The sequence below is a fragment of the Peromyscus maniculatus genome, chromosome X (genome assembly GCF_049852395.1).
Source record: "Peromyscus maniculatus bairdii isolate BWxNUB_F1_BW_parent chromosome X, HU_Pman_BW_mat_3.1, whole genome shotgun sequence".
NCBI classification, from domain to species: domain Eukaryota; kingdom Metazoa; phylum Chordata; class Mammalia; order Rodentia; family Cricetidae; genus Peromyscus; species Peromyscus maniculatus.
In genome coordinates, this window is record NC_134875.1 from 128127174 (window position 1) to 128271352 (window position 144179).

Below are 144179 nucleotides of genomic sequence, written 5' to 3' on the forward strand. Positions count from 1 at the left end.
AGTGTAACACTGAGCCTCAGTAGACCTTCATTTGAGGGCTTTCTTTAGAGAGTATGTGACCCAGTGAAGTACTGGCAAGCTCAGGGCCTCAGCTTCTGCATCTTGCTATGAAGAAAACCCAGCCTCTCATCTTTCCCTTCTATTTTAAAAGACAATTTGCATTTCTACTCCCACCCCATACTGAGGCCCTTCATATCATCAGAGACTCCCTTCTTTGAACAGGCAGAAGCATGCCTTTTGTTTTAATTTCTAGGGGGGCAACATTCTACAGTCTGAAAGAATGTGGACCTTGTAGGAAGAAAGGCAACTTGGATTTTAACCCTGGCTCTATCAAAGTCTAGCTATGTGTCCTTGGACATTGCCATTATCTGAATGTGTGCACACCCCCGCCCCCAAGTCCATGTTGCGATCTTATCTTTGATCCCAGGAACTAAGAGCTGAGACCTGTTAGTAAGTGATTCAGTCATACAGGTTCTGCCTTCATGGATGGTTGGGAGGAAGTGTCTAGACACCTTTGTCGTTCAGCCTTCTGCCATGTGAGGATACGGCCACAAGGTGCCATCTTACAAGCATGGAGTAGTCCTCACCTGACACTACACCTTCTAGCACTCAGCCATCAGAACTGTGTGAAATCATTTTACATTGTTTTCAAATTATCTGAACCAGGATTAGAAAATCTTGAGTGTGGAGCTCAAGGAGAACAGTGGGATGAGTTGTTGAGGGTAAAAAGTATATTAGAAAGGTCTGCCATGTGCAGATAGTCAGACAGTAGCCTAGCAGGGCTCTGAAGGAGAACTAGCCCCTCCAGAAAGCAGTGGGGATCCTTTTTCATAGGTCTCTGAAGAAGGGAGAAGGCCTTGTAACAGGAGCCTGCAGCTAGGCTCTTGGATTCCTCAGCAGGTGGCAGGGGATGGAGTAGCGAATTTGCTATGGAACTTGGGGTTCACAACTGGTGCCCCAATCAAATCCAGCTCTCAATAAGCCAGTTCAAAGAGCCAAACTGAAAGTGGATGTTAGAAAAGGAGTATTTATTCATCCTGACTACATTGAGAAGAAGGACAGAGACCTAGGAATCCACCAAAATTCCTCTTTAGCATCCTGAAGTGAGCTTATAATTTAAATATAGAACCAAGGATATGCACTTCTAAACAGTCTATGTGCAAAGTTTGGTCCTGCTCACCATTGACTCTTTGTTGTCTAGGGTTCAGTCTCATCCTATGAGATAATCAATCAAGTTTTTGAAACTGTGTGAAACCTCCTTCCTAGAGTAAAATTCTCCATCTGGCTGGCACACTTTACTTCTCCCAGCATGAGATTCCTGGGAAAATTCCCATTTCTTTGGGGTCAAATTTTCCAATAATCTGATAGTCAGGTTGAAAGTTACAAGTGTCTCTTTAGAACATGTTCATCTGCCATACCTATTACACCCTTTAAGGTAGGAGACAGATCTGAAGAACACTGAACTTCACTTAACCAATATCTAGGGTCAGAGGGACAAGATTTTGTCAGTGTTTTAGACTCTGTGAAGCATGTGTTCTCTGCTTCTCTGTTACAACTTTATGCAACTACAGTACATCAGTCAATGAACATGGCTTGAGTCCAATAAGGCCTGGATCAGACAGGCATCAGAATGGCTTTGGCACATAAACTCCAGTTTACTTCTTCCTCACTACTAGGAAAATAATACTGGGTTTGAAGCAAGGAAGGGACATGCTCATCTTTGGAAGGTGCTGCTTTCCACAGTGTGGTTTATACCAAAACCAAACACAAGGCAACCCAGTCCACACAAATTGCTGTTTCTAGTGTCAACCCCAGGACTACTCTTACTTTTACTTGTCATTTCTTCTACTCTACTATTCCTCATGTATTTTTGGGGTTCCTATCTTGTTTCAGGTACTTCTCAGTCAGGAGGCATATAATAACAATCTGTCATCTCTAACGACTACCACATTCTGGTGGAAGACAGATAAACATACACCATGCACCCACAAATATTTATAGTATGTTTGGTTATGAAAGGTGCTATGGAGGAAAGCAAATTGCTGATAGCAGGGCTGAGTGGGTTGATTACACATGTAGCAGTTAGGAATAGCCACTGTCATAATGAGACATTTAAACAAAATCTCAAAGGGAATCAATTATGTGACTGTGTGGTAGCAAGAGCAAGTTTAAAACCTAGATGTGGGAGTATATTTTTCCTGCATACATTGAGAAATCTCAAGGATATCAGTGTGGCTGACATCCAGTGAGTGAGCATAGGAAAAAGGCGTAGACAATAGGCAGCAGTCAGATCAGAAAATAAAAAAAAAAAAAGTGCTTGAAAGTGTGGCTTTCCATGTGAAGGCCTGATTCAGACTTCAATGAAATGGCCTAGGGCTAGAAGACACAGGCTTTGAAGGAGGCATTGTTAAGCTAACTGTTTAATAAATGAATTGTTTCCCAGGAAAGCAGACTGTTGTCTCAGATAAACTGACTTGAAGGAATTTCCTGAAGCAAATTCTGAAACTATTTACTGGTTCTGCACTTATCTTTTCAGGGCAAGGCTTTCCTATAACAAATTACCAAAGCTTGTTCACACATGTGATTTTACTTCTTAGTTCTAAATGCAGTATCATACTTATGTAGGTGGGCATGTTTCTCACATTTGAAAAGCACACTGCATCACGACACAGACAAATTGCTGTAGTATTCCAGTGGTGCTATTATAGCAATACCAACTTTGGTTAATTTATTAAGAACAGAAATATCTTCACTCACAAGTCTCAAGGCTGGAAAGTTGAACATTAAGGAGTCAGCATCTAGAGAATTCCTTTTTTTCTGAAACGTCATATGCCAAAATGGCACAGGCTAGGCTAGACAGAGCTCATGATTCCATAAAAGGCATTAGTCTTCTCAAAGCCCAATCACCCCTTAAAGGTCCTTTCATGCAAGCAAGCATAAGCATGCGTGTGTGTGTGTGTGTGTGTGTGTGTGTGTGTGTGTGTGTGTGTCCAGAAATCTTTAAAAAAATTAAGAATTATGTTAAGACCAAACGCCAAATTTGCCAATTATTAACTGTGGAAATTTGTACAAGTCATTTTGCTGTTTTCAGCTTCAGTTCCTTCATTTAGAAAAGCAAAGATTGTTAAAAGATCATAATAGTACACATATCAGTTGTTATTATAATCTAAATGTTATATCACACAGCTTTCCGTACAGCAGATGAAAATACAATTTAATGTGTGATTTGTATTGCTTATTTTTGCTATTTCATGCCCCATACATCATTCATTATTCACATTCAACTGCTGAGAGTTCCTGTTCCCTACAAATTGCTTACTGATTTCCTTTATCTACAAAATATATTGAAATGTTCTTGCTTTTGAAGACCTCCACTGAGGCTTCTCTTCTCAGAAAACTTCCCTGAAAGCCATTATAAGAAAAATGAATGAATAGGTGTTTGAGAGAATGAGGAGTGAGGTGGTTTCTTTCTTTCTTTCTTTCTTTCTTTCTTTCTTTCTTTCTTTCTTTCTTTCTTTCTTTCTTTCTTTCTTTCTTTCTTTCTTTCCTTCCTTCCTTCCTTCCTTCCTTCTTCCTCCCTCCCTCCCTCCCTCCCTCCCTCCCTCCCTCCCTCCCTCCCTCCCTTCCTTCCTTCCTTCCTTTCTTTCCTTTCCTTTTTTTTTTTGTTTCTTGAGACAGGGTTTCTCCATGTAGTTTTGGTTCTTGTCCTGGAACTCGCTCTGTAGACCAGGCTGGACTTGAACTCACAGAGATCTGCCTGGCTCTGCCTCCCAAGTGCTGGGTTCTTATGGGAGGATGCTGCAGGGATGAAGGGACGATATGGAGAGACTGGGAGGTAAGCAGGATTGGGGCACATGATGTGAAATTCCCAAAGAATCAATAAAGAATTATGCTATATAAATAAATAAATGAAAAACGAGACAGACAGGCAGACAGACTCGATCTCAACAGGCTTTGAATGCTTTATTGAAACAGTGAGGGGCTTAAACCTTTCTTCTGTGTGAAGGTTGAGCTCACTCAGAGGGGCTGGAAGATAGGTATATATGCATATACACATATGTGGGTGGCTACCAAGAAGTTACAGCTATTTTTGTGGTTTGACTGGAAGCAGGTGGGTTTTTTTTTTCAATATACGGGCATATTATTTCTGCAGGTAGAGGGGATGGTCGGACTAGGCTAAGCCATTCTTTATGGCTAGGGGCTATTTCCTCATATAGCCTGACTCAATTCTCATGACCTGAGTCTATTACCCAACAACCACACATAGACACTGTGATTATAGAGTACCCTTGAGTCAGTATCCCCCCTTATGACTTAACATATCTTGTGAAAATGATGAAAGGTCTGTCTCCTAGACTACAAAAGCTTGGTAAGTGGAGGTAGAGATGAAGCAGAGGAATTCTTACTCACTTATTCTTAGTACTCTGTAAAGTACCTAAAATACAGCTTACAGCTTTGACAAAGCACGTCACCCCAAGTGGGAGATTTTTTTTTTTAATTCATTTCTTTGTATACTGCTCGTATACATTTGTTGATGCAAAAACCACAGCTCCCAATTTAAAGGTAATAAGAGATAGTTTATTCTAGAGCCATTTTGAGTGACCATGGCACAGGAATACCTATTTCAGTTACCTCCAATTCTACATTCCAACATGGAAGCAGTTTCTTGCAGTTTTACAGTTTTATAGAACAGAGAAAGCATAGGTCAAGGCACATTTAAATACATTGGTGGCTACATCAGCGAGGTGGTTAAGACAATATGGAGGAAGCTTTCCTTCAGGACTCAGAAGGTATCTGATGACATTCTTGGCTTTTGGTTTGGTAGAAGCTAGTAGTCTGCTAAGTTAACAGACTTCAACAGACTTTGATCTTTTAGTTACAGGATGTTAGTCCTGACACAGAGGTGCACAAGGGATGGCTATTCATCAGACTAAAGTTAGCCCAAGATAAGGTAGTTAGCCTCCAGACCTACAACATTCCAACATCTCCTTGCACTTTTAATCATTCACATAGTCTTTTTCATAGTCTTCTTTCCAGGAGTTCTGCATGAAAGGGGAGGACAGACGCTAGTTTAGGATTATTGCAAAGGAGCGGGGATGAGGGAATTGCCTCATCTCAGAGGTTACTTCCAAAACTTTTTATTTGCTCCGGATAAAGCCCTTCCTTTTCTACACAGATAGGTGTGCTTGAGTAAAATGATCAAGGACTTCTTTCTGATGATATTCTTTCTGTAGCTTGGGTCCCACCTCTACCACTTTCTAACTATGTAAGTCTAGCTTGTTACTTCTCTCAGCCTGCCATGGTTTCCTTTTTTAAAAATCCAGGGGAAATTTTCCTTTCACATAACTAGTGTGAAGAATCAAAAAGGGAGGTCAGAAAAGTTCCCAATGCTTTGTTTCATACACATAAAGCACAAGTCATTTAAATGGGTCCATAGTTGTGGTTCTATTAGATGCTAAGCAGAAATGGGACTATCACATATTTCTTCATAAATTAATTCATTTGGTGGCAGCTTAGTCCATCACATTAATGTAGAACTTAAGACTTTGTGTGGCATTAACACCAATAATTATGTGACCCACTGATGATACAATAATCTTGAAAATATTCCTTTAAAAAACCCAACCAATTATCCAATAAAAATGAGTCTGAGATATTCTATTTTTAGAGTGACAATTGTCTGTATGATTCAAAAGCAGGGGGACAACTCTGTTAATTTTGTCTGGCAAATAACAGACTACAGATTTAGTGTAAGAATGAAATATTCTAATCTGGCCACTTTACAACAGTTCTCCCTTTTCCACAGACACTGACAGACACCTTGCTGAGACATTGTCTGCTAGTCTCTAGCCAGAAGAATTTTTGGTGCCAGAACACCTCACCTGGGTTGTGGATTAAGTCAATGGGAACTACATCCTGTTGTCCACTCCTTCCTGCCTTCTTCTTGAGACTCAGAAAGCCTAGGTGGTCTTGGTGTTAACCTTCCCCATCTGCAGAACTGTGAGAAGGAGTTTTCACTTTGGCCATACACTCTGATTTTCTTCCGAGTTCTGGAATGCTGTCCTTCTCTGGTCCTGGCGTCTGAACTCTCCTTACAGCCTTTGCCATGCTGTTCCCCAACACCCCCTCCCCCCACATCTTCTGTTTATGAAGTTAAAAAAACATTCCTAATAAATTCCATATTCCCTAATAATCTATCTGCTTCCTTTTGAACCACACACTGTGACATGGCGTGTGTGGGTTTGTGTGTGTGTGTGTGTGTGTGTGTGTGTGTGTGTGTGTGTGTGTGTGTGTGTGTGTGTGTGTGATGGAAGTGTGTGCTTAATGAGGATGCTGTACTTTTAAGATAGGAGGGTTTTTTGTCATTCTTACTCATAATTGAATCTTCAGCACTTGCAGTAGCATCCAGCACATATTTATAGAAGGAATGCATGAGTGAACAAATGGACTTCTACTTTTTGCATGAAACACTGTGGTTTGGACTATGTCAGCTTGTGTTAGACTTATACTGCAGCATTTTGTACAAAGAAATGGTATAAATCATTCTCCTTTTAGTGATAATAAATTCTAAATTGCTGAATGTAAAGCCTTTAACAATAGCTATGGTATAACTTTGAACTCAGTGAAGACATACAGCTTACTTGTGAAGTCTGGTGAGTTTTTTATGATGAAATTTGTGACAAAATCATCTTTCTAAAACTGATTATGAGAAAATAGAACTTTGAAGCAGAATTTGAACATGATTATAAAACCTCTTCTCCATCAAATTTCTCTTCTCTTGAATGGGAAAAATTTTAGCCTCTTGAAGAGTTATGCCCTGCAGTCACTTCTAATGACTGCCATCTGTTAAGGAGAAATTCTCAACATTATAGAATTGTGGAATTGTTATGGCTTTCAGGTTCCTTGGTCCTCAGTATGGCGAAAACAGTACCTCATGACTTCAACAGATGTTTGTCTTGTTTATGATCAAATTCTAGTGTCAAGGAGCAAATCTTTACTCTGCTCTCACAAAAAGAAAATATTCCACATCCCATACAGTGGAGTATGAAAGGGAGAAACAAAATAGGAAACAACATCAGAATGTTTGGGATGCCAATAGCCCATGGAGATCTTTGTTTGCCAGGATGTCTGGGAACATCGGTGACAGGATGCCTTCTCACAGCTGCTGGAGCCCCTCTGATGAGAAGTCTTTATGGAAAAAAATAGGCAATCAGCATTCTGCAAAGGATGACATTTTCTATTAAATTATCTCCACTTTTTATATACCACAGCTGCAACAGCTTTATGCGGCTTTTCCTAATAGTACCTCATCATACAAGCATACAAAGTAGTGGAGCAGCTTCTTGACAGTTCCCAGTTTCCTCTGAATTCACAGGGTTCCAGGGTAATGCCGCTCCACTTCACCTGAAAGATCCCAGTTCTTCCTGACAGTCCCAGAAGACTATGACAAAATAAACCGCTCAAATTGGCCACTAATGTGAAAAGCAAATCATGTTGCTGGTTTCTTACACTGTCCTAATACAGTCAGTGTGGCTCTTCAACAAAGCTGGGATGCAGATTGTTCATTGAAGATTTGGAGTATTGGATGAATGAAAGGTCAATTAACTTTCCTGGGTTTGGTTTGAATGAAAAGGAAAGGCAGTCTTGTAGTTTCTGTGTCTTTGCATTTATAAATCAATCTGTTTTGTAAATGTGTTGTCCTTCCTGTAAAGAACACTGTTAGTTTTGTTGGCAGATGTGTACAGTATCTCATAGTACACATGCTGTCGATAAATGTAATGTTCTTTTGAAGAAATTTCCTAGGTGAATTTAGGTTGAGAATTTTTGGTCTTGAAAATGTAAAAAGTCCTAACATAGGAGCTGGGGCCGACAGCTCAGTAGTAGAATTTGTCTGCTATGCAGGCACCCTGGATTCCATTGCTAACACCAAAAATGACAATACAAGTTAAACAAGACAAAGTTTCAAAATGAAAATTATGCATCAAACTAGCTAGCTTCCTTTTTGCATCTCCTCCCTCCTTTCCTTCCCTCCTTCCTTCCTTCTTACCCTTCTTCCCTTTTCCTTTCTTGTGTTGGGACTTGAACTCAGGACCTTATGCACAGAAGGCAAATACCACAGAGCTGCATCCCCAGCCAAACACCTCCCAAGTTTAAACTTTAATGCTCCAAATAAAACCTGTAAATATTAGAAACTGAGGTCTATTTTAAACCTCAGTTTGTAATATTTGAACTAAAAGCTAAACTTACAATCTGTCTAATTTTCTGGTTTATGTATCATTTCTTCCCATTGAACATGTCAGATAACATGCTGTATAAAGAAATATAATCATTGGAATGAAGCATTATTCAATTAAAACAGTAAAACTACATCACTAATACAATGATAATCTAAAGTTCAGTCAACCCCTCTCTATCTGTGTATCGCTATTGCTCTCATTTGCTACATTTGCTACAGGCGCTCACATTACTCTTACATGGTACTGATTTAGCACAAACTTTGCTATATATTTTTTACATTTATTTATATAATTTATTGATCAATTAAGATGGAACTGCATGCAAACAGGAACTGTGCTTTGGTCACCCATGCTTCTTAGTATGTAGTGAAAATTTTGGCACATTGTGTCCCATCTAAAAATATTTCTTGGATAAATAAAAGAATGGAGCCTTGCTAGGAGAACAACTATCTAATTTATATTTAATAACTATATAGAAATTACCCATGTCAGCGTGTATACTCTAGTTTACTATCTCATTTAATTTTTAAGGTTTTTTTGGCCATTATTGTTATGACTGTGTGTGTGTGTGTGTGTGTGTGTGTGTGTGTGTGTGTGTGTGTGTGTGTTACTGGGATAGAATCACATAGCCTTATATATGATAGGCAAGTACTATATCACTGCATCACACCCTACACCCTTTTGCCATTTTAAATAGGCTTAATTGCTGTGGGATGTTCTGTATGGCAAATGTGTTGTGCTGATTGGTTAGTAAATATAACACTGATTGGCCAGTAGTCAGGCAAGAGGAAGTATAGGTGGGACAAGGAGGAGAAGAATTCTGGGAAGTGGAAGGCTGAGTCAGAGACACTGCCAGCCACTTCCATGACAAGCCGCATGTGAAGATGTTGGTAAGCCATGAGCCATGTGGCAAGGTATAGACTTATAGAAATGGATTAATTTAAGATATAAGAACAGTTAGCAAGAAGCCTGCCACGGCCATACAGTTTGTAAGCAATATACGTCTCTGTGTTTACTTGGTTGGGTTTGAGCGGCTGTGGGACTGGCGGGTGAGAGATTTGTCCTGACTGTGGGCCAGGCAGGAAAACTCTAGCTACACTTAATGCTGTTAATATTTGAGATATGATATATATGTGCTGGTTACTTTTTACCAACTAGATACAAACTAGAGTCACCGGGGGAAAATGAGCTTCAACTGATGAAATGCCTTTATCAGATTGACCTAGGGCAAGTCTATTGAACATTTTCTTCATTAATTATTGATATGGAAGAGCCCCATCTCACTGTAGGTGGTGCTACCCACCTTTGGGTAAATGGTCCTGAGTTGTATAAGAAAGTAAGCTAGTAAACAGTTTTTGTCCATGGTATCTGCTCCAGTCCCTGACTTGAGTCCATGTCTTGATCTTCCTTTCATATTGGACTACAACCTGTAAGCTAAAATAAACCCTTTCATCCCCAAGTTGTTCTTGGTAAGTGTTTTATCACAGCATCAGAGAAATTAAAAAGGCAAGAAATGGTAAAGCATTTTAAACTGATATCAAAAAATGGTCTGAAAAAAGTTGAGATGACCTACACTATTCAAGGCAAAAGAAGAAAAAAGTATCAGTTAGTCTTAGATTGGATGATGTATCAGTCCTTTGGATATGAGACTAGATTTCTGAATGCTAATGAGGCATTTTATTTCTTAATGATTTGATGTCAAGGTCCCAAAATTAAAATGCTCATGATGTTTGCATGCTCTTAATTTGTTCCTATTCTGATTTAAAATATTTAATGTGGGCATATATTAATAAAAGGCATTCTCTCCACTATACTCATAAGACATACACACTTCCATTTGCTAGCTTACTGAAACTTCACCCCTTTTTGGCTGGTGGGGGTCCTAATATTGCAAACCTGCTGTGAGAAACAGCATGATTTTGCGTTTGTGGTAGAAATGAAAGCAATGCTGCGGGTGCATCCTTGATTACAGCCCAGGCAGCAGTGGTCTCCACTTAAAAGATACTACATCACAAGCCTGGATCTGGCAAAAGTATTTCTTCACATGTTGGGGGGAAATGTCATTTGTAACTGACCACAAAATGTATTAGGAGATTTAAAATCCAATAGTGTAGCCCCTCTTTCTTCATACTTTCCCCTTTATGTTTGAAGTTACATATAGTCAAGTGAAATCTGAAACAAACAAGACATCCCACATCTGTATATGGTTTATAAAAGTATGTTGTAAGAATTGTTCTTTATACTATGTGTAGTGGTACACATCTTTAATCCTAGCACTCAAGAGCTAGAAGTAGGCAAATTCTTGTAAATTCTAGGCCAACCAGGGCTGCAAAGTAAGACCTTGTCTCAACAAACAAAACAAAAAAGAATTGTTCTTTTTATTATTAGTTATTATTAATAGTTTTTTAGTGTGCTTAATTTCCAAAGTAAATTTTATTATTTGTATATCCATATAGGAAAATATGTGGTATATTGTTGGTTGTTTTTTCTCTTTTGGGGGGCCTGCCATCCATTTTGCAAATAAATCACACATGGAGGCTAAGTCTTACTTATGAATGCTTGGCCTTAGCTTGGCTTGATTCTTGCCAGCTTTCTTAACTTAAATTTGATATGAGATGTCTTTCTGTACCCTGTGAATATGTGTTGCTCCCATTCTTGGGCTGGTATCTCTCCCGACTCTGCCCTTCTCTCTTTATCTCTCCTTGGATTTCCCACCTGGCTGCAAGCTTTCTTGCCATAGGCCAAAACTGCTTTATTTATTAGCTAATGGGAGCAACACATATTCACAGGGTACAGGAAGATATTCCACAGCATATCCCTTTTTCGGTCTAATCGAAAAGGAAGGTTTTAAATTTAACATATTAAAATTACATGTAATAAAACAGTTATCAAGCAAGAATTACAGTTACAATATTTAGTCTATTTGTATTTGGAAATATTAAAATATTCTATCATCTGCCCTAGATTTGTGAGTCTAAAGTTTCATATCTAATTTATGTTTTTTTTATTTTATTTTACAATATAATTTAATTCTACATATCAACCACAGATTCTCTTGTTCTCCACCCTCCCGCCTCCCTCCCCTTCCCCCCACCCCACCACCAATTCCCATCTCCTCCAGGGCAAAGACTCCCCCGAGGATTGAGATCAACCTGGTAGACTAAATCCAGGCAGATCCAGTCCGCTCCTCCCAGGCTGAGCCAAGCGTCTCTGCATAAGCCCCAGATTTCAAACAGCCAACTCATGCACTGAGCACAGGACACAGTCCAACTGCCTGGATGCCTCCCAAGTAGATCAAGCCAATCAACTGTCTCACCTATTCAGAAGGCCTGATCCAGCTGGGGGCCCCTCAGCCATTGGTTCATAGTTCATGTGTTTCCATTTGTTTGGCTATTTGTCCCTGTGTTTTATCAAACCTTGGTCTCAACAATTCTGGCTCATATAAACCCTCCTCTTTCTTGCCAATTGGACTCTCAGAGCTCCACCAGGGGCCTGGCCATGGATCTGTTCATCAAGTTCCCTCAGTCATTGGATGGGGTTTCTAGCATGACAATTAGGGTGTTTGGCCATCCTATCACCAGAGCAGGTCAGTTTGGGCTGTCTCTCGACCATTGCCAGCAGTCTATTGTGGGGGCATCTTTGTGGATTTTTGTGGGCCTCTCTAGCACTTTGCTTCTTCCTATTCTCATGTGGTCTTCATTTACCATGGTCTCCTATTCCTTGTTCTCCCTCTCTGTTCGTGATCCAGCTGGGATCTCCCACTCCCCTAAGCTCTCCCTTGACCCTCGCCCTTCATTACCCCCACTCATGTCCAGGCTGTTCATGTAGATCTCATTCATTTCTCTGTCATTGGGCGATCCCTGTGTCTTTCTTAGAGTCCTGTTTTCCAGATAGCCTCCCTGGTGTTGTGAGTAGCAGTCCAGTCATCCTTGTTCCACATCTAGTATCCTCCTATGAGTGAGTACATACCATGTTTGTCTTTCTGAGTCTGGGTTACGTCACTCAGGATGATTTTTTCTAGATCCATCCATTTGCCTGCAAACCTCATGATGTCATTGTTTTTATCTGCTGAGTAGTATTCCATTGTGTATATGTACCACATTTTATTTATCCATTCTTCAGTTGAAGGGCATCTAGGTTGTTTCCAGGTTCTGGCTATTACAAACAATGCTGATATGAACATAGCTGAGCAAGTGCCCTTGTGGTATGATTGAGCATTTCTTGGGTATATGCCCAAGAGTGGTATAGCTGGATCTTGGGAGAGATTGATTCCCAATTTTCTAAGAAAGCACCATGTTGATTTCCAAAGGGGTTATACAAGCTTGCATTCCCACCAGCAGTGGAGGAGAGTTCCCCTAGCTCCACATCCTCTCCAGTATAAGGTGTCTTCAGTGTTTTGATCTTAGCCAATTTGACAGGCATAAGGTGGTATCTCAGAGTTGTTTTGATTTGCATTTCCCTGATAATTAGGGATGTTGAACAATTCCTTAAATGTCTTTCTGCCATTTGAGTTTCCTCTGTTGAGAATTCTCTGTTTAGATCTATAGCCCATTTCTTAATTGGACTGTTGGGTATTTTGATGTCTAATTTCTTGAGTTCCTTATATGTTCTGAATATCAGTTCTCTGTAAGATGTGGGGTTGGTGAAGATCTTTTCCCATTCTGTAGGCTGTCGCTTTGCCTTGTTGACCTTAACCTTTGCTCTACAAAAGCTTCTCAGTTTCAAGAGGTCCCATTGATTGATTGTTTCTCTCAGTGTCTGAGCTATTGGTGTTTTATTTGGGAAGTGATCTCCTATGCTAATGTGTTCAAGACTACTTCCTACTTTCTCTTCTAGCAGGTTCAGAGTAGGTGGATTTATGTTGAGGTCTTTGATCCACTTGGACTTAAGTTTTGTGCACGGTGACAGATATGGATCTATTTGCAGCCTTCTACTTGTTGATATCCAGTTATGCCAGCACCATTTATTGAAGATTCTATCTTTTCTCCATTGTACAGCTTTGGCTTCTTTGTCAAAAATTATATGTTCATAGTTGTGTGGATTAATGTCAGGGTCTTCAATTCTATTCCATTGGTCCACATGTCAGTGTTTATGCCAGTACCAAGCTGTATTTATTACTGTAGCTCTATAGTAGAGCTTGAAGTCAGGGATTGTGATACCTTCAGAGGTTGTTTTATTATATAGGATTCTTTTGGCTATCCTGGATTTTTTGTTTTTCCATATGAAGTTGTGTATTATTCTTTCCAAGTCTGTGAAGAATTGTGTTGGTATTTTGATGGGGATTGCATTGAATCTGTAGATTGCTTTTGGTAAGATTGCCATTTTTACTATGTTAATCCTACCTATCCATGAGCATGGGAGATGTTTCCATTTTCTGATATCTTCTTCAATTTCTTTCTTCAGGGACTTAAACTTCTTGTCATATAGGTCCTTCACTTGCTTGGTTAATGTTACCCCAAGGTATTTTACATCATTTGTGGCTATTTTAAAGGATGATGTATCTCTGATTCTCTGATTTCCTTCTCAGCCTTTTTGTCAATTTTATATAGGAAGGCTACCGATTTTTTTTTTTAGTTGATCTTGTATCCTGCCATTTTGCTGAAGGTGTTTATAAGCTGTATCAGTTCCTTGGTTGAATCTTTGGGGTCACTCAAGTATACTATCATATCATCTGCAAATAGGGAAAGCTTGACTTCTTCTTTTCCAATTTGTATCCCCTTAATCTTCTTATGTTGTCTTATTGCTCTGGTTAGAACTTCAATACTATATTTAATAAGTATCGGGAGAGCGGACAGCCTTGCCTCATTCCTGATTTTAGTGGAATCACTTTGAATTTCTCTCCATTTAATTTGATGCTGGCTGTTGGCTTGCTGTAATTGCCTTTATTATGTTTAGGTATGTTCCCTGAATTCCTGATCGCTCCAAGACTATATATAGTTTAACCCACCAGTCTTTACAATCAAGTGTCTTTCCCCAGTTAAAAATCCCAAAGACAATATAATTCAGACTCTCTGCATGATTTCCATCTTTACATGGCTTATTTTTATATAACTTGTACTGTCTCTTTAAAGACTTTATTTTTTTAAAATTATCTATTTCTTTATATAACTGTCTATCCCCCTTTTCCTCTCTCTTCTAAGCCTGTGTACATTTTTTACATATAATGTAAACTATTATTTAGAGGCTTATTCCTTCTGAATCTGTCTTTTTTTGTATCTATAATCCTTTTATGATCATTGCAAACTATAGCGTGGCTGAGATTGAAGTGGCAGCCCTGACTGCTGACTCTGCCCACTTCAGCTTCCCAACTGAGCTGAGGTACCCAGGTGAGTAAAGCTTACCCCACCAACTCTGGGGTCCATGTTTCCTTCAGGTAGCATGTAGCTGGCCTATAAACCCTTTTTGTCTGTGAGTAAAGGCTAAATCGACCATGCAGCATGCTGTACAACTTGGAAACAGCTCTGGGTAGTGAGGCAGAAATCTGCCATACTGTGCTCAAGCCTGAATGCTGTGGTGTCTCATGGCCTGCATGAGACATGAAATAGGAAGCTGTTTGGGCTCCATTTTAGAATCTCTTATTAAGAACTCTCAGGTTTTATGTAGAATCTTAAGCCAACATGTTGGGCAGCCAAATGTAGTCAGAAGGTTCCTCAGGTCCTGCCCAGCCCTATGGTCCCTTAGCCACTTATAAAATAATCATTCAGAAGCCTAATATTCATTACCAATTGCATGGCCTACGTCACGCTTCTTGCTAACTAGCTCTTATAATTTAACCCATTTCTATTTATCTATAAGTTACCATGTGGCCATGGCATTACCGATCTGCTGGCATCTTGCTACTCCTTCCATGGAGGCAGCTGGCATCTCTCTCTCTCCTCTCCTTTCTTCTGTTCATATCTATGCTTGGATGGCATACTTGCCTCTAAGCTGCCTTGTCATAGGCCAAAGCATCTTATTAACCAATAGGAAAAACATATATTCACAGCATACAGAAAGACATCCAGCTGCCACCATGGTTCACGATCCCATGTCTCTTAGCACCTGTTGTTTGCTTGTCAGCATTAAAGAAAATTAAAATCAACACAATACCATACAGGATTCAGACTCCCTATGAATTTCCCATCTCTAGATGGCTTATCCTTTCTTTATTTCTTATCTCTTTAAAGACTATTTTTAAACTATTTATTTCTTTTTATGACTGTCTATACCTCTTTTCTTTTTTAAGCCTATGCACATTGTAAAATACATTGAAACCTGTTTATAGGTGTTTTTTTCATCTGAACCCATTTTACTGCATATCTCTAGTCTTTTTTGACTGTGTGAGCAAATCTTTACACTGCTAACGTACACCTGGATTTTCCATGGGGCTCCTTGGCTTACCTTGCCCCCTTCTTGGGTCATGAAAGCTAAACTTAACATGGTAGAGGTAAGTGATCAAGAACTGCATTCAAGCTTCCTAGAGCTCTAAAATGTGGATGCTTGCACTATGGCAGACATTTTCACTGAGTTTTTTGTTTCTGTTTAATGTACTGACTGCTTAAGGGTTCAACAGCAGGCAGAAACTCTTAAAGGAGATGTATCCTCTTTTTCCCCCAGCTTTCTCAGGCACTACATGGAAATTTGAGAGCCCCATGTTCAGAGTCAAAATGTTATTGGATCCCTGAGACACAACCAGTCCCCACCCAACTTTGTCCCAGTTGCCGGCCAGTGGGCAAAACTCCTGTGGGAATGCCCCCGTCACCAAAACCCCCCACTAGACCCTGCAATCAATATGCCCTGCCCCAATACCCATCTGCCTGAGACCCCATCAACTTTCTGAGGCACAGAAACCAAACCACCAGCTCTCATTGGACCAAGAGCTCTCATTGCACCAAGAGTAACTTCCTGAGGCATGGGAACCAAACCACCAGCTCTCATTGGACAAAGAGCTCTCACTGACCAATAGTAACCTTCTGAGACAGGGAATCCTCCAGCCCTCATTAGACCAAGAGTGGCTCTCTGAAACATAGAAATTGCCACCCCTCATTGGAACAAGAGAGGCTTCCTGAGACACAGAATCTGTCAGATCTAACTGGACCAGAGCCCTGATAAGAACAAGAGTGGCTCTATGATCACAGGATCAACTAGCTTGGGTTGACCCAAGAGCAGCTCCCTGAGACACAGAATCTGCCTGCTCCAACTAGACCAAGACCTAAGATTGGATCCAGAGGGACCCCCTGAGACACAGACACCACAAGCACAGAGTGGTCCAATAGCAACTTGCTCAGACACGGGCACCTCTTATACCTATTAGAAGAGGAGATGGGCAGATGTCAAAGCAAAAATACATGCAACAACATAAAGAACAATACGGCATCACAAGAACCTAGCCCTCCTCCAACAGCAAGACCTGAACATCACAATATAGAAGAAGCAGAAGAAAGCAACCTTAAGAACAGTATCATAAGGATGCTAGAGGCCTTTCAAGAAAAAATGAAAAGTGAAATTGAGGAAAAGACAAACAAAAAAATTGGAAGAAATCCCTAAAGAAATGGAGGAAAAGACAAATAAAAATTGGAAGAAATCAATAAATCCCTTAAAGAAAGTCAAGAAAACCATGAAAAAGCAATTAAACAAGTGAGGGAAACAATTCAAGACCTAAAAAGGGAAATAAAAACAATGAAGAAGACACAAACAGAGGGAAAGTTGGAAATAGAAAATCTAAGTAAATGAACAGGAAACACAGATGCAAGCATATAGAATACAGGAGATGGAAGAGAGAATCTCTGGTATAGAAGATGCAATAGAGGAAATAGATTAGGCAGTCAAAGAAAATACCAAAGCCAAAAAAGTAATAATACAAAATGTCCAGGAAATCTGGGACACCATGAAAAGGCCAAACATAAGGATAATAGGGATAGAAAAAGGAGAATACCAACGCAAAGGCACAGAAAATATTGTCAACAAGATCATAGAAGAAAACTTTCCCAACTTAAAGAAGGAAATGCCTATGAAGATACAAGAAGCCTATAGAACACCAAACAGACCAGACCCCCCAAGAAAAGTCCCCTCACCACGTAATAATTAAACAAATAAACATACAGAATAAAGAAAGAATATTAAGAGCAGCAAAGGAAAAAGGCCAAATGATTTATAAGGCAAACCCATAAGAATAACACTTGACTTATCAATGGAGACTTTGAAATCCAGAAGGACCTGGACAGATGTAATGCAGACACTAAGAGACCACGGATGCCAGCCTAGACTAATACACCCAGCAGAACTTTCAATCACTATAGACATAGATGGAGTGAACAAGACATTCCAAGACAAAACCAGATTTAAACAATACCTATTCACAAATCCAGCTCTACAGAAAGCACTAGAAGGAAAATTCCAACCTAAGGATATCAGATACACCCATGAAAACACAGGCAATAGATAACCCCACAGCAGTAAGTCCCAAAGAAGAGAAATACACACATACTACCATGAAAAGATAACAGGAACTAACAATCACTGGTCATTAATATCCCTTAATATCAATGGACTCAATTCACCTATAAAAAGACACAGGCTAACAGAATGGATATGAAAGCAGAACCCATCTTTCTGCTGCATACAAGAAACACACCTCAATTTCAAAGATAGACACTACCTCAGAATAAAAGGTTGGGAAAATACTTTTCAATCAAATGGTCTTAAGAAGCAAGCTGGTATATCTATCCTAATATCCAACAAAATATACTTCAAACTAAAATCAATCAAAAAATATCAAGGAGGACATTATATACTCATCACAGAAAAGGTCCACCAAGATGAAGTTTCAATTCTGTAATTTATGTCCCAAACAAAAGAGCACCCACATATGTAAAAGAAACATTACTAAAGCTTAAATCACACATAAACCCCCACACATTAATGTGAGAGACTTCAACACCCCACTCTCACCAATGGACAGATCTGCCAGACAGAAGCATAACAGAGAAATATGGGAACTAACAGACATTATTACTCAAATGGACTTAATAGATATCTAGAGAATATTCCACCCTGACAAAAAAGAATATACCTTCTTCTCAGCATTCCATGGAACCTTCTCTAAAATTGATCTCATACTCAACCACAAAGCAAATCTCAACAGATACAAAAAAAAAATCGGAATAACATCTTGTATTCTACCAGATCACCATGGATAAAAGTTAGATTTCAACAACAACAAAAATTACAGAAAGCCTAAAATCTCATGGAAACTGAATAATAATGCTCAACTGAATCACCAATGGGTTAAGGAAGAAATAAAAAAATAAATTAAAGACTTCCTAGAGATCAATGAAATCAAATATACTATATACCCAAACTTAGGGGATACTATGAACACAGTGCTAAGAGGAAAATTCATAGCACTAAATGCCCACATAAAGAAGTTGGACAAATCTCACACTAGTGACTTAACAGCACACCTGAAAGCTCTAGAACAAGAAGAAACAAAGTCACCCAGGAGGAATAGATGCCAGGAAGTAATCAAATTGAGAGCTTAAATCAATAAAATAGAAACAAAGAAAACAATACAATCATCAATGAAACAAAGAGTTGGTTCTATGAGAAAATCAACAAGATAGAAAAGCCCTTATCCAAACTAACCAAAAGGCAGAGAGAGAGAGCACCCAAATTAGCAAAATCAGAAATGAAAAGGGAGACATAACAACTGACAATGAGGAAATCCAGAGAATCATCAGGTCATACTTCAAAAACTTGTACTCCACAAAACTGGAAAATCTGAAAGAAATGGACATTTTTCTGGATAGGTACAACATACCTAAGTTAAATCAAGACCAGATAAACTATTTAACTAGGCCAATGACCCCTAAGGAAATAGAAACAGTCATTAAAATCTCCCAACCAAAAAAAGCCCAGGACCAGATGGTTTCAGTGCAGAATTCTACCAGATCTTCAAAGAAGAACTAATACCAATGCTCTTTAAATTGTTCCATACAGTAGAAACAGAAGGAACATTTCCAAATTCCTTCTATGAGGCTACAGTTACTCTGATTCCCAAGACAAAGAGGGAACAAAGAAAGAGAATTAGAGACCAATCTCCCTCATGAACATTGATGCAAAAATACTCAATAAAATATTGGCAAACAGACTCCAAGAACACATCAACACAACTATCCACCATGATCAAGTAGGCTTCATCCCAGATATGCAAAGTTGGTTCAACATACGAAAGTCTGTCAATGATGCTGAAAGGGCCTTTGACAAAATCCAACACACTTTCATGATAAAGGTCTTGGAGAGATCAGGAATACAGGGAACATACCTAAACATAATAAAGCATTTTACAGCAAGCCAACAGCTTTTAATTAAATGGAGAGAAATTCAAAGAGATTCCAATAAAATCAGAAACAAGACAAGACTGTCAGCTCTCCCCATATTTATTCAATATAGTACTGGAAGTTCTATCTAGAGTGATAAGACTATAAAAGGAGATCAAAGGGATACAAATTGGAAAGGAAGAAGTCAATCTTTCACTCTTTGCAGACAACATGATAGTATACATAAGTGACCCCAAAATTTGACCAAGGAACTCCTATAGCTGAAAAACACCTTCAGTAATGTGGCAGGATACAAGATTAATTCAAAAAATTAGTAGCCCTCCTGTATACAAATGACAAACAGGCTGAGAAAGAAATCAGAGAAACATCACCCTTTACAATAGCCACAAATCATATAAAATAACTTGGGGTAACTCTAACTAAACAAGCGAAGGACCTGTATGACAAGAACTTTAAGTCCCTGAAAAAAGAAATTGAAGAAGATATCAGAAAATGGAAAGATCTCCCATGCTCATGGATAGGTAGGATTAACATAGTAAAAATAGCAATCTTACCAAAAGCAATCTACAGATTCAATGCAATCCCAATCAAAATCTCAACACAATTCTTCACAGACCTGGAGAGAACAATACCCAACTTCATATGGAAAAACAAAAAATCCAGGATAGCCAAAAGAATCCTGTACAATTAAACAATCTCTGGAGGCATCATGATCCCTGACTTCAAGCTCTACTATAGAGCTACAGTAATAAAAACAGCTTGGTACTGGCATAAAAACTGATATGTGAACAAATGGAATCGAACTGAAGACCCCGACATTAATCCACACATGTACCTAATTTTTAACAAGGAAGCCAAAACTGTACAATAGAAAAAAGAAAGGATCTTTAACAAATGGTGCTGGGATAACTGGATGTCAACATGTAGAAGACTGCAAATAGACCCATATCTGTCACTGTGCACAAAACTTTAAGTCAACTATGTTTACCACTGGCTCTAGGAACCAGGCTGTCTGCTGACTAAGGGAGACAGTTGTAGCTAGAGTTTTCCTGCCTTGCCCACATTCAGGACAAATCCTTGTCACCCGCCAGTCCCACAGCCACTCAGACCCAACCAAGTAAACACAGAGACTTATATTGCATACAAACTGTATGGCTGTGGCAGGCTTCTTGCTAACTGTTCTTATACCTTAAATTAATCCATTTCTATAAGTCTATACCTTGCCACGTGGCTTGTGGCTTACTAGCATCTTCACATGCTGCTTTTCATGGCAGTGGCTGGCAGTAACTCTTTCCACCTTCCTGTTCTTTTCTCCTCTCTGTTAGTCCCGCCTATACTTCCTGCCTAGCCACTGGCCAATCAGTGTTTTATTTATTGACCAATCAGAGTAATTTGACATACAGACCATCCTACAGCAGGCAGTGGGTCTGTGCTTCCATCCAACAGCAAAACCTTCTTTTTTTTTTTACTAGCAAAGGCTGAATCCACCAGGCAGTGTAATGTGTGGCTTGCAGATGCCTCATTCCTGATATGGTGCAAGTCAAGCACACAGGCTGTGAACCTGCCACAGAGTAGCTGAAAACCACAAGTTGTGGTGTCTTGCTGCTGGAATGAGACACAACTAGGAAGCTGTTTTTGGCTCAATTAAGAATTGCTTATTAAATATTCTCAGGTATCAGGTGGAAACTTGAGCCATTGGGCACCATTTGTAGCTGAAGTTATCTCCAGTCTCACCCAGGCCAGCAAACGCTCAGACTCAAATAAACACAGAGATGCATATATTATTTAAACTGTTTGGCCTAATGGCTCAGGCTTCTTGCTATCCAGTTCTAATATCTTAAATTAAACCATTTCTATCAATCTATAAGTTGCCATGTGGCTAGTGGCTTACTCGTATCTTAACATCTGCTTCTCATGGTGGCTGCTGCTAGAAGTGTCTCCTCACTCAGTCTTCTTCCACCCAACATTTTCCTTTCTCCTTGTCCTACCCATACTATCCTTCCTGCCTGGCTACTGGCCAATCAGTGTTTTATTTATCAGTCAATCATAGCAACATATATTCACAGCATATACGACATCCCACAGCAGATACTAGCATAAAAAACTGGTATGTGGACCAATGGAATCAAAGTGAAGACCCTGACATTAATCTGCATATGTATGAACACCTAATTTTTAACAAAGAAGCCAAAACTGTACAATGGAAAAAAGAAAGGATCTTCAACAAATGGTGCTGGGATAACTGGATGACAACTTGTAGAAGATTGCAAATTGATCTATATCTATCACCATGCACAAAACTTAAGTCCAAGTGGATCAAAGACCTCAACATAAATCCAGTTACTCTGAACCTGATAGAAGAGAAAGTAGGAAGTAGTCTTGAACACATTGGTACCAGAGATCACTTCCTAAATATAACACCAATAGCACAGTCAGACATTGAGAGCAACAATTAATAAATGGGACCTCTTGAAACTGAGAAGCTTTTGTAGGTCAAAGGACAGGGTCAATAAGACAAAAGGACAGTCTACAGAACGAGAAAATATCTTCACCAATCCCACATTTGACAGAGGACTGATATCCAGAATATATAAAGAACCCAAGAAAGTAGATATCAAAATATCCAACAGTCCAATTAAGAAATGGGCTATAGAGCTAAACAGAGAATTCACAACAGAAGCTCAAATGGTTGAAAGACATTTAAGGAATTGCTCAACATCCTTAATCATCATGGAAATGCAAATCAAAAGGACTCTGAGATACCATCTTACACCCATCAGAATGGATGAGATCAAAAACACTGAGGACAGCTTATGTTGGAGAGGTTGTGGAGCAAGGGGAACATTTCTCCACTGTTAGTGGGAATGCAAACTTGTACAGCCACTTTGGAAGTCAATATGGTGCTTTCTTAGAAAACTGGGAATCAATCTCTTTCTAGATCCAGCTATACCACTCTTGGGCATATACCCAAGGAATGCTCAAACATATCTCAAGGACACATGCTCAACTATGTTCATAGCAGCATTATTTGTAATAACCAGAACCTGGAAACAACCTAGATGCCCTTCAACTGAAGAATGGATAAAGAAAATGTGATATATATATATATATATATATATATATATATATATATATGCCACTCAGCAGAGAAAAACAATGATATCATGACATCATGAGGTTTGCAGGCAAATGGATGGAACTAGAAAATATCATCTTGAGTGAGATAACCCAGACTCAGAAAGATAAGCATGGTATGTACTCACTCATAAGTGGATACTAGATGTAAAGCAAAGGATAACCAGACTGCAACTCAGAGCTCCAGGGAGACTGGCTAGTAAAGAGGACCCTAAGAACGACACAGGGATCCCCCAGCAATGGAGAAATGGATGAGATCTACATGAGCAAACTGGGGGTGACAGTGGGGAAGATGGAGGGCAAGTGTTGGGGGAAAGCGAGCTTAGGGGAGCAGGAGATCCTAGCTGGATCAGGAACAGACTGGGAGAACAAGGAAAGAGATACAAATATAAATGAAGACACCATGGGAATAGGAAGAAGCAGAGTGCTAGAGAGGTCCCCAGGAATCCACAAAGATGACTACACTATAGACTACTGGTAATGGTCGAGAGAAAGTCCGAGCTGACCTACTCTGGTGATCGGATGGCTAAACACCCTAACTGTTATGATAGAACCCTCATCCAGTGACTGGTGGAAGCAGATGCAGAGATTCACAGCTGGGTCCCAGGCAAAGCTCCAGGAGTCCAATCGACAAGAGAATGGAGGGATTATATGAGCACAAGATGTCGAGACCATGACTGTAAAAAGTACAAAGACAAGTAGCCAAACTAGTGGAAACCCATGAACTGTGAACCAATAGCTGAGGAGCCCCCATGGTACTGGACGAGGCCCTCTGGATAAGTGAGACTGTTGTTTAGCTTGAACCGTTTAGGCGGTCCCCAGGCAGTGAGACCGGGACCTGTCCTTAGTGAATGAGCCAGCTTTTTGGAACCTAGTGCCTATGGTGAGACACTTTGTGCAGCCTTGGTGCAGGGAGGAGGGGCTTGGTTCTGCCTCAACTGAATGTACCAGGCTCTGCTGACTCCCCAGGGGAGACCTTGCCTTGGAGGAGGTGGGAATGGGGGGTGTGTTAGGGGGGGAAAGGCTGGAGGTGGGAGGAGGGAGGACAGGGGAATATGTGGTTGATATGTAAAATGAATAGAAAACCTCTTAATAAAAAAAAAAGAGAAAAAATGTTATTGGTTGTTTTTTTCTCTTTTGAGGTGCCTGCCACCTATCTACCAAATCACACTTGGAGGTTTATTATTTATTATAAGTACCTGGCCTTATCTTGGCTTGTTTCTTGCCAGCTTTTCTTAAATCGTCCCATCTACCTTTTGCCTCTGGACTTTTTTCTTGCTTCTGTATATCTTACTTTCACTCTTTCTCAGTAACTGGCTGTGTGGCTGGTCCCTAGAATCCTCCTCTCCTTGTTCTCTTGTTATTTCTTCCCTTTCAGATTTCTCCTATTTCTCTTTTCAGCCTGACAGCCCCACCTATTCTTTCTTCTGCCTTGCTATTAGCTGTTCAGCTTATATTAGATGATCAGGTGTTTTAGACAGACACGGTACCATAGCTCCACAGAGTTAAACAAATGCAACATAAACAAAAGTAACACACCTTAAAATAATATTTACAACAGTATATCTAGAGTTTAGTACCATTCATGGTTTCAGAGATCCACTGGAGTTCTTAGAATGTATCCCTATGGATAAAGAGGGGCTATTATACCAGTTTACAAACAAGTAGCATTTGATTCAGTTTTTGGTTTACCTTCAAATGGTAAAATACAGCAATAATAAAGAGTGAGATAGGTTAGTTTAAAGCCAACTACAAGGTTAAAATGAAAAGCAAATATCTTGTTCTTTCCAAACTAGATCACAGAAGCATGCTGGGAGCAAAGATACCTGCTTTATGAGCTATAAGGAAGTATTACAGAGCAAGGACTCATTGCCCAATATGCATGGAAAGCAATATGCAAATACCAGGTTTTTGCAAAAAGAAATAGCTTCATTGTACCATTGGTTGGCTAGGAGGTAAAAAAGCTCAAACCTGCCTTCTCAGTCAGTTAGTAGCCAAACTGATAGGGACAAGAGATAGTTTTTGATAACATGGCCTTTTCTTACTCACAGATCACATGCATTCTTAAATATTTATTTTATGTGTACGAGTGTTTTGTCTGCATGCATGTATGTGTACCACATTGTATCTGGTGCCCACTGAGGCAAGAAGAGGGTCTCAGATCCCCTGTAACTGGAGATACAAATGGTTGTAAGCCACTTTGTGGATGCTGGAATTGAACCTGGGTCTGCTGCAAGAACAAGCGCTCTTAACTGAACTATCTCTCTAGCTGTATATGCTTCTTTTTGAGAGACAGTTGGCTATGGTACTATCAGGATTTTTGAGCTTGTGACATCACTGACAGGGGTAGCTGGCTTCTTCTGTTCAGACCCATCCCCAAATTCTGGTTGCAGCCCATAAAAAACATTCACAGAAGATCTGGTTATTTCATGAAATGTAACTTGAGAATTTGTTATTCAAGAAATTTATAACTGCATGGGTCCAGACCTTCTGTTATGTCAGTAGAACAATACTGATGGTAGAGCATGCATGCGATCATTGTGGCCAAGGCTGGTTGAGTTGTGGAAAGGGCAGTGTAGATGTAACCAACCGTCTTATTAAATAAGAAACACAGAACCAATACAAAGAAGAAAGCCAAGAGATCAGAGCTAAGAGCCTTACTCTTCACTGCTGCAGCTAGCCTCTTAAGCCAAGAGACCTCTCCGAAAGGGACCTACTTCCTGTGAGTTTGTCTTTATATAGTCTTTCTGTTCTGCCTTCTCATTGGTTGTAAACCCAAACACATGACTGCCTTGTCACTGCCTGTTTGTACAGACCTCCAGGTCTTCTATGGTCTTGAGATTAAAGGCGTGTGTCTCCAATGCTGGCTGTATCCTTGACCACACAGAGATCTACCTAGCTCTTCTACCAAGTGCTGGGATTAAAGGCATGCGCCACGAATGCCTAGCTCTGCTATGGCTTGCTATTAGATCTGACCCCCAAGCAACTTTATTTATTAACATACAAATAAAATCACATTTCAGTACAAATAAAATACCACCATAGGGCAGCTTGGTAAGACTTCAGGGATAGTCTTGGACACATCCAGAACAATAGTTTAAGATTTGAAACATGAATGGAATTGAAAGGGTAATGCAAAACTTTTGTGACAATATATAAGTCTGATTGTTCAGAATATTCTAAGATCATGTAAAGTTGATTTTACTTTCCCCTGACCCAGTCACTGGTCACATAAATCAGTCTTGGTTGTTGCCTATTAGTTCACCCCCATTACTTTACTTCAACTGGGAAATAGAGAATTGAGGGGACATTCCTGGGCTACTGTTGTAAACAGAATTGTAATAGTAATGACTTTAAGGTGCCTCTCTTAGGGCCCCTTATCACCTCTGAAGATGAAGGAGATAGTGCTGTATGGGCAAAAAAAAGGTAGATTGAGGACTTAGAAACAGCGTACATAATATTTTGTTCAGGTAGAAAATGAGGAAGTTGGGTCTAAAATCAGAAAAATCTCATTCATTATAGTACATGCCTCATTGACTTCCTTTACCCTACTACCCTACTAACTCAACCCTACAGTAAACTAGAAAGCTGATTATGAGCTTAAAGCATGCTGGGTTTTCCTGCCTTATTGTTTTAGTCCTACTGTATTTATCTTTCTTGCATCACTGTCTTTCACACCATGAACTTTTACTTTAAGACATCTCAAAATTTGGATCTTTCATGATGTCTAAGTGGAGATATGTTCTTTCTCTCTTCCTTCTCCCTTCTCTCTCTCTCTCTCTCTCTCTCTCTCTCTCTCTCTCTCTGTATTCTGAAAACTTTGTATTCATTTTCTATCATCCAATGGTTTATCACAGAACAATGACTAACTTAAATTAACATATTTTTCAAGTGAAATAACATGATGCTTACCAGTGTCTCTACAGCTTCATGTTCCTCTTACCTATACAAACCTTTATTGGATAACACTAACCTTTCCTTTTCTCTTTACAAAGACCTTGTTCTTTCTTGTTTCTGTGCCAAGTATCATCTAATCCGGGCCATTACTGAAATTTGGGCTTCTGTTAGCATCTGTTTGTTTTTTTAATGAAGGAAATGATCCATGTTTTCTGCACCTTGTTATCTCCAAAGCTTTTTGTTCACATAGAATACTCATGTGCCAATGGATAAAGTCAACAATTTCTCTATTTTAATTACTTTAAATTCATCAAAAGATCTACTGAGCATGACTTTCCTGTGCTGTGCTTTAGGAATAAATAAGATAGAGTCCCATGCACCTGGTAACTTAGGCTCTCAGGGACAGTTTTAATATAACATTTTTATAATAAAATGTGTTAGATTGTTCAATACAGAGGAAACAAATAATTTTATGTAGCCAGGGTCAGGTCCAAAACAAGCAAGGACCTCTGAGCTTAAGTAATGAAGAATTGGAGATACTGTCTTTCTGCAAAAGAAGAGCTATAAGAAGACTCAGAGCTATAATGACATGAATTCTGTTCAAGGAAAGAATCTAGTCCATGGCATCTACCCTATCAAACTGTATGGATGGATGTATATATGGAGATGAGGTTGGAAAGATAAAATGAGAAATGCTTATTAAGAACTTTTATAGTAAATCATTATTTAATTCTGCCAAAATCATTTGTTATTTTTGCACATAAACCAGAAGTACTCATCATTATAATGGATGGTTTTTTGATCATCCCACACCAGCTGGTACCTGAAAGTCTTCAATTTTTCTCATCAGTAAATAATCCTAGAGCCCCAGAAAACATACCAGATATGTATATTTGTTCAAGAGCAGACCATTTCATCATAGTTAAAGAGTATTTTCTTTTGAAGCAATTAAGAGATTCTCAGACAGTTTCAAAAGAATACAAATGGTCTCCCCATGTACCCATCCTTGAGCTTGCCTTAAAAAGGATGTCGTATAAAGTTGTAGTATAGCAGACCTGGAAATTGATGTCACATTAGCTTTAACAAGGGTCTACACCAGGACTTAGAACGTAGCTCAGGGTTTGATTCCAAGCAACAGACATACAAATTATATTAAATTAAAGTAAATAACAGCAGAGCAGGTTTTCAAAAATAATGTACTTTTCCAATTTTCATTATTTTTGGTAACTGCATGTGTGTGAATGTATATATACACACACATGCACATACATTTTAGTGTCATTTATAGATTAGTATAGCCACCACTATAGATAGAATTAAGAACTGTTCCAATATCAAAAAAGACTTCTTCATACTGTCCTCTTGAATTTGCATTCATGGCTCCTTTGTGACTAGCTGTTATTTCAAGGGAGTCATATAAATGGAGTTGTGCAAATGAGACACTTTTTGAAATATTCATCACAAAGCATAATATTCATGCAATCTAATTGGGTTGCATTTACAATGAGTTCATTCCTTTATATTGCTGCATACTATGTATGTATAGTGTATGTATGTATGAGAATTTTTTTTCAACTCTTTACCCACTAAGGGATATTGAGTTTCTTCTAATATTTTACTATAAATTTACTATAAATAAAATTACTATATATTGATATAAATTTTCATTTAAATGTATGTTTTCTCTGAGACAACACTTAGCGATGTGATTGCTGGATTGTTTAAGTACATGCTTAATTTTGAGAGAAATTCTGGGACAATTTTTTAGAGTGGACCATGTGATGGTCACATTTATAATGCACAAGAAGTCCAATTTCTTCATATCACTGGCAACATTTGGTATTATCACTAATTCTATCTTGGTTTTCTAAAAAGTAAGTGGGGATAATTAATTTCAACTTTAATTTGAATTTATCTATTGTGATATGATTTAGGACATTTTTATGTGATTATTTCGGCCTGTGTCATCTATAATTCTTTATAAAAAGAGGAATCTGGTGAGTTTTGACAGTTCTTTATGTATTTAAGAAATAAGACTGTCAGATATATGATTTTGTAAATTTTCCTCTCAGCATAAAAGTTGTCTTTTTAATTTTTTAACATGGCCCTCTGCCTGTAAAAGTCATTAAACTTGATGAAATCTAGTTTATTAATATGTTTGAATGGATGGAAGATACTTGTGGTATCATGTTTAAGCACTAGGTCTTTGTGTTGCACTAGGTTCCAAAGATGGCTTCTAATAATCCCACAGTTTTGTATTTTACACTGAACATTTAAATTCATTTGAACTTTTGTAAATTGTGGGTCAGGTTTTGTGTGTGTGTGTGTGTGTGTGTGTGTGTGTGTGTGTGTGTGTGTGTGTGTGTATCATGTTCAGTCAAGTTAGTTAAAAGTATCTTTCTTCCATTGATAGTGTTGAGTCAGTGGTTAGGAGTACTGACCACTCTTGCAGAGGACCTGGTTTAATTGTCAGTGCCCACATACTGGGTCACAATCATTTGTAACTCTGTCACAGGAGATCTAATGCTCTCTTGTGACATCTGTGGTCACATGGTACATTGATACACATACATGCATATAGGCAAAACACTCATATATATACAATAATAAAGCAATTTAAAATATTTTTCTCCCATTAAATTGCTTTTGCACCTTCGTAAAAAACCAACTGAATGTATTTGTGTTGCTCTATTTTTGTATTCTGTTGAATTGATCTATTTATTGATCATACACTTTCCAATAACATACTGTCATGGTTAGTATAGCTACAGAGTTAGTCATCAGCTCATATTTTTGTCCTTTAATAATTATTTGCAAGAATTGTTTTAAACATTCTAGTTCATTTGCCTTCCCTTATAAATGTTGGAATATGCAAGAAGTTTTTCTAGGAAATAAATAATGTTGAACTTGTAGATCAATTTGTGGAAACCCAGCATCATTATCATGGTGAGTTTTATCTACAAATGCAGTGTGCCTATCAATTCATTTATACCCTTTTTGCATTTTATACTTTTCAATATACAGGTATTTTATATGATTTTTCTTTCATCCAATTAAAAAAGATACTGTTTTGAATTATTTTAATTAATTTCTTGAGAATTGCATTCAATATATTTTGATCATACTCACCCCAACTCCTTCCAGATCTAACCCCACTTTTGCATCCACCAACTTTGCATCCTCTTTTCTTTTTTAGAACCCATCAGTCCAATTCATGTTATTCAAATACACTTGGGGTAGGACCTACCCTGGAGAATAATCTTGTGTTTTTACTTTGGTTTCTATATGTCTGTTAGTGTATAACCATACAATTGAATTCTGTGTGATGAGCCTATATCCTGTGAGCTCATCAAATTGATGAGTTGTATGAATTTTTCCCCCAATTTTTGTAGATGAATTAAGCTTTCTACACAGCATCATTACAGTGGTGGCGCACTCCTTTAATCCCAGCACTCGGGAGGCAGAGGCAGAGGCAGGCCTCTGTGAGTTCAAGGCCAGCCTGGACTACAGAGTGAGTTCCAGGAAAGGCGCGAAGCTACACAGAGAAACCCTGGCTCTAAAAAAAAACAATAAAAAAAAAATAGAGACACTTTCATTTCCTTTAAGTCTGAAGCCCATCATTTCTTTTTTTTTTGATAAGGGTGGTTATTTCACTATGTCTTCTATACTATATGGAATAAGAGTTGTAACCACAGAAATTGTTGCTTTGTTTCCCATCTTAGGGGCAAAATAATGTTTCATCTTTGACTCCTGGCACAGTTTTAGTCTCTAATGTCTACTACAGGCCTATTTGTCCATTACTTTATTCCCAGCCATTTCGGGAGATTGTATAACCTTAAATATGTAAGGTTTAACTGGTGGAAGTAAGCCACCGAGAATGGGTCTTGATTTATAGTCTAGCCCTACTCACAGTCCAAGCCCTCTGTTTACTGACTACAAATGGGGGGGTGGAGGGCGGGAGGAGGAAGGCCAGGGGAATCAGTGGCTGATATGTAATATTAAATCAAATTATAAAAAAAATTAAATTTAATTAAAACAACAAAAAAAAAAAACAGAAACAGCTACTTTGTGTTCCTGCTGCAACAGCTGTGAATTGCTCTTAACAACATGCCTTCCCTGCCACAACAGACTATACTCTCTCAAACTGTGAGCCAAAACACAACTATCCTCCCCTATCAGAAACGTAATGAATATAACTTCTACTCTATTCTACCTATACGGTCACCAAATTATGAGAGATATTAGACTTAGTTTCCACTTGTAAATTACAACCATTTCTATTTGGTAATTTCCCCCTGGCTTGGAAATCCTCTAAGAAAGGAACTATAGATCTGAAAATTCAGTGTTCACATGTTCTTACCCCATCACCAGTACTAAATCAATAATTGTATTGTGGTAACAGGTTAAACTTACTTTGTTACATAGTTTTATTGAGCCTTTCTAATCTGGTCTGATGGTGTTCCTTCCAAGAGCCAAAGAACACCTAACAAAAACTCCAATACCAGACATTTAGAGCCCTCTTTTGAATTGGTGACCAAGTCTGTCCTAGAGATTCCCGAAACATAGAACCTATTGCTGTTGGCCTTGGTTAACTTCCAGAGGTGAAAAGTAAATCTCTATTTCTTAAAACATCATATACTTCAGAAACAGGGCCCAGTGACTCCTGAGCTAGAACTGACCCTGAAAACCTGCTCCCTGCTGACTAGCTTCCATGCACCCGAAGGCACCATCCAAGCTTCCAAAAGAGGAAGGCAACCAGCTGTGATGCCCATGAACAACATTAGTGATCAGCATGCAATAATAAACCTAAAAGTATAGTAGTAGCACACAAATACATACCTTGGTGGTAACCAACAGCTCTCTTGTATGACTTAAGACTGACTCAACAAAGGGGAGACCATGCCTGGTACTGGAAACCTAGCTAACTACTCAGTACAAGTAAAGAAGTCACAATTATTGAAGAAGAATCTACAAGCACTAATTTACTAAACCAGCATAATTCCTAAAAACAATCTATAAACATTTGTTCTTATACCCACAGATAACTGTAGTCTTTACCTCTCACCAAAAACATTTCTCTTTTCAACAAGCAGAGAACATTCAGAAAACCACAACCAATCAAAATGCAGAGTTAGGAAGCCCAACCCCAGTGGCTAGATCTACAAAACACTCCCACATCTAAGGCTTGGGGAACATTTCAGAAGAGGAGGTGGAAAGATTGGAAGAACCAGAAGATTACAGAGTTTTCTGTTAGATTGTGTCTTTTAGTAATATCAGAAGCTATAGCCATAAAATCTCACCAATATGACTACCCAAATGTGAGCTAAACAAGGCTTATACCAATGGACATGACAAACTGGATGAAGAAAAGCCCATAAGGCTTCAACCCTACACAAAGAACTTTGGACAACTGAGCAAAGCTGGGCATGGGAAGGACACACCAACTAATTATCTAGTGCCAAATGATCAGTCATGAAAACATACATATAGGGAGCATTATATGGATTGAACAAGTTATATTTAGGAGTATGAATGCATGTATATATGTATTATACACACATATATATGTATATGTGTGTAATAACAGTTAGTGAAAAACAGAAGTCATGAATTTGAAGGAAAATGGGGATGGATATGTGGGAGGACTTCAAAGAAAGAAAAGGAATGGAGAAATATTGTAATTAAATTATAAAGATCTCAAAAAATAAACAAAGATAGGAAAAAGGGGTTTTTGAACTATAACCTAGTAATAAAATATGATGACTCATGGATAAAATTATTTTCTGTGTTCCCTGATTTATCTTGTATCCTCACTAATGGAAATAGTATTACATCTATCACATAAAATTGGTTAAATTCTCTAAATAGCTATTGACTCAGTCTGGTCCATTTTTCTTGGCATTATAATTTCAAGATAAAAGCAATTCCCTTCCTTCTATTTATTTACACATAATTACAGAAGGTCTTGGATATATGCTTGTGCTAGTGTGAATATGTTGTTTTCTACAAATTTTCATCTTAAAAATGTATATTTTATATGTTTTGCTATTCTGTGGAGTTTTGTTTTCATTTTGTAAGAGTCTAATAATAGCTTCTCAAATTATATTGGAATACTGCAGTGCAGAATGCAACCATAGAGCTTCAAGATATTAAAATGTGAGATAGAACCATCTGACTGGGGCGAATTTTCTGATTCAAGGTAGTTTAGTGTTTTGCTCAAGATTAAATGTGGAATCACCATCAGAATCTCAACTATATATCTGATCTCCCATTTGTAAGAATAGTACCAAATTTGTAGTCCACTTTTTGCCTTAATTAATTACAGATTATAAGTGAACAGCTCAGTCTGAATGTCCTCTCTTTTACAAATGTTTTGGTTTGGCTTTGTTTAATTGTAGGGAATCTGAGACACATTTGGATGATTGACTCCATAAGGCTCAAATTTTAAGAGTCTTGACTGGAGTTCCTTTCTATTTTGAAAGAATTCTAGTGTCGAGATGGCATATTTTTTTTTCTCCTGATACTCATATCCCTTAGTAGGAAAACACTTGTCCTTAACTTCTGCTTAATTAACTTCTAATGTGCTTGGATCTCTATGGCTTTAATTTCTATATAATCATTAACTAAAATTGCCTTACAAATTGGGAGAAGAGAATGAAAGAGAAGACGGTGTCCAGCCTCCTTCACTAGCCCAACATTACTCAAACCAAAATAGAGTAAGTATGGTTGCTAACATAGACTGGAAAACTTTCCACCTCATTCTAAAGTTCACTAGCAGATTGAAGTCAGAATTATGAAGTATGTTCAAAATACATAATGTCTATAAGGATGGTTTGTTTCAAAGTTAATGGCTTTGGAATTATTAGTTTTAGTTCTCTTAGAATCCAGAATGGTACTTTGCACCTACAAGGTACTCAATGATAGTTGATGAAGAAGTATTCCAAAATGAATCTATCTATGTAATTACCAAAAGGTATATTAGGAAAAAAGATTGCGATTTTGTTATTTTCTAGCAATTTCATCAGTTGCTATTTTGAAAAATTTTGAGAATTTATGTATAGTATGTAGGGGTATGGTATTCTAGTTTTCATTTATTTTGTGGCATAATGGATAGAATCCAGGACCTCACATATGTTAAACATAAATTATCCCACTAATTTATATTTCTAGAATTTAATTTCTTAAATTTTTTTTCCACCAGTGAGCCCTTGCAAATGTTACATCATCTGGCCATGTCCTAGTTTCTAAATCTTCAGAATGAAAGTAATATTTGTTACCTTACAGAAGTGTTAGAAAAACACATGACACAACATATATAAACTATTTAAGAATGGCTGGTACAGTGTATATGCATGCTAGGAAAATGTAAAATAAACCATCTAAAATCAAATCATGTCATTTACTAAACAGATACTGTGTTCCAAGTACTATGTGCATTGAGAGTTAGGGTGCCATTTTTAAGAGTCTCAATTTCTAGAGTCTTTGGTGTTTTGTCGGAGCCTGCCGACTGTCGGCTGAATAGCTGGGTAGAAGCGTGCAGATTGAAGAGACAATGAAGAAGACAGAAAAGATTTGAGAGGTCTGCTGGTCAATGCCAAAAGAGCCCCAAGTCTATTTCACTGCCACCCATATACAGTCTTGAAGGACAGAGGTAGAACAATGCACAGCACAGACATTCAACCTCTATCTATCCCATCCTTGAGTCAAGGAGCAGGCAGTTTTATTTTCTATCTCAAAGTACCTCTGGCTGGCATTAGCAGCCTGCATCTAACTAGAAAGTGTATTCCTATTTTAGTTTATGTGCTGCCGAAGGGTGGGACTCAAACCAACCACTCACAGGTTTTGCAAGTGGTTGATTGTGGGGCTCGAACTCAACCATGAGTGGCAGGTAGCAAACTGATGCAGTGTCGAAGTAACTGCTGAGCTAAAGCCAGTCCTGGTTGAGTTGGAGCCCCACAATCAAGCACTTGCAAAACCTGTGAATGGTTGGTTTGAGTCCCACAGCTGGCTCTCTCCAGCCCTTCAAGGAGACTCCGTGGGCTAATCAGGACTTTCTCACAGCCTTAGAGCAAACAACCCTGAACTCTATTGACTCAGAATAGACTTCAGATTCAAACTGGGAAACTGAGTCAGTTGTGGGCTCCCTCAGTATTTCAGGTTTTTTTTATTTGTTTGTTTGTTTTTTTATGGCAACCCTGGGCCAAGAGAAATAACCATTTTTTTAAATACTTATATCTAGGCAACTTAACAGTTGTAGTTAATACAGTATTATTTTGTTTCTTTGGAAGTTTAAATTATTTCACAATACCCCTTGTGACTCCACTGCAGTGCTCTGGAACACCTAAGCATACAGTTTTGGAACCATGGTAATGATGGGAATATAAAAATGAATAAAATATCTTCCCTTCTCTAAAGGAGTTTTAAAATTCAGCACTCTAGCTACATGCAAATCACTGACTGAGACATTAGACATGCTTCACAGAAATTATTGCCAAATTCTACGGGGGCATATAAATGGAAAGGGTATGGGGTTGGCCAAAAAAAAAACACTATTTGAGTAATTATTTAGTTTTGAGCATCAAATAACCAAGTGGAGAGCAAAGGGAAAGTAGAGAGGGAGTAGAGTCAGTCAAACAAGTTCATGTTAAAATTTAGGGAAATTCAGAAGATTTTAACTTTGTTGGTTATGACTATAAAAATAAGAGTAGGTCTGGATTGGTAACACAAATAATGCAGGTGACTGTGGCAGTCATGGACATGAAAACATGGACTGCTCTACAAGAAAGAGCCTGCTGTGAGAACTGTAGGCTAGTAGCCTTTCTTTGAGGTCTACCTTAATGTTCCTATTGAGGCAACACTCTTTCCAGGATGTTCTACCCAATGATCAAGTGAAACAGGTATCTAGAGCTGGGCTGCTCCTGCCTAACATGAAGCATAGCTGATAGGCACCTTTGGCTCTGCACTCCCTATTGGACTCACTGAGACTTTCTCAGAGATTGCTACCATCTGGGCTCTGCCTCTGTCTCTGCCTCTCTGTCTCTCTGTCTTTCTATATCTCTTTGCACTCCCCTTTTCCCCTCCCCTTCTTCTTTCTTTCCACCTTCTACATGGGTTGGACATGTATCCAGGTAGATATAAAACCTTTTACTCTTTCTATTATTATTCTCAGAAATGACTTCCGTTTATCATTCCAACTTGGCATTTGCTGTCTGAAGGACCATAGCTTATACAGTGGTAAAACTGATGGAATTTTTTGTTGTTATTTACTTAGTTGTTTTTAACATAATTTTAGTTAAAATAAACCAAACAGCAATATCCACAGCCACAGTTGAGACATTGGCAAGAAAGACTTGATTCTCTAAGTTCTCATACGATATGTTCTGACCTAGATACCAAAAGTCATAGACATATATAGTGAGAAATGGCTTTGATAGACTGTCTTAGCACATAGGCAAGGAAACCCTTTTCTGAATTAATTCACCACAAGTGCTTTGGTAGAAGTTGCCCAAAGCTTCCCCTATCAAGAGTATCTAAATCACTGGGCATGGTGGTTCATGCTCTTAATCCCAAACTCAGGCGGCAAGGGATGATGGATCTCTGAGTTCAAGGCTAGCCTGGTCTACAGTGCCAGTTCCAGGATAGCCAGGGCTACAAAGAGAAACCCTGTCTCAAAACAACAACAACAAAGAGTATCTAAATTACTTTGCTTATCTCAGAAGGCTGAACTACTTCATAATGTAATTATCTGACAAATTAAGATAGATCTGGGATAAAAGAAATAAGTAGGTGAAGTAGATTAAAAGTAGGTTGGCAGAAGACAGAGTGATATAAGACAGAAGATGAGTCAAAGGCAGAGTAGAAAGATTCTCCCTGTCAAGCTTTATGAGTGCAAAACTTCCTATTTAGAAAACAAGGAACCATCAAAGACATAGAAGGAAAGCAGAAATGATGCTCTTTCACACGTAGGGATTAGCCTAATGATAATTAGGGAACTAAATGGACAGTCAGCTGATGAACTGGGAGGAAAGCCTGACTAGAGCATAAAAACCAGCATGCATTTAGATTTATTAGCTTGAAGGCCCTTTCAAAATGACATCCATGTCCAATAGGCAGAGCTGTTTGTTTTATTCTTGAAAATGATAGAGGATCTCTGCCTTCACAATATTGGCCAGGTGCCTGATGAATGTGACTGTGCTATTCTCCTCTTGCTTGCCTGTCACAGTGGAGTGTTGTGATTGATGCAAAAATGCAAACAATCATTGCTAGTATATGTCAACTTTCTTTCAAGGCAAAGGTCATAGACATTTATGAAGCAGGTTACATAAAGCAGGAAATAACCAAGCATGCCCTCAGCTAGAGGTTGAACATTGCAGGACTCCTTTTTGCCTGCCAGTCTGGAAACTGGCTCTGCTCCAGCCAGCTCACCACATGCAATTCATATTCATATTGACTTCCACTGAACCTTTTGAGCTGCTGTAAAGTCTACAAGTTTCCCAAATCAGTTCATTCTTCCATTATCTTAAATGATTATTATCATGCCTTCCTTGCTTTCAATACACTAATAGCTCCTGCCTTCTTTTTCATTCTCAGGGAATAGGCTTACTTCTTAATTGATGAGAAATTATAAGCATTCAAAACATAATTTTCATTTTCTTTTACTTTTGAGATTTATAATTTTATTACGTCATTTCTCCCTCCCTTTTCCTCCCTCTAAACCCATTCATAAACCCCTCCCTGCTCTCCTTCAAATTCATGGCCCTTTTTTCACTAATTGCATGCATATATTTTCCCATCAGATTCACTCTCATTATTCACCATCTTTGCTTTTAGTCTGTACTGTCCCTTGTGTTACAGAAATGAGCTACTTTTAGAAGGTCAAGCCCTCTACATGCATGTGCACTCTCATTGTGGAATATTCACTCCAGCACAGGGTTCTGAGACTTGTTCTGTTTTCATTTACATCATCAGTTTTCCATCTCCACTCCATCAATCATCTCAATATGCAAATGTACCTTGTTTCTCTCCATTCATTGTCCATTCTCCTCTGAGTACTGTACCATCTCTTTGTGGCCATTTATAGCAAAATTTCATAGTGTCATTATTTACTTTCTTCTCCTATTTTCTCTTGAGTTCATTCTGATTGGGTTTCCAAGCCCAGGAGACCATGAAAATGTTCTTGTGACAGATGAGGTAGCACATACTTATAATCCCAGCCCTTGGAGGGAAGCAGAATCAGGAGGATCATGAGGATCAGGATTGGTAGAATCATGTGAGCATGAACTACATCATAAGATTTTTGTATCAAAAATAAATAAATAAAACTACAAAGAGGAAAGAAAGAAGGAAAGGAAAGAGAGGAACAGGGGGGAAGAAAAGAAAGTATAAAATTACTGCAAGGGCAGCAGTAATGTTCTTATTGCTAAATCCAATGACTATTTCACAGATTTTATGTTACCAGATCTTCCATCTTGATAAACCACAACTAACCATGTGCTTTTATTCAAAACACCCCTTTCCACATTATTCTGAGAATCTTTCCTCTGAGTAGATTCTCCTTACCTCATTCACTGAAAAAATATCACTCCTACAGTTATTTTCTAACCCTTGCACATAATAAAATATACCATATCAGTAGAACTGGTCTTTTGAAACCCATAGGAATACCCCTCCTCCAACAAGGCCACACCTCTTAATTCTTCCCAAACTCTCCCATCAATTCAGAACCAAGTATTCAAATATCTTTGGGGGCTATTCTCACTTAAACCACCATACTCCATAAGAGAAACAATTTATGCATTAATTACTGCCATATCACAGCATCTAAAACAGTATATTCAATGTCAAATAAAATTTTGGTGAAAATAATACTAATATCAGTTTCCTTCAAGTTTAAGTCAAGTGGATCTTAGGACCAACCTTTAGAGGTGTCACTTTATTTCTGATGGAGGTCCATTCCTTTATTATGTTAAAGAAAAACTAAAGTCATAAGAGGATTCAGATAGTAAGGAGTTTCTTGGCTTAATATGTTCATAAAAAGATTTAGAAATTAGCCTTTAAGGTAAAAATTCCCTATAGTCTAAAATATTTTTGAAAGATTCTTGAGTTGACCAAAAGACATGTTATGTCTGATTTTAACTTAGAATTTTTATATTAATCAATATGCATGCAAGAGTTTGTGAGCCATTGAAATATATTAAATAGCGTGAAAGTCAATGTGCAGATGTGACATTCAAACAAGTTTTTCTTTAAATATCAAATTGCTCATGGCAAATAAGAGAGGAGAGAGTTCTGATGTCTTTGTGCTTTCTGCAAATTTCACTCTACTCTATTTCATCATGATTTATACCAGTCGACTTGATTACTGTGAGGATTTAACAAGATACATTTGAATAAGTTCCTACCCTAAGTCGTGACACATAAGTACTGAGAAATGTTAGCTAGATTAGAATTTATATCTACTTTGACCACCACAGCAGAATATAGAGAAGAATCTGAAATCCTTACTAATTTCAGCTTTTCCATTTTCTTGGATATAGGCTTTATGGAGTTACCTTTATGGTGGATGGAGTTGGAAAAAAAGGAGGGGTATTAATATCATATCAATGGAACTATTTTGCTTGTCATGAAGAAAATGTAAGTTTTTGAGTTGTTAAAACAACATGCCAGTGACTATTTTGATTTATAAAGCATGTGTTTCTCAATGAGATGAAGCAGTAGAAATAGAAACATTTGCCCATACTTCTCCTCTCTGTCCCACTCTGATCCTTGAAATCAGAAAAGATGTAGGAGCCTCAGCTAGGTCACTGAAGACCAGGGCCTGGTCACAAATCCAGTTGGTATTTTTTTTTTGGTGTGTGTGTGTGTGTGTGTGTGTGTGTGTGTGTGTGTGTGTGTGTGTGACAGAGAGGCAGGGAGAATAACGTTGGGTAGATCTGGGAAAAATTGGGAAACAGGAAACATAATCAAAATATATTGTATGAATTTTTTCAATAAAAAGGTTTTTTTTAATGCAGTTGGTTTTATTTGCCATTCTAAGAGGATGTTTCTTCAGCTTGTCATTTTCCAACATTTTTGTGAGTTTTTATGACTGGTTAGGTCCTCTTCAATCTAGTCCATAGGATTTTTCTACAGCCATCTGCTCCTTAGATGTTATTGTTCCTCTCTTCTTTTCTTCATTCTTGAAACTATCTTAAGGCACAGATGTTAGACTCCAAAGATCACAAGTGGAAAAGCACAGATTTTCTAATAACAACAGCACAGGCAATTTAAAAATCTGAACATTTTCTATGCCCCAAGCTTTGGCCCTTTCATATGTTCTCTCATTCTAACTCCACATCACCTTGTGGGCATGAATCTCAAAACCTGTTTCTCAGAGCAACAGAAGCACCTTTTGAGAGACTGTTAGGTTAAAAACATTTCCTTAGGGCTTGACCACTGAAGTTTAGTAATTCTTGCCCTATGTTGGCACAGGCAATACTATCTTTGTCACAGTTACACAGTTACACTGACAAGAAATTGGCCAGACACAGTTACACTGACAAGAAATTGGCCAGATCATAGAGTTGGTAGACTGTAAATTCAGGTTACAAATCTGCACAGACTTATTCAAGAGACACCAACTTCAGCAGCATTATTAAACTAGCTCCGTAATGTTCATTTCTCATTTACCTTATCCTGTGAAAATGGAATTTGATGCCACTATTTTGCTTTGACATCAAACAATAGAATTAATATGCATCTATTTAGGTCATATAGACTTTTGGGCAGAAGAAACTAGTCTATGAAGAGTGTCCAGGGAGGTGTTCTTGGTCCCAACACCATAAGTGGGTTGTGAGAGAACTTACCCAATGTAGGTGTTTGCAGAAGTTCATGTTTTGACCCTGCCAGTGAAACTAGATGAAACTGCAGTGTAGCTGAAGTTTTCCTGTGTCCACCTGGCTCCTGCATCCACTCAGACCCAAGTAAACACACAGAGACTTATATTACTTATAAACTGTATGGTTGTGGCAGACTTCTATCTAGTTCTTATATCATAAATTAACCCATTTCTATTAATCTATAAATTGCTATGTGGCTTGTGGCCTACCAGTACTTTTACATCTTACTTCTCATGGTGGAAGCTGGCAGTGTCTTCTGACTCAGCCTTCCACTTCCCAGAATTCTCTGCTTATACTGCCTGTACTATACTTCCTGCCTGGCTACTGGCCAATCAGTGTTTTAGTTATCAACCAAATTAGAGCAACACATTCACAGCATACAGAGCGATATCCACAGCACCGCAGATGTCTGGGATTAGGTTTTAGTGGACACCCACCAACTGCAAATACTCAAAGCAGCTACAAAGGATGGGTGTCTGAATCCTGAAGGAAAGAGACTGGGGAATTGAGGGGGTATTACATAGCACCTCCCACAGTATTATTCTCATCTCCCAACTAACTTGTCTACAAAAGTTCCTCATAGGTGCTTAGTGTGATTAAAGCAATTTGGTAGGTCATAGAGGATAAATATTGTCCTCAACCAGCCATTTTGCAGCATTGTCAGAAAGAAAGAACAGAAGTTCAGCAAAGTAGACACATAAAGGTGAGAGCTGATGCCATGCAAGTGAATGGAAGAGAGCTGAAGATTTGACAGACTATGACAACAAGGTGGAAACAAATCAGTCATACATAAAAACAAATACTAAGTGAGAGAAAAAAATGGTGTCACAGAATTCCAGAAAGTAGGTGTCCCAATGTCAAATGCTTCTCAGAAGTCTCCAACCAGGCTAGTGTTATTACCACATGGGAAATCGTCTGGGACTCTTGGGGTTAGGGTCCTGAGCCAAAAGAGTAGTGTCAGTTGAATAGCTCATGGATAAAAAGCAATCCAACATTTGCCTCCCAGTCTAAGGGAGAAGCTACTCTTCAGAGAAACTCCTGCTTTTTATTTTCTTACATAATAAGGACATCATATTTTGGCTAGAAATCTCTTATCCAAAAGGAATAAATAATGATAATAACAATAATAAATAAAATAATAAAAATAAAAGATGTATTGACAATATTTATGTATTTATTTAGCTATGTACTGAGGATCATACCCAGGACTTTGCATATGCAAAGCACATACTCTACCACTGAGCTATAGCCCTAACCCTGACAAACCATTCTGCCTCATTGTTCAATTTTCCCAGTATCTTTGGAGTAAGTTATTCTGATGTACAAGGGGCAGAGAATTGTCTGATTTTTTTCTTCTTCTTTCTTGCCATTTAGGACTAGGGTTATAAAACTATGAGGAGAACATGAAATACCACCTCATCTCCTATATTTCAGACTTCCACATGTGAACTCAAAGAGTTCATAGGCTCCAGATATATTTATATACATTTTCTAAAAGATAAACATTGTTTGTGAGATGTGTTAATACAGTAAATTGAATACAAACATTATTTTCTAGCCAAAGTCCCTAACTGTCAGCATAGATATGAAAGGATGATGGCACTAAATATGGAAGCAGAAGTAGAAGAACAAGGGTAAAAATGTACAAACTATGATTGATGAGCTGGATCCCCCAAGTAAAGGTGCTTGCCACCAAGCATGATGGCCTGAATTCAATCCTTTGCACCTACAAGGTAGAAGGAAAGAACAAATTCCCAAAAGTTGTCCTCTGACCTCCACATGTCTGCTATGAGATCTATGCATGAACATACAAATAAATAAATGAACAAGTGCAGAAATAAATAGATACAATATAAATGTACAAATTGGAAAACAAATAGACCAGAAAGAGCTGCTGGGCAAGACTATAGTGCGAAAATCACAGATGCACATCTGTCAGCTTCTTTTCTCATTGTTGTAACGGAAGTCATTTAGGGAAGTATGGGTTGATTTGACCTCACAGGTTGAGGAGAAAGTCCATCTTGGTGAAGAAGGCCTGATGACAGGGGTATGAGGTGGCTGACCACATTCTGTCACAGTCAGGAAGCAGAGAGTGCTGAATGTGGTTTTCAGCTCACCTTATCCTTTTATTCACTCAGGGACCCCTAGCTGTGGAATGATGCCATCCACATCTACAGTGGCTCTTCCCTCTTCAAGTAATTCAACACATAAACTCTCACAGACATGCTTAGAGGTTTGTTTTCTAGATGACTCTAGCTTCTGCCAAATTAACCATCAGCACACATGCAAGCTTACCAGCGCAGCCCAAAAAGGTTTAGGAATAGAAGTTGAGGTTGCCTGGGATAGAAAGAAGGTCTTAAATGAAGAGACTTTGTTTATGTTTATGAAAATAATATGCCTTCCTAGTGAGAAATCACTCCACACACTTAGAGATAAATGAAGCTATTTAATAGCACTTGTTAGGTTCTGGCTAATGCTCAAAGAGGATCTGGCACTGAATAGATTTTACTAACCTATATACACTTTAGGCTTATGCATTCCATATATATATATATATATATATATATATATATATATATATATATATATATATATATATATATATTATCCTTGAATCTCTTTTAGGTTTCAGCCCCAGGTTACACTTTGAACAATTTAAACAAAGACAAGAAACTGCAAATCTGACCTCTTGGGCTGATGGGAGATTTACACAGAGAAGTTTTGTCAGAATTATTCTCAAATGTACTAATGTTCTTTATGAAGAGTTGTTACCCAGGGTCATCTCACCCACCTGACAGAATTATGCTTTTCTGAAAAGAGCACAGGAGACTTACTGGCAGACCAGGATTTAAGGGTGCTTGTGATCCTGCACTGCCCCCTTGAGCTGCCTGTTAGAGGTGGGTTCTTTGATATGGGGATGGGCCAAATATCAATCCTAGATCAGGGATGTTGCAGTTCGTTATGGGAATGGCACCTTATTGGAGGTAAATATTAGTGGTCAAACATTAGCAGACATTTGCTTATCAACCCTCAACTTCAATTATGGTTCATAATTTTCTTTCTCCCAGTTTGGAACAGTCTTGCTAGTATAATATTTATCTTCCAGTCATATTGGAGTCAGCTCTCCTTGAGCTAAATTCTATTTTGTATAACTTACTATTTCCTAAGCAAATTTATTAGTAAACCCTTTATAGCATCAATTTTACTACTTCAAGTTTCTCCTGTATCAATAGAGTGCATGAGCAGCACTTAAGATTAATCTTACATTCATCAAGGCTAGTGAGATGCCTAAGTAGTTAAAAGCACACATTTTGCCAGCCTGACCATCTAAATTCAATCTCCATGTTCCACAGTAGAGGGAGAGAGCTTGCTTTTGAAAGCTTTCCCGTGAATTCCACATATATGCCATGGCATGTACACACTTGCATTTGAAAACATGTATCATTCATAAATTTGTAACAACAATAATAAATAAATAAAAACTAACACAAAATGAATCACAAATCCTTACCTTGGTCTGTGGCACGGGCTAGAAATTTTATCCTCTTATAATGTGGATATGGTTTGAGTGTATCGCCTCGAGGTTCACACTGAAATTTAATCTTCATTTTTGAAATATTAAGTGGGTGGAAACTTAATCTGACTGTGCTGTCTAAAGGAGGGGCCTGTGGGGGTGATTAATATTACATAAATTTGTTATGCTGAAGCCCCTGTGAGTAAATTCTAGTGGTTTTATAAGAAGAGATAGTGATACAAGAAACAATCCCCACTCCTGCCCTGTCTTTTTCCACTTAAAGCTTGTGCCCTCTCAGGCCTTTGCCATCTGCAGAATGATTACTAAATACATGATGTTGCACCATAAGCCCAAATAAGCCTCATTTTATTAAAATGTGGTCTATGATACTGTGTTACTGGCAACAGGAAGCAGACTAATGTATACTCTGTAGTGAACTTAAACTTGAGAGAACCTGAGGTAATATGTTTTTGTAGGGCTAGTTACAAGGACAAAATCCAAACATCAGAACCATGACCCCCCCCCTTCACCTTCTTCACCTTCATTTTCCTTTTCTACTATGAAAAGACTTGCACAGAGAAGCCAAAAAAAAATTTAAGAGAAAAAAGTCATTAATTCCAAGGGAAAAATTAATCAGTTTTACAGGAAACAAAATTTAAGCATGGCAAGAATGTGAAATTTGTAATAATAATGAAGAAAGGAAAGCTGACCTTTCCCTAAAGTTAACCTGTGTTGGAGTGTAGGGGGAGTAGAATAGCCCTCTTCCCAAAATGAAAGACGGTTCAGCTGTGGCCAGTTAAGAGGCAGCTACAAGAGTCCTCTCTTGTCGCCCATGTCTGCATAAAAAGCAGGACACTTCTCTAACAAGAAGAATGAAGGTTGACCTATGGAAGACAACTTTGGACCCTTCTTGTCCTGGTACCAGAGAAAAGGAGATGAACAAGCTTTGCTAAACAGCTTCTACCTGCAGATTTTAACTTGCATTTATCCCAAGCTCAGGTCCCTAAAGGCTTGAAATTATCTTCCTATGTTTTGCTATTGTTTTCAGGAATTTACAATTCTTGGTTGAAAGTACTAGGATTCAAAGCTACCTGTTCAGAGCTATTCAAACTTGAAGTGTTTTCCCTAGATATATGCTAATGAGCTTCTGCTCCCCTTTCTTTTTGCTAACCTGAGTTTGACTTCAGGCATCTATTTCAAATAAAAGTTTTAAGAATTAAAAATTATCATTCCCATATACATGGAAAAGGGGTATCTAAGAGTGCAGAATCTTCATCTTCTATAGTAGAAAGTCAGTAGATAGTATTGAAAACAAAACTAACAAGGGGCGGCACTTGGTAGCACTATATTTGTTGATGGAAAGCCAATATGCAGTTGCTTCAAGGGGCTGTAAAAAGATTTGCTGTTTGAAATTCTGCCCAAGTCAAATTGCATGCAAATGCTTAAGGTAATGTTATGTACACCCAAATAATTTTAAATGGCCACCTGTGGCCTTTTTCATGGGAATAGAAAAAAATGGATGGCCACGTTTATAGTTTTTCTTTATAATTAATGAAATAATCTTTACATGTACCAAGGGTACCATACATTACTTACGGACTGGAGTGTGCTGTGCCGGCTCTAACAGTCTTTATGAAAATGAGGGCAGAAAATTAAGGCTTTAAATTACAGAGACTTCAGGTGATTCTGGTTAGGAAAATAAGCCCACTTATGGGAATGGTAGCAAGGAGGTCCATTTGTTATCCATAATTGAGTAGAAGCTGACAGTATTGTCAGTATGTGGCACACAATTGTGTTTGATTAACTTCCCAGATATAATGGCACAATTTCTCTTTGTCCCTAATAAATGACTCAGGTAAAACAGGTCGATATGGTAATAGACATAAGCTGTGAATGTGTACTTGCCTGTTGTGTAGTCAATCATACTTCATACAATTTGATCACATTTTACCTGAATTTCAATGCCATTCACTGTTGATATTGTAGCTTGGGCATTTTCAATCTAAAACAAATACTTTAAAAATATTTTATTATTTGTTTGGGAATATAATACATTGTATTCTGATCACATTCACCCATTTCTTAACCCTTCCCATATCTACCCCTACTTCCCTGCTGACCCAACTTTGTGTTCCCTCTTTATTTTAACTCACAGAGTCCAATTTGTGTTGCTCAGTCTCCTGTATGAGCTCTGTTCTAGAGTGTAGTTACCAGGGCTCAGTCCCTTCTTCAGCGGTTATCAAATGCCACTAGATCGTCAGCTAGGGGTGGGACTTCATGTCCGCCTCCCCTCTTCTGGCTGAGATTTTTGTCTAGCCTAAGCCTTTGCATGCCTTGTGCATACTGTCACAATCACTGTGAGTTCTTATGTGCAAGTGCTCTATTGAGGCTGGTAAACAGTTTCTTTGAAGCCAGTCACCTCTGGTTCTTCCAGTCTTTCATTTCCCTTTCACAAAGATCCCCGAACCTTGTGGAGAGGGGTGTGATATGGGCATCCTATATAGGGGACTTAACAGTCCCTTATCCCATTGCCCCTTCTTTGCCTCTTTTTCGAGACTCTTATTACCTAGGCCAGGTAGGAGCTGTAGACTCACTGCCTAGATGTTCTCACTCCTTTTCCATCAATTCCACATGCAGCTGAAAGTTAGCCTGATACTGTTACAAAAGCCAAAGCATGAGTAAGCCACCTCCGAATGGCTCTTCACTGGGCAGTCTCTGACTTTACTGGATCATCCTTCACAGTGTGAATACGGTGAACTTAAAGTATCAAAGATTATATCAATCTTCCAAAAACATTTCATGTTATATCAATCTTCAGCATAAGCCATAATTTGATGGAATCTATGTAAATTATTTAAATTAAAATTTGCATCTTCAAAACATTATTTCTTTTTCATTAGTAGTAATATTTTATGCAGAAAAGTGCTTTTCCTCAACAAATTATAAATACTTCTGAATTTATTAACTTGAATGAAGACTGTATGAGTCAGTGAAGGAATTGCATTGCAAGTAATCCCCCAGTTCTTCCTTACATAAATATTTCTGTTAGTGTCACTCACATGAATAAAGCTATATGAATTAAATATTGTTGTCCTCATGGGCCATATAGTCTAATGTAGAACATCAATGTGTAAGATATATTGATTCATAAGCATGACAGAAATTTTTATGGGCCACAGGAGAAGTAAGTGAAAAGTACTTTGGGATTTACCAAGTAATATTTGAGTTAGATCTTATAGGAAATCTTCATTTCTCAATTCACCATTGATGAACAGATAGATCCTTAAAAATGTTTCTTTTAAAAATTGTTTTTCAGTTAGCATACAAAATGATAGGTTTGATCATGGATTTTCAAAAAATTAAGATTTATTTATTTTATATTTATGACTGCAAGTGTTTTGTCTGCATGTATATATGTGTACCATGTATGTGCCTGGTGCCTATGTGTCATCATATTTTGTTCTAATTCACCTCTTAAAGAACTGCTCCTCACTATTAAGAACAGACTTTAAAGTGGATGAAGGCAAAGAAGTTGAGGCTTTGGCATAAAAAATAAGACATCCACAGCATAGGGTCAGATGAAGAGGAGAGAGAAGGATTAGGCAAGGTTTGTGAGGTTGAGTGATGGGAAGTACTCAGAGCAGGTGCTTGGGGCAGTGAATTATGAATTGCAAATGTAGAAGACAGACAGCCAATGGCAGCAGAAGACCAGAACAGTAGATCCAGACAAAAGGTGAGCTAATATTCAGAGCTAGAAAAGAGGCCTTTGTGATCAGGAGGGAAAACAGTTTTTATTTCCATGGCTTGAGTCCTCAGGTAAGACCACATTTACTAGAATGAATATAATCATCAATACTATGTCCCAGCCTTGAAAGTATAGCAGCCAATACTGCAGTGGAAAGACCCCGGGGTTCAGTGCAGATTGTATTGTTTCTGTCTGGGCACTATTATTTGGTTAGTTAAATGAAAAAAAAGTGGTGCATAATAGGACTTCAATAAACTAAAAAAGTCACTATTATCAAGATTTTTATTATCAGTGTACAGATAGGTTCAAGATTAAAAAGAAAAGGAACAGAATTCTCAGTCTTATTTTTTCTTTTTAAAACTAATTTTACATTACCACAGAACAAATGAACTTCATGCTCCATTATAAAGTTTTCATACATATATATCAATATATTTGTGCTTATTCATTCTCCATCCCTACTACCCTCCCCTCCCATTCCCCACCTCCTGTTAGTCTTTTTCCCCTCCTATAAGTAACAATTACAGGTAGTTGTGAGCCACCTGATATGTGCTGAGAACTGAAATCAGTTCCTCTCCAAGAGCAGCAATACACACTTTTAACTGCAGTCACCTTTCCAGCCCCTGTGAAAGATAAACTCTTGAGTTTTCCTCTACAAGTTATTTGAACAAGAAAGGTGAAAACATGAAGACTTAACTTTTCTTGTTTGAGGTTTGTACTCCATAAGATAAGGTCCTAAAATAAGAATTCAAATGCAGAGAATTTATTTAAGAAAATACTTAAAGGGAAGTGAGACAGGGGAAAGAATACAACCAAATAGAGGAATATTTATGTAGTCAAATACTTTTCTAAGCATGACTGTAAAATATGTGATTAATATCTATATAAGGATAATTCAAGCAAGAGAGACGATTCTCAATAATTAGGTGAGTTTTACCCAATTGACTGAAGGCCTTCAAGAGAAAATGTAAGGTTTCCCTAAAACAAATCTCCTCTCCTCTCCTCTGTTCCCCTCCCCTCCTTTTCTCCCCTCCCTCCCTCCCTCCTTCCCTTCCTTCCTTCCTTTCTTTCCTCCTCCATTCTAGATGAACTGTCTTACAGATTTCAGATAATTTTCTGATTCCACAATTGCACAGACAAATTTCTTATAATAAATCTCTTTACTTGCAAATATCCCTCAGAATCTTAGGGGAAATGATCAATTCCAGGAACCCATCCCTTTCTCCAAATAAAAATAAATATTAGGTATTCAGATTACTTATTTAAAATGTCACAGAACTTGGATATCTTCTATACTTTAAAAATCATCTCTAGATTGCTTATGATACTTAATATAATATAAATGGCATACAAATAGTTGCTATATTATATTGTTTCTGAAATAATGTAAAGAAAAGCATCTTCATATGTTCAACACATATACCTCAAAATCATTCTGCCCTAGGGTTCAGGGCACTGAGATATATACATCAAGTCTCAGTGACACGAGTCATCAGCTAGAAACTTGTCCCAGTGAATGTTAGTTTCCTGGCACTTTCATCCTCCTAGCTATGCGAGCTCCAGAGGCCATAGAGGCTATTCAAACTTTGCAGGGTATAGAGTTTCCAAGAACATTTGAGGTAGTAATCTATAAAGGTAATAAAGAAAAGTGCCCACACTTCCAAATTTCAATGTCCTATCCCCTGGTCTTTCTCAACATGCTTCATAGCTCTCCCCTCTTCTCCCAACACTATACATGTTCAGATGATCACATCTATGAACTGTTTCAGAGGATGGGATCTATCGTCCTCACAGATTACCAGTGTCAGGAGTAAGACAGACCTGTGGTCTTCCCTACCCTTCACACTGACAATGTAACAATTCCTGTAACAAAGAAATCAATTACCAAGTGCTATTCTATCTATGAAGATATGACCAAGCTAATGGAAGCTTTTGCTTGTTACTGTATTTTAAAGGCCTCCTCAAAAGGTTTTTGGGTGTAGTAAATAAGAATATGGACTCTGAAGCCAGACTGCTGCTACTGATCAGCATTTTGCTCTTGGCCAATCAGCTTGCCAACTCTGGGTGTCAGGGCTTTTGTTTGTCTGTTTGCTTTGGTATCTGGTGCAGTGGTTACTGTGTAGGTTAAATGACTTAATATATTCAAGTGCTTAGAAGGATAAACGGCTTAGAGTGCAGTATATAAATGTATGCTAATAGAATTATCATCACTATCATTATTATTACTGACTTATGACCTTCCAAAGAAAGGTCAAACTGGCTTGAGGAGCTATGTTGGAAATGAAATTAATGAGTAGTAAGTGAAATCACATTATAATGGTTAAAAAGTCACAAATACTGCAATTTCTAATTAAGGCTTGTTAGGATAAAACATATACTACTTTTTCTTGATATTTCAATGAATGAGTTGATGGTTAAAATTTGAGACAGTAATCTTCTATTTACAGCTGGCTCTTCTTTTCTGTAGCAAATGATGAGTATACATATCAACCTCTGGGTAGGTGATTATGATGACTAAGGAAAGAAACATTAAGCTCATTCACAATCAAAGTTTACAGAGAGGCTTTCACTCCTATTTTCCACCTAAGAGATGCTTGCAACTTATTTCCAAGGATCAGAAATGATTTATCACTAAAGAGTCTCAGCTCTGGAGTAGTCTTCTTAGGGCCAGATATCAATTCTGCTTCTACTAGCTGACAAATTGAATGAGTTGACCGACTTCTAATGCTTCACTCTCATCTGTTAGAAGAAGACACAAACAATTTACCATCATGAGTTGCAGAAGTCACCAAATTATGTTATGTTAACCAAAATTATCCTGTTGCCCCTTTTAAAAAAAATAAAGTTTTATTGGAACACAGTCATATTCATTTACACTTTGGCTTTCAGAGCTCAGAAACTCATTATAACTTCCTAGGCTGAAAAATAATCTACTAGTTGGCCCAATACAGAAAATTTTAACAGCCATTTCTCTGGAAATCCTGGGTATGTACCTAGCCAGTGTCCATCTTCCTGGCCAGTATTTAATAAAGCTTGCTTCAGTTGGAAAGAGAAGAAAATTTTAACAACCTCTGACTTGAATGAATCAATAAGATAAAGCATATACATATGTACCCTGGCTTCTGGCACACCACAAGTATTTTCTCAATTACCAAAACTGTAAAAGCCATTGTTTTGGTATAAAAATATAACTAATATCCATAAGGAATATGTACCAAAATGGATTTTTGAGATACTTGGAAAGTCAGCTTAATAATCCTAGTATTTATGTATCTAATTCATACAATTAGACTTTGACTTGTCATCTCCTAGTTATATTCTCTATCCAGTATCTGTGAGTAAGTCAGTATTCTGTGGGTATCTGCATAACTAATATTCCTGTGGGTAAAGGGCCTCTAGATGTTTAGCACCTGAGGAAACAGAGACTAGTTAATGACATAGGCTCTCCCCTTTGTAGCATGATGTAGATTAGGGATGACCAGGCTAGAACTCTTTATAACTACAATTCCAGGTCTGGAGTTTCTCTCACCAGAATCTAAACAGAATATTAGTGTCCAGCTTTGTGAAAGCAATTCATTATCAGAAGACGTGAGAAGCACATAAAACATTTTGTAAGACACACCTGTCAATGAGCTATGGCCCCATGTTTCCTAAATCCACCCTGGCTACACAATCCTCCCCTTTCTAAATCCAGCTGTGCCCAAATGGAAGCAGCAATGATTACAAAACATTGCAGCTCATAGAGCCCCAGTCTGACAGGCAGGAGGTAATCTTAGGGAACGTCTATTTTCAGGGAAGCAGAGAATTTTGGAACCATATTGGGACAAATAATATGGGGTCCTGTAGGCTGAATCCAATTAAGCTGAACTCCAGGTTGAGATTTCTCTAGCTGTCATCTGTACATAATAATCTCAATTCCAAGGCTCTCAGGGACACCTGAGCCTCTTTAGTCTCATTCAAATGAAGAAGAGAAAAAGAAAATTCTCCATTGTATTTGTACTAGGTGACAGAAAAGTGGATTTTTTTTCTGTTCAGTTTTATAGACCTTTAGCTCTTCCACACAATGCTTTCTTAGGCAGTTTGGTACTTTTCCTTACTTAACATTTAGTGCTACTCTCTATGCTTTTATCAATAGTAGCAGTGAGTCAGTTAATCTTGCAAACATTTCTTTTGTCCTCATTTCATCATTACTTCTAGCACATCTTCCTTTTGGCTTCATTTAGAATGCTTATACTCCTTATTTCTGTATCCAAAGAGTGACACTGTTCAATTTCCTTATCTTTTCAAAGTGATTTTGCTTAAAATGGGAGACAATCACTTTCACAGGAGAAGAAAATTATGGGCATAAGTATTTTATACTTTCAACTATACATCTTCAAGACTGTTTCTATTGATCAACATAAGATCTAGGATATTCAAGACTTAAGTTAGGTCAACCATCTAAGATAGTTTGTCATGAAAATAAAAAAACTAGCTCAGAAAACCTTAAAATTTATTTGGGCATAAAAGAAGTTTCATTATCTAGATGATATGAGTTAATAAAGAAAGAAAAAGAGATGAACAGAGTAATTTAGGAAATGTAAACAGTGAAAGCTGTGTAAATTAGTCTATTATGGCCCCATTGTGTTTTGTAATTCATCACAATCTACAAATGTTTCTTGAGGACTCCTTAAGCACTTGACACAGATCAATAATATCTTGATTTTCAAGGACAGCCACTAATCAATACAAAATCAGCAAACAGCTTGAGAGAAAAATCAATTTCTGGAGCTAATGTGGCCACATTTCTTAGCTGTTGGTTCCAAGGTATGTGTTTGTGTGCATGTTCTTTATTAATCTACTTACCAATTATAGATCATGTTTAGAATACCATCACCATATTTAAAGGACACCTGCTGGGGGCTACATGGCTCAGTGGCTGAGAGTGCTTACTGCTATTTCAGAGGACCAGAATTCAGTTCCCAGCATTCACACTGGGTTGCTCTCAACCACCTGTAATTCTAGCCCCTGAAGATCCAATGTCTTCCTCTTGGCCTCTTCAGATATCTGCACACATAATGTACATACCCATCTATGGACACTCACACACAAATAAATCTTTGAAAAATGTCTGTTGGCATAGAGTCACATTATCCTCATTATATGATTAGCCTTTAGCAGAAGCCTATGTGATATCTCTACATCCAGGGAGATTTTAATATAGACTAAAGATAAAATGAAACCACTCACTTAAAGTAAGGCATCCAGCAAGGTAGCAACTTGAACACAGTTTTGTTTTTTATTCAAGCTTTCTAATGGAATGGATTACCAGTAAGTCAAAGTGTGTGTGTGTGTGTGTGTGTGTGTGTGTGTGTGTGTGTGTGTGTGTGTGGTTGATGTTGTTTTGGAAAGTCTTTCATGTGCTGCAGAGATGACCATGATGATGATCATGTTTCTTTGTAGCCTGAGTGGTAGCCCATACAACTGGGAACTTCAGACTTCCCAGATGAACTTATAGAATCCAGGCTCCAAGGAGAAAATTTCCTTCTCTGTAGCATTATTGCAATCACTCATAACAAAGAGGCCCCTCTTTCTAATGCAGACTGAATGAAGCAAAGAGTTCCTACTCTGAGCTCTCTGGGAATGCAGACACAAGATTGTAAGGGATCACCTCAGCTTCTGAAAAAGACTCTTTTCTACCCCTTTATCATTGAGTCTCTGAGATAGCCTGTGGGTCCCATGATCCCATGAATTCTTGTCACCATTGAAAAGAACTTAAGCTATTATTTGCACTCTTCTGAAGGAAAATAAGTGGAGAACCACTCAAACCTCACATCTAGAGAACATAGAAAGCCTGGGAATCCTCAGCACTAACTAAGCAAGCTGTATCATTAGTAGTCAACTACGAAATGTGTCTTATCTAATTTTTCTTCAAAGCTACCATAGCCCAACAGTATCCAACAACTTTACCCAGAAAAGCCCTGAAAATGACTCCTAAACTCAAGTAACTGGGCAAGGTGGTGGTGATGCACACCTTTAATCCCTGCACTCTGGAGGCAGGGGCAGGCGGATCACTGTGAGTTAGAGGCCAGCTTGGGCTACAGAGTGAGTTCCAGGAAAGGTGAAAAGCTACACAGAGAAACCTTGTGTCAAAAAAAAAACCCACAAAAAAACACAAAAAAAACCCAAACAAAACCTGAAGTAACTGGACAACTAATACAGGAGTCAAATAAGGGAACTAGGTTGTTCACAGAATGCAAACTTTAAAATTTTCACATACATAATAGTACAGGGAGTATATTAACCATGTATATTTCCACAACAAGCTGATAAGGTTCTCTAGGTAACTATAATTAAATTAGGAAATGTTTCTAAAATAGAGAGATGGGATCATGCATGTGGTGCTCACCTTTAATCCCAGCACTCACAAAATAGATGCAGATGTATCTCTGTGAGTTTGAGGCCAGCATAGTCTATGTAGAGTAGCCTGAGTTACACAGTGAGACTCTATCTCAAAAATTAACATTAAAAACAGAGATGTAGTATTTAAGAAATGATGAGTGGTAACGTTAGTATCCTCTGCTCAGTTATCTCCATATCTTCTTCATTTTCTATGCTGTCACATTAAATCAGCTGTCATAATTCACTGGACTGTTCCAGTTAATTCCTATGTGTTCATGATATTCCTCTTTATTTTTTCAAAACACTACTTTGGTCATGCCATCTCCAAACTTCTACAACAGAAGATTTTTATTATTCTTACCTTAAAAAGCTAAATCTTAACTTTTCTTTGAGAAGGCTTTAGTCTGGCTGGACTCTAGTTAACTACCTTTACTGTGGACTACTTTCACCTTGATTTCACATCATGTGCACTCTACTATGGAGATTTTTCCATTTAAATATATTTTAATGAAGTAGTCTATTTTCCATCCTGCATTTGGTTAACCTTTTATCCACCCATTATGATAAGAGATCCTATGTAAAGTTTACTTTCTCGAAGGAAAAACACAAACAAAACAAGACTCAACTCAGAAGGGGTCAGATTAAACAACTATAAGTATCTTTCTTTCTTTTGTCTTACAGTTGAAGGAAGGGGATAACTTCCTGGATGGATAAGAAGGGGGTTAACATAAGGAGTAAGCAACAGTGACAACATTGGAGAATGTCTTCACATTAATGGCAGGACTCAGTTGTGATGAAAGAAAACTGTGTCAACTAGTTATCTCCCAGAATCTTAAATGCACTCACACACTAGCTAGTGCTCCCTAGCACCACCTGACATATGGAATAGCTAACTGTGGTAGTTTGAATGTAATTGCCCCCCATAATCTCATAGGGAGGCACACTATTAGGCAGTATAGCTTTGTTGGAGTGGGTATGGCCTTGCTGGAGGAAATGTGTCACTGTGTGGGTGGGCTTTGAGTTTTCCTATGCTCGGAATATGCCCAGTGAGTCAGTTGACTTCCTGTTGCCTGTAAGATGTAGGACCCTCAGCTAATCCTCCAGGTCCATATCTGCCTGCATGCTGCCATGCTCCCCACTGTGATGATAACTGGACTGAACCACTGAAACTATAAGCGAGCATTCCAGTTAAACGTTTTCTTTATAAGAATTACCATGGTGTCTCTTCACAGCAATAAAACTCTAAGATACTGATCATGGGTAGAAGAAATTTTACATAAATAATTTGCTTTAAGATTTTATGGTGATGTCACCACTTTGGGAAATTCATATTATATTAACAAGGGAGAACTCTAATAGTGTATTAGTGTGCTCTATCTGTGGAACAAATGCCCACAAACCCAATGGTTAAAACCAGCATGTGCTGGTTGTGGTAGTGCATGCCTTTAATCCCAGCACTCATGAGGCAGGGGCAGGCAGGTACATCTCTGTGAGTTTGAGGCTAGCTTAGTCTACATAATGAGTTCCAGAACAGCCAGGTCTATGTAGAGAGATCCTGCTTCAAAAAGAAAAAAAAATTAAAATTAAAAATGCACATGTTTCTGTGAGTAGGGGGTCTATTTATGGCTGAGCTAGGTTCTATGCTCCAAGGTCTCACAGGCCATAATAGAAATCTCATCTAGGGTTATAGTCTCAACTAAGGCTCCACTAGAGGAAGGATCAGCTTGCAGGCTCTAATGGTTTTGGGCAACAAGCTGTTGAACAAGGGATTCAATTTTCTGCTGTGTTTTGGACAGAAGTCACCATATTTTTTTTAACCATATGGACCACTCCTTTGATCATCTCACACTATATTATCTAGCTTTTTCAAAGTCATCACAGGAAAAAGCCTCACACCAAATTATAACTTCATTTAATAGCATCATGAACATATAACCATATACAGTCATGGACCACATACAGACATTTTGGTGAATTCTGGACCATCTATCTATATGATAGAACATACATATAGCCAAAGTCTACAATAGTATTTAAGTTCACCTAAGTGTATTCTTTATATTTGCAATAACAAAATCAGCTAATGATGTACTTCTCAGACAATGTTCCCACTAATTGACATAACATATCTCATCACCTCTGCTACATAAATTTGGTTTGAAACAAATCACATTAAGGAAAAAGAAAACTTTAGATACTTCTGGTGGAAATGTCAGTATTGAGGGTCGCTAAAACACTAAGAATAGAATTACCATACAATACTGCTATAGCACTTCTGAGTATATACACAAAAAAGTAAGTCAGCTGATGACTCCTACTTATACATCCATGTTCATCACAGTATTCCTTGTAGTAGTCTTCTTTGTAGTAGCTATGAGCCTAGCCTATATGTGCATCATCAAATTATATGAGTAAAGGAAATATTATACACACATACTTGCACATGCACACACACACACACATGCATGCATGCACACACACCTACATGGAGCTTTATTTGAAATTCTGTTATTTGCTGGAACACAAACAGAACTAGAAAGCATCATGTTAATCACACAAGCAAATGAAAAACCCACCAGACCTGGAAAGACAATTTTTTCTCACATATGGAAAAATCTACATTTTTACAATAAATATAAGACAGACATGGAAGTTGAGGAGAGTCATGTGAAGGAGAGAAAGGGATCTTAAAGAAGAAAGAAGAACTAAATAGAGTAATCAAGAGAGCCAATTTTTTTACACTTTTTATCATATGTGTAATCTTTATTTATTTCTGTCATATGTATAATACACACTCACACACACATATGACTTGGCAATGAAAGGGGGTCTAATATGGGGAGGGGGAGCAGCAGGAAACTGCTAATGATTGTAAAGGAGTAAATATGAGTTTCTCAAATTGGTAACTAGAAACCTTCAAGTTTAGAGAATGTGAAGACTTTCAAACATTATTAGGTATTAGGGTAAGGAGATCAAAATGGCCAGTGGGATAAACTGGTTCCAGGCCCATTAGGCAACCAGCTATTATTATTTGGCTTCCCAACCTTTTCCTATAAGGAATATTATGAGTTAACCACATGGGATTTTTTTTTGGCTAGTGCACCATATGAAATCACATTTACTTGCTAGATTTTATGCCACTCTTTAGTGAGAATCAGTTTCTCTGGAATGTATACATTATTAAGACACTAGTAAAAATGTCTTTTCACATATTAAAACCATGTGACTCAATGCCTTGCCTAGAGTGATACTTCATTTTAGTTATGGGGATACTGAGACCCAAAAAGGTTGAATAATCTAGGTAAAGAAAATGTAAGAATTGGTTTTCAACTCAGGTATCTCTATGAAGATACATGTAGTAGATCTATGTAATTTTATTTTAAAGCTTTTCACTATTAGACAAAAGCACAGGACATTCTCTCTGACACTAGCCTCAAACATAGGACATACACTGTAGCTAGAGTTTTCCTGCTTGACCCACAGTCAGGACAAATCTCTCTCACCTGCCAGTCCCACAGCAGCTCAGACCCAGCCAAGTAAACACAGAGACTTATATTGCTTACAAACTGTATGGCCGTGGCAGGCTTCTTGCTAACTGTTCTTATATCGTAAATTAACCCATTTCTATAAATCTATACCTTGCCACATGGCTCGTGGCTTACCGGCATCTTCACATGCGGCTTGTCATGGTGGCAGGCAGCAAGTGTCTCTTTCTGCCTTCCTGTTCTTTCTTTTCTCCTCTCTGTTAGTCCCACCTATACTTCTTGCCTAGCCACTGGCCAATCAGTGTTTTATTTATTGACCAATCAGAGCAACACATTTGCCATACAGAACACACAGAACACACCACAGTACTTCCCCCACCTTTTTTTTTTTTCAAAAAGGAAGGTTTTAACCTTAACAAAGTAAAATTTCATATAATTTGGGAATTTGGGCATAGCTTCTTTTACTACTTCCTGCTGGAGGGGGGGCACTGTATCTTATGGGGACACAGAAAATTTTAGGATTATGGAATAGTCCATGAGGCTGTATTGTCTGAGCCAGTTGCCTTCAAACCATTCTGGATGTTGGATCATCTGGGCCATGGTGTCATGGGAGACCATCCAGGGGGTCTTGGCTGGTCAAACCCGATGTATCTTAATCTGGAACAAATCCATAGCCTCTGGCTTTCTGTGGGAACAAAAACAGAGTCTCCTTTCCAAAGCAACACATCCTTACATTCAAATTTTGAAGTCAAGGTATCTTTAAAATATACATATTGGTTTAACTCAATATCTTTTACAATCAAATGTGGTGTTTTTTGCAGTTAAAAATCCCAAAGATAACACAATCCAAATTCTCTGTGTAATATTCATCTTTACGTGGCTTATTTTTTTTTTAATTTTATTGACTCTTTAAAGACTTTATTTTTTAAAACTATATATTTGTTTATATAACTATATATATATTTATATATATCACCTTTTTGTCTCTTTCAAGCCTATGTATATTTTACACACATTGTAAACTATTACATCTGAATCTGTCTTATTGTGAATCTATTGCTTTAAACTGCAGAATTTGTAAGACTGAAACGGAGCTATGGCTGCTGGCTCCGCCCACCTCAGCTTCCCAACATGATGGTGGTATGTTTACCACCAGCTCTGGGAGCTATCGTGGGTCTATGCTTTTATCCAAGCAGCGTGTAGCCCAGAAACTTCTTTTTTTGTTTTGTACTAACAAAGGCTAAATCCACCACACAGCTTAATGTGCCACTTGCAGAGGCCTCATTCCCACCATACTGCAGGTCAAGTGCACATGCCAGGAACCTACAAGTAGCTCAAACTAGCAGGCTGAGGCTCATTTGAGAGAAATAATTAGGAAGCTGTTTTTAGCTCCGTTTTAGAATCTTTTCTCAGGTTTTAGGTGGAAACTCTAGCCAACTTGTTGGGCGCCATTTGTAGCTAGAGTTTTCCTGCCTGGCCCACAGTTAGGACAAATCTCTCTCACCCGCTAGTCCCACAGCCGCTCAGACCCAACCAAGTAAACACAGAGACTTATATTGCTTACAAACTGTATGGCCGTGGCAGGCTTCTTGCTAACTGTTCTTATATCTTAAATTAACCCATTTCTATAAATCTATACCTTGCTACGTGGTTCGTGGCTTACCGGCATCTTCACATGCAGCTTGTCATGGTGGCAGGCAGCAAGTGTCTCTTTCTGCCTTCCTGTTCTTTCTTTTCTCCTCTCTGTTAGTCCCACCTATACTTCTTGCCTAGCCACTGGCCAATCAGTGTTTTATTTATTGACCAATCAGAGCAACACATTTGCCATACAGAATATCCCACAGCAATACACAACAAAACTCTAGGTTCTAAAAGTAGAAGAACTTAGCAGGGCTTCATGGGATGGGCTAAAAACTAGACTCCAAACAAAATATCAAGTTACTGCACCCATGCTTCTCAATGTAATTAGGAATAGGAGTGTCTTTGCTAAAAAGGTCTCAAGCTGCAAGATGATGAATGAATTAAGACCATTTGGAAGAAATGTGTAGTAGGGATATGTTAGGAATAGGACTCTTCTTGGTAGAGAGAGATCAACCTGAAAGCTGTTAAATGAATCAATCGCAGTTGCAAGAAATATTGGGTAAGGAAAGACTGGCAAGAAGTTTGGTTGTTAGAGCTTCATTCCTAGCCTTTGATATGAATTAGTGTCTATGAATTGGATATTAGTATTGTAGCAATGTTGGTTTCTTGGTTAGGAAGGATTTAATCTGATTATACAGGAGAAGGTTGTTGTTTCAGGGCATATCTTCTAAAACATCTTGAGATTATGAAACTTTTTCAGAGTTAGCATCCAAAGGTTCAGAAATGGAAGACTAAGGGGCTGGAGAGATGTCTCAGTGATTAAGAACACTTGCTGTTCTTGTGAAAGACTAGGGTTAAGCTCCCCAGCACCCACATGGTGGCCCACAGTGACCTGCAACTCCAATTCTAAGGGATCTGATGACCTCCTCTGACCTCCACAGTGCATATGGTGCACATGAACTCATGTATATGTACACATACACCTGTCAGAGAGACAGAGGGACAAAGAAACGTGGGTATGGGAAGGAGGGATACTGGTTCCGAGCAAAGGTAGCAAATGATAGAAAATATTAACAACTGGAATTCTGGGTAAGTGTGTACATAATTTAAATTAAATATTTTGTAATTTTCAGTTTGTTTGAAAACAAAATAGATAGAAGCAACAACATTCCACTGCTTTGATAGGCCTTATTAATGGGCTCATTTTACAAGTAAGGAAAAGATGCTTGAAGCAACTATGGAACTTGTCTCAGATCACATAGTCAGTAAGGAATGGACTTCTGCCAGACATCTGAGTAGGTTTGGAAAGAGGCACAGGTAGTCATGTCACTCTCATGTTAACATGTCTTTCAAACTGCACAATAATGAGCTCAACTCAAAGACATTGTCCTCAGGAATGGAACTTACTCTGTACAGCATGTTTTGTCATGTTTCCAACCACATTGAGCTATCATCCAAACTTAGCCTTTGCTGGAATGCAACACAAGGTGCTGTACAAACTGACACTGGGTGCTGTACATCTGAAGAAAGCAGAGGCCCAAAGAAACAAATGGGATGCTAAAAAAGAGGCTTGCCTGGCTCCCTATAGACTTGTCTGTGACCATGGCTGCGTGTGAAAAGCACTTAAAGACAAAGGCAGCTCTGGGCCCATCTAATGACATTTTTCTTGTTTCATGGGCAAAAAAGTTATGATTGGCTTAGAGAAAAGAAACGCACAGTGAAAGAAGTAATGAACTTTGAAATGGGTAATTTATCATTTAGAAGGTAGAAGATTAGCATTTTGTAGTTAAAGCAAACATGATCATTCAGTAAATATCCTTTTTGTTTCTTTTGTAGAAAATACAAATTATGTGTCAAAAGAGAATATTAAAAAAAATGTTTCTCTCCTGAAAGTAAATCCTTGATCTGAAGATATATCAAGTTCTAGGCCCTGGGTTCCAGATACAAAGAAGATCCTAGAAAACAACTACATTTTCTTATAGTGAACACATTCTAATCATCAAGTTTGACTTTCTCTTTAGTGCCACTCAGTTAAAAGGGATAAAGAATATAAAAATTGTATGAGAAACCATTGGCTCATTTGACAAAAAATTTTTTAGAATTTCCCATTTTTGGCTGGAAACTAATGCATTGCTATCTCTTCAGTGGCCCAAATGTCACATCACCCACAGAAAAACTATAACTCTCATTTCCTGTTCCATCATGACTGAATTGCTTTTGTGGTCATTGGTTGATGTATGCCATTCTGAACTGAATTAACAGAATTACAAACATCAATCATGAGACTAAAGACAGAAATCAGCTAATTATCCAAGAAGGACATGCTTTCCAATGGCTTTGTGATCTTGGCTGTTTAACCTTCTTACAGGACTTGCTGATTATCTACACAAGGTGAAGAGACAATAGAATTCTGTGGGGTAAATCCCAAGGTTTAATACAACTCTTTTTTTTTTTTTTTGCCCTTTAAAATTGTGGTCACTCTTTTTTTATTTTATAATTTAATTTAATTTACATATCAGCCACGGATTCCCTTGTTCTTACCCCTCCTGACCACCCCCCCTGCCTTCACCCCAGCCCACCTCCCATTCCCATCTCCTCTAGGGCAAAGACTTCCCTGAGGATTGAATTCAACCTGGTAGATTCAGTCCAGGCAGGTCCAGTCCCCTCCTCCCAGGCTGAGCCAAGTATCCCTGTATAAGCTCCAGGTTCCAAACAGCCAACTCATGCACTGAGTACAGGACCTGGCCCCACTGCCTGAATGCCTCCCAAACAGATCAAGCTAATCAACTGTCTCACTTATCCAGAGGACCTGATTCAGTTGGGGGCTCCTCAGCTATTGGTACATAGTTCATGTGTTTCCATTTGTTTGGCTATTTGTCCCTGTGCTTTATCCAACCTTGGTCTCATAAAAATTCTCACTCATACAAACCCTCTTCTTTCTGTTCTTTCACACCAATTGGACTCCTGGAGCTCCACCTGGGGCCTGGCCGTGAATCTCTGCATCCGGTACCCTCAGTCATTGGATGGGGTTTCTGGCATGACAATTAGGGTGTTTGGCCATCCTATCACCAGAGTAGGTCAGTTTGGGCTATCTCTTGACCATTGCCAGTAGTCTATTGTGGGGTTATCTTTGTGGATTTCTGTGGGCCTCTCTACCACTTTGTTTCTTCCTATTCTCATATGGTCTTCATTTATCATGGTCCTTTATTCCTTGTTCTCCAACTCTGTTCTTGATCCAGCTGGGATCTCCTGCTCCCCTAAGCTCTCTTTCCCTCGACACTTGCCCCTCATTACCCCCATTCATGTCCAGGCTGTTCATGTAGATCTCATCTATTTCTCTGGACTTGGACGATCCCTGTGTCTTTCTTGGGGTCTTGTTTTCTAGGTAGCCTCCCTGGAATTGTGAGTAGTAGTCTAGTCATCTTTGTTTTACATCTAGTATTCTCCTATGAGTGAGTACATACCATGTTTGTCTTTCTGAGTTTGGGTTACCTCACTCAGGATGATTTTTTCTCGATCCATCCATTTGCCTGCAAACCTCATGATGTCATTGTTTTTCTCTGCTGAGTAGTATTCCATTGTGTATATGTACCACATTTTATTTATCCATTCTTCAGTTGAAGGGCATCTAGGTTGTTTCCAGGTTCTGGCTATTACAAACAATGCTGATATGAACATAGCTGAGCAAGTGCCCTTGTGGTATGATTGAGCATTCCTTGGGTATATGCCCAAGAGTGGTATAGCTGGATCTTGGGAGAGATTGATTCCCAATTTTCTAAGAAAGCACCATATTGATTTCCAAAGTGGTTGTACAAGCTTGCATTCCCACCAGCAGTGGAGGAGGGTTCCCCTAGCTCCACATCCTCTCCAGCATAAGATGTCTTCAGTGTTTTTGATCTTAGCCATTCTGACAGACATAAGGTGGTATCTCAGAGTTGTTTTGATTTGCATTTTCCTGATAATTAGGGATGTTGAGCAATTCCTTAAATGTCTTTCTGCCATTTGAGTTTCCTCTGTTGAGAATTCTCTGTTTAGTTCTATAGCCCATTTCTTAATTGGACTGTTGGGTATTTTGATATCTAATTTCTTGAGTTCCTTATATATTCTGGATATCAGTCCTCTGTCAGATGTGGGGTTGGTGAAGATCTTTTCCCATTCTGTAGGCTGTCGCTTTGCCTTGTTGACCGTATCCTTTGTTCTACAAAAGCTTCTCAGTTTCAAGAAGTCCCATTGATTGATTGTTTCTCTCAGTGTCTGTGCTACTGGTGTTATATTTAGGAAGTGATCTCCTATGCCAATGTGTTCAAGACTACTTCCTACTTTCTCTTCTAGCAGGCTCAGAGTAGCTGAATTTATGTTGAAGTCTTTGATCCACTTGGACTTATGTTTTGTGCATGGTGACAGATATGGATTTATTAGCAGCCTTCTACATGTCGATATCCAGTTATGCCAGCCCATTTGTTGAAGACGCTATCTTTTTTCCATTGTACAGTTTTGGCTTCTTTGTCAAAAATTATATGTTCATAGGTGTGTGGATTAATGTCAGGGTCTTCAATTCTATTCCATTGGTCCACATGTCGGTGTTTATGCCAGTACCAAGCTGTTTTTATTGTAGCTCCATAGTAGAGCTTGAAGTCAGGGATGGTGATGCCTCCAGAGGTTGTTTTATTGTACAGGATTCTTTTTGGCTATCCTGAGTTTTTTGTTTTTCCATATGAAGTTGTGTATTATTTTTTCCAGGTCTGTGAAGAATTGTGTTGGTATTTTGATGGGGATTGCATTGAATCTGTAGATTACTTTTGTTTATTGGTGAAATTATTAAGGCCACTCCACATAGTTAAAAGGGAGATTTATTTAGTGGTGTAACTTACAAGTGAAGTGATAGGTAGTTCGCAGGGTCTGTGAAAGATATTGATTAGTCTAGTGGTGTTCTCTGGAGAACTCTGCTAGGTCTACCTCCAGCGTTCAGGGTCCAGTAAACTAGAGAGTGCAGCACATCCCAATCTCAGGTCTTCAGGGTCCTCCCTTGGCCCCACCTTGTAGGCGTGATAGTTACCGAAGCCTGAATGGGGATTGGAACTTTCAGACCAAAGCTGGAATGGCTACCCACTACATCTCCCCCTTTTTGTCTAAATAAGAAGGTTCTAACTTAATACAAGGCTATATACAAAGGAATGGTCATTAAATTTTGTTCCAAAGTAATGAGGGATAATGACCTTGGTAAGATGGAACTACAATCAATGCGAACAATATCAAACAAGAAACACATACTAAAATCCAGAGAACTATAGAGCATAGGTAAATGGTATGTTACAAAGTTCATTCCAAAAGGTGTCCTATCCTAATGAACCTGAATCTAATACTTAATATGTTCTATCTAAGATATTATACATATATACTAATTTGTAACTATAACTGCTAGTCTTCAATCCCATCAAAGACCTGAGAAGGAATATAATGGTACCTGAGAAATGGTAGATGAATGCAAACAACTTTTAGGAATCTGGCAAGAGTAGACCGAGACAACTGGCAGCCTGGAGAGTCACCTAATGTTTCTCAGCATTGTTGGTGCATTCAAATTTGCTACAGGCCCAGAGTATCTGACAGACCATTTTCAGAAGCAGGAATTCTGAAAGACCATCTTACCCTGTCTTGGCAAAGTACAGTAGTCGCTTTCCTGTGTCCCACTTCTCCAGAAAGGACAGCATTCGTACTGTCAGCAGTCAAGGTAAGGGCAGTTCTTTGCCCAGTAGGCCATTTTGTGCCAAGAAGACAAACTTCCAAATGGAAGCCCAACATTCTCTCAGGATCAAATTGGTGCTGCCAGGAGCAATTGTGTCTCACGTCAACAGAATTCTAAGTTATTTAAATGCCATATTCTCTAGGTCTATGAAGTGTTTGAAGATTACCTGTTCATCTGACCTATATATCTGTAAATCTGGATAGCCTAACTAACGTAACTATAGAGATGACAAGCATAGGAGACTATAAATCTATAAGTCTTATACTGAAATAACCTAAGGACTAAGGCTTTGGAACTTCCAGACCAAAGCTGGAATAGCTACCCACTATATTGGTTCCATAGTATGATCAAATTTAGCTGTAGTAACATTTTCATTCAACATCATGGTTAAAGATTATTTTATATGAGAGCTCCAGAAATGTCTCTGGTTTTTCTGACATGATCATGCTGTATGTATATCCCTTCCAACTATGTGAAACACCTATTTCTTCTATTGTTACATACAAAAAGACTCAGCTGAAAGCTGTCATTTCAAGACTTACCACATATAATTGTTTAAAGGTTAGTTACATATAAGTATATACATATTTAATGTTAAAATTGTTTCTTATTTTATTTTTGTGAGTGTATTACCTGCATTTATTTCTGTATCATGTGTGTGCCTTGACCTGCAGATACCAAAAGATAAAAGATAGATCCCCTGGGACTATTACAGACAATTGTGAGCCACCATGTGGGTGCTGGGAATCAAAGCTGGGTCCTCTGCAAGAGCAGCAAGTACTCTTAACTGCCAAGCCATCTCTCCAACCCCTATTATTAGTTTTATATAACTAAAATTTTTTGTCAATCCCATTTGTTTGGTTTTTGTTTTATTTTATTTTATTTTTGAGGGACAGAAGTTACTCATTATTGTTATTTTCCTTTTAAAATAATTGTTAATTTCTGAAGCAGTAGTAATTCAACAGCACTTACAACTTTTCTACCCACCTGACATGAAGTGACCATTCTGAGAGTTACATTAAGTTATGTAAATTGCCTGGAAGAGGGCCAGAGCTCAGTCTCAAGCACCCACATTAGGTGGCTCACAACCACTGTTAACTCCACTGTGCTGGGATTTTAGACATGCACCATCACAACAGGCTTAAAACAGAATTGTCTGTTCATAGTTGATTGAAGGAATGTAGGTGGAGGGCTGGCTGTGCCTAAATATTGAAACGTGTCTAACGCTGTGTCGTGCATTTCCTTACTTCTTGCAAACACTTCTTTTTAAGACTGAGGAGGATCAACTGCTTGAGATTCTATGAAGAATGCTCTCAACTGGACTTCTCTGTCAGTTTGGCTTTGTGCTGTATTCCCCCTTCAGGAATCCCCTGGATTTATAATTTAATTTCCCCTCCTAATTATTTTCATGTTAGATTTTCTTTATGCTGGCAGAAAGCCAATACTGAAAATTTCATTCTTTAAAAGAAGTCAAGTATATTACTGGAACACTTCAAGAAAGAATTAATTAGTTCTATTAACAGTTTTCATTAAACAAGAAGGGACAATGTTGACTATTTAAAAGGAAGAGAAATTGAATAATAGAGGTTTTTTAATGAAATTGTTACACAACACCTTTCTATAAATGAATCCAACATTGCTAAGATGTTTATGCTGGAGCAGAAAGCTTAAAACCAGGGAAAGTTCAAAAATATCTTTTCCTTCCTAAGAGCTTCAAGGGCTTTTTCATCCCCACAATGGATGGTGGGTGTGAAATAGTCTATGTGAACATTTATAATTTTATTTCTTCTATGTGAAAAAGTGTTTTGCCTGCCTGTGAGGAGGTGCACAATGTCAGGTGCCTAGTACCTGTGGAGGGCAGAAGAGGGTGTCAGATCACCTGGAACTGGTGTTCCTGATGTTTAAGTTAATGTGTGCATGCTGGAGAACTCAATCTCCGTTGTTCGTAAGAGCAACAAGTACGAGTACAATCATCTCTACACTGTCTGATTTATTTTATTAGGAATAATAAACATGTAATTCTGTCTTTAAACTACTTCTCACTGGACTTGAGTAGATATTCACTGAAACTTAATTTTTTCTGGGGGGTGCTTTTTTCATAAAATATTTTTTGTTAATTGAAATTTTCATTTATTTTATATCCAATAGCAGTTCTCTCCTCCCCCTTCTTCCTCCCCTCTCTTCTTTCCTCCCATTCCTTACCACCACTTCCCGGCCAATCCACCCCTCCTCTGCTCATATTCAGAAAGGGACAGGCCTCCCATGGGCATCAACAAAGCATAGTATAATCAAGATGAGGCAAGACCAAGCTCCTCTCCTTGTATCAATGCTGGGCAAGGCAACCCAGCATGAGGAATAAGTTCCTAAACACCAGCCAAAGTTCTAGGGATAGGCTCTGCTCCCACTGCTAGGAGCACCACAAGTAGATTAAGCTACACAACTGTCACATGTATGTAGAGGTCCTAGATCAGTCCCAAGTAGGCTCCCTAGCTGTTTGTCCAGAGTCTGTGAGCTCCTATGTGCCCAGGTTAGTTGTTTCTGTGGATTCCCTTGTGATGATCTTCACATCGTTGCTTGTACAGTCCTTCCTCTCTTCAACGGGATTTCTGGAGCTCGGACCAGTGCTTGGCTATGGATCTCTGCATCTGTTTCCATCAGTCTCTGGATGAGGGCTCTCTGATGACAATTGGGGTAGTCACCAATATGATTACAAGAGATGGCCAGTTCAGGCCTCCTCCCCACCATTGCTAGGAGTCTTAGCTCTGGTCATCTTTGTAGATTCATGGGAGTTTCTCTTGCATCAGGTTTCTACTTGACCCCCAAATGCCACCCCCCATCAAGACATCTCTTACTTTACTCTCCACCTCCATCCACCCACAACCGGTCCAACCCAGTCCTTTATGTTTCTATCCCCACTGGTCCCCAGTCGACCCAGGAGATCTCATCTATTTCCCCTTCCCAGGGAAATCTGTGTATACCTCCTTGGACTCTCCTTGTCACCTAGCCTCTGGAGCTGTGGATTGTAGCATGGTTATCCTATACTTTACAGCTAATATCCTCTTGTGAGTGAGTACACACCATGTTTATCTTTCTGGGTTGCTTCATTCAGGATGAGTAGGGTTTCTCTGTGTAGCCCTGGCTGTCCTGCAACTCATTTTGTAGACCAGGTGGGTCACAAACTCATAGAGATCCACTTGCCTCTGCCTCCTGGGTGCTGGGATTAAAGGTGTGTACCACCACTGCCTGCCTCTGAGATGGAATTTTATTTATCATATTATGTAAGTGAAGAAAATGTTATTATTCTGTGAGTTAACAAATTGACTGTCGATATCTCTTTTGATTAGGTCATATGCACTATTATTACAGAGTGCACATATCCAATAAAACACATTAAACTTGTGAAAACGTTTAGGTATACAATCTCTCAGGGGAGTGAGGGATAATAGAAAACAGAGATTCACATGGATATGCAAGAAGTATATTTCACTCCGATTATTATTATTTAATGTTGTTAAATGCCTAAATATGCCTCCACTTCTCCATCTGTTAGATGTGTCTAAACAAAATCACTACATATAAAAATCTTTCTCTTTCTTCATTATCTTTCTTTGTCATACTTTAGTGAGCCCATTCCACTTAGCTGCAAAGATATATATGGAATTACATTAAGCCTATAATTTTTAAGTTTTTAAAATCTTCCCTGGTTTGCACCTAATTTAGGTTACCATAACATTTCTTGACACTGTTAGCTAGCCATGCTAAACAAGAGGATCTAAGTAAATATTAGTTTTTCTTAAGACCTAAGACTAGAGATGGGGTTGTGAGAGAGAGGTTTTATTTTTTGCCAAACCCATACCTCTCAATTTTTCCATGAAAATCATTATTTAAGATAGTTGTTTGCCACTTTCCTATAATTAAAACAATATTTGATTTTTTTAAAAATGTGTTTGCCTATATTTATGTATACCATTTGTGTGAAGTACATGAGGAGGCCATAAAAGGACACTGGATCCCCTGGGACTGGATTTACAGATGGTTGTGAGTTGCCATGGGAGTGCTGGGAATCAGACCTAGGTCCTCTGAAAAAGCAGTCAGGACTCTTAACCACCATTGTTCCCAGCCCCTAAAACAGTACTTCAAAGGACATGTGTCCTAATTCTGCTATTAGACTTTATTTAATGTAGGTATTTTAGAACATGCTAGATGCCAAATCATAGGATAGCTATCTTTTGTGAATAAAGAAACCAATTCTGTAAATAAAAAAAAACTAATGATGCTCCATTTCACAGCTATGCATAGGTCGCTTTCAGTGCTGTAGTTGAGAACAAGGTCGAACTATTTCTTGTGCTAATAATGCTTCCACAATGATTAGGTAGTGTGTACTACATATCCTGCTGATATTGTCTCTCATTAGTGATTGCCTGCCTTTATCTTCCTCATTTGAGTGCCTATTTTCCCTTTGTGAACTTAGAGTTTACTGTTTGTTTCTACAGCCTCAGAGGTTAGAGCTAAGTCTCATTTCATATATTATTTAAAGTATAACCCAAGTCTACTTCTTTTGGCTGCTCTTCAGTGTTTTAAAGTTTTTATCAAGTGTCAATTTATTTCTCCACTTTACTCTCCAGATTTATACCATAGAAACACAAAAAAGATGCCTCTCCTGAAATGAAGTGAGAAAGAGAGATAATGGGAAGTCTGGAAGGAATGAAAATGGCTTCATTATTCTTTTCTTCCTACTCACATTTTTCTCTTATATTTTTGAAAACACATTATTAATAAGCTCTTTCTGTACATAGTCACTTCCTTTTTGTTCCTGCTCCTGTCTTTGATAAAATGTAGTGTATTTTCCAAGTGTCCCATGCTTACATCTATTTATGTGCAGAAAGATTGACACCATACTGGGAATAATCTGTTTTGATGGGCACTGTGACCCAGTGACTCAGTCCATCTCTCACAATTGGCTGTTAAAGGAAATTGCAATTGTTCCCTTTTTGAATGAGTCTATAAAGAATTGTCTGTGTATTTCTATGAAATTGGTGGGATTTTTCACATTTTAACTTCATAAATTTGAGCTGGAAATAGTATTTGAGATTGAGTTTCCTATCAGTAGATTACAAGGTAACAATGGATGTGCAAAGGTTTTGTCACAAAAGTGCTTTTGTAGTTTAGGATTGGGAGAAACTAGACAGGGATTGTGAAGGAACAAGTGAGGGTACAAAAAGCAAATTTTAGGCAAAGTCTTATTAAGAACAGTTGATTGTTATCCAAAAAGAGTCCCAGTAAGGGCCCATTATCAATAGTACAGCAGAAGCTAGAGGTCTCATACCAGACCAATGACTCATAGCAATGAACACTTACAAGTTAAGATGTATGGACTAAAGGGTACTCTGTATGACTCACTGGGCCACATTCCAGCTTGTATGCCAAAAATTATTTTTGGTGGTAGCGGGTTTTGTTTTTTCATTGTTCTTTTAAATTTTGTTTTGTTTGGGAGGTTGCAAGGGCAGAGGGAGGATTCTAGGGGATGGGGAGATGAGTGGAATTGGGATACATAATGTGAAATCCACTAAGAATCAATAAAAAGTTTAAAACAAAACAACAAAAGAAGAACAGTTAATTGCAAAGAACTCTGACAATCATGTTATTTCTCAAAGGCTATTTAGGAGCAAGGAGTCTGTAGCAGGAATCTTAAAAGGTCTTATTAATAAAATCAAACCTGAAGCCAGGTATTGGGGTGAATGCTGGATATTCAGAAAGACAGAACCAGCCACAGCTTCCTCACCTCACCAATTCCTCAGCTGATTCTGTTTTCTCAGACTGGAAGCCTCTGAGTTCTCATCCAGAATAAATCTCAGCTGAACTGCTGCTCAAAAGCCTAAAAGCTTAACCAGGCACTAGTTCCTGGTTTTCATGACTTATATACCTTTCTGCTTCCTGTCATCACTTCCTAGGATTAAAGGCATGTGTCACCATGCCTGGTTGTTTCCAGTGTGGCTTTGAACTCACAGAGATCCCAAGGGATCTCTGCCTCTGGAATGCTAGGATTAAATGTGTGAGTGAGTGCCACCATTTTCTGGCCTCTGTATCTAGTGGCTTTTCTGTTCTCTGACCCCAGCTAAGTTTATTAGGGTGCACAATATATCAACCACAGGAGTCCTTGCTCTCAGTCTGTTGTCATTGTTTGTTTTTGTGTTTGTGTTTTTTTTTTTTTCAAATTAGTCAGTAGGCAAGAGTACCCCTGGAGAAGTAAAGTTCCATATGAAAGAATGATTTCCAGCAAAATGATTTCAGACCCCAAGAAACCTTCCAGGTCAGTCATCAGAAGTAAAGAGATTCTGAAGCTGAGGAAGGGATACCTTCAATGATAACAGAGATTCAAGAGAACTGAGGACCAGGAGCCACTAGATACATCAACGAACAGAAATATTCTTCCAACCCAGGGATAAGGTTGTCCATGATTCTGTCTGCTGTTGTATCTGTCAGTCAGAGTTTTCTCAAAACACTTGCTGTAATTACTTTGTAAATATAAATCAGTTATCCATATAAACAAGTGATTATTATTGCTTAATTTTATATACAGCATAGACACATCAGTAATAAAGATGGTATGGGTGCAAATAAGTTTACTTATCTAACTTCCAAATTTATCATAGGAACTTGCAACCAAAGTAAACATACAAAGTTATCTTTATATAATTGGTGTATTCCAGAGTCATCTGAAATGTGAAAGATTTGGACTTCCAAGGAGTCACTAGTAACTGAAATTAAAGAAAAAGATGACTATAAGTAAATCTCTGAGAGCAAGCTGAGTGTTCCACTTTTCTTAGCTGCGGAACAGTTAAACACATTGCAGGGTGTAGACCAAATGACAAAATAGTATTTCTGGCATGAAATTCCCTAGATAGTAATACATGACTTCAAAATATAGTATAGATTTTGATATCATTTGTGACTCTTTTACTGAGTTTGGGGGTATTATTATTATTCGTGATTATTATTCGTATTATTATTATAACGTCTCTGTCAGTATGAGAAGTCATGCCCAAATTATCTAAATTGATACACAAGCACAGAAAAGAAAAAAAAACAAATTACTTAGGAAATAAAGTGCTCAGACTGAAGGAACAGATGATAACTTAAAAGAGATCTATGACCACATTTTTAAACTATACCTTACAAATCCTATATAAAACGCAGTATGCTTATTTTGATCCTAAAGTTTCTCTGTGACATAGTCTTCTGAGTTTATACAAATCAGAACGATATAAACATGGCTGAAGCTTCACTGGACAGTGAAGAACTGTAATTCAGTTCATTAATTGAAATTTGCTTTCCTCTCTTCTTCTCAGCCTTGCTTTCTGGTGGAACCACCTTCTTGTTCTCAGGAAGATCTGACTTGGAAACTATATAAAATGTTCTCCCAAGATCAAGAACATGGCTCTGCTGTCATCAAGGTAGATGTGTCTTCAGTCTCATAGCATCTATTCAGAGGGCCTGTTCATAGTTCATAGTTCATGTGTTTCCATTCGTTTGACTATTTGTCCCTGTGCTTTATCCAGCCTTGGTTTCAACAATTCTCGCTCATATAAACCCTTCTCTTTCTCGCTAATTGGACTCCTGGAGCTCCACCTGGGGCCTAGCCGTGGATCTCTGCATCCAGATTCCTCAGTCTTTGGATGGGGTTTCTAGCATGACTATTAGGGTGTTTGGCCATCCCATCACCAGAGTAGGTCAGTTCCGGCTGTCTCTCGACCATTGCCATCAGTCTATTGTGGGGGTATCTTTGTGGATTTCTGTGGGCCTCTCTAGCACTTTGTTTCTTCCTTTTCTCATGTGGTCTTCATTTACCATGGTCTCCTATTCCTTGTTCTCCCTCTCTGTTCTTGATCTAGCTGGGATCTCCCGTTCCCACAGGCTCTCTTTCCCTCGACCCTTGCCCTTCATTACTCCCATTCATGTCCAGGTTGTTCATGTAGATCTCAGCCATTTCTCCATCATTGGGCGATCCTCGTGTCTTTCTTGGTGTCCTGTTTTCCAGGTAGCCTCCCTGGTGATGTGAGTAGCAGTCCAGTCATCCTTGTTCCACATCTAGTATCTTCCTATGAGTGAGTACATACGATATTTGTCTTTCTGAGTTTGGGTTACCTCACTCAGGATGATTTTTTCTAGATCCATCCATTTGCCTATAAACCTTATTATTTTTCTCTGCTGAGTAGTATTCCATTGTGTATATGTGCCACAATTTATTTATCCATTCTTCAGTTGAAGGGCATCTAGGTTGTTTCCAGGTTTTGGCTATTACAAACAATGCTGATATGAACATAGCTGAGGTCAGATAATTTTTATGGACTAGTCATATTCTCGCTTCTGAAAATAATTTGAAATTTTCCTTAGGTTTAAATGAGTGTCTCATTAGAACTATCTGGTTTGTAAAGGTGATGTAAAATTGCTCTGTGAATCCCTCTGAGCTAGATGGTTTTATAAGAAGTAATTTCTTAATAAAAATTTTCTACTTTAATAATGAAGATGAGTCTGTTTAAGCTTTTCCTCCCTACCAAGTCATTTTTCCAACTATATTTTCCTATGAAACCATTAATGCAATCTTATTTTTCAAACTGCTTTGTAAACATGTGTACAAAATGATGCTTACAATTTTCCCTGTGTATCAAAAGTTACTCCTTTTCATCATTTCTTATTTGTATGCTTTTCCTTATTGATTAAATTTAACTAATAATTTACATCATCTTTGGATGTTTTCAAAGATATATAATTTTGATTTGTCAATTTAACCCACTTTCTGATCTCTGATTCACTACTTTCTAATTTAGTCTTTTTAAAAATTTTCAATGGATACATGAACACCCTGTATTTATGGCACGTAGTGCGACCATTCAATATGCATTTGCATTGTGTGATGATGACAAATGCATGGCAATTGGCATTTCCATAGCTTTAATTTTTTATTATTTCTTTATGTTGGGATTCTTTCAACTGCTTGCTTTTATTTCATTATGAAGCATATCATTTATTTTAAAGTGTTTTTACCCCACTGCTGTGGGAACATCTTTCTGCATGCTGTTAATATGTGTTGCTCTTATTGGTTGATAAATAAAGCTGTTTTGGTCTATAGCCAGGCAGAATAAGGCTGGGCAAAAAAGCCAAAAAAAAAAGAGATACAAGGAGAAGGAAGGGCAGAGTGGAGAGAGACACCAGCCAGCCACCCAAGAAGCAAGATGCCAGCAGACCGGTAACGCCACAGCCACATGGCAAAATACAGATTAATAGAAATGGGTTAATTTAAGTTGTAAGAGCCAGTTAGTAATAAGCCTGACCAATAGGCCAAATTGTTTGTAATTAATATTAAGCCTCTGAGTGATTATTTTAAACGTGGCTGTGGGACAGGGCAGAAAAGAAAAGCCTCAACTTACACCCCACTGTGTTATAAAACACAGAAACTTAACTCTTCTTCTCTGGCTGGGTAGTTATTATTCAACTTTTCTCTGTGCCCCTGCCCCATTTTGTGGATGCTGGTGACTACTCTACTTTTCCTTCTATGAAATCGTCTGTTTTAGCTCCCACATGTAAGTAAGAAAATCCAGTATTTTACTTTATGAGTGTGATTAGTTCACTTAACATAAGAAGCTCTGCTTCTACTTCTGTTCCATAATGATAAGGCTTTGTTTTTGTAATGGCTGCATAACATTCTGATGTGAGTATCTCACATTTTATGTATTCATCGACACTTTGGTTATTTTCGTATCTTTCCACCATGAATAATGTTGCAATAAACATGGGAATGCAAACATCACTAAAATATATCGATTTCATTTCTCTGGGGTATGCACCCAGTAATATTTCCTTACTTTGCTTTCTTTTGGTTTTCTCTATTTTTCTTTTCTTGGTTTTTGTTTCTTTGTTTATTTTGCAGCTAGAAATGTAATTAATTATTTTCATTGCTTTTTTTTATGTAGGTGTTTGTGCCTATAAATTTTCTTCTCATGCACCTCATGAGTTCTGATATGTAGTGCTTTCATTATTACTCTTTCTCAGAGGCTGTGGAACTTCTTGTTGGTTTAACTTTTTTAACCAAGATTTGCTTACTGGGTAAGTTTTAAATTTCTAGGTAGAAGAGTCTTTTTGGTTTGTTTATGGCTTGTGTTTTATTTTCTAGTGATATTGTACTGTGATCAAATGATATTTGTACATTATGAAAGCAACTAGTCACAACCAAGTCCCTCACTTATGTAACAGAAATTGGATTGTCTGTTATCAGAGTCTGGTGTTCAATATGTCTTGTGAATTGTTGCTTGTTTTGTTCATTTGCTTGTTTTTTTATGGCTCATGTTACCTATGTTTTCCCGATGATTGTATGTTACAGACTTACTAATTAAACATTGCTATTCATTTTTCCTCTTTCTTTTTATATTTCCTATTCTACACAGGTGGTTGTTACTGTTAGATATTAATAATAATTTCATCTTAATTTTGGAGTAGTGTCTTTCTCTTTTCCAATCATTGAGGCCTGAATTCTAATCAATAGCAGAATTGCAACTTTCTACTTTCTGAATGTTTTTCAGTTCACCAGTAACTAAGAAATATCACTACAGTTTTGTTTTTCAGCATGAATAAATTTAAGATTTTAACAGCAATGAACATAATCATGTAAATCAGCTACAAAAGTATCAGAAACAATTTAAGAATTCATTATTGTTCATAGAATGCCTCTTCTCTTTTTCCAACTGGACTCCTGGAGCTCTGCCTGGTGTTTGGCTGTGGATCTCTGCATCTGCTTCCATCAGTCATTGGAGAAAAGCTCTGTGATGACAGGATATTCATCAGTCTGATGACTGGGTTCAGGCACCCTCTCCACTATTTCTAGTAGTCCAAGCTGGGGGCATTCTTGGGGATTCCTGGCAACTTTCCTAGCACTGAGTTATCCCCATGATATCTCCTTGCCTTCTTGTGGGGAGGAGTGGAAGGGGGTTGGGAGGGGGAGGCTGGGGGTAGGAGGAGGGAAGAGGGGGAATCTTTGATTGGTGTGTAAAATGAATGAAAGTTTTTCTTAATAAAAAATAAAAGAAAAAGAATTCTTTCTTGATATTGATAATTAGTGAAATCTTTTGAAAATTATGCACTATGCCACTTGATTCTACATTAAAGTGATATGAGTTAGTGATTGTTGAGATCTCATAGTTGCAGCTTCTCTATCATGTCTAGAAGACATTCTGTAGCAGCAGGTGTCCTGGTCCTCCCACACTTATAATCTTTCTTCCCCATCTTCTGTGATGTTCTCTGAGCCATACATATAGGTCTACATTGCATTGTAGATGTATCCACTGAGATGAGCACCCCAAAATTGATGTCCTCTGCATTTTGACTAATTATAGTTTTCTGAAATTGTCTCCTTTTGCTACACACACACACACACACACACACACACACACACACACACACAAATACAAACACAAACACAAACACGTGCTTCTTTAATGAGTAGTAAGAGCTACACTTATCAGTGGGTATAAGAATAAGTGTTTAGAATGTAGTTAGAAATAATCTTGGTTTGGGAAAACAGCAGTAGTAGGTTTTCTTCTAAGAGCTATGACGTCACCAGCCACAGGTTAACTGTATCAGGCATGATTTCCCTCCCATGCAGCAGATCTTAAAGCCCAAGTAGACAGCTGTTTGTTACACCCAAGATAAAATTCACCCTTGGGGATAGCTTGTGATGCTGTTGTTATTGTGGCTGTTGTTGTAGTTCATAGTCCTTACAGCTGAATAAGACTACTGATTGTGGCCTGGCAATGGTGGTGCATGCCTTTAATCTCAGTACTTGGGAGGCAGAGGCAGGTGAATCTCCAAGTTCGAGGCCAGCCTGGTCTACAGGCTAGGACAGCTAGGGCTGTAGTGGGCATTTTCTTTGGACCACCAATCAGCTCCCAAATAAAGACTTGGAATTATTAATAATTATTAATTATGAATGTATGTCCTTAGCTTAGATTTGTTTCTAGCTAGCTTTTATTAAAACTTAAATTAACCCATTTCTATTCATCTTTGTGCTGCTCTGAGGCTGGTTTACCTCACCTACATACTGTCCATCCTGCTTTCCTGCTTCCTGAGTCTGGCTGGCCTCTGGCTGGCTGGCTGGCTCCCCTTTTCTCTCTGCCCACCAGCACTGCATATACAGTATAGCTATTGACGATTCAGCTTTTCATTAGACCAATCAGGTGCCTTAGGCAGGCAAGGTAAAACAGCAACACATCTTTACATAGTTAAACAAATGCAGCATAAATAAATACAACACAGCTTTACATAGTTAATCAAATATTCTATTCCACAATGTTTCCCCCTTTTTGTCTAAATAAAAAGGAAATGTTTTAACTTTGACATAGTAAAACTATATACAATAAGAACATTTATCAAGTAAGAATTACATTTACAATATTCAGTCCATTTGTATTTGGCAAATTCAGAAGAAATACTCCATTATTTATCCTATCTTGGTAAGTTCAAAGTTTGCACATAATTTACCTTCTAGCATAACTAAGGAAAACTGTAACTATAACTATCTAGTCTTCAACTCCATCAAAGACTCCAGAAAGGTATAATACTACCTGAATAAATAGTAAAAAGTGCAGTGCAAGCAACTTCCAAAACCAAAAATATGACAGAAGCAGCTGGCTTCCTGGACAGTCACACAAGTTTCCTCTGCAATTCAGACCAAGAATATCTGGCAGACTTTCTATGAAGCAAGAATTTTGAAGGACTGTACTGTCTTGTCTTGGCAAAGTTCAGCAGTCCCTTTCCTTTGTATCCTGCATGTCCAGTTTGGACTGTATACTGTCAGCAGTCGAGGCAAGGACAGTTTCTTGCCCAATTGGCTAACTTTTCCATATTGAAAGCAAACATCATATGGAGGGCCTTCAATGTCCTTCATCCTTTTATGAAGTAGATTGGTACTGCCAGGAGTAGACATGTCTCACTGCCATGAAAAGCATTAGGTTATTAAAATTATTAAATGCCATGTTTTGTAGGTTCTGTAGGTTTTGAATCTATCTATCTAAAATATATCTGTTTAACCTTGAAAACATACCTAATATGACAAGTTTGTTAACTATAGATGACTAACTACTAACCTGCATTTCTTGATTATATATTACATTTTTTAAATGAGCTGCATAAGCACAATACCCCAAACAAGAGTAGAAACATACATACAACATAACAAAAATAACTTTAAATTTGTATCAATATACCAAAATCCATACCAATGTAAAATATTGGAGATGAGTAGTTGTCTTTTTATCCCATATTATCCTCACTAAATGATGACAAATATCCATAACCCACTGAATCACCAAAAACCACTCACCCCAACTCTTTGGAATGTGGGCATTGTGTTCTCTAGACTGCTTCCTAGTGTCTGGGGATGATGACATCTTTAGGGGATTCTGAGAAAATTGAGATAATGGTCAAGTCCTAGGAAAACTACTTGTAACATTTGTTGTCCAGTCTTAGAACTGTTTCCACACAGAGGAATCATTATATATGTCACCTGTCTTGTAGGTTTTTTGTTTTGTTTTTGTTTTTTATTTTGGTTTATTTCTTTTTGTCTGTAGCCAAGATTTCCAGGAGGTCTCCCCCAATAAAACCTGTTCTCTATTAATCTTGAAAGAACCCACAGCTTTCTATTTCCCATGGAAACAAAAGCATAAGCTCTTCTTCAATGCAATACATTTTCTGAATTCCATTTTAAAGTTAAGACATGCCTAAAGTATCTAGGCTGGTTTAATTTAGCAGTCCCTTTTATAATACAGTGTCTCTCAGCAGCAGTCATTCAGTCATCAGCATACCAAAAATTAAAAGGTAACACAATACCATTACAGGATCCAGACTCCCTGTGTATTTCCTATCTTTATATGCCTTTTTCTCTTTATATTTCTTTATTCTTTCTTTAAAGACTTTACTATTTTTAAACAATTTTTTCCTATGACTGTCTACACCCATTTTAAATAGACTGTAACCTGTTCAGAGGTTTTCTTTTAGGTCTAGATCTGCTTTACTGTGCACCTGCAGCTTTCTCTGATCATGTGAGCCAAACCTTAAACTCTCTGCATGGCTGTGCACTGGCAGCTCCACCCTGCTGTGTCCATGAGAACCTAGCTTTATGCTCCTTAGGCCTGCCTGAGAGCTGCATTTAATTGGAAGTTTTGTTTAACTGGGAGCTGCATTTAACTGCCCCAACTCTAGGAAATTGGTGCTAGCACTGTGGCAGACATTTTTACTTAGCTTAGTATTTATTGTTTCTACTTAGCATGCCAGCTACTCAAGTGCTCTGCTGCACAGCAGCACTTCTTAAAGGAGCCATATCCATTTTTTCCTTCCCCCTCCCCAGCTTTTTTAGGACTTTTGTGGAAATTCAAGGCCTTCATTGGGCTACACAGAAAAATCCTCTCTCAAAAAACCAAACAAACAAACAATAACAAAAAAGAATACCAATTGCTCCTTTCCCTTGGCAGCTTGCATAGCACCTTTGGTTGAATTAGGAGCTTGTAGATGTAACCAACTGACTTGTTAAATAATAAACACAGAACCAATGCAAAGAAGAAAGCCAAGAGATCAGAACTAAGAGCCTTACCCTTCCAGCTTCAGCTAGCTCTTCCGCAAGAGACCTCTTTGAAAGAGAGCTACTTCCTGTCTGTTTGACTTTATATAGACTTTCTGTTCTGCCTTCTCATTGGCTGTAAGCCCAAACACATGACTGCCTCATCACTGCCTGTCTGTAGAGACTTCCAGGTCTTCTATGGTATTGAGATTAAAGGCATGCATCACCACCGCCACGCTCTTGTTATGGCTCTAATAGCTCTGACCCCCAGGCAACTTTATTTATTAACATACACTTAACATTTTGTACAAAATAAAATATCACCATAGGAGCTAGTCCTCAGTGGCAGGGATTCCAGGTTAATTCCAGCTGGATTCCTCCAAGTCCTGTGCTGGCAGTGTATTGTGTCATAACACCTTCTAGGAATTGTCAGGTCCTGTGAAACTGGAGCACAAGCAGTTTTAAGATGCTTAATAATGGGTGATGGGCACCGAATTTGTAAGACTGGCAAGAGCTCTTAACCATATAAATGTTCATTTATTTAACCAAATAAATGAACAATATCCAGGTCCTTATGATATATATTTTTGCTTTTATTTTGTTAATATTTATTTTGATTGTTACCCTTTTGATTCACTTTTTTAAAATCTTTTTTTCATTTTAGTATTTGGGATATTTCTACTTTTATTCTCATGTATACATTTGTATTTGTATTTTTCATACTAATACAATTTTGTAATAAATGCCATTTATTTCTCTCTTTTTTCCAGATCAGTGTAACCAGAGGGTGTCTACCACATTAATGTTTCCTAAAAAAATAAAAAATAAATAGTTTAGCTTTTCCATTTCATTAACTTTTATTCTTGGGGCTAATATTTCATTTTCTCTGCTCTTCACATTTGCTCCATTATTTTTATGAGACAAAAGTGCCTCGTGTATTTCCAAACTTTATCTTTCCCTTTCCAGTGACTTTTAGGTTATATATAACAAATCTCTGTCAAGCATCAGCCATTGCCTATATTTGAAACACATAAGATAGAGGTCTGGCTTATATACTTGATCATCATCTCTATTATAATGACAGGTAAGAACAACCATTTAGCTTGAAGAAAGTAGAGCTATAGTTCTTTTATTTAAGTTTGCCTGGAATATTATTACAGGGTTATATAATATATGGTTGACCATATTTTATGTAAAAAACAAGAAGCTATTTTTCAAAATAAATTATCCCATTTATGCATTGGGTATTATTTTATCACAAAATATTTCTTTATTGTTTTGGAGTTGTTGCAGAAATGATTTCTTGCCAGGTTTTTTTAAAAAATAAATTTTGTTTCTATTAAGAATTTTTCTATCCATTTTACATACCAACCACAGATTCCCCTGTCCTCCCTCCTCCCACCCCACAGCCTTACCCCCTAACCCACCCCGCGTTCCCACCTCCTCCAAGGCAAGGTCTCCCATGGGGAGTCAGCAGAGCCTGGTAAATTCTTGCCAGGTTTTAATAGCAAATCAAAGAGAAAAATATTAAGGAATTTTTCAACTAATTCAGGCTAAAGCAAATCTATAGCTTACTGGTCTGCTAGGAAATACTTGTTGCCTATCTGATGTAATTTGTTTGAATGTATTTTCACTTCACATCAAATCCCCCGGTGCCTTGGTCAATGCAGAACTGAAACAAGTAAGTCTGAAGCACAGATGTTTGAAATTCCAGGAGTTATCATTTCTGATAATAGTATTCTGAATTCCTTCATAACCAAGAAAGCAGAAGATTTCTATCTAGAAACCCTCCCTTCATCCTGATGGGATAGAACCAAAGCATTTTTGTTCCTGATGCATGAGGAGTTTCACTTCAACTACTTAGTCAGAATTTCATAAAATAAAGCAGGAATTGTAGTTCTCTTGTTCAACTTGGACACTGAAGTACACATAATGGGTTCCTTGGCACTCAAACAACATGAGGGCAGTGGCTTTCCCATATCTAGAACAATCTGTTTGCTCTTGTGGAAAAATAAAAGGAAATTTAGTGTTACAAATAATTGTGTAAGAATTTCACATGTATGTTGGAGGGAGGTTGCACACAGCCATGTACATTATATGTATGTACTCTACAACTAAGCCAAATTTGCATCCCAATGATTAGGTCTTGATTTGAGGTTTTCCTTTTAGAAAATATTAGTAACTCATTTAATATTCTCATTGCATTCAAATGATACAGTTTACTTCACATTTACATGGTTTCATTCAGTAATGCAGACTACGACTTGTCTGAGGTACTGAGTATTTAATTAGCTCATAAAAATTCTGGACAGCTCTGAAATTTCTTGTAAAATTAAATTTTCTTGAATTTATATTATTTATCTCCCTTAGCCACAGCCTGGATAGTGTAAACAACAAAAAAGTATTTTCCACAGTTCTAGAAAGGAAAAGCCAAGATTGAGATGCCAGCATATTAACTATCTGGCTAGAGCTCCCTTTTGATTGCAGTTAGTTAATTTCTACTTGGCTCTTCCTAATGTGTGACAATAGAGATAAATCTCTCTCTCTCTCTCTCTCTCTCTCTCTCTCTCTCTCTCTCTCTCTCTCTCTCTCTCTCTCTCCCTCTCCATCTGCCTCTCCCCCTCTGTGTGTGTGTCTTGTCTGTCTCTGTCTGTCTGTCTTTGTCTCTGTCTGTCTGTCTCTCTCTCTCTCCCTCTCCATCTGCCTCTCCCCCTCTGTGTGTCTCGTCTCTCTGTCTCTCTCTCTGTCTTTGTCTCTGTCTGTCTGTCTGTCTGTCTCTCTCTGTCCCTCTGTCTCTCTCTCTCTCTCTCTCTCTCTCTCTCTCTCTCTCTCTCTCTCTCTGTGTGTGTGTGTGTGTGTGTGTGTGTGTGTGTGTGTGTGTGTGTGTCCTTTTCTTACCACTTCTTTTTCTCCCTCCCCTCCCTTCTTCCTATTTGGGCACTAATTCCATTGAAGGAATTTCATTCTCATGGTTTCATCTTACCCTAATTACTTCACAGAAGTTGTACCTCTAAATAGCACTATGCTGAAAGCTATGACTTGAACACATGAATTTTGTGGAAACACATACATAACAATGCCTGATATAAATGTAGGCATTTTGCAAAACATTTCCTGTGGCTTTGGGATTTCTGTGAAGAGACGAAAGGCCCCAGAACTCTAATTATGATGTTTCTGGGACAATTGGATTTGGAAAGGAGTGCTCTGTTCTTTCTTTGTGTAAAGGTAGAATGCAAATTATACTGTGGCAGGGAAGTGTTATATTTCAGAGCTGAACAAAGCAGACAGATGACAGTATCTCTATTCAAAAATATAAATCCACACATGTAAACAGATGCTAAATATAACATGTGACCTTATCCAAACCAGGAAAAGAGTCTGAATGAGACATTTTATTCTATTAATTTGAATCTATAGAAAATCACTGAATCCTGGAAAATGGTTTGCACAAACTTATAAGTACTATAGAAGAAATTATAACCAGCATGCTAAATCATCTAATTTTGGGGAGATTTCTCCTTGAATAGGACATGAAAATATACAATATATTACTACTACATTTAAAGATCCTAATTGAAGGTATAGGTTGTTTAATATACAAAGATTAATTTTTTTAATATTTCAATTATCCATTGGTTTAGTGATTTGTTGTGATAAAATCTATATAACCTATGCATAGAAATTGACAGACAATCTTGAGATTCATGTAGTCACACAAAAGGCACAGGCTAGACACCACAACTAAGAAAATGATTAGAAACCTAAGACTACTCCAGTAATTGTGAGAGGATGGTATTAGTGTGAAGATAAATAACTAGCTCAGTGGAATGAAGGAGTTAATTCAAAAGGAGATGCACACATATATGAATCACTTTTGAAAAAGGTACAAAAATAATCCAGTGAAGAGAGGTGTTCTTTCTTTAACAAATGGGGCTGGAATAAGATATGCTATATAAGAACTTCTATTCTTGTCTAATGCCACAGTCAAAAAATCAATCCCACATGGATCACAGACATCAATGGAAAACCTAAAACCATAAGAATTCTAGAAGATAACATTGGACAAAGTAATTGTGACCCTGTGTTAAGCAAATATTTCTTAAATATGACACCAAATATATTATTAAAATCAAAATAACATTGAACTTCATTAAAGTTAAAATCTGCTTTTAAAATGACACTGTTAGGTAAATGAAAGGACAATTGATAGACTGGGGAAAAAACATTCAAGGCACATACACAGAAAAAGACTTACCTCCAAGTTATAGGCTCAAAATTCCACAATGAGAAATGAGAGAAAAAAGGTACTATAGTAACATTGCAAAGAAAAACACTGCAGATATTTTATATTAACTAAGTGGGCTTAGTTAATATTACCAACAAGGAGCCATAGTGACACCATGTATTCCTGGTATGATATTAGGAAAATATCATTTTACACTTTTATCTAGTCTTTCTCAAGCCCCAAATCTCAATTTTATTATAAGAGAGTAACAGACAAACCCAAGTCAAGAAATATGCCATGTAAAATGTGATTTGTCCTTATCAAAAATTCCATTGCCATGAAAATCTGGGAAAGACTGAGAAATGATATAATGTATTCTGTATTGAGTTCTGGAAAAACAAAATCCTAGCAAGCAGAAGAACATGTGAAATCTTAATAAAGGCTGTATGTAGTTTAGGTATAGTTACAGCAATATCAGTCTCTTAGTTCTGTAAAGTGGTTAGTTACATAAGATGCTAACATTAGAGGAAAACAAATACAGTGTATTTAGGAACTTGTGGTACCAGTTTCACAATTCCTCTGCAAATCTAAAATTATTTCAAAGTAAAACTTTTTTTTAAAGAAGTGGTCCAAGTTTTAAACTTGCAATTTATGAATGAAAAGAAATAGATAGCAAAGAATCAAAAGAAAAGTCACTTGTCATTATTCATTAAGGAAATACACATCAAAGCCACGATGTGATAGCAATGCAAAAGTAGACTAAGGGCACAAAATGGAAACAATACCAAAACAACGTATCTTGTGTATTATTGTTGATGAGAGTGCCAAGCAACTAGAATTTTATAATTGTTGATAGGAGTGAAAAAAGGCAGTATCGTTTTGCAAATGGTATGACAGACTCTTGGAAAGCATCCCACAAAGTTAGAAGACAGATCTCAGTGATGGAATCCCTATCTAGTGTGTGTGAAGCCCTAGCACCTCAAATTAAACAAACCAGCATTTAAAGCAGTGAACTTCCAATCAAGAGAAAAATAAAGCACTCAATTATACACAGACCAGTATACAAATGTTCACAATGGCTTCATTTGCAATGGCCCAAAACTAAAGACAGAAGAAATGTACCCCAATGTATAAATAAATAAGTTGTGGAAATGGATGACTCTGCGAAGGAAAAGTGGATGAGATCTACATGAGCAGACTGGGTGTGGGGGATGGAAGAGGGTGAAGAGTGGGGGATGAGAACATAGGGAAATGGGAGAGTCAAGCTGGAACAGGGACAGAGTGGGAGGGCAGGGAGGAAGATACCATGATAGATGAGGACATCATGGGAATAGGAAGAGGCAGGGTGCTGGGGAGGCTCTTGGGAATCCACAAGGATGACCCCACCTTGGACTGTTGGCAGTGGTCCAGAGGGTGCCTGAACTGGTCTACTCTGGTGACCGGTCTAGCAAATAACCTAGCTGTCATTATAGAGCCTTTGTCCAATAACTGATGGAGGCAGATGCAGACATCCACGGCCAGGCACCAGACTGAGCTCCCAGAATCCAATTGATGAGAGAGAGGAGGGATTCTGCAGGTGAGGAACATCCAGATCATGATGGGAGGATGTGCAGAGATGACCAGCCACACTAGTGGAAGCCCATGAACTGTGGACTAGTGGCTGTGGAGCCCCCATGGGACTGGACTAGGCCCTCTGGATACTGAAGACAGACGGTTGTTTGGCTCGAACTGTTTGGGGGGGCCCAAGCAGGGGGATTGGGATCTGTCCCTGGTGCATGGGCAGGCTTCTGGGAATCCGTGGCCTGTGGTGTGATGCCTTGCACAGCCTTGATGCAGTGGGAAGGAGCTTGGACCTGCCTAGGCTCAGTGTGCTGGGCTCTGATGACTCCCCATGGGAGACCTTGATTTGAGGGATGTGGGGAATCGGGGTGGCTTGGGAGAGAAGGCTGAGGGGTGGGAGGAGGGAAGAGGGGGATCTGTGGGTGGTATGTGAAGTAAGTAGAAAATTTCTTAATAAAGAAAAATGAAAAAAAATAAGTTGTGGAATGTTAATTAAATATTTCCCTGAAATAAAGAGGAATAAAATACTGATGTAAATAAGATAGGTGAGCCTCAATGTAATTATGCTGAGGAAGTAGAGAAAAATGATGCATGTTGTATGAGTCCATTTACACAGTACTGAAAAAATGACAAATTAGTGCACAACAACAAAGCAGATCAATGGTTACTTGAGAAGCAGGAGGTTGAGAGTTGGCTGAAAAAATGATTCCTGGGGATATAAGGATGCTCTGGAGGTGACAGTGATGTTCAAAATCTTTATTGTGGTAGTACTTATATTTAATATAGCTATACATTACTTCCTTTAAATACTTCCAGTTCATTACATGTCAATTATAGCCCAATAGTTCTGTTGAAATACATACAACTATTCTGATTTCATATTTTAAAGTTAATTGGATAATAAGTGTTAATTTTAGGTAATTAGCCCAATTAAGTACATATAATTAAATATAGTTAAATAATCATTAAGACACCAATTCTCAACTTTGGCATGCATTAAAATCTCCTAAAGGGCTTTTGAAAACACAGATTTCTAGATTCTACCATGGTAGTTTTTGATTCATTACATCTACCCTTGTATCATCTGTATTTCTAACATGTTCCCAGGTGATGTTAACTTTGAGATCCATTGGTTTAAACTTTGGGGTTTTTTAATCTGACACATGTTTGTCAGGTTTGAATGTTGGATATTATGTTTACTAACTATATAGTCTTATAAAATTTCTATATGGCTCCTCTTATGCAAGTTCCAACCAGGCCTGACTCTGCTTTTGTTTCTGAAATCAAAACAAATCAGGTGTTTTTTGAGTTCTATAGCTACAGACAACATATTTGTGTTATCCTAAGCAAGATTACTCTCATATAAAATACTACTTCAAAATATGGAAATATTCATGATGCAGAGTCATTGTACAAATTAAACAAGTTAACTGATTTCCATAATTCCACCACATATGTAATAAGCAACTACTAAATAATAAGTATCAATAGTGTGTTGTGTTAAAGATCACTCCTCTGTGTGTGTGTGTGTGTGTGTGTGTGTGCGCGCACACACACACACGCACTTGTGGGGGGGAGGGGTGGGCACATGGGTACACGTGTGCTATGCAGAGGCCAGGGGACAATCTCAGGAGCCATACACCTTGATTTTGGAGCTATGGTGTCTGACTGGTCTGGAACTATCCAGACAGTCTAGTCTGGCTGGCCAGTTTGCACCAGAGTTCCACCTGTCTCTGCCTCCCATGATTATCAATGAACACCACTAAGCTGGCTTTTATTGTGTGGGTTCTAAGGGTTAAACTCAGGCCTTATGATTGCCAGTCATGCAATTTACACCTTGATGTTTCTCCTCAGTTCTTGTGTTTTAATATTTGCTTTTGTTGGTTCACATTTTGTGAAGTGGAGAAAATTAATATACTAAGTTTTAAGCTGTGAGACTTTAATTTAAGTGCAAAGAAACTCATATAAAATTAAGACTAAATTTTAGACTTCTTAATTTTGTTTTATGTGTATGAGTGTTTTGTCTGCATATATGTATATGTACCACATACATGCCTGGTACCCATGGAGGTCAGAAGAGGGCATCAGATGCCCTAGAAATGGACTTATAGATGATTATGAGCCACCATGTGTGTAGGGAGCAAAACCCAGATCCTCTGTGAGAGCCACAAGTGCTCTTAACTGCTGAGCCATTTCTTCAGCTTCGAGTACAAAGTTTTATTTATTAACTACTGTAGGTATAGATATTTTCTTCTTCGGCTATTTCTAGCACAAAAATATATATGTGTTCTTATGAGCAGCTTGCTTTGGTGCCTTCACATTCTCCCTACTGCAAAAGATTGCCAACGAGTTGTAAGCTCATGTTTACACAATTGATGGGCAGTTGATCTTCTTTCTTCTCAGAGTCCAGAGATTTGAATTTATCTATTCACTAAAATTTATTTATTACCAATAAATCAATACTTAAGGTGCTTTCAGGGACATGCACACCCATGAATAATTTGAGATGGCAAGTTCACATTCCAGTTGAAATCAAACAAGGTGACTCTGCTTTTTCTGTTTCAGCTTTTATTGTAAAACAGTCTCCTTTTCATGATTTATTTAAGGCTATGATCTTTGAATTTTTGTGTTTTTCCCTGCAATTTTGTAATTCAAAGTGGCCTCAAAGCACAGTACTGAAGTGTCATCTAGTATTTCTAAACATACCAGGGCCTTTGTGCTTACAGAGAAAATTTTTGTTAAATAATCTTGCATCAGGCTTGATTTACGGTGCTGGTGGCCATGTGTTCAATGTTATGGTGTCCTTAAACCAAGCACATATAATACAATATTACATGTTAATGATATATATATATATATATATATATATATATATATATATATATATATCTGACTAAAGAATTGAAGGAACCCACCCTTGTATTTCTCTTTGAAGCAGTTGTTCAGTACTCATTAATTCAGAGTCATGGTATAGACCATAATTACCCTGAATAATGGAAATCAATTATATATAACGATATATAACTTACTTAGTTCAGCCCAGAGTTAAGACTAAAATAAGGATCTAGCAAGCACTCAACATTGAGAAACATCAGAATCAGCATCTTGAGAAGAGGTTGGTTTAGCCTTGGAGATAGCAAAGAGTATCTGTTTTGCTGACAAATATTTGAGTTCTAAGTAAATCTCTAGTCCTCATATTTATATTTTATAATCTTCCTCTTCTAGAGAGGTAAGTCGGCATGAATGGTAAAAACATTTGTTTTACCACATGTCTCTACTGAGGCAAAAATAGAGACTGCTACATTTAATGCACAGTGCTGTTGGTGAGGAACAGGCACTGTGCATGTATGTCACAGAAAACAAGAGAACAGAAAATAATCAGAGAACCATCCCAAGTGTTATCCTTGTTAGACAGCATTGAGATTCAGGAATGCAATTCTACTTAGCTTTCTAACATTTTCTGGTAACTTTGTGGAGAAACCTTAGTCGTAGTGACATACACTATTAGTTCAGATTCCTTTGATTTCTCACTGGTTACCCTAACTATAGGATGGGCATCATTTTATTCTATTTCCTGCTGTTCTAACAGAATAATTGATACTTAGCTACTTAGAAAGAATGGGGATTTATTTTGCCTCATGTTCTAGAGTCTCAAAGTCCAACTTTGGGCGGCCACATCTGACTAAGGCTTTATGCTACATCGTAACATAGCAGAGAAGCAGATGGGAAATCAGGTGGGCATGGAAGGGAGAAAACTAAAGGGAGAGCCTTGCTTTAAAACAACTTGCTCTTACAATAACTACTGCAGTCTTAAGGGAATTAACCCAGTTCCACAAGAGAAGGACATGCATTGAATCATCTATAAAGGCCCCAGCTCCTAATAGCACCACAGCGATATCAATTTAGCACATAGGTTTTGGAGGGGATTAACCATAGAAAAGTTCACATTAAAATACCTAGAGCAAAGGAAAATGAATTGAGGTCAAGAAGCCATGCTTAGAGTATGAAAAGAGGGGAAAGTATTTCAGAGAAGATGGCAGAAGTAGTCTACATGCTTTTAATATTCAACACAAAGGCTTGATTTTCAGCACTGTAATGAACACTGTGAGTGGTTTCTAAAAGCATAGAAAATGTTTGACATTTCAGGTTGCATCTAAATAGCACACAACCTTTCACAATATTCTCTTAAAATATAATGGTGCAAACTCAAGCTTTCAACATGTTAAATGGTGCAGTTTGTCTGGTCCATGACTTTGGGAGAGTGAAAAGCCCCGCAGAGCTTTTGAAGAATATGGAGTTGAAGAGATGACATGCATGCTGAAGTCAGAAACTTGCCCTTGCCAGGTCAGGTAACAGGTGTTACTTTGACAGCCTTGGACCATAGAGGGGAGGCAGAAAAGAATGTCAGGAAAAGTTGCTTTTATACTTTAGACAACTGAACTACTTGAGGAAGGCAGTTGATCTCTTTGAGGCAGAGAATACTTCCTGCACTTAGGTTGCACAACTGGGTTCTGGCAAAAAGAAATCAACAGCTGCTGAAGCATCTCATGGTAGCCTAGGCTTCCTAATTCGCTCAGAGAGAACTAATCTGTGCATTATTAGAAGGGATGAAATGGGAATGAAGTGAGTAAAATAAGTGCTCAATTAAGATGGCTGTAAGATTAATAATTATGTGTGTGTGTGCATGCATGCGTGCATGCGTGCATGTATGTGTGTGTGTGTGTGTGTGTGTGTGTGTGTGTGTGTGTGTGTGTGTATTGAGATGGAGAGCATAGAATAACAAAGTGCTCAGTGGCACTAGATTTATACCAAAAGTGATTTTAAAAAAGAAAAAAAAACCTTACTGCAGTATGAGATATTTAAAATCCCATCAATCAAGAAAGATGTGGCATCATCAGGTAGGTTAAGGTGAATTAATACCCATAGACCTCTATGAATTCACCCTGGAGAAAAGAGGGAACTTGGTGAAATGATTACTAGAGGTTCAATCAAGTCTTCCTGTACATTCTTTGATCATGTGAATATTTTCATTATCCTCATTTCTCCAATGAATTGCTTACCAGATGTGTGTGTGTTATTACTTTAAGAAGCAAGACTTACTCAACAATGAACTGCCAAAAGGCTAAGGTTTAACAACAGAAAATTAAATATGGCAATTTTCTACATTTTGGGGGGAGAAAGTGCTTTTTATTTTTCCTCACTGCTGGATAGGAGACCCAGAGCATTGTGCTTTCTTAGTTTTAGGGTGGGTGTAGAATTTGCCCATTTCTGCACACTGGGCAAATATTCTATCAGTGAGCTACACTACCAGGTCCAACACAAAATTTAATACATAAAATAATAAAAACAAAACAAAACAAAAGATAAGGATCATTAATTCAATGAGCAATAAAACACATACATTATGCTAATACTATTCAAGAAGGTATAGATGTCAGGGCAAGTGGAGCTGGAGAGGCAGCTCTGTGGTTAAGAACACTGGCTGCTCTTCCAGAGGACCTGAATTCAATCCCCAGAACCTGTGTAATGATTCATGACCATTTGATATACCAATTCCAGGGCCTTAGATTCACTTTTCTGGCCTCCATGAATACCAGATGCACACATGGTACACAGGCTTGCACACAGGCAAAACACCCATACACATAAAATGATTGAAAAATGAAATATCAGGGCAAGGAAAAAATAGCTGTGTCATGTATAAATTACCACTTGCATACAGCAAGGGCTTCAACAGAAGAGACAACGAGGTGCTTTGAATGAAGGAGTAAGAAATGTAAATAGTTGTAAAACATTAGCAGGGTGGCATGTTGAAAAAAGGACAGCATTGAGCTTAGCAGTCGGTAGTTTGGGTTTGGAGTCTTGATTATATCTTTTCAAAAATCATAAAAGCACATTGAAAGAAATAATTTGCTCAGCTTTCAAGGTTGAGCGATTGCTACATGAGAGCATGGTGTTACAATGCTGAGTCCTGCTCCTCCTAGTTTTCTTCCTAGTCTCTCAACACGGTTGTGCAGTCTCAGAATGAAGATGTTTTCATAGAAATGCAAAGGGAGAAAGAAAGGCTCTATATGTGTTCTGTGGTCTTCTTGGTCCGGGGCTGGCACTCAGAGAAGATGCCAGCATGTGCTTAAAAGCTACAGCCTGCCTGTCATTAAATATTTAAAGCTAAAAGAAGCTTCACGGAAAAAAAATATTTAAAGCTTTTTTCTTTAAGAGTCTTGTGGTTCTTAAAACATTAAGGCTTCTTAGCTAAGGTGATTTTGATAGGGTATAGAGTTGTATGTTATTTGTCATAAATGCAACCTAAAAATCCTTCTGTTGAGCAGAATACAAACAGAAAGAATTATCTTCACAGTGAATCCTAACAGCAGAACACCATGGCCACTGGGAGTCAATCAGGGGGAATGTTCCTTTTCTTCCTCTCCCTCCTCCATCTCACTGCTTCCTCCTCTCCCTCCTCCCCCTCACTGCTTCCTCCTCTCCCTCCTCTACCTTACTACAGTGCAGAAATGGATCTGCTTCCAGCTTTTGAAAACAGTCTCTGGGGTATTACATTAGACAAGTTAAAGTGATATACTTTTCTTGGGAATCTTTTCTACCTTCTAAGAAGAAAAAAAAAGGGAAAGAATATCCAGGTTTTCAAGTACAATTCCTAACTATTTGGTAAATGTGTTGAACACACCATGGACTGTGACTTTTCTCTGTAGTCTTCCTTATTGCCTGCCCCCAGGGCGGGGGCAGGTGGGAAGAAAAGAAAAACTTCATCAATAAAATGGGAAGACATACACTTATCTCCTACCATAGGGTTCAAGAGTGACAGGAATAACAAAAACAAATTGGTCATTGAGCTCAAGGCTCTTCCCTCATTCGTTGAAATGTAAGCATCTGCGGCTAGAGAAATGTGTTGGCAGTTCAGAGGATGGCACATATTGCTGCTTCAGGGGACCTAGCACCCACATTGTGGTTCATAACCACTCATAAATCTAATTCCAGGGACTCCAAGAATACAATGTCCTGTTTTGATCTCCAGGGGCATCATTATGCAGTGCATATACACATGTGCAGGAAAAACACTGAGACACACAAAATAAAATAAATAAACTTTAAAAATGGCAAGTATCTATTCACATTTATGGTAGATATGTTGCTAGGCTCCTCATCTGTTCCATCTCTTTTTGATCCTCATAGAAGTAAATAACATTCCTAAAGTTCTTCAGATGAGTCAATGAGCTAAAGGAACTAAATGACTGGTCGATAATGCAGCAACCAGTAGGAGCAAAGCTGATTCATGGAAGTCCTCTGCCCCTCAGTTTGATAAAGAAAAACAAATACCTTCCCATTAAAGTCAAAATGACTCAGCTCTTCTCCAAATACTTGGGGATCCAGGTGTAATCACACTGGTGGTAAGTAAATTTGAAACTCAAATATGGGAAAAGAAATATTGCTCCCCTTGTGAAGATTTCCATCCTTATCTCCAATTGAAGAAATGTACTTGAATTGTTCTCTGCCACTCAAATACCACATAAGCCAATGAGATATTAGTACAATCAGTCAGTCACACAATCAATTCCTAATCAATAAAATGTGGACATGCCATTACTCAATCTTCTCTTTTCCCCTTCTTGTCCTGCAATTCTAATTCCTTCCCTTTCCTTTCTCCAAGGCCACCCATATACCCTCCATATTCTCCATCAAGTCCATGGTTTCTTCTTTCACTAATTCTCAGAAAAATGGTCCTTTCAAAGACTGGGGGAGAAACAATGGGTCTGTAATGTATTGCAGTGTTAAAGGTTCGGAAAGTGTTCAAAAATATTTCTAAATAAACAAGTAAAAGTAGCTACAATGATATGATATTGGGATATGACAGAGGCCCAAATGTAGAAGAACTGAATGACCAAAGCTGAAACAATTTCAGCAGCAAAATAATATAAAGTAAATTTATATAAAAAGTAAGTCTCATGTAGAATTCAAAATAATTACATATTTTACCTTCATAAGGATAGAAGCTAACTCGTCACTCTCTAAATATGGGCCATATCTCATAATGTGATCCAAGAGTGCAGTTTGGAAAGGCAGCAGACATAAAAGTAAGTTTATGGTAGAGAAACCTATGAAGCGTATACCTCTGCCAGGTATAGGCCAACATGAACAGGAAACAGTCACATTGATAGTGTATACCCTTGATTTGAGGGGATGAGAAAGACAATTCACTTCTATGATATACTCAGAACACAGAACCATATAGTCTAATAATTAGACAAATAAAACAGTATAATCATGACAAACAAACAGTAGACAAATCACAGTGAAAGGCATTCTACAAAACACAAAATTATTTTTTTTCTCAAAACTGTCATAATCATCAAAAGCAAAGAAAGTCTAAGGAATGTTGATGCTATGACTAACTGTCATCTGCAGCCTGGATGGAATCCTAGAGCAGAGAAGGAACACTGAGTAAAAACTAAGCCAATTTGAATAAAGTGTGGGTGATAGTAAATAATGTATGAACATTGGCTCATTAATTGTGATAAATGTACCATGATAATACAAGATGTTGATAGTAGGCAAAGAGAGCACTGGATGTATGGAAATTCTATGTACTGGTTTTACAGTTTTTAACAAATCTAAAGGTAAGATAACAAGCCATTTAGCAATATGAGTTAAAGACAATGTGGCAATTAAATACAGAAACAAAAACAGCCCTTGCCTCCTCTGTCTCTCAATGCTGGGGTTATAAGCACAGCTTTATACATTACAGCGAGGGAATTGAACTCTGGTTCTCACACTTGCAGAGCAAGTATGCTCACCCACAGAGTCGTACCCCCAGCTCCGTTGTTTACATTTTTAGATTCAAGTAGGAGTCTGCTCACAGAAACACAGCTTCAAAGGCATTGTTCCCATCCAGCCATCAGAACATATTTTATTTCTATTAAAATAATTTTTAATGGATAACTGCAGGGCTTGTCCCTGGAGAAGAATAATTCTCCCTTTCTCAGCAGGTTTTAATTGCTTCTAGCTTTTTATCTAGGGGTAGGACCTCATGAGATTTTCTTCAGCTATGTTGCCATATCAATTGTTGAAAATCTTCAAGTCTTGTTTAGGCAGTCATGGACACAACACTGAGAAAGGGCTCAACAGGCTGTATTTATATTCATTAATTTGATTATATGTATAGGAAATAAAAATGGTTAAATAAGAGATTGTGAATTTAGAAGGAAGTGGCAGGGTAGGGGATATGGAAGGGATAGGAGGAAAGATACAGAGCAGGTAAATGATAGTTATATTTTAATTAAATAAAATATTTTATGCAGTGTTTTTACTTTTGTCATTTAAAAGAAAGACATGTACTTTTTTGCATTAAGAAGTTATAGGGGACTGGAGAGATGGCTCAGAGGTTAAGAGCACTGGCTGCTCTTCCAGAGGTCTTGAGTTCAATTCCCAGCAACCACATGGCAGCTCACAACCATCTGTAATGAGATCTGGTGCCTTCTTCTGGTCTACAGGGATACATGCAGGCAGAACACTGTATAAATAAATAAATTACACACACACACACACACACACACACACACACACACACACACGTAAAGAAGTTATGGGTACTAATTGTAAACTTTCTAATGTGAGCACATATACAGAAGTAACTACAAAAAAAACCCATAAAAATCAAAAGGGGCCATTTCCCTGTGGTAGTAAGGGGAGCAATCGAGAAGGAAATGGTGGCGTAAAAGTGATCTAATGGGGAAAACAGGAAAAATGGGTGGGAGAACTCAAATCAGAGAGAGAAGGGAGATAAATACAAAAGGAGAGAAGAAGGTAAATAACAGTAAGGAGGTCTGTAAAAGTCAACTATTTACCCCCCCCCCCAAAAAAAAACCTATACTAAATGCAAGTCTGTATATAAAAATAGTTTAAATGGAATTTTCCTATCTGTGCTGACAATACTCCCCCAGGAATGAAAAACCATCTAACAAAACCCTGAACACCACTTATAAGAAACTCTCTTTTGAGTTGTTGGTCAGGGTTGTTCAAGAGACTCCCCAAAGTTTATAGGCTGTTACTATTGCTCGCGGCTTGGATGCCACTAACTTATGGAGGGTAAGGTACTATTGCTGAAGACACCATGCACTACAGATGCAGGCCCCAGAGGGCCCTGAGCTAGAACTCACCTGAATGCATCCTCCCTGAGGGCTAGTTTCTAAAGGAGGGAAGCGACCATCAGTCCCACCCAGCTGCAATGCCTATGAACCACAACAATGACCAGGGTGGCACCATAACCTTAAGGCATACAACATACCTTGACAGTAACCAACAGCTCTCTAATTGGTCTTAAGACCTGCTCAACAAGAAAGAAGCAATGCCTGGTACTGGAAACTCCACTAACTATCCAAGACTAGTAAAGTCATGGGCCTTGGAGGGGAACCTACAACCACCACTTTAGTAAACCAGCAGGATTACTAACTACATTCTAAATATTTGTCTTTCTACCTACAGATACGTATAGTCCTCACCCCTCATCAAAGAAACTTGTCTTTGCAACAAATGGAGACCACGTCAGAAAACCACAACCAATCAAATACAGAGTTGTAGATTCCAGTCCCAGTGGACACGTGTACAAAACAACTCTGGCACCTAAGTGTCAGGGGTCACTTTGGAAAAGGATGCAGAAATATTGTAAGAGGCAGAGGATCAGGAAGTGTACTGTGAGACTGTGTTTCCTAGGAATGTCAAAATGCCATAAAGTCTTATCAACATGACTGCCTAAATCTAAGCTGAACAAGATGAGCTGAACAAGGGCAACACCAATACCATGCTAAAGTGGATGGTGGAAAGCTCTAGAGGCCTCCACCCCACACAAAGAACTACAGGCAACTAAGGAATGCTGAGAGCAGGAGAAATAGTCCTCTCCAGAGAAGAGCACACCAATTGGTTATCCAATACCAAATGGCCAGACCTGAAAACACATAAAAGTAACGTTATATAGACCATGCAGGTTGTATTTATGTATTTAGGAAATTATTTATATGTATTAATTTTATATGTTAAATTAATCTAAAAAAGGCCATGAATTAGAAAAAAAAGCGAGGAAGGATACATGGGAGAGTTTGAAGGGAGGAAAAGGAAGAGGGAATGATGTAATTATAATCTCAAAACTAAAAGAAACAATGGGAAAAAAGTGATAGGTAAAGGTAAGTGGTATTTTCCCTGAGGGTATTACACATTGAAAGGACTCTCTGGAATGTCACTCTGATTGTGAAAAACTTGACAAATAATCAGGATACTTTTTACATTTAGGGAGACCATACTGCCATGTCTGGCCAAGATGATCCAGTTCATGCTTCTTCCCCTCAAATGATTGAGTATAGCTTACTTTGTTACATTTTGTATGACAAAATTGTGAATATCGTACCTAAAATCACCTAAAGGGAAATCATAATCTAGCACCTTTTCTTGCCCACATGATGTGCAGAAAAGGTGAGCAAGCCAGCTAATGCTAACTGGTAACTGACATTTAATTTTTTTAAGTTTATTCTTTGAAAATTTCATCTGTAGATATAGTGTATCTTGGTGTATCTTTTCCTCACAACACACTCTTCTTTCTCCAGAACCTTCCCATCCATCTCCTTCCCAAGTTTATATCCTTCTTTTCTTATTTTTTTATTTTTGAACTGAGTCCAATTAGTGCTGATCATATATGCTCATGCGAGTGGGGTCATCCCCTGGGGCATGGGGAAAATACCAATGGCCACACTCCTAAAGAAAAGTGACCCTCACTCACCAGACATCAGTTGCCCCAGCAGTAGGGCCTCTAGAGGCTCTCCTCAATGCATGCTGGTATTTTAACTAGTTTGATCTTGTACAGATTTGGGGTAGGTAACTCCAGCTGCTTTGAGTTCCTATGTACATTAGCCGTGTCATGTCTAAAGGATAGCATTTCACAGCACTCTTCTCTGTCCTCTGGCTCTTCCGTCTTTTCCACCCCTTTTCTCCAATGTCCCTGGAGCCTTTGGGGGCAGGGGTGATATAGCTGCCCTGTGCACTGCTGAACATTCACTGTCGTCACTTATTCTCAGCACTCTCAACAGTAATCTGTATTAACCACTACCCATTTCAACAAGAACCTTCTCTGACCTAGGCTGGCAGTGGCACAAATCTATAACTATAAACCATAAATGTCTAGAAGACAGTTTGACAACATGACCATTTAAAAAAAAACCAAGATTTCCAGCTTCTTCCCTAGGGCCTATGACTTCTGGAGCCCCAGGTTTGGACCATGTTTACAGTACCAGGCACAAATTCTTTCTGGTAGAGCCAGAGACTGGTTGGTTTGATCTCTACCATAAGGTACAGTCCATTAACAACAAATGGAATTCAGTTACTGATGGGATGTAATTAATTTCTCCTGAACTCTGTCACCTTGATTTGTCAATAAGATTAACTAGGATCCCAGATGGTCTCCATATTTCAGGTGAACATTTTGAGATTAAGTTATTTACAATAATTTGTATTTTTTAGAGATGAATACAACAAATTCAGTCAAAATACCATCTACCCTCATTGCAGTCTCCATGTGAATAGCTGAAATTCTTTCAGATCCTTGAGAGTGTAACCAGGCATTTTAGTGCTCTTTTTGAATTGACATCATCTGTGGTACAATAACTTGTTGATTTTGATGGACTCAACTTCTCAAGATACAAATGAAGAGATAAAGCCGCTATCTAAGAAAAAAAGAATATGCTGTAAACTAGCCTGTGTAAGACAATATCCCCTTCCTTGTTCAATTGGGTTGCCCCAGAACCAAGCCCTGAGTGCAGCACACTGAGACAAAGAGAGATATTCTCCACCCAACACCCCACACCCAGTTTGGTTTTGTTTACATCTTAGACGAAGTAACTGAACTTTAATGTTGCAATTTTCCAGATATTTTATTTTCAGAAGTGCCCTATCTTATGAAATAGAAAGAAAGCAAATTATTCTGCTTTCCCATTCTTCTCAACTCTAAACCCATTTATAATTTTGCTCCAAAAGAACCTTTAAGGAAACTTTGTGCTATGGTGAACTGATTCTAAGCACATTGGTGCACCACGTCTGTCTGACAGTGTTAGATGATTTGTTGTGCTCAGAAGTAATCCCTGCACACAACAACAGACAGCAGGGAGAGGAATCCTTTGTGAGAGAAAGGCACGAAGGTCAAAAGGGTCACTTGCTGAAGCCCACCAGGACCATGGCAGAACATCTTCTTTCCCTGCTTTCTGAGAGAGGAGGAATCTGAGGAATATCCAACATCTGGCAATTACTCACCTGTGTGCTGGCTAATGATTGCTGTAATGAGATGGAGCAAGGCCAATATTCTTCCTGCTGTGCTCTTATTAGTGAGAAATAGTATCTACCTGTCATATTTCTATTTTTACCCACCAGGTAATCGGAGCAAGGAAGAATCCTTGCAGCATTTCTGAGACAGTAAGGTAGAGAAACAGAGAATGCTCTGAGGGAAGTACACTGTGATGGGACAATCAGCCACATGGGGGGAAAGGTATCTAGGATGAGAAAAGATGGAGTAGAGTAGGGTCTTAGTAGAAAATTGCAAGACAGCTCAAACTGCAGTAACCCATTGTTCCACTGCTATTATTCAGTCCCATGGCCCCACATAAAATTTTAACCACTGAAAACCTCCACAGTTCTTTAAAGCCTTATTAAAAGTATAATTTCTGCATACACTTTGCCTCAGCAGTTTAATGGAAACTGACTTCTTCCTTCCTTCAAACTGTTTTTTTCTGGAGCTCATAAATGGTTGTTATCACATTATATTTGCATACATGGTTCATATACCCGAGCAGAATGACACAAAGAAACCATTTCTAAAGTTTTATCAAAAGCCTATTTGAAGGGCTCGGTCTTCATGGAGGAGATCATTGTAAGGATTTCTAGATAACTCGTGAGTTCACACTAGATCACTAAAGCTATACCTTTGCCCTGAACTCATCATGGAGCCTCTTATACTGAGCTACCTTGTCTTTTGATTTTAATGGGTGATGCTGTAAGAGCCAATTAGTCTATTTTATTGATGTCTTATTATCAATAGCACTCAAGGGTCTCCTGTCTCATAGATGTATTTTAAAGTATTTACATTCCTCTGCCTGGCTTTATGTTTTTATCTCTGAAGGGTGGGGTGTATAAAACCAAGTCATTCATTTATATTTGTATTGCTGCTATTATTGTTCCATTTCTTGTTGTTTTGATCATCAGGTGTCTACAGCATTTTTTTTTTTTTTGAGACAGGGTTAGATGGCCTCATATTCTCTATGTAGCTGAGAAAAACTTGAGCTGCTGATACTTCTCACCTTCACCTCCTGACTGTAAGGATTACAGGTATTTGCCACCACATCAATTTATGCAGTGCTAGGGATCAAATGCAAGAGTCTTCAGGCTGGACAGGCTCTTTACAAAATGAACTACATCCTCAGACCTTCACCAATGTTTGGAATCAAAGTTTTAAAGTGATGACAATTTTTGTCTTAGTTTTTTTTTTTCACTGTAAGTTGGCAAATGTGTTTGTATGCCTCAAGGTGTCCATTTATTTTCAAGGCTATATTTTTTTCCTTTCCTTTTGTTGTGCTTGGGATTGAAATCAGATCCTTATATATGTAAAGCAAGTACTTTATAACAGAATTATACCATTAGCTCTTGATGGCTATTTTTCTTTATTAAATTCTACTACATTTTAAACAGATTCATATTTCCATAAATTATTTTAATTTTTATTTTTCTATAATATGTGCAATTAACTCTTTGATCTTCAACAACTTATGTGGATATGTTTTATAGAGGCAACTCTAGATTGTTTACAGTTATGTAGGCAGAGGTAGGAGACATGGCTCAGCAGTTAATAGAACTTACTGCTCTTGTAGATGACCCAGGTTCAGCTCCCAGAACCTACGTGGTGGCTTACAACAACCTGTAACTCCACTACTAGGGGATTCTGGACTAGGCGGGTTTTAAAAAAATGATAACACAAAGCTGAGAGGGTATGGAATGAAGGGTGGATATGTGAGGAGTTGGAGAGGGTAAATGTAATCAAAATACAATATATGAAATTCTCAAGCAACTAATTATTTTAAAATCATTTTAAAACAATCATTTTAAAAATGAAATAAAGCCGGGCGGTGGTGGTGCACGCCTTTAATCCCAGCACTCGGGAGGCAGAGCCAGGCGGATCTCTGTGAGTTCGAGGCCAGCCTGGGCTACCAAGTGAGTCCCAGGAAAGGCGCAAAGCTACACAGAGAAACCCTGTCTCAAAAAAAAAAAAAAAAAATGAAATAAAGACCAAAAGCATTTAGCCAATATTATCAACATTATCTATTTAATAATCAAATCTTTCCTTGTTATGAAGAAAATTTTACTCTTTTTATGCATTTTAGACTATGTGAGCAATCCACAAATATATTACAATTGTGAAAAGTTGTAAGAATGTAGATGATGCAAATTGAACCAGCTTTCCATATCCTATCAATTTGAGCTTTCCTCCAGAGGCATTTTTATCAGTTTTGTGCTTATCTTTCCTGTTTTTTTTTTTCTATGCAGTTAGGTACAGATTTGGACATATGAAATTTATAGTTTATTATGCAGGGGTTAATTAATTATTTATATATGGAGATAATTCTTTGACAGATGTTTTACTCTTTTGTAATAGTTTCCAAGTATCTTATTATATAAAATTACTTAATTTATCAATTTTACAAGCATAATTGTATAACACTTTTCACTGACATAAATATATTTCAAAAAACTTTTCATGCATCTTTATGTTCCAGTATACTACATGAGGATATAGAGAAATTTCCATCTAACTGGAGGTTAGATGTGTGTGTGTATATGTGTGTTTGTTTGTGTGTATAGATGCAAAAATTTTATCAATATGTACCTCTTATGACACTGTAAGATAACATGTGTCATCATCTTCAACAAAGCTGGACCACTTAATTTGCAAACTTTTATGCTTTTTTCAGAATCATATTTAAGTTTATCTACCTATTCAAGTCAGATAATTATCTACCCATTCAATGCAGATAATAAATAGTACTTTTTATACTGTTTCTTGCTGTGTAGAACAGACTAGTCTTATTGTTTTCTCACCTCATCCTCCCAAGTGGGATTACAAGTGTCTGTCACGATGCTCTATTACATATGTGATATCCTTTGATTTCTTCAATCTCAAGCACTGAATAGGGAAAACAAGAAACATAGAATTCATTTCTTTTTCCTAGTCTTGTCTTTCAGACATTTTGATTTTATATTGTGTTTATCAGATTTTGAATCTGATGATTATTTTTACATGTATATTTAATTTATAGCTCAACTTTATAAATTGATTTGTTGTATTTTCATTGTCTTTTATAGGCACACTTTAAAGAATAACTCTATGATTAATAGTTTCAATGCTTTAATCCAGAGTATTGCACCACTATATTTTCTTTCCTTGGGTGTTTATTATTTTCATTCCTAGGTTTGTACTATCTTTCTGTTTGTTTTAATGAATCTTGTCTTACAGCAGTTTCCCTGGAAACAGAGGCTGAGACAAAGATGCATATGCAGAAGGTTGATAGCTCTGGAAATGATGGTAAACAAAAACTATAAAGGAGCAAGGACAACAGTGTGAGCAGGTCATGTAACTGTGACGAGACCAGCTAGTTGAATGGAAAGTTCTAGACATGGGTTGCACCTTCAGTAGCCCATCAGATTTTCTCCAAAACTCTGAATTAGGGCTGATATAATGATCATGTTCTCTAAGGGTTCCCATTTGCTGAAGCATCTTACCTGACGGCCCTCAGCAGACAGCACTCTCAACAGCTAAGGAATGCTTCTCCTTTACAATGGGAAGATCTATAGCATCTTCTAAAAGTAATTATTTCCCCTGAAACAGAAATTTTATCTCTCAAACTTTTCTCCATCAAAATTACCTGGGGGTGTTACTTGTTGTCTGGAATTTAATGGTGCACGGTAAATATGATGCTAAGTAGATTATTATTCCTTTTATGAGTAAACTAATTTAATCTGCCCAGATGCATTTTTCTTTTTCTTAATATTCAAAACTTGCATGAAAATATGTCAAATATTAGTGACTATTCATTAATCATGCTTTGTGCTCAGCAACAGAAGATGCTTTTCTTTTTCTGCACAGCTATTACCTTACCATTTCCTTTGTTTCTTCTTCATGAACATGAATTTTGCTTGAGAAAGCGAGTTTCCATGCTCATGTCTTTAAATTTGCCTTCTTCTCTGTCTTTGATAGCATCTATCATCTATCCCGTTCCTAACTTCAATGAAACTTACCAAATTTATTCTCTCTATCACTGGCTTACTCTCCTTCAGTGACCAATCTGTTCTTTTCTGATTGGGCTGTAAATTTAAATTTGATTAGGTTTTTATATCTCCTGATGACATTCCCTCTCAGCTACTTTCCTCTTCATTTAGACCCATGTTCCATCTGGCCTGTTGCTGTCACGGTTAATTTCTTCTTTTCCTTAGAATCTATATTTTATTTCCAAAGAACCACCAATTTTTATTTCTGAAAGTTGTCTGTTTTTACATGTAGCCCAGATTTGAGATAGTATAGTTATTTTTTATGCTTGTTAGTCAATATTCTCCTTCTAAGATATAATCCAAACAATATGTTATGATCCATTTTTCTATTTTGGTTCATTTTCTCTTATGTCTAAATAGTCCGGGCTTAGTATTTGTTCATTTCCTCTTTCACACTGCCCAACTTAGTGCTAAGATCATCTTCTTTTGCACAAGTTGTCTGACAATACATATGCACGGCTCCTGCCTATCCAAATAAATATGTCAAATCTGTGGACTATTAACTGTCCACTGAAGAGTGAAATTTTTCTGCTTCTAAGAGTTTAATTTATGGAGACTAATTTATTTCATCATTAATAGAAACATTCTAAAATTTCATGGTTTAAAATTTTTCATATGTGTCATGATTTTTCTAAATTATTGCACAGAACCTCTTGTATTCTAGTATGCCTAGCCAACTTCATTTCTGGTAGCTTAAGACTTTAGAAGATAATTTACTATTTTGGTATTTGAGCATAGGCCATATTCCATCTCTAGTATATTTCTTTAAGTCTTGACATGATTGTTTTTGGTTGTGGTTTGTCTATTTGAGATAGTCTCACTATGCAGCTTTGGTTAGCCTGGGACTAACTATCTAAACCATGGTGGCTTTTAACTCACAGAAATCTGCCTTTCTTTGCCTCCTGAATGCTGGGATTAAAGGCATTTGGCCCAGTCCTTGAAATCTTTTTAGAGAGACTCTCTGGAGAATGAAGCAATATTGTTGGATACACAATGAAAATTGGTAGATTTCTGCCCTGAGTTTCTCTTCATAGTTTTAATATTTCTACTTCACAACTAAGTCTATCTCAGTCTCCTCTAGTATGTTGGCTATTTGCCTATCTTCCTAAAACTGTTGCCTTTACTCTCCCTACTTTGTTTTATATTGTAAGAACAGACCCTGAACTGCCAATTTCCCAGATTTCCATGTTGTTTGGCTTCTCCCTAAGACAAACGTTCATGGCTGTCTTAGTCACTGTTCTGTTGCTATAAAGAAACACCATGACCAAGGCAACTGATAAAAAGAAAGCATTTAATAGGGGCCTTATAGTTTCAGAGGTTTACTCCATTACATCATGTCAGGGACCAGGGCAGTAATCAGGCAGACAGTGGAGCAGTAGCTGAGAGCTAAACCCTGATCCATAGGCAGAGAACAAGAGACTGGGTTTTGCAAGAGCTTTTGAAATCTCAAAGCACACCTCCAGTGACATTTCTTCCAACAAGGCCACACCGCCTAATCCTTCTAATCTTATCAAAGAATTCCACTCCCTGGTCACTAAGCATTTAAATATATGAGCCTCTGGGGCCATTCTTATTCAAACCACCACAATGATCCATTAGAATATGGGGAGATATAAGAAGCACAGTGTTTCTCACTCCATTTCTGTCATTTAGGAGTGCCCCTTGTACAGCCTCCAGTTGTCAACAGATAGCTGTGTGTCTATCCCTCTTCCCTTTAGACCCCTTCCAGAATCTAGCTGTTGTCCATCGCCCTTCATGGGGTGGGCAGTAGCTTCTTGGTACTGCCTGTCTTTGGGTTGCCCCACTCTTGTGTGTTTTGCTGGTCTTTTCATCACCTAAGTAACCAATTTTCTATATTAAACACCTCCTTTCAGAAAACATGTGAATGTTTCTGTTTCCTTGGCTCCCTGACTTACATCTGACTAAGCCTTCTCAAACTTCTTCTTATATTTGGCAGAAATATCTTCTAGAATCCAGGAGTTGTTAATTTCCAGTGTGGCCTCCACCTTTCCTGCCTCTCTTTGTCAGTATTTCAATGGAGAAAGTATAGGAGCACAAATAAGATGCCATTAGCTAGCAACTAGCATAATACATTTTGTCCCTGGCTATATAAACAAGTGTAATTTAGTCATATCCTGAGGCTATTGTTCTGTGAAGGTCCATCCTCAATTACAAGGTGAAAATCATTCAGAAAGCAAACTTGAAGAGTCAGTTTATATGAAAGCTAATTTTATGTAATGTTTCTTTGAGATCTGGACATGTTGCTATGAAAAATTAGTGGTAGAAAGGGCAAAAAAAAAATAGGGATATGATAATAAGAATTTGCTATACTTTTAGCCATTGGTGACATAATAGACTTAATTTGGTATGTCCATTCTGGAGACATTTGACATGGTATCCACAGAGTTCAGAAATCCCCATGACACTTGATACGAGTTACAAATATGAGGCTCCCAAGACAATTTATGTGTTCAATAATTTGTTTGAAGGCCTCAATGTACTCAGTGGAAGCTACTTGACTTCCAGTTGACTACAGATTCAAATCAGCAAAGATAAAATCTAGGAAGTTCTAAGTGGGAAGTTGCTAGGTTTTCTCAGCTAGTGGAATCACAAACTGTGTTGATTTATTTGAATTTATTTTTAGTTTATGTGTATTAGTGTATGTGCACAGATGTGCCTGGTGCCCACAGAAGCCAGGAGTGCATCCTGATGAACTGCAGTTACAGTGGCTGTAAGCCACTCTTTCTGTAACTGAGCAGGTAACTGAGGTGCTGGGACTCAAACCTGCGCTTTCTGCAAGAGCAGCCAGTGTTCTTAACTACTGTGCAGTCTATTCAGCCCAACAGTGTTAATTTTTACTGACAATATTGTGTAATTATATACACAGATTATTTCTGAATATTTAATGAGGGAAATTCATCTGATTCTTAAGTCTGTAGTTTTATTGCAACTCAGTCACATAGACATGGTTTAATCTTTGGATTCCAGCTTTTCTTGTGACCAAGCTGATACTTCATAGCCCAAAGTCTCTACCATAAGTCACATTATTAGACTATCCACTATGCTTCAAGGCCTCAAGTAAACAAAACCATTGTCTAGCAGGAAATTCCAAAGGTTTAAAAATAACCTTTGAGGGATAGTGGTGTCAAGGTAGATCTCCCTCCTTGGGTGAGTTTAACTTTTTAATTCACAGTGCCCAAAAATCCAAATCTAAGCAGGAGTTTAGAGATTTTGTAGGAAGCACAGGAATGTTCTGAGTTTCAGTTAGCAATAAGTAAGTGAGTAAGTAAAGAAATAAAGAAATAAGTCAGTGGACTGGACGGCATGAACAAAGGGACAGCGGGTGCCCTATAATTTATACAAGCATCCAACATTGTACAGTTAATTCTCCAGTGTGGTTATAGCTGCTGATCATTGAGTGGTTGCTGATTAGAATCTCTTCTTCAACACTTGTGGGATGCTTTTTATTTTGTCTTTTCAGAAAGGTAAGATAAACACTGGAAAAAATGAAGTAGATTAGATGATTCAACTGTGGACTCATAAAAATTACTGGAAGAATAAATTACAGCTAAGTGCTTGATATGTACTTGAATTTTATACTGATTACAAAGAAATTGCAGAAAATGCTGTCCCACATATAATACAGAAAAAATGCCAAACAATTTAATTTAGAGCTTGTTACCCCTGTCGTGACAGAATCATTTCTGTAAACATTGACAGAAACATCATGGTGGTAAAGCATCACTATTTGCCAAGGTTGAACACAGTAAATGGTCCTGATTTGGGTACATGCTCCAGATCTCTATTTATTCTTAACTGTATCTCTTCATAATGTATGGCTAGATGTGTCTAAAAGTACAATATGTAGTCAATGTTACTTTCCAAAAACAAAATGTCATAAACATTGATTTAAAAGAATTTAATTGCGGTTCAAAACTCACACAAAGCCCTTGATTTAGATTTGATTTCTCTGTGCCATGTATATTCCCTTTCACAAGATAAGCACAATACAATGACAAAGTAGAGGACCCCTGATGTTGTGTGGCTTGGTGAAGGGATAAAGGAATATAACATTCACCATCCCCAGTATTCATATCTATTTGAACTCACTTTGTTCTTTCATTTTCTACCCTCTGCAATTTCCCTTGTCAGCAGTATTCTGTCTGTCTGATGACACAATTTTGTCAATAAAAAATAATACTGATAAGGTGGAGAGATGGCTCAATTGTTAAACACACTAGCTTCTGTTTCAAAGAATACGAGTTCAAATCCCAGCAGCCACATGGCAGCTCAGAGCCATTTGTAACTCCAGCTCCAGGAGATGGACACATATAATACATTATATGTACAAGGCTGTCAGGACATTAATTGAGGCAGAGTACAGGGGGGACTCTGTGCCTCAATTCTGCATCGAATATATTCTCTTGGACTTTCCTTCTACCACAGCAGTGAGAGAAAGACTTGGTAGTCACAGAAGATGTCAGCTGCTGGAACAGAAAATTTTTGAATTCACAAAGTCTTAATAACATTTAATGTGATTCCCTCTGACATTGTAGCATAGTCTAATAGAGCAGGAGAGACATTTTCTTCACATGGCTATCAAATAGAGCCAGGTTACTTCCACATTTTAATGTTTTATTATAATTTCATCATATTTAATATGTGGCCTGCAAGAGTTCTACAAGAAGAAAAGAGAGAAAAATAGGTAGAGAGTTTTCTCATCAGACATGAAGCTGTTTCACATTGTTTCTGCATATTTTTCATTGGTCACGGAAGCATTTTAACTAATCAGGGCTGGGCCTGTCATTTAAGTGTATAGAAGGAAGAAAGAAGGTGGGCATACTAGCTAGTTTTTATCAACTTGATACAAGCTAAAATCACTGAGAGGAGAAATCCTCAGCTGAGGAAATGCCTCAATAAAACTATAGACAGGCCTATAGAGCATTTTCTTAATTAGTGATTGATGTGGGAGGGTCCAGTCCATTGTGGTTGGTGCTCTCCCTTGGTTCCTGGTCCTGGGTTCTATTAGAAAGCAGGCTGAGCAAACCATGAGGGAGCAAGCCAGTAATCAGCACCCCTCCGTGGCCTCTGTATCAGCTCCTTGCATGTGGGTTCCTGCCCTGTATGAGTTCCTGTCCTGACTTCCTTCCATGATGAACAGTGATATGGAAATGTAAGCCTTTCCTTCCCAAGTTGCTTTGGTCATGGTATTTTACCACAATAGTAACACTAACTAAGACCGTGGATGAACATAGAGCAAAGGCTTCATTGCTCTAGTACTTTCTATTTCTTTTTCTTGGGATCATTATTGTACAGATTCTCACAATCAAAACTTACTCCTTATGGTTTGGCTCTGAAATTGCCCCATGGATTCAAGTGCTGAAAGCTTGGCCCCAAATGACGCTGTGAGTGGTTATTGGATCATGAAACCTTTGTTCTCCTGAATGGATTAATCTATTTGTGGATTCATAGACTAATAGGATATTGGGAGGTGGTGGAAAGTTTGGGAGGTAGGAACTGATTAGAGGGACTAAGTTATTGAAGGTATTTGTTTGAAGGAGACACATTGCCCCTGGCTCTTTTCTACCTCTCTGTTTTCTGCTCACCATGTAATAAGCAATTTATCTCTACCACAAGTTCTCTGACATGTAGCCCTATCTCATCATTAACCTAAAAGTCATGGAGCCAAGTAACTATGCTCTGAAACTTCTCACATTGGGAGACCAAATAAATTTCTCCTCTTTTAAGTTAATTTTCTCAATTATTTTGTTACAGAAGTGGATAACTTGCTAACACACTGTGCTTAGTTAATATTTCCAACTTGGCAGGTTCCAGAATTACTTTGGAGGCAAGCTTCTGGGCATACATTTGAAGGGTTATTTAGATTAAATTAGTCTCTGGGAATGTCTGAGATGGATTATCTCAATTGGATTAATTGAGGTGGGGCATTTCATCATAAAAGAAGGTTTGATCTTCCCTTAGATCCTGGGCTGCATAAAAAGGAGGAAGCTAGCTGAGCACATCATTTCTTGTTCTCTACTTCCCAACTGTGAGTGGATTGGGACTCAATCTCCTGCTGCCAGAACTTCCTACCATGATGACCTAGATCTGAGCTGTGAGCCAAAATAAACACTTTCTCCCTTAAATTGTTTTTGTCAAGATATTCCCTGACAGTGGCAGAAAAAGTAACTAAGATACACATTTGCTTTAGCACTGAATAATTGTGGTTCCCTCTACATAGCATCAGGCAGTCTGGCTGATCTGCCACACATGAAAACACAGAAAAGTGAAGCATGTAGACTTTTGGCTGATGTCCCCAACTTGTATCTCAGATAATAGGCAGCATCAAAGTCAAAAGTCCAAGTAAGAAAGCCTTCCAGGTGACTTTAGCCCCATCCACCATCTGACTAGAACCAAATCATTGATGGTATTTTACAGTGATTTTTCTGAATATTGTTACAATGTGTTTTTGTACTACATTGCTTAACATTTAAAAATCAATGTGCAGCAATTATAGATAGCTTTTAGAGACTGGCAAGGCAAAAAGGAAACAGAATATCCTGAACATCGAGTATTCTGAGCCTTACCAGAAATGAGCCTAATAAGGACAAAATTTGAAAGTATACAAAGCCTTGCATCTTTTTGAATTCTAAAATTTCAGGACAAAAGCTAGAAGAGTGGACCTTATAAGTCTACCCCTGGGAATCTGTGCAGTACTCGAGAAATGTGAGAGGCTGAATGAAGAATCATCTCCAGAAACGATGCTAACATCAGCCTGTCAATGGTTTTCATAGCTGAGGTTTGAAAGCAAGGGGTAGCAGCTGTTCTCATGCAAAATCTAAAGCAATTTGGTTTGTACAGTAAAGTACCTTTGCAAACTTTAATGAAGCAATCACCATGCACAAAGGAGTCAAGATTGTTTTGTTAGTGTTGCTCTTTATGCTTCTTAATTCCTGAGAACCATGTTGATGAGGGCATCCCACATGTAGTACATGATTTCCTATCTTTATCAGTGAGAGAAGAGTAGTTGTTTAAAATGAGGTTTGCAAATTCTTTGATAGTCTTTTCATTAAGAGACACAATCAAATAGCTTTCGCTGTGCTGTGGTACAGCCCTACCATCCTGTTTTAAACAGGATGCTAAGTGGTTTCTGAGAGTAGACCAGAAAAACCTTCACTTGACTCTACTTTGGGGAACTCTGCTTTTGGAATCTAGATTTGTGCTGTTTGAAAGCTCAAGTCATGCATCAAAGTCACATACAAGCACTTGGCTGATGTCCCCAACTGACATTTCAGCTAATTAGTAGTAGTCAGTAGTTATAAGCCTAAGTAAGGATGCTTTTCAGATTCCTTTAGTCCATCCACCATTTGACTGTAACTGCAAAAGATATCTCAACTGAAATCCATCTAACTGAGCCCCATCAGTCCTCAGAAAGATGATGATGATGATGATGATGATGATGATGATGATGATGATGATAGTGGTAGTAATAATAATAATAAGTAGTATTAGTAGTAGTATTAGTAGTAGTAGTACTAGCAGTAGTACTAGCAGTAGTAGTAGTGATGGTGGTCTGGTGAGATATTTTTGCTTTAACTACACTTAGAATGGTTTATTTTACAGTTATAGATACCAGAATGAGAGAGAATGCCATAGAAAAATGATTCTCAGCTTCCCCACATTTCTCCATGTACCAAAGGACTTTGAATGGATAGTAATTTGTGTACATAGGAGCTGGGAAACAGACTACAAATGTATTTCAGACTGTCTGGGCCTTGAAGTCCAGCTCAGCCACCAGTGGCAGAGAGAGTTTCTCTGTGTGATTTTCAAAAATGTCACCCTAAAGAAAAGAATGTTTGAACTGCAAAGTATGTGTTCTCTAGGACATATGTAAAATGTGAACAAATCAAAGTATCTTTAAAAAAGCTTGACATTTTAATTCATCTGTAATAAGCTAGCCAATTAAATGTATGTGTGAACAATAGAAAAACAGGTTTTTTCTATTTTCTATTTCTAGAGGCTGCACTTCCTTTACTCCCATCCAAAAAGGGATGGCTGCCCTTAAGCCATTTATTCTCTCTGAATGTTTCTTTATTGGCTGACAAATATTGGTTACATAACAATCTCACAGGGTTCCTTTAAAGAGCAATTGAGATAGTAATATGATTCATCAAGGCCAAGGTTTGGAAATGCCAACTAAACATTAGACAAGTAGATTATGTAAGATGTCACTTCTATCAGCAGAATCTTATTCAGAGGAAATATCAAATTAGTTCACAAATGATACCTAATAGGCTGTACTTGGTAATGATTCAGCAGTACTGATGTGATTAATTTTCTTTCCTCTTGAGACTGGATACTAATGCCGTGACCTTGAGAAAGCACCCACTGCATTTCCTTATGTGTAAAGGGGAAATGACAAAGGTTTCACCAAATAAAAGCACTTTAGACATATGAAGTTCTACTGGGTTTAACTGAGCACAGATGGTTGCGAATACGTGGCCCATTGAACCAGGACAGGTTCAAGAACAGCTCCTCTCACCACATGTGCAGATTATATTTATAGTCAGAAAAAAAAGGAAGTGATGAGAACATGAAATGAGATGGAGAGCAGCTAGTTGGTGATAGTCCCTGACTGTCTTTGTGAATGTGATCTAAACAATTGACTATTTGCAATTGTCTGAGGAGTCACATAGGCCATGCCTGCTTCTTGTTCAAGAATAACATTTTGGTTGCAGTTCACTATGTCTGGACCACTTCAGACATAACTTAATACACACAGAAGCATCTTTAAGCCAAACTTAACACTATTAACCAGTATGAATTATTTTTATTAGCCAGTATGGGCATTAAATGAACTATATAGCAACAAAAGTCATCTGAAAATTAGAAGTAGGCAGGTTGTTATCTTTTCATAGTAGTATTATTTTCATTCTTAGTTCATTACATTTTTCTTGGTAGGCACTGCAAACTAATCCCACAGCTTTATGCATGATATGTAAGCAATCCACCAGGGAGTTACATACCTTAGCTCTTCTGTAAATTTTTAATAAGATTAATAATCCAAAACAGACAGGCCTTTTCAAGTTTATTTATTTTATTGGGGGATCGGTTACTTTGCTAAATGGTGACACTGTCAAATTGCCTTCTAAATATTTATCCTTATAACCTTGGCCAGAAAACTTCGATTTTGCAGTGGGTAGCCATCAATGGTGAGATTAATCTGACCAAAGTACTGATAATAAGAGTCTTAAATGGGACATCCACATTAGCCTTACCACCACCAAGGCTCAGAAGAGAAAGTAGGAAAACTTAAGAACCAGATGATGGAGAGGATTGCTGTGAAGTTCCGTCTTCGAGACATGACATAGTTAACACAGTCATGAATTCACAGCAGCTGTACTCACCTGCACAAAACCTATGTAAAACCAAACCAGTCAAAATTCCTTCATAGATGCGGTAGACTATCTTGAGTCTATCCAGCCCTTCCTGAGAAGAGGACGTTGTAATTCTTATCATCTTTGCCCCAAACCTGGGTATACCAAGTTTGTGAAATAAAGACAAACAAACAAAAAAAAAAAACCACTACTATAGCTTCAATCACATATTGACCCTCACACATTGATAATTGGGAGATTTCAATACCCTACTCTCATCAATAGACAAGTCATCCAGACAAAAACTAAACAAAGAAATGCTTGAACTCACTGAAGCTACAAACCAAATGCACCTAGCAAATATTTATAGAACAGTTCACCAAAACGTAAAAGAATATAACTACTCAGCACCTCACAGAACTTTCTCCAAAATTGACCACATACTCACAAAGCAAGTCTCAACAGATACAAGAAAATTGAAATATTTCCCTGTATCCTGTCTGACCACCATGGGTTAAAGCTGGATAGCAATAACAACAGAAAGCTTACAAACTCATTGAAAATGAACAACTACTGAATGAAAAATGGGTCAAGACAGAAATTAAGAAAGATATCAAAGACATTCCAGAATGAAAATTCATTAAATGAAAATGAATACACAACAAACTCAAAATTATGGGATATACTGAAGGCTGTTTTAAGGGGAAAATTCATGTCACTAAGTGCCTACATTTAAAAATTGGAAAGATCTTCATTTTTCATGGTCTCTTATTTCTTGTTCCCACTCTCTGTTCTTGATCCAGCTGGGATCTCCCGCTCCCCTAAGCTCTCTTTCCCTCGATCCTTGTCCTTCATTACCCCCACTCACATCCAGGTTGTTCATGTAGATCTCATTCATTTCTCTGTCATTGGATGACCCCTGTGTCTATCTTAGAGTCCTGTTTTCTAGGTAGCCTCCCTGGAGTTGAGAGTAGCAGTCTAGTCATCTTTGTTTTACATCTAGTATCCTCCTATGAGTGAGTACATACCATGTTTGTCTTTCTGAGTCTGGGTTACCTCACTCAGGATGATTTTTTTCTAGATCCATCCATTTGCCTGCAAACCTCATGATGTCATTGTTTTTCTCTGCTGAGTAGTATTCCATTGTGTATATGTACCACATTTTATTTATCCATTCTTCAGTTGAAGGGCATCTAGGTTGTTTCCAGGTTTTGGCTATTACAAACAATGCTGATATGAACATAGCTGAGCAAGTGCCTTTGTGGTATGATTGAACATTCCTTGGGTATATGCCCAAGAGTGGTATAGCTGGATCTTGGGGGAGATTGATTCCCAATTTTCTAAGAAAGCACCATATTGATTGCCAAAGTGGTTTTACAAGCTTGCATTCCCACCAGCACTGGACGAGAGTTCCCCTAGTTTCACATCCTCTCCAGCATAAGGTGTCTTCAGTGTTTTTGATCTTAGCCATTCTAACAGGTATAAGGTGGTATCTCAGAGTCGTTTTGATTTGCATTTCCCTGATGATTAGGGATGTTGAGCAATTCCTTAAATGTCTTTCAGCCATTTGAGCTTCCTCTGTTGAGAATTCTCTGTTTAGTTCTATAGCCCATTTCTTAATTGGACTGTTGGATGTTTTGATGACTAATTTCTTGAATTCTTTATATATTCTGGATATCAGTCTTCTGTCAGCTGTGGGGTTGGTGAAGTCCTTTTCCCAGAATAGGAAGAAGCAAATTGGTAGAGAGGTCCACAGAAATCCACAAAGATACCTCCACAATAGACTACTGGCAATGGTTGAGAGAAAGCGCGAACTGACCTACTCTGGTGATAGGATGGCCAAACACCCTAATTGTCTCGTGCTAGAAATCTCATCCAATGACTGAGGGAACCAGATGCAGAGATCCACAGCCAGGCCCCAGGTGGAGCTCCAGGAGTCCAATTGGCGAGAAAGACGAGGGTTTATATGAGCGAGAATTGTTGAGACCAAGATTGGAAAAAGCACAGAGACAAATAGCCCAATGAGTGGAAACACATGAACTATGAACCAATAGCTGAGGAGCCCCCAACTGGATCAGGCCCTCTGGATAAGTGAGACAGTTGATTAGCTTGAACTGTTTGGGAGGCATCCAGGCAGTGGGACCGGGACCTGTCCTCAGTGCATGAGCTGGCTGTTTGGAACCTGGGCCTTATGCAGGGACACTTTGCTTAGCCTGGGAGGAGGGGACTGGACCTGCCTGGACTGAATCTACCAGGTTGAACTCAATCCCTAGGGGAGTCTTTACCCTGGAGGAGATGGGAATTGGGGGGCTGGGGGAAGGCAGGGGGCGCAAGGGGAGAGGACAGGGGAATCCGTGGCTGATATGTAAAATTAAATTAAATTATAAAATAAAAAAATTGGAAAGATCACATACTAACAACTTAACAGCACACCTGAAATGTCTAGAGCTAAAAGAGTAAATCATACCAAAAAAGGAATAGATGGAAGAAATAATTAAATTTATGGTTGAAATTAATAAAATAGAAACAAACAAAAACAATACAAAGAATCAATGAAACAAAGAGTTGGTTCTTTGAGAAAATAAGATTGACAAACACTTATCCACTTATCTTAACTAAAAGACAGAGAAAGAATACTCAAAATAACAAAAACAGACATGAAAAGAGAGTCATAACAACAGACACTGAGGAAATCCAGAAAATCATAAGGACATACTTTAAAAACCTGTACTCCACCAAACTGGAAAATCTAAAGGAAATGGATAATTTTTTCAATACACACTACTTACCAAAGTTACAATCAAGACCAGATAAGCATTTTAAACAGACATATAACCCCTAAATAAATAGGAATTAAAAGTCTTCCAAGCCAAAAAAAATGCCCAGAGTCAGATGGTTTTAACAGAGAATTGTAACAGCTTTTCAATTTATTCCACAAAATAGAAACAGAAGGAAGATTGCCTAGTTCATTTTACAATGCCACAGTCACCCTGATAACCAAACCATATAAAGACACAACAAAAAGGAATTACAGACACACTAACACATTTTCCTTATGAATATAGATGCAAAAACACTCAATACTTAGAAACCAAATCCAAGAATATATCAAAAAGATCATCCACCATGATCAAGTAGACTTGGAGATGCATGGATGGTTCAACATATGAAAATCAGTAAATGTAATCCACTACATAAACAAACTGAAAGATAAAGAGCACATGATCATCTCATTAGATGCAGAAAAGGCCTTTGACAAAATTCAACACCCCTTCACAATAAACGTCCTGGAAAGATTAGGGATACAAGGGGGCATACCTAAACATAATAAAGGCAGATTACAGCAAGCCAATAGTCAGCATCTACTTAAGTGGAAAGAATCTCAAAGCAATTCCTCTAAAATCTTGAACAAGCCAACGTTGCCCACTTTCTCCATACCTATTCAATATAGTACTTGAAGTCTTAGCTAAAGGAATAAGGCAAGTAAAAGGAGATAGGGGGATGTAAATAGAAAGGGAACAAAGTACCTTTATTTGCAGATGGTATGATAGTATCCATGAGTGACCCAGAAAATTGCATCAGGAAAATGCTACTGCAGATAAACACTTTCCAAAAAACAACAGGATACAAATTTGACTAGTAGCCTTCTTATATTTAAACAACAAACGGACTGAGAAAGAAATCAGGAAACCAACACTTTTCACAATAGCTTCAAATAATATAAAATATCTTGGGGTAACTATAACCAAGCACATGAAAAATTTGTATGATAAAAACTTCAAGATTTTGAAGAAATTATCAAAAGATGGAAAGATCTCCCTGTATCAGTAAGGTTAACATAGTAAAAATGTCCATTCTACTCAAAGCAATCTACATATTCAATGCAAACCACATCAAAACTCCAACACAATTTTTCACAGACCTTGAAAGGACAATTCTCAACTTTATATGAAAAAACAAAAAACCTAGGATAGCAAAAACAACTCCCTTATATGTATTTATATCAACCTGAGCCTTCCAAATCACAGTTCCCTCCTGTTCTGCCTTCTCCCCTTAGCCTCGGCCATCCCTCACTTCTGCTCACCCAGGTAGCCTCTGGTGCTGCGCATAGCCATGCTGACAGCTGAACAGTAGCTGGTCGCTGTTTATGTCTCTGGCATTAGCTGTGTTGTGTTGATACAGGAAGTACTCTAGGTAGCACCCAGTCAGGTTTTGTTATCTGTGACTGCACACGCCCCTCTCACTCTGTACAGTGCTGTCTTCTTGACCCACCCGCCTCTTGGTGGGCCTGTTCAGGGAAGTCCTTAAAGATAGAGGCTAGATGCATGCCCAGTGTGTGAGGTTCTTCCCCTGTGGGCAACTGGAAGACTTGAGGGCACACTACCAGTGACCGTCCTTACATATCACATATCACAGCAGCTTTTATGCTGATCTTCGAGTTCAATGTTAGACTTGTAAAGGGAGAAATAAACTAATTTGTATTACAAAAAAAAACAATCCTGAACAATAAAGAAGTGCTGGAGGTTTCACTATCTCCATTTTCAAGTTGCACTATAGAGCTATAGTAATAAAAGTAGCATGGTATTGGCCCTAAAACAGACCAGTTGATCAATAAATCCACACAGTTATGGACACCCGATTTTTGATAAAGAGGCCAGAATACACAATAGAAAAAAAGACAGCATCATCAGCAACTGTATAACTCCATGTAGAAGAATGCAAATAGATCCATTATTATCACCATGGACAAAATTCAAGTCTAAGTAGATCAAAGACCTCAACATAAAACCATAAAACCAGATACATTGAACCTGATATAAAAAACAATGTGGAGAACAGCCCTGAACTCATTGGCACAGGAAAATATTTCTGCAACAGAGCATTATTAGCACATGCACTAAGATCAACAATGAATAAATGGAACCTCATGAAACTGAGAATTTCCTGCATGGAGAAGACACCATACTATAGACAAAGCAGTAGCCTACAGAATAGGAAAAGATTTTTAACCAACTATATACCCAATAGAGGGCTCATATTATATATATACATATAATATAATATATATAATATTATATGTATATATAATATACATAACTCAAGAAACTAGATATAATGAAAACAAATTACCCGATTAAAAAATGGACTACCAATCTAAACAGAAAATTCTCACTTGAGGAAACTCAAATAGATGAAAAGCACTTAATGAAATAGTCAACATCCTTAGCCATTGGGGAAATACAAATCAAAACTACTTACACCTATCAGAATGGCTAGGAATAATAACACAAATGACAGCTTGTGCCAGTGAGGATGCAGAATAAGGGAAACACCCATCAATTGTTTGTTTCACTGCAAGCTTGTACAGCTACTATGGAAATCAGTGTGGCAATTCCTGAGAAAGTTGGGAATAGATCTACCTCAATATCAAGGTATACCAGTCTTGGCATATACCCGAAGGATGATTCATCCTGCCACAAGGACTCTTGCTCAGTCATGTTCATTGAGGCTTTATTCATAATATGTAGACACTGGAAACAACCTAGATGTTCCTCAGCAGAAAAATGGATAAACAAAATGTGGTACATTTACACTATTGAGGATTTCCCAGCTGTCAAAAATAATGGCATCATGAAATTTGCAGGCAAATGGATGAACCAGAAAAAAAAAATCATACTGAGTGAGGTATCACAGACCCAGAAAGACAAATACAGTATTAATCACTTATATGTGGATATTAGCCGTTAATTCAATGATAACCCAGCTACAATCCATAGAACCACAGAAGATATGTATATAATAAAGGACTAGAGGGAACAGATGTGTATCATTAGGAAAGGAAATAGAATAGATAGGGATGGATGGATGTGGAACTGGAATAGAAGAAGCAAGTGGAGAAGGGGAAGGAAGAGGGCGTTGTGGGAGGGAATATAGGGAGATCCAACTAAAATTAAGGAGCATTTGAGGGGTAGTATGAAAATTTGATGCAGTAGAAATGTCCTAAACTATATTCATATATGAAGGAGATCTAAATGAAATTGCCAAATGGTAGAGACAGAGTCCCAACTGGCCATTTATTATGACTAAACTAAGCTTCCAATTGGGTTATATCTATTTGAGCTGTTCACCAAATGGGGCCCCATAGAAATCCACAAAGAACCCAGGCTGTTGCTGAAACTTTAGGCTACTCTCCACAAACTGATAGCAAGTCCCCATTGCTGAAGACAACACCTACATAATTCACTGAAGATGGAGATATCGAGCCAGTGCCCACATAGAGCCTTTATCCATACATTCAAGTGTCATTGGTACAGGAAGCTTGCTGTGTATATAGCAGTGTATAAATAAAATGCTGATTGGCCAGTAGCCAGGCAGGAAGTATAGGCTGGACAAGCAGAGAAGAGAATTCTGGGAAGTGGAAGGCTGAGGCAGAGGGATGCTGACAGCCACTGCCATAAGATGTTAAGATACAGGTAAGCCACGTACCACGTGGTAACTTATAGATTAATAGAAATGCGTTGATTTAAGATATAAGAACAGTTAGCAAGAAGCCTTCCACAGCCATACAATTTATAAGTAATATAAGTCTCTGTGTGTTTACTTGGTTGGGTCTGAGCAGTTGCAGGACTGGCGAGTAAGAGAGATTTGTCCTGACTGTGGGCCAGGCAGGACCAGGAAAACTCTAGCTACAAAAGGTACTCTGTATACATCAAAAGAAAAATGTAAACACAAAGCCAGCCACAAATCCTTTGTCTACAAAGGATGCACTATCTGCAAAATACTCTAGGTAAATGGTGTCACGGAGCCTATGGGAGTAACCAACCAATAGCTGATTTCACTCAATGGCACACTCCACAAAATAGAAGCAATATTCCACTCTGCTTCAGTAACCAAGAACCTAAGACTTGATAGCTCAGGGACCTAGGGTAAATAATACTGGTCTAAAGAGAGAAACATATATAATGATAAAGTGACTCCTAATGATGTTCTGCCATATTCATATATCAGACCCTTGTTCAGTGTCACCAGAGAAGCTTCCTCCTGCAGCAGATGGTAACAAATACAGAGACCCACAGCCAGATATTGGTTAGAAAGAATGAGACTTGGAGCACTCAGCCCTGCATGGAATATCTTCATCAACTACATCCCCTCAGAGCTCAGGGAACCCCTAGGAAGAGGAGTCAGAAAGAGTGTACGAGCCACAGGGGATGAAAGACACCAAGAAAACAAGGCCCTCTAAACCAGCATGAGCAAAGCTCATCATATGAATTCACAGAGACAGAAGCAGCATACACAAGGCCTATATGTGTCTGTACTAGGTCCTCTGTACTTATATTATAGCTTGCAGTTTAGTGGATTTATGGGATTCCTGAGTGAGCAAAGGAGTGCATCTCTGAATCTTGTGCCTTCTCCTGGGCTCTTTCCTTCTGTTGGTTTGTTTTGTGATAGTTTTTGTTTTTTCTTATTACATTATATTTATTAATTTGAAAGAAAGAAAGAAAGAAAGAAAGAAAGAAAGAAAGAAAGAAAGAAAGAAAGAAAGAAAGAAAGAAAAAGAAGGAAGAAAGGAAGGAAAGAAAGGAAGGAAGGAAGGAAGGAAGAAAGAAAGAAAGAAAGAAAGAAAGAAAGAAAGAAAGAAAGAAAGAAAGAAAGAAAGAAAGAAAGAAAGAAAGAAAGAAAGAAAGAAAGAAAGAAAGAAAACCTAGCCCTTAGGGTAAAAGGCTAACAACTGAAATTTCCTTCTGGGAGAGGGAAAATCAGTTTTCTTCAATAGCGTGACACTAGGTATATCAACTACTCCAGGACAGGCCTCATGTTCAAGAGTAGTGGACCAACATATAATGGACTCCACAGATGTGTGTGTGTGTGTGTGTGTTTGTGTGTGTGTGTGTGTGTGTGTGTGTCTGTGTGTCTGTGTGTCTGTGTGTCTGTGTGTCTGTGTGCTTTTATTTGGTTACAATTTGGTGTTTGTCTTAGTTAGGGTTCCTATTGCTGTGATGAAACACCATGACTGAAAGCAAGCAGGGAGGAAAGGGTTTATTTGGGTTATACTTCCACATCCCTGTGCATCACTTAAGGAAGTCAAGACAGGAACTCAAAACAGAGCTGAAACCCAGAGGCAGGAGCTGATGCAAAGGCCATGGAGGGTTGCTGTTTGCTTGCTTATCATGGCTTGCTCATCTTGATTTTTTATAGCGCCCACAGGGACCCCTACGTACAATGTGCTGGCTCTTCCTCCATCTATTACATTAAGAAAATGCACTACAGCCAGAGGAATATTATAAATCTAGTTTACTTCCTTTCAGATAACTTCAGCTTGTGTCAAGTTGATGTAAAACTAGCCGGTACAGTGGGGTTTTGATTTTTGGTTTTTTGTTTATAAATAGTTTTTTTTCCTTGTGTTGAGGGTTTTTGTTGTTATATTGGGTTTTGGAGGAAGAACTTAAAGTTGAACTGGTAGGAAGAGGTGGGGAGGATTTGGAAGGACATGGGGGAGGGGAAAATATAATCAAAATATATTTAAATTTAAAATTTGATGTAAACAATAAAAATAAAAGAAATAATGTTTTTAAAAAGGAAAAAAAATTAGGTGAAGATCTTAAGATTTAGTCTTGTAAATTGTATTGATAGTAGTTTCTAGTTTGCAATGAAATTCAGTCATATGAGACGTAATAATAACAATTGTTTGAAAAAATGTAAAAAAGCTTAAGAATAAATAAAAAGGAGTAGTTCCCAGAGAGTGGAGAGCATTAGGGTGGGCTATAGATGGAGTAGGGGGAGTTAACAGGCATAAGAACTCCTAATGTACAGTTTTGGTACTAAACCAAGTAGGTCATATATTTCAAAATAGTAGGAAAGATGTTTAATGTCCATAACCAAAAGAGATAATAAACATTTGAGAAAATGGTTTAAGTCAAGAAATAAAGCATACACGATTTTTAAAAGGTATATATTAATCTGGGACTGGCAAGATGGCTAAGTGGTTAAAGCCACCTACCTCCAAGCCTGACAATCTAACTTCAATCCAAGATCATCATAAGGTAGAAATAGAGAAATGACTCCATCAAGTTGCAAGTTGTCCTTTGACCTCTATGCATTTGCTGTGGCATACCTGTGACTACACATATATAGCTACATACATACATACATACATCTATACACACAAACACACACACATACACACACTCATGGGGTAGTTTTTAAATGCAATAAAAATTTTATAAAAGAATATGTTAGTTGAAAAACCCAAACCGTTAGCTTATACCTCATTTCTGTCTCAACCTTTTGGGGGCCACACATTTTTTTTCACTTTTCATAGACAGTTTTGGCAGTAAGGAATTGAATTTCATGTTGAGGCACAGTGCAAAAATAGAGAAGGGGATTTGTCAATATTAATTATTCAATTGCAAATCCATATTCTCCTCTCTTCCCTTACTGACTTTAACATTGTCAACATTCAAGCAAATTGATTTTTCTGTCTCAACATTCTTCAGGAGCACATTAACTTATGTTAGGTTACAGAGACAATCTGCAACAGTAAGAAGTAACTACAGTAAGGAAAAAATTAAGAATTTGAGAAAGAGACATTTCAAAAGTTCATGTTTCCAACCCCCAAGATGAACTTTTGAAAGATGTCAACCACTTTCTGCAGAACCTAATAATAGATCAGTTTTTACTTTCCTTCTAAACTATGGTCCGTATTACAAAAATTATGGTTGAGTGCATGCTGATTTCCTCGGTTCACTTTGACCTTCTGAGTAAGAGGAGAGAAATAACCTCCTGTGGTGACTTTTGCATTTTCTGAGGTAAATGTAGGGAAACAACTCCTTTGGCAAACTTTACTCACAAGTTTTGAAACCTAGGAACAAAGTAGCTGCAATGCCTATGCAAGTAGTGTGTCTATGTAAACATGAAACCATACTCACATTCTTGCATTAACGTATGAAAAGAAATATATATGAAAATTAGCCAGACTAGCCTTCATCAGAAGTAACTCCTTGGTTTTCTTTTCTGGTTTTGGTTTGGGTTTTTTTGTTTGTTTGTTTGTTTATTTCTTTGTTTTTTGTTTGTTTGTTTTGTTTTGTTTTTGAGACAGGGTTTCTTTGCGTAACAGCCTGAGCTGTTATGGAACTCACTCTGTAGACCAAACTGAACTCGAACTTACAGAGATCAGCCGGCCTCTGCCTCCTGAGTGCTGGGATTAAAGGCGTGTGCCACCACTGCCCAGCAGATTTCTTAGTAATATGCCACATAGGCATATATCACTGGAAAGAAAACAGTTAAATTTTAGATAGTTTCTGACCTCCACACTTTGAATAAGATGTGTACATTCTCTCCAACTTTTTTATTTTACAGAGCATTGTGTTTTAGAAGAGCATGTACGATGCTATATATAGCTACTTTCAGATACATCACTAAGTATTTCTCAGTATTAATACTCTGTTATGTATTTTTTTTCCAGTTATTTTACTGCTAGAGGCATCTTAGTGTTGTGCTATTACAAATAATGCTCATTGCAAAGCCAAACATTCTTATTGGTCTTACTGTCTGGGTGCATCAATTGCCATGTCACCAATTATTGAAGGGTTTATGCTTTTTGTACTAATTCTCAAAAAAAAGCCTGGTCCTATATCAAGTTCCCATATATTAAGTCAGTGGTTTCTTGGACTTCAAATTTGTTTCATTATTTAGTTTATCAATCTAAGGGTCAATATGTCATTGTCTCAATAATCCATATATCTTTATAACTCTTGATTTTAGGTAAGACAAGACTCTTAAGCTCTTCAAAACTCATGAATATTTTTGGCAATATAAAATACTACAAATATTTTAGGATGTGCTTGTAAATTTTCATATATATGTATGTATGTTTAAATTTCATTAAATTGCATTTATCTATAGATTAGTTTAAATATTTAAAACTTATAAGGTACCCTCTATATTCTGCTGTAGCTTCATCCTGCATAATTTTAAACTTCCATCACTTTTGTTCAGTTTAAATAATTCCTAATTTCTATTTTTACGTTCTTACTAATCACTGCAAGTAATGTATATCATTAAAAAGAAATGGTATTTATCTTTATTTTATGTGTGTGACTGTTTTGCCCATATATATGTAAATGTACCATGTGCACGGAGTGCCCACAGAGGCTGGATGGGGACATCCAGATCCCCTGGACCTGGAGTTATAGATACTTGTTAGCCACCATGTGAGTGCTAGGAATTCAACCTGGGCCCTCTGTAAGAACAGCAGGTGCTCTTAACCACTGAGACATGTCTCCAGCCCCAAATATATCTTAATTTTAAAGACATATGTATTTTAAAAATTATCTTGATCACCCAGATTCCTAACTTCATGGTTTTATGGGAGAGAAGATTGTCTAAAGGCAGACCTTTTTTGCTTAATTCCATGTTTGTTGGAAATTTTGTCATAAAGAATTATAACCTTGGCTAAAAATTCTAATAAAAATGTTGGCTTCTTCTGGAAAGTTGTGAGTGGCTAGGGAAGTGAGGGTCAGTTTTATGCGAGGATATGGCCTTTGACAGGCTGCCCATGAACTAGTGGACAGCCCCATACACATGAGCAGTACTAATTGTATTAAAGGAGGAGGAAGAGGAGGAAGTTGAGAGGAGGAATGTCTGGGGCAGAGAACCAGGTAGGAGTTGGAAGTGAGAAATGAGGATTAGATGCATGTATGAATTCATGTATATTAAACAAATAAAATTAAAATGTTTGGCCCTGAACTTAAACATTTAATCATTATAAAACGTATTTCAATTCCTCCTTGAATTGAGTATATTAAGTTATTAACAACCTCTTAAACACTCAGGTTTATGGTATTATATGAGCTAGTTTCTATTCAACTGTTAAACTTATTCATTGAGCCTTTCAGTTATTATTTTTCTGAAACTTCACATGATTTACTTCATCATATTTATTCATTTACATAGTTTGTTTTTCCATTTCAACCCATTCTTTCATACTTTCAAAAGTATCCATGTATTTAGGAGACCAACGATATACCTAATGACGCAATATTTGCGTGAGTTGGAGTATTATTGTGTGCTTTGATGTTGCTATTGCTTTGTGCTTGTTATGTTTGATGTTTAATCCTTTTGATGATGAGCTCATAATCTGGGAAACTTGATCTAAGATATTTCTTTGAGGTAAAGGTTGAAATATTTTATTCAAAGATATGCATTTACTTCTGTCAACTAACTGGGGCATTTTCAGTCTAGCATCAATTTAAATAAATATCCTTAAAATTTCTTGGATCACATAGATTGGATGAATTCCAACTAAAATCTCACATAAAAAGATTTCTTTGTAAATGTACTCTCTTTTAAAAGAAACTCTTTTTTTATATGTGTGTATGTGTATACCTGAGTGTATGTATGCACAACACATTCATATAGTGATAGAGGACATCAGAAGATAACATTGAATCCTTTGAAACTGGAGTTACAGGTGGCTGTGAGCCACCTTGAAGGTTCTGGAAACTGAACCCAGGTCTTCTGATAGATCAGTGAGTATTCTTAACTGCTGAGCCATATCTCCAACCCCTTTAAATATACTCTTAAGGGAAATTTCCTCCCTCCATTCATCCCCAAATTTTAATATGAACATTTTATTTTACTATCATTGTGCGAAGAGAAGAGGTGTCTAATTCCTTTTTATTTGGAAAGTATACCCTGTTTAGTTTCAGCACTGTACAAATATGCAGGGTGGTCTAGTGGTCTCTGCTCTAGGGAGGCTCCATCACATCATATTTTTTGTGTGTCTATGAGGCTTGGACATTGAAAGCTCAAGTCTTCCTTGCTCAGCAAAGTTTGTCTCAAGATAAAAGCTAGATGAATGATTCATTTACTCCTTTGATTTTCTGCTTTACTTTTTGGCTGTGTATGCTGGTTACTAATTAGGAAGCTCATTGATACATTAGAAATAATTGTCTCATGCAACAAGTTTTAAAAATTAAATTGTATTTGACAATTTAAAATGCATAAAATTTATCTCACCCTTGTCTACTCTACCTCTTCCCTTTTCCCCTTATTTCTGTGTAAATGTTTTATTTTGTGGTCTATTGAGTTTGTCCAAGGTTGTCTGTGTGATCATGAGTTTGCAGCTATGTATTGGATCCTATTGAACTCAGCAATAGCTGCACAGCTAAAGACAATGACTGCCTGTATTCCAGAATCTCTTAAGAGCCAAGAGTTCAGCAGTAAAGAGTAGATCATGAGCCCTTTCCCTATCCATGATTGATTGTAACAGAGCCAGTCTTGTGAAGGCCCAGTGCAGATAATCATAGCTACTGTGATGTGTGATTACAATGGCTGTATTATGCTTAGAGGTTGACATTTCACAGCATGCTTCCTATCTGCCAGCTCTTACATTCTTCTCACTCCCTCTTTCACAGTGTTCCTTGAGTCTTATTATGGTAGGTGTGGTAAATTGTGTTCCACCAAATATTGTGCACCCTAATAAACTTATCTGGTGTCAGAGAACAGAACAGACACAATATTAAACACAGAGGTTAGGCAGTGTTAGCACACACCTTTAATCGTAGCATTTCAGAGGCAGAGATCTGCCTGGATCTCTGTGAGTTCAAAGCCACACTGGAAACAGCCAGGCATGGTAACAAGAGCCTTTAATACCAGGAAGGAAAAACAAAAAGGTATTTAAGGCAGGAGGATGAGGAACTAAATCCTGATTAAGCTTTTAGCCTTTGGAGCAACAGTTCAGCTGAGATTCATTCTGGATGAGGACTCAGAAGCTTCCAGTCTGAGGAAACAGGATCAGCTGAGGAACTGGCAAGGTGAGATGGCTGTGGCTTGTTCTGCTTCTCTGATCTTCCAGCATTCACTCCAATAACTGGCATCGAATTTGTTTTTTATTAATAAGACCTTTTAAGATTCGTGCTACAGGTAGGTATAGTGTTTTGCTTAAATCTGGGCCCTCAGAGGCCTTTATTCTCAGCACCTTGAACAGCTGTGAGTTTCTACATTAGAGTACCACTGTTCACTTCAAAGAGAAGCTTGTCTGATTAAAACCAAGAGTCCATTTTGTCTATAGGCATAAACACAGACATTCTGAAGGCTGACTAATGCTTTGTCAATTTAGTTAAACAACAGTAATAAATTCTCCCTTCAAGCCTATGATCTTCCCAAGCATGAGTTGTTGACAAGGTTTACAGCACCAGGCATGGATTTCCTCCTGAGAAGCAAGCCTCAAAGCCGATCAGAGAGTGAGTGGCTGGTTGTCCCCTAACAGTAGTGACACTATTGTACAAATGGGCACATCCTGCCTAGCAGGTTGGCTTTGTAATTCGCAGACTTCAGATCTAGGTAAGATCGTTAATGCCTTTTATCCTCCAGCTGTCTGCATTGCACCTTAAGGTGCTTAGAAAGCGAGCCAGCAGAGATGAAGTTTTGAGCTCTGGTCCAGATTGCTTTCTTTATATCTTGCAACCTAGATGTGTGGTGCCCTCAGCAACATGATCTCATCCTCTAGTTCTGGTAGGCAACCAAGAGGACTGACAAGAGCCTGTATTGTTTTAGGGGTTTTGGGGTGCTCCCTGACAAACATCTCCTCTAAAAGTTATCCCATACCTGACACTTGGAATTTTGCACTGTAACCTACTTCTAAGATCAGCAATATCTAGCCATGTAGTGTGACGCATCTTATAAAGTTGTACTTAGTCAAAAAGTTGTCAAGGAATGGGGAAAGCTGTATGTTGCAAAGGAAAGAGGTTTTCACATTCTTCCGTCTGCAAATTACCTCAATTACAATTATGTAAAAACATTTTAAATGTCTATTTTTTCAAGCAACTTTGTAAAATAGTTAACAATTTTTTGTCTGTTGTATCAAATTGTACAACAGTGGGAAGAAGCTAAGCCTATAATTTGATCTATACAGGTAGAAAAGTACATTTTGTAAAAAATAAATGTTCCCAACAGTCAAAATTAAGAAAAAAGTATGAGTAGGAGTATCACAAACCATTTTTATTCATTTTTATCTTTCTCTGTAAGTAGATTATATAACTCCACTCATTCTCATATTACTTCCCAACATTTATGGAAACTGTGTACACCACTTACTTCTAGTTGGAGAAGGGGGAAGTTGAACTGTAGTATTTTGTCATTTCAATCACTTATCAAAATTATTGAATCCCTATTATTGAGAAACTCTCTGCTAGATGTTGTAGGAGTTAAAAGGATCAATGAAATCTCCTCTTTGCCCTAAAGTGACTAACAAGAACTTGGAACAGACAGGTGCATTCATTTGAAAATTAAAATGAAAGTGAATAGTAAAGAATACTATAGATTATAGAGAAAAGAGGGAATGAACAAATTTCACCCAGAGAACTTGACATTGATATACGGCTAAGTACACAACACTTGACTCTGATGATAATATTATTTAGCAATAAAAAGTTAAATCATTTCATTTGTAATGACATTAATGAACCTAAAAGACATTAAATACTACTTAATCTCACCATATGTAATACCTGAAAAAGCCAGTCTCATATATGCAAAGAATAGTAGTTAGCAGAGGCAGAATGGGTAGATGGGGACAGACAGAAATTAGTCTATGGGTACAAAGCTATTGTGAATAAGTTCACATATTCTATTACACAGAGGGGTCACTGTTGTTAGCAACAAAATACTGTACTGCATATTTCCAAGCAGCTAGAAGACAGGAGTTTGATTGTCTCTCTACAAAGAAATGAATGTTTAAGATGACAATTATGCTAATTACTCTGATTTTTGTTATTACACAATTTTTAATTGTACTGAAATATCACACTGTACTTCATAAGGTTCTGCAATTATTTAGAGTCAATTAAAAAATGATATAAATCTTTAAGAAGGGGAAGAAAGCATCTGGGATGTGTGCCTAAATCAAATAAGTAAATAAAACTGGAATGAGGGGGAAATAAGGAAAAAATTATGGAGATACGAACACAGTAGAGACACAAAGACAATACCTGAGTCATGGAGAAGTAGCTTAAGGTGATAGCTGTGGTGATATTTTGTTTGTGCTCTAACAAATAAAGCTTGCAAATAAAGCTTGCAAATAGCAATACAACATGCTTGAAAGGTATGCAATCAAAATTTAATTTGGACGTTAGATACTTCTAGTTATTTAATGTGGAATATTATTTTAAGATGTGTTACATTTACTTATGTTGTGGAACATTTGTTTAATGATGCAAAGATGTGTTGTATTATTTTATATTGCATTTGTTTAACTCTGTGAAGCTGTGTTACTTTAACTGTCTAAAACACCTGACTGATCTAATAAAGAGCTGAACAGCCAATAGCTAGACAGAAGAAAGTTTAGTTGGGGGTGGCAGACAGAGAGAATAAATAGGAGGAGAAATCTGGAAGGAGAAGACAGAGGAGCAAGAAAAAGAAGCAGGAGAGAGGACATCAGGAGCCAGCCACCCAGCTATACAGCAAGCCACGGAGTAAGAAGTAAAGAAACGTATATAGAATAGAGAAAGATAAAGGCCCAGAGGTAAAAGGTAGATGAAATAGTTTAAGTTAAGAAAAGCTGGCTAGAACAAGCCAAGCTAACGCCAGCCATTCATAAGTAAGAATAGGACTCCATGTGATTTATTTAGGGCCCCCCAAAGAGTAAAGAATTAAAAAAAAAACACTACACTGATTTCTTTTCTTTCCACCATTGCTTAAAGACATCAATTGATGTTTTACTCAATTGAGAAGAGTTCCAGTTTCAGTTGGTGAATATGGAAAGAATTGATAGGTGAGCAGAACAGTGTTTATGTTGCTTCCTTGGCAAAACAAGGTTGTATAAGAAAAACAATTTAACTCTGAATAGCACATATTTCTGACATAATTTATGATTATTTGTCCCAAATAAGGAGAGGTGTACAATGGAAAATTTACTTGAATGTGTTGGTCAGGTTTTTATCAAGATAGTACTTGATACAATTAACTTTTTTAAGAGGGGAACTTTGTTTGGGTTCAAGGTTTTAGAGGTTCCAGTTCATGTTTAAGTACCAGGAAGAAAACAAGATAGAGGAAGACAGCAGGTACTCACAGCCAGCTTCTTGAGCATGCTCCCAATGATACAAAGACTCCCACCTGGTTCCATGTTCTAAAGATCCTACTGACTCCTGCTAATACCACCCCTGGAATCAATCCTTAATAAATGAAACACATGGACTTTGGGAGGACATTTCAGATATAAACCACAGCAACAGGGCAGTGTAAGAATGTTAAATGACAAATTTTTATCACAAGAAACTGATAGATGATGCTTAACATGAGAAAAGTTATGATTAGCAGCACAGTATGAGTTTTAGAAATGTAAAAGTAAATATTGAGAAAGTAGGTAGAAGTGAGTTACTTCCTCTTGTGAGAGGTAGTCACATGTGGAAGAACATGGTTACACTATTTAATTGTAACTTTTTTAGTAGTATGTTGATTTGGAAGCTATGAATTTAATTTTATATTCATTGAGTGGTGAGTGCTGGGCTGCAATTGCAGGTCTTTCCAGTATATAGTAACACTGACTCAGCGTTCTACTGTCTAGTAGATGGCATGCTCCATGCTGCAAGGTTTTCATTCATCATCTCACACAATCTAATTACAGTTATCATTTCCATAAAAATCTTCCAAAAGTCTGATGCTTAAGTTTTAGTATCACCCCAATAATGTAAAAAAAAAAAAAAATGCTCAGGAAAATCCAGGCAAGGTGGTGTACACATTTAAAGCCAGCACCCTGGAGATAGAGACAGATCCCTGTGAGTTCAAGGCCAGACTAGTTACATAGCAAGTTCTAGGCCAGGCAGGGCCACATAGTAAAACCCTGTCTCAAAACAAAACTAAACAGCAACAAAAAGAAATGCTGAGCATATCTCTGAGTATGTTGGTAGTGATAATTACAGAAACAATTAGATCCTTGGGGCTCTGGAAAAATGAATGAATTTATCCCTTGATGGATTCAAGACATGATGGTGTTCTTGGAGAAGTTAGGAGTTGAGACTTAGTTGTATAAAGTAGATAACTTGGGAGGGGGGTCTCCTTGAGGGCTATCTATTGCCCTGGCACTTTCCTGTATTCCCATTTTCTCTGGTTCCTGTCCACTAAAAAGTAAAGGACAGTGTCTGCCACATACTTCCTCTACTACTATGCTCTACCTAAGCACATGGTGTCAAGTAACCACAGATTGAATAGTGTGAGGTGTGAAGCTGCAAGACACATCAATGTACCCTCCTGAAATTGTTTCTGTCCCTTATTTTAGTCACACTAAACTCTCTCCACCGCCCTGTCTCTCAAACAAGGACTTGTAAGTCATCAGACAGTAATCTAGCTGATAAGAATAGTAGGCACCCACAGGACTGGGGGTCTTAATTACAGTTGTATTTTTCATTTAACCAAATTTCATTCACCTTTTGAGCATTTTCCAAACTGTTCAAAAAGAGATAATCTTTTTTTAATTTGAAAATCCATGGAAAGCAAATTATTTTTGGAAATTTGAAGTTATATGTAAGTTCAAATTTTCCTTCTTTCTTGAACTCTCAAGTCTTTTCTTCCATTGTTGACTGTTTTTTGCCCCTGCTAACAGAGCCCACCCTATCTGGGCCCTGACCCATCTCTAAGGTGTGACATCATAGATATCATGTTTGTGAATCTAAATCTGACAAAGAAAAAAATGAGCTCTGGGACCATTCCCCCAGCTCATACCACCACAACTAGACCCTGACTCTGCTGTTGGGCCCTGACTTCAACTACAGTGGACTTCTGCCACTGAGTTCCAGACCACACCAGCCAGAACATGTGAATAACCCACCTGCCAGCAGAACTGCATTCCTCTGTAAAGTCTGTTCCCTGGGAACCTTCCTCAGGCCTACACTGTCCCACCCTGTCTCTGGGCCCTCCGCTGGGCCCTACCCTAGAAGACTTCTACCAAGCAGGCCACATAAGCCAGAAGGGGTGAGGACCTGCCGACCAGAGGAACTGTACCCCATTTTTGGGCTCTTTCTCTTTCAACCCTTCCCCGAGTCCAGGCCATCCCAGCTTATCCCTGGCCATGCTGCTGAGCCCTACCCCTAACTCCAGTGTACTTCCTCTACCACTGAAGCACAGACTACACTGGCCACAACATGTGAGTGATCCTCCTGTCCTGTGGCCTGACCCCTCCTATCTTACCACCAGCATTACTAAATGCCCTGCCTGCAAGCTGGACTACCACCACCCCCTCGATTCTGCTCCCCCAAAACCCATACCACTGTCCAACCCCTCCCACTTCATCATCCCCCCCCATAACAAGCCCTTCTCCAGAACTCCTGCAAGCTCCATAGACCCAGACACAGTCCATACTAATTGCAAAAACAGACACCATGGGCTCAGGCACAGTCCACAACTGTCAGACAAACATCCCCAGGAGCTCTACCAGAGGCCAGGCTGGTCCTAGGTACCCCAGAAGACAAGTCAGGCTTTACTAGAGACAAGACATACTCTAGAGACCCAAGAAGAGTTTGGCTCTTGCTGTGGATATTGCTCTGTATAAATAAAGTGCTGACTGGCCAGTAACCAGGCAGTAAGTATAGGCGGGACAAAGAGAGAAGAGAATGCTGGGAATAGGAAGGGGGAGGAGGAGAGACCATGTCACCATGAGAAGCTTGATGTAAGATACTGGTAAGCCATGAGCCACATGGCAAGGTATAGGTTTATAGAAATGGGTTAATTTAAGATAGAAGAGCTAGATAGCAAGAAGCCTGAGCATTAAGGCAAACAGTTTAAATAATAAAAGCATCTGTATGTTTATTTGCATCTGAGTGGCTGTGGCCTGGGTGGGACTGGAGATAACTCCAGCTATACTGGTCTACCAGAGACAAGACTGGATCAAGGGACACAAGGACCCCAAAACTTCAGTGGAGACAAACTACTGGACCTGAAGACTCATCAGTCACCAGAAACCTTTGCCATTTAGGCCAGAAGAAGAGAAGAAACAGAAACCAAGGAACAAAACACCCATCAAAGACAAACACTGGAATCAACAACTATATCTATAATCATCCCAAATCCAAATGCCTAAACGCCAGTTTAAGAACAGGATCAATAACAGAAAGGGCAATATGTCACCACCAGAATCCAGCTATCTTATGACAGCAATACCTGAACATTCCAATGTACCTGAAGCATAAGAAAATGACCTTAAAAATAACTTTATGATGATGATAGAGGTCCTTAAAGAGGAAATGAAAAAATCCCTTAAAGAAATGGAGGAAAAGATAAACAAAAATTTAGATGAAATCAATAAATCTCTTAAAGAATGTCAAGAAAAACAAACAAACAGTTGACATAAATAAAATTGTTCAAGGCCTGAAAATGGAAATAGAAGCAATAAAGAAAACACAAACTAAAGGAATTCTGGAAATGGAAAATCTAGGTAAGCAAACAGGAACTACACATGCAAGCATTACCAACAGAATACAAGAGATGGAAGAGAGAATCTCGGGCATTGAAGATACAAGAGAGGAAATAGATTCATCAGTCAAAGAAAATATTAAATCTAAAAAGTTCCTAACACAAAACATCCAGGAAATCTGGGACACTATGGAAAGACCAAAGCTAAGAATAACAAACCCTGTCTCCAAAAAATCAAAAAAAAAAACTTAAATAAGATTTATTTTAAAAAAAAGAATAACAGGAATAGAAGGAGAAGAATCCCTGTTCAATTGCCCAGAAAATATATTCAACAAAATCATAGAAGAAAAATTTCCCAACCTAAAGAAGGACATGCCTATAAAAGTATAAGAAGCTAACAGAACACCAAATAGACTGAACCAGAAAAAAAAGGTCCCCTCACCACATTATAATCAAAACACTAAACATATAGAATAAAGGAAGTATATTAAAAACTGCAAAGGAGAAGGGCCAAATACCATGTAAGGCAGACCTATCACCTTACTTCTCAATGGAGAGTCTAAAAGCCAAAAGAGCCAAACAGATGTCTTGTAGATGCTAGAAGACCATGAATGGACCCCAGACTACTATACTCAGCAAAACTTTCAATCACCGTATATGGAGATAACAAGTTTTTCATGACAAAGTCAGATTTAATCAATATCTATCCACAAACCCAGCCTCACAGAAGGTGCAAGAAGGAAAACTCCAAACCAAGGAAGTTAGCTACACGCGCAAAAATACAGCAACAGATAATCCCACACCAGCAAAACCCAAAGAGAAACACACACACACACACACACACACACACACACACACACACACACACACACACACACACAAACCACCACCACCACCAACAACAACAACAATAACAAAATAAATAAATCAACAATCATTGGGCATTAATATCTCTCAATATCAATGAACTCAATTCCCCAATAAAAAGACATAGACTAACAAAATGGATATGAAAACAAGATCAATCCTTCTGCTACACACAAGAAACATACCTCAATATCAAAGATAGACATTACTTCAGAGTAAATAGTTGGAAAAAGATTTTCCAATCAAAAGGAGCTAAGAAGCAAGCTGGTGTAGCCATCCTAATGTCTAACAAAATAGACTTCAAGCCAAAATTAATCAAAAGAGATGGAGAAGGATATTCCATATTTATCAAAGGACAAATTCACCAAGATTATTTCTCAATTCTGAACATCTATGCTCCAAATACAAGGGTATCCAATTTTTTAAAAGAAACATTACTAAAGCTTAAATCACGTATCAACCCACACACATTAATAATGGGAGACTTCAAAACCCTACTCTCACCAATGGAAAGGTTGTCAAGACAGAAATTAACAGAGAAATAATGAAACTAACACATGTTGTGACTCAAATGGTCCTAACAGTAATCTACAGAGCATTTTGCCCAAACACCAACAAATATACCTTCTCAGCACCTCATGGAACAATCTCTAAAACTGACCACATATTCTGTCACAAAGCAAGTCTTAATAGAGATGAAAAAACTGGAATAACCCCCTTTATCTTAAGATGGAGATCAACAACAATATGAACTACAGAAAGTCTACAGACTCATGGAAACTGAACAACTCTCAACTGAATTACCACTGGGTCAAGGAAGAAATAAAGAAAGAAATTAAAAACTTCCTAGATTTCAATGAAAGTGAATGAACAACATACCCAACTTATGGGACACAATGAAAGCAGTGCTAAGAGAAAAGTTCATAGCACTAAGTGCATGCATAAAGAATTTGGAGAAACCTCATACTAGCAATTTAGCAGCACATCTGAAAGCTCTTGAGCTCCAACAACAAAAAGAAAAGACACTCAAAAGGAGTAGATGGCAGGAAATAATCAAACTGAGGGCTGAAATCAATAAAATAGAAACAAGGAGACAATATAAATAATCAATGAAACAAAGTGTTGTTTCTTTGAGAAAATCAGTAAGTTAGACAAACCCTTATCCAAACTAACTAAAAGGCAGAGAGAATATTCATATTAATAATATCAGAAATGAAAAAGGGAACATAACAACAGACACCAAGGAAACCCAGACAATCCTTAGGTCATACCTCAAAAACCTGTACTCCACAAATTGGGAAAATCTAACAGAAATGGACAAATTTCTTGATAGATAGCATATAAGAAAATTAAATCAGGACCAAATAAACAATTTAAATAGACCTCTAAGGAAATAGAAGCAGTCATTAAAAGTTTTCCAACCAAAATCAGTTCAGGGACAGATGATTTCAGTGCAGAACTCTACCAGACTTTCAAAGAAAAGATAGTGCCTGCACTCCTCAAATTATTCCACAAAATAAAAACAGAAGTAACATCGCCAAATTCTTTTTACAAGGCCATAGTCACCCTGATATCCAAACCACACAAGGACTCAACAAAGAAAGAGAATTACAGAATAATTTTCCCACCTGAACATTGATGCAAAAATACTCAATAAATAGTGGCAAACTGAATCCAAGAACACATCAAAAGATCACCTACCATGATCAACTGGGCTTCATCTCAGAGATGCAAGGATGGTTCAACATATGAAAATCTGTCAGTGTAATAAACCATAAAAACAAACTGAAAGAAAAAACAATCATTTCATTATATGCTGAAAAAACATTTGACACAATCAAACACTCCTTCATAATAAAAGTCTCGGAGACATGAGGGATACAAAGGACATACTTCAATATAATAAAAGCAATTTACAGCAAGCTGACAGCCAATATCAAATTAAATGGAGAGAAACTCACAGCAATTTCACTAAAATCAGGAGCAGGACAAGGCTGTTCACTCTCTCCATAGCTGTTCAGTATAATACTTGACGTTCTAGCTACAGCAATAAAACAACTAAAGGAAATCCAGGGTTTACAATTCGGGAAGGAAGAAGTCAAACTATCTTTATTCTTACATGATATGATAGTATACATAAGCAACCCCAAAAATTCTACCAGGGAACTCCTACAGCTGATAAAGCCCTTTAGTAAAGTGGCCCTCTTATATGCAAATAATAAAAGGGATAAAAGGGCTGAGAAAGAAATCAAGGAAATAACGCCTTTCACAATAGCCATAAATAATATAAAATATCTTGGAGTAACTCGAACCAAGCAATGAAAGATCTGTTTGAGAACTTCAAGTCTTTGAAGAAAGAAGTTGAAGAACATAATCAGAAAATGGAAAGATCTCCCATGCTCATGGACAGGTAGAATTAACATAGTAAAAATGGCCATCTTACCAAAAGCAATCTACAGATTCAACAAAATCCCCGTCAAAATTCCAACACAATTCTTTACAGACCTTGAAAGAACAATACTCAATTTCATATGGAAAAACAAAAACCCCAGGGTAACTAAAACAATCCTGCACAACAAAAGAACTTCCAGAGATCTCAAGCTCTACTATAGAGCTACAATAATAATAAAAGAATGGTATTGGCAGCCGGGCGGTGGTGGCGCACGCCTTTAATCCCAGCACTCGGGAGGCAGAGCCAGGTGGATCTCTGTGAGTTCGAGGCCAGCCTGGGCTACCAAGTGAGTTCCAGGAAAGGCGCAAAGCTACACAGAGAAACCCTGTCTCAAAAAACCAAAAAAAAAAAAAAAAAAAAAAAAAAAAAAAAAAAAAAAAAAAAAAAAAAAGAATGGTATTGGCATAAAAATAGACAGGAAGATCAATGGAATTGAATCAAAGACCCAGAAATAAATCCACACATCTATGGACATCTGATTTTAGACAAAGAAGACAAAACTGTACAATTGAAAAAAGAAAGCATCTTCAACAAATGGTGCTGGCATAACTAGATGTCAACATGTAGAAGAATGCAAATAGATTCATGCCTATCACCCTGCACAAAAACGTTCAAATGGATCAAAGACCTCAACATAAATTTGGTTACACTGAACCTGATAGAAGAGAAAGTGGGAAATAGCCTTGAACACATTGCCACAGGAGACAACTTTCTGAACACAACACCAGTAATACATACACTAAGATCGGTAATTAATAAATGGGACCTCCTGAAACTGAGAAGCTTCTGTAAGGTAAAGGACACTGTGGGAGCCCGTTTTTAGATTCCTCTTAGCTTTACCCAGCAGGTCTGCCTAGAGAGGATGATTAGGACCACAGGCCTGAGTGGGTGTCTGAGATGGTCTGCACTTGGCTGTGTGTGGGGGGAGGTCTTTTGCTCCACCCCCTTGGCATCTCTATAAATACCCTGGGACAGAGACAGTCAGGGCCCGTTGGAAAAGGTTCCAGGCCCTCTGGAGGCTATCCTTTATTTTCTATCTGTTTATCTCCGCAATAGAAATCCTTCTATCTAAGGAAGAAGCAAAGAGCTGAAGAGGCCCACAGAAATCCACGGGGATACCCCCACAAAGGACTGCTGGCAGTGGTAGAGAGACAGCCGGGACTGACCTACTCTGGTGATGGGATGGCCAAACACCCTAATTGTTGTGCCATAAACCCCATCCAAGGACTGAGGAATCTGGATGCAGACATCCACGGCTAGGCCCCGGGTGGAGCGCTGGGAGTCTAATTAGTGAGAAAGAGGAGGGTTTATATGAGCGAGAATTGTTGAAACCAGGGTTGGATAAAGCACAGGGACAGATAACCAAATGAATGGAAACACATGAACTATGAACCAAAGGCTGAGGGGCCCCCAACTGGATCTGAATAGATGAGACAGTTGATTGACTTGATCTGTTTGGGAGGCATCTAGGCAGTGGTGCCAGGTCCTGGGCTCGTTGCATGAGTTAGCTGTTTGAAACCTGGGACTTATGCAGGGACGCTTGGCTCAGTCTGGGAGGAGGGGACTGGACCTGCCTGGACTGAGTCTGTCGGGTCGATCCCAGACCTCGGGGGTGGCCTTGACCTGGAGGAGGTAGGAATGGAGGGTATGCTGGGGAGAAGGGGAGGGGGGCGGTGGGGGGGGGAGAGCAAGGGAATCTGTGGCTATTATGTGGAACTGAATAGTATTGTAAAATAAATAATAATAATAATAATTTTAAAAAAAGAAATCCTTCTATCTAACATTTCCTGCTGCTCATACTCAAGAAAACTCTAGGGAACTGTGGAGTTGGTGGGTAAACACCCCACAGGACACCATCAAAAGGACAAAGCTGCAGCCCACAGAATGGGAAAAGATCTTCACCAACCCTACATCTGACAGAGGGCTGATTCCAAAATATATAAAGAACTCAAGAAACTAGACATCAAATTACTAAATAATCCCATTAAAAATGGAGTACAGACCTAAACAGAGAATTCTCAACAGAAGAATCTCAAATAGCAGAGAAACACTTAAAGAAATGTTAAACATACTTAGGCATCAGGGAAATGCAAATCAAAATAACTCTGAGATGCCATCTTACACCTGTCAGAATGACTAAGAGCAAAAATACTAATGACTTATGCTAGAGAGGATGAGGAACAAAGGGAACACTCCTCCATTGCTTGTGAGAGTGCACACTTTTACAGCTACTTTGGAAATCAATATGGGAATTTCTCAGAAAATTGGGAATCAATTTTCCTCAAGACCCAGCTATACCAGTCTTGGCTATATACCCAAGAGACAATCCATTCTACCACAAGCACACTTGCTCAACTGTGTTCATAGCAGCTTTATTCATAATAGCCAGAACCTGGAAACAACCTAAATATCCTTCAACCAAAGAATGTATGAAGAAAATGTGGTTCACTTACACAATGGAGTATTACTCAGCTGTTAAAAACAATGACATCATGAAATTTGCAAACAAATTGATGGAACTAGAAAAAACCATCCTGAGTGAGGTAATCCCTGGCCCAGAAAGACAAACATGGTTTGTACTCACTAATCAGTGGATATTAGCTATAAGATAAAGGATAACCATGCTACAATCCACAGACACAGAAAGGCTAGGTAACAAAGAGGTACCTAAGGTGGGACACATGGATCTCCCTGGGAAGGGGGAAATAGAGATCTCCTAGGTGGACTGTGGCAGGTGGGGATGGGAACTTGAGGTATTGGGTTGTGGGGTGGATGGAGGAGCAGAGTACTGAAAGAGATGACTAGAAAGGGGGGCATTTCAGGATCAAGTAGAAACCTAATGCAAGGGAAACTCTCACGAATCAACAAGGATGACCCCAGCTAAGACTCCTAGCAATAATGGACAGGTAGCCTGAACTGGCCTTCTCTTGTGATCAAACTGGTGACTACCCCGGCTGTCATCAGACCCTTTACCCAGTAACTGATGGAAACAGATGCAGAGACCTGCAGTTAAATAGGCTGAGCTTGGGAAACCCTGCTGAAGAGAAGGAGGAAGGACTACACAAGCTAGAGGGATCAAGGGCATCAAAAGAAAAGCCACAGAAACAACTAACCTGGCTGATAGGAACTCATAGAGTCTGATCCAACAACTAGGGAGCCTGCATGGGACAGACCTAGGCCCTCTATAAATAACTGACAGTTGTGTAGCTGGGTCTATTTGTGGGACTCCTAACAATGGGATCAGCGGCTGTCCCTAACACTTTGGCTGGCTCTTGAGAACCTATTCCGCATACTGGATTGCCTTGCCCACCCTTAATACAACGGGAGGTGCTCAGTCTTACTGCAACTTGATATGTCATGCTGTGTTGATAACCATGGGACGTCTGCCTTTTTCTGAACAGAAACAGAGGAGGAGTGGATTGAGGTGGGGAGGGAATGGAAGGAGAGGAGGGTTGGGAAACTGTGGTCAGGATGTAAAATAAATAAAATAAATGAAAGAAAAAAATGACTTCTTTCTTTTGCTTCAGTATTGTTTTAGTCTCATGTTTCTGTCACCATTCTCTCTACAGTACATGTTTAAATAGCAAAACGTTTTGCAAAAATTTCTCCCCTAAAACTCTGCAAAGTGACAACCTAGACTAAAATGGAAGACACCTGTAGTGATTTTTAAAAGGATTTTACAAGGACAAAAAGAAGTTTATACACACATATTTTAGCCTTTTGTAGAAAGTAAATTTAACATTTGCATGCATTTAAGACTCTTCTAAAAATACCACCTTATAAATCTAATTGGTTTTGCCCAGTCACAGCTTTCTACCATCAGCTATTGCTTTTTGTAAAACATCCTAAAGATTTGAGTCTGTTCTTCAACTCCATTACCTGCCTGCTTATTCAAGATCAGAATCCAGAAACAGAAATAACTTGGGAAATAGCAAAGGAAAAGCATTTATCAGGAGGAAGCTACAGAGAGCACATTCACAGAACAGTCTCCTTTAAGTCAGCGAAAATAGAGCTCTTCCCCCCAATGCCACAGACCAAGTATACAGCAAAATCCAGAGTGCCAAGAAAAATAGTAAACTTTTAAGAGATGCCAAAATTATTTTTTCTATGCAAAGAACATCTATCTTAGCTGTGTTGTTCACATACTCAGACACAATGCTAACACTAAAACAAACATTCAAGATCTTTTTAGAAAGTGATTACAAAGCTGAATAAAGGCTACGTTATCAGTAAGAACTGGTTGATAAAAGCATCATCAATACTATGTGGATTTTAGGAGTTCATGAGGTCATCTATCTTGGTGGCTTCTGAAATGGTATTCTGGTTTACTAAGACAATGAGAAACATGAGGGAATCTCTACTTTTACATTTTCTTTCCTCATCCTTTTAATCAAAACCAGTAAATTTATTTATTATTGCTATAGCAAAAGAAACTAAACACCACAAAAAAGCTGGGTTTCTCTAATAGAGGGGCTGGGGAAAGTGTGGGGAAGTTATGGCTTATATGAGGTTTTAAAAATCAGTATAATAGGATGGGCAGTGGTGGCGCACGCCTTTAATCCCCGCACTCAGGAGGCAGAACCAGGCAGATCTCTGTGAGTTCGAGGCCTCCCTGGTCTACAGAGTGAGATCCAAGGGAGGCACCAAAACTACACAGAGAAACCCTGTCTTGAAAACAAAAAAACAAAAAAAATTCAGTATAGAATATATTAGATACCATTAGAACATGTTTGAGCAAAGTGTTTTTTGTATTTTTCCTTTCCAGCCCCATATTCCACCCCCAATATCCCCTGCTATATCTTTGTCCTCTGTATCCACTCCCAGACTCTTCATCTTTCCCATCCCATTTGCCCTTTTGCCCTCTCCCGCCTTCTTCACTACCTGATATTACCATTTCTTAGTCTCCTTTCTAGATTTTAGACTTTATCAGTTCTAGTACTTGGAGAGTAAGGGAAATGGCATTTGAAAACCACCTTCCTAGCTAAACTGCTTTGCTTATAGAGGAAGTGACTGATATCACAAGAAAAATATGAATATCAACAGGAAGAGATCAGCTTGTCATGAAATCCCTAGCATTTTAGTTCTGAAATCTTGACTGTGGCTCCAGGATAACTGTTCTCTATAGAAGAGGAAAAAAAATCCAACAATCAAATAAGAGTAAGTATGTTCATGGCCCCATCTCTAAGTTGTTATTTATTTGCTATTTTTAAAAGTTGAAATTAAAATATAACTACATCATTTTCCCCTTTCCTTTTCTCCCTCATATCCTACTCATTTCCCCTTGCTCAAATTCATGGCACCTCATTTTCTTTAACTGTTGTCATACACACACACACACACACACACACACACACACACACACACACACACACTCCTAAATACATAAACACTATCTATTCTGACCATATAATGTTAATTATATGTATGTAATTCCAGGACTGACCGCCTGGTATTGGATAACCAATTGGGGACTCTTCCTTGGGGAAGACTATGACAGGCTCTATTTGATTTCAAACTGCCTTTCTATCCATAGGCTTTTTCATTACCTTGGGTCAGATCTCCTTCACTTCATGCCTATATTTTTGTGATGTATTTCTTCTCTGGCTTTATGTGTTCATCATTCTCTTCTTCTGGATATAATGATGAAGAGTAATTTCCTGTCAGTGATCGCTTGGTTCTTACTCTATTGAACTGTATCCTCTGCCTAGTTTGGAACACTGTCTCTCCCTGATAATGCTCATGCCACTCTTTGGGTTTATCTTTCCTCCTAATTCCTTAATCTCCCTGGAGTTCTAAGACATCTTATATTCCTCTTTACATCCTTCATTATATTCAATATTGGAAATGTCTTGAAACTAACAGAATGATATGTCATATATTACACACTAACTAAGCCACAAAATAAAAATATTAACTGTCATCAAGAGTATTTTCCTCAAAGTAAATAATGTTGATTTTAATGAAATTAGACAAATGTAGATGAATGTTATATCCTTATCATTGGAGTGATCGTTTTTAAATTGAGAAGAATGGATCATTGTGTCTCATTTTTATTTTTACTAATTCAATTTTTTAGTTTTAAAGTTGTTCTAATTTTAAATAACCTATTTTGCTTTGTTCTGTTTAATATTTCACTACCTAATTCTATACTGAAAACTTTAAAAATAAAAGCTGAACTATGTAGCTCAGTGGTACAGTGCTTGCCTAGCATGCATAGAGGCTCTGGGTTTAATTTGCAGTGGTGAGAAAAGCTGAAAACTAAAATATATGGTATCAAAAGTTTTCTAGTTACTATTTCTGCCTTTTTCTTTGTTTTTTTTTTTTTTTTTTTTTTTTTTTTTTTGCTTTTTCGAGACAGGGTTTCTCTGTGTAGCTTTGCGCCTTTTCCTAGAACTCACTTGGTAATCCAGGCTGGCCTCGAACTCACAGAGATCCGCCTGGCTCTGCCTCCCGAGTGCTGGGATTAAAGGCGTGCGCCACCACCGCCCGGCCATGCCTTTTTCTTATGCATAAAATATATCATTGTTTAATGAATGCATTAGCATTGTGAACACAGTCTTGAATGCAATGCCCCTTGCTGCTTTTATTTCGTCAGACTACTTCCCTGAGAACTATTTGATGACTCAGTTCTCATTTGAACCCTGGTGAAAAGCCTTCTATGTACCACGCACTAATATATGTGGTCTTTACTTGTAAACAACATCATAGTCTTTGTTTCCTGGAACTCTTTGGCAGTACTTGGCAGTGATGAAGTGGTCTATCAGATAATCAAGATTTAAACTCCTTATAGCTGCATATTTTTAGATTGCCGTTGAATCCAAAAATTTAATATATATATATTAAAGTCTTACTCTCTAACGTCTAAGAATGCATATAAGGGAAAATGGGAGTTTGGTAAGCTTCCAGCAAAATACCTAGTAAATATTGCTACTGTGGAAAATATAGATGAAAAACTGATGGCTTGTCAAAATCAGCTGTTTATTTTACAGAACAAAAGTTAGAACAAAGAAAATCACTACATACACAAATAGGAAAATGATACCTCTACAGCCAGATCTATTTACTCCTACGAGGTGACTATTAAATTTAAGCCCATGACAAATTTATTTTTCCATTTATCAAAAATCCATTTGTATCTTTTGTAAGTACCTGGAATACAAAGAAATATGACTGTGTGGTTTCCAAGATTCCTTTGTTGTCTCTGCAGATAATAATATCCATTGTGCTCAGCAGTGCTGTATAATGTGATTCTGGGTTTAGAGCAACAAATGAGAGACTAAAAAAAACTTTGGTGATTACTCTATTTATATAATTCTAGAGGAAGTCACTCATCTAATAAGTAAAATTAGGTTATAAGACAGAGAAGAATGTCCAAGGGAGCAAACACAACAGGAAATAGAGAAAACAAGAGGTATATGAGAACGAAATGAGAAAATTCCCCAGAGAGAGGGAAAATGAGAAAAGAGATAAGATACCACCCTAAGGACAAGGTGAATATTTTCCTTATGAAGTCAGTGGTAATGTTCCATTTAGTCCAAGTAATATAAATTATAGTATTTTTACTTAATACCTTTGATATATGAAGTCATTTAAGAACACTAATTACACAGTTTTCACTGGTAAGTATCCAATAATATAGTTTATAGCAGTGAATTAAAATTCACTGAGGCTAAATTACTTGCAGTGCAAAGCAGGGATACCGGGGCATCTTTTAGTATTTAGTTCTTTTATGCTTTTTGTGAACCAAACTCTAGATGTTATTTAGGTCTCATTGGTTTTTATATTAGTATCCTTTTTTCTGTTAAAGCCCGCAATACACAATAGTATATTTTATTTAGCTGTCAGATTTCTTTAGTCTCCTGCAACCTGTGGCAGTTTTAAAGACCTTGAAAGTGTTAAGAAATTGTGGTCAGTTGTGGACAGTTGTAGACTGTCTTTGAATTAGGATTTGTCTCGTGTTCTCCTCACAACCAGACTGAAGTTATAGATTTGGAGAGTGATCACAGACACAAATTCTCTTATGTAGGTAATCAATCACTTACTTATCAATATGAACTCATGATTTTTGGTTAATTTTGCATGAAAGATCAGTTATGTGTTGTATTAGTTGCTTTTCTATTGCTGTGATAAAACACCAAGGCAACTAGTTAAAGGAAGAATTTGGGCTTACAGTTCCAGAGGGATGAGAGTCTAGCATCATCACGTTGGGGAAGCACTGGGCCATGGTAACTGGAGTACCAAATTGAGGGTTCACATCTTGAACCCTAAGCTTAGAGAGAGAATTCTAAATGGCTGTCTTTCAACTCTCAAAGTCTGACGCCAGTGACATATTTTCTCTTACAAGGTCATAACCCACAAACCTCCCCAAACAGCACTACCTAAGACATCTAATTCAAATCCCCAAAATGTATCA